Source organism: Lynx rufus, unplaced genomic scaffold (assembly GCF_022079265.1).
Source record: "Lynx rufus isolate CCGP_SWC_20201006 ecotype Redwood Valley unplaced genomic scaffold, mLynRuf1.p SCAF_4, whole genome shotgun sequence".
Classification (NCBI taxonomy): Eukaryota; Metazoa; Chordata; class Mammalia; order Carnivora; family Felidae; genus Lynx; species Lynx rufus.
The window spans coordinates 59,288,021-59,432,199 of NW_025814856.1; positions in this window are offsets into that span (position 1 = coordinate 59,288,021).

Consider the following 144,179-nt stretch of genomic DNA (forward strand, 5'->3'; position numbering starts at 1 on the left):
TCCACTACAACCCACTGACCAATGCAGGTCATGTGGTCAAGCGTCAGGGGGTGGGATAGGTTATCCCTACCCTAAGTGAGAGCATGTGAGGTCACATGGTAAAGGACATACATAAATGGAGCGATCATCACTGGCGCCAATGATGCAGTAAAAAACCAACTAAAGCTGTAACAATAAATAGCATTCATGACTTTCATAACAGCAAGAACAACATGGCAATAAACTGATTAAAAATGTGTGAGAATAGGAGCACCTGGGTGGCTCAGTCCGTTAAGTGTCTGGCTTCGGCTCAGGTCATGATCTCTCAGTTCGTGGGTTCAGGCACCACATCAGGCTCTGTGCTGACAGCTCAGAGCCTGGAGCCTGCTTCAGATTCTGGGTCTCCCTCTCTCTCTGCCCCTCTCCACTCATGCTCTGTCTCTCTCTGTCTCCGAAATAAATATTAAAAAAAAATTTAAAAAAAAGAATACACATCATGGATAGGGTTGAAAGACAAGTATTAGATATGGAGAGAAGTATGTGAGTAACGATCCAAATATATCTGGAATGCATAGAACTGTTCTATAAATTACCGAATAAAAGGTAAAAATTCCAACAGAAAAGTGTGCAATGGATATAAGCTAGTAACTTGTGGAAAAAGAAATGTCAAGTGGCAAATAAGTATGGGAGAAGATGTTTGACCTTGTAAATACATGGGAAAATAAAAATAACAATATATCCTATTTATGCTGGCTAGAATGAAAACAGGTGAAAGATTGACAATATGTCCAGGGTGGGGAAATGACTATTGTCATCACTGTTGACTGCAACACAATTGTTTTTTGGAGAATAATTTGGAAGAATGTATCAAAATTTAAAATATACCTGCTCTTTGACCCAGCAAACCCACCATTAAAAATCTGCATATGGAGGGCATTATGCTAAGTGAACTAAGTCAGACAGAAAAAGACAAATACTGTATGATCCTAGTTAGATGTGGAATCTAAAAAGGAAAAAAAAAACTAAATTAGAAGAGATCAGACTTGTGATCACCCGAGGCTGGGGCGGTGGGAGAGGGGAATTGGAGAAGGGGTGTCCTAAGGATGTAGCATACAGCCTGATGACTGTAGTGAACAGTGTTGTGTGGTATACTTGAAAGTTGTTAAGAGAGTAAGTCCTAAGAGTTCTTATCACAAGGAATAAAACATATTTTTCTTTCCTTTTTTTTTTTTTGTATCTATATGAGATGATGGACGTTAACTACTGTGGTTGGCATGTCATGATACGTGTATGTCAAATCATCATGCTGTATACCTTAAGCTTACACGGTATTGGGCATCACTTATATCTCAAAACTGGAGGGAAAAAGAACACTTAAGGAATATATTTTAAAAACCCACACACAGGTGCTCCTGGGGGGCTTAGTCGGTTGAGTGTTCGACTTCGGCTCAGGTCATGATCTTGGCGGTGTATGGGTTTGAGCCCTGCTCGGAGCTTGGAGCCTGCTTCAGGTTCTTGTTTCCCTCTCCTTCTGCCTCTCTCTCCTGCTTGTGCGCTCTCTCTCTCTGTCTCAAAAAAATCCATGTACAAAGATATGTGTACAAGTGTGTTCTCTTTTTTTTTATTTTTATTTTTTCTTTCTTATTTATTTACTTTTTATATTTTTTTTAACGTTTATTTATTTTTGAGACAGAGAGAGAGCATGACCGGGGGAGGGTAAGAGAGAGGGAGACACAGAATCTGAAACAGGCTCCAGGCTCTGAGCTGTCAGCACAGAGCCCGACGCGGGGCTTGAACTCACGGACTGCGAGATCATGACCTGAGCCGAAGTCGGCCGCTTAACCGACTGAGCCACCCAGGCACCCCAATGTGTTCTCTTTTTTAATGTTTATTTAGTTTTTAGAGAGAGAGAGAGAGCGCGCGCATGTGCACACACACAAGCTGGGGAGGGACAGAAAGAGGGGGACAGAGGATCCAAAGCGGGCTTTGCATAGATAGCAGCGAGCAAGATGTGGGGCTCAAACTCGTGAACTGTGAGATCATGACCTGAGCCGAAGTGGATGTTCAACCGACTGAGCCACCCAAGCGCTCCCAACTTTGTTCTTTAAAAAAATCTTTTTTAATGTTTATTTATTTTTGAGAGAGAGAGACAGAGTGCAAACAGGGGAAGGACAGAAAGACAGGGAGACACAGAATCTGAAGCAGGCTCCAGGCTCTGAGTTGTCAGCACAGAGCCCGACGCTGGGCTGGAACTCACAAACTGCTAGATCATGATCTGAGCCAAAGACTGTCACCTGACTGAGCCATCCAGGCGTCCCTGTTCTTTTTAACATTATTTATAACTGCCAACAATGGGGAACAGTGTAAAAATCTACTAATGGAGAATCGGGTAAAGTAAGGTGCCCAGAAACCAGTTCTTTACTTGGTTGGCAGTGAAATGCTCATAATTAGATACAATTTACATACATAAAAATTATGCATAGGGTTTTAATTTTTAGAATCACCCTGTGCACAGAGGATAGAAGGCTTGGTTAAGGGACCTAATTAAGGTGCAAATATCCATGACACGAGCATAGCTGACAGAGATGCGACAAGAATATGGAGAGGTATGCTCCGGGGAGAACACAAGCCCTAAGAATCATGGAGTGAGTCTAGTTCATGAAGGAACATCTCCTTTATCAGCAAAATATAACTGGAATCTCCTCCCACCCACTGGGGCCCAAGCCACCCCTGACCTCTCGCACGGACTATTGCAGTAGCTCCCACAGCTCTCCCTGCTGTGGCCTCACACCCCTAGCACAGCAGCCAGAAGGATCCAGATAAAATCTGTCTGATGGTGTCCCTCCTCCTCTCAGAACCTTCCAGGGGTTCCTGTGTTTCACTCAGAGGAAAAGGAAGACAGAAAGCCCTACAAGGGCTGTCTGCCCTGCACTGCATGGACCTCACCACTCTTCTCCATCCACTCCAGCCTACTCTGCTGATCTGGGAAAACAGCTCCCGCCTTGTGGGCTTCGCGTTGACGGTTCCCTCTGTCTGGAGCACTCTTCCCTAGCTACTCCATAGCTCCTTCCTCGCCTCCTTTAAGCCTGTGCTCAGATGGTACTGTACAGGAAAGGACTCCAGTTGATAGCGGGGGTCTACCTTCAGGCCTTGAGTCTTGATAAATATACCCTCCATATGTAATGTGTTCCTAGGGCAAACTGGGGGAGGGCATTCGGGGGCCCTCTGTACTATCTTTGCAACTCTTGTAAACCTAAAATGTGTCAGGACAAAAACAAGCAGAAGTTCCACCCACCAGCCCTCCTTCTCCCTCTGAGCTCTTGATCTTTCTCCGCAGCACTTACCGCCTTCTGCACAACTTGATTTACTCGTGTGTTCATTCCCTGCTAGACTGCTCTGTGAGGTCAGGGTTTGCCATAAACCCCCATCCTATAACAAGTATCGTGTTAATCTACAAATTCTAGATTCTGGGCACCACTTATTTAATGGTAAGTTGTTCACCATCACTACATGATTGATTAGTTCCCAAATGTCTGCTGTCATAAACGTTGCTATAAACATTTAGCATATAGAACATCATAGACAGATTTTTTAAGTTTATTTATTTTGAAAGAGAAAGCAGGCATGCGCACGCATGTGTGCATACACACACACACACACACACACACACACACACCATGCAGGGGAGGGGCAGAGAGAGAGAGGGAGAGAGAGAATCCCAAGCAGGCTCAGCGCTCTCAGGGCAGAACCTGATGCAGGGCTCGATCCCACAAACTGTGAGATCATGACCTAAGCCGAAATCAAGAGTCAGACCCTTAACCGACTGAGCCACCCAGGTGCCCCTCATACGCAGATTTTTAATGGTGGGTTTGCTGGGTCAAAGGGTAGGCACATTTGAAATTTTGATAACTTTTGCCAAATTATCATCCCCAAAACAATTGTGCTGGAAACATGACTTACTTATTTATTCCTTTAATTATCTGTTCTTTACTAGAACATAAGCTCCTTGGGAATGAGGAAACAGGGAAACCGTTTTGTTCGGTGCTGTAAACCCGGCTCCCGGAACAAGTATTTGTTGAGCAAACTGGGTAGTAGCAAGGGCTATGGCTAAAATGGATGGGATAAGGTATAGAGGTTTAAATAGATTATTTAAAGTTATAAAGGTAGTGTGGTAGACAGAACAATGGTCCCCCAAAGATGTCCGCATCCTAGTCTCCAGAACCTGGGAATGTATTTCTTTGCACAGCAAAAGGGACTCTGCAGCTGTGATTCTGCTAAGGCTCTCCACCTGGGGAGGTGATCCTGGATTATCTGGTGCACCTGGTGTCATCACAAGGGTCCATACAGGAGGGTCATAAGGAGGTGTGACAACGGAGGAGAGTTCAGGGGGACAGGTTGGAAGATGCTGCTGGTTGTGAATATGGAGGAAGGAACGCGAGAGCCTCTGGAAGCTGGAAAGGTGAGGAAGCAGAAGGGACGCCACCCTGCCCACATCTCATTCTAGGACTGACCTCTAGAACCGTAGGAGAATGCATTGGTGCTGTTTTCAGCCACCGAGTTCGCGGTGATTTGTTACAGCAGCAGTAACAAAGTAACCCAGGTACCAGGAGAAGAAGTAAAATAAAAATGTAAGTCCCAAACAGCTGCGGAGGAGGTGGGATTAGAAGACAGGGGGAGGGTAAGGCTGCCGACGTGACATCAACCGGCAGAGTCCAGAGTCAGCAACTCCAGACGCAGGACCCGCTACACTCAGATGCAGCCCCTAGAAGGAGAAGAACCAGACAGGTAAAGGAGGCCGTCCCTGGAAGAGGGCCAGGCTCACGGGGCTAGTTGTCACCCGCCCTGTTTGCACTTTGGTGCTCATGGATTCATTATCGTGGGCGCATCTGACTGCCATAAAAATGCACTCTCAAAACCTGCTCCTGGGGCACCTGGGTGGCTCAGTCGGTTGAGCATCTGACTCTTGATTTCGCCTCAGGTCATGATCGCAGGTTTGCGGGATGGAGCCCTTGTTGGGCTCTGTGCTGAGCGTGGAGCCTGCTTAAGATACTCTCTCTCCCTCTGCCCCACTCCCCTGCTCACGCACGCTCTCGCTCTCTCTCAAATTAAAAAAAACAAACACGGCGCGTGAGTGGCTCAGTTAAGCCTCTGACTGGCTCAGGTCAGTCAGATCTCATGGTATGTGGGTTTGAGCCCCACGTCAGGCTCTGTGCTGACAGAGACTGGATCCTGCTTCAGATTCTGTGTCTCCCTCTCTCCCTGCCCCTCCCCTGCTCACACTCTGTCTCTCTCTCTCAAAAATAAATAAACATTAAAAAAATTTAAACAAACAGCCTGGCTTTGCGTTGGTGCTCTGGAGAAGTGACAATGTGTCCTCAGCTGTGCATCTATGGGAGTCCAGTGGCCGCAGAAAGGCTCAGGCAGACTGGAGCTGCCTCTACCTACTGGGAGGACGTTGTGCCTGGGCCTCCGACAGCTCACCAAAGCATGCCCAGTGGGAAGGGAGTCCAAGCAGGAAGGCAGAAGGTCCAGAAGGTACCATGCAGGTACCACGTAGGGGGCGGAGTCTTGGCCCATGATACCCCATCCCTCAACCACAGAGACTGGACTGACCACCATCTTCACCCAGGCCCAAGGGGGCACCTCTGTTCTCCAGGCCTCCCTGCTGGAGAGTTCCAACACAAGGCCACCCGTGCGTGCGTGTGTGCAGTACTTGTGTACATGGGTGTGCGTGCGTGTGTGCGGGCACGTGCAGCTGGGTAAGTTGAGGCATGAGTGAGGCATGTGTGTGCAGGCATACATGCTCATCTGTGTGCACACTGCCAGGGCTGTGCGGAATGTGCACGTGTACAGACACATGTGAGTGTGCGCAGGCTCTTGTGTGGGTGCATGTGCGTGTGTGTTCACATATGCATCTTTGTGCATGGAGAGCTCATGGTGACCTTGTTGCCAATGTTAGCTCCTGGCAACATTCTGTTTGGTTCTCATGATTCAAAAGCTCAGAGCTAGTATTTAAAAAATTAAGTTTTACATGGGGCACCTGGGGGGCTCAGTCGGTTGAGCATCTAACCTCGGCTCAGGTCATGAGATCACACTTCATGGGTTCAAGCCCCACGTCGGGCTCTGTGCTGACAGCTCGGAGCCTGGAGCCTGCTTTGGATTCTGTGTCTTCCTTTCTCTCTGCCCCTCCCCCACTCGCGCTCTGTCTCTCTCTCTCAGAAATAAACATTAAAAAATAAATAAATAAAAAATAAGGTTTTACAAACAAACTTACACGTTCAGTTTCTTTTGAAAAGTAGTAAGGCAGTACTGGGCCCTGTTTCTGAACAGTGTAGGCTCTGCCCTGAGCCTCTAGAGGGGTCATGTGATCTCCAGTGAGTCAGAGTCCTCACCACTCCCAATTGTCTCACACATTGCCCGCCTGGCCCATCTATGTCACCTCTTTGGCTCTTACAGGAATGTGAGATCTTTTGACGAAGTCCGGACAATTTAGCAGCAAGTTTCAGCCTGGTCTAGTGTGCACCCCCGCCCCAACCTGGGCAGCTTCTGCACTCCTGCCTTCATTCACCTTCAGGGGCTTTGTCCACGTGGTCACTCTGTCCACACGGTCACGACAACTCCTGACACTGTCTCCCTAGTCTGCTATGCCCGCCCCACCCTGTGTCTCAACTAGAGTCTTGCTCTTTCTTCAGCAGCACTTCAGATGGGCCCCCTCCTCTGGGAGGTCTTCCCAGATCTCCCCCAGCCATCAGTCACGCCTTCTCTTCTCCCTGGCTCGCGATGCTTCACGGCCGATCGTACTTCTGGCCGGGGTACGCGGAAAGGTCATCTTATGAGCTGGGATTAGAAATCCTCCAAGGGAGAGAAATATCTTTTCTTGGGAAAGCCTTTGATAAGTCCACGGTATGAGAGAGGAGGCACAATTGTGATCAGGAGCCCAGTCACTAAAATCAAAGAAAGAACTCCTGAAACTCAGCGATAAGAGAAGGAACAGCCTGATTAAAACATGGGCCAAAGACCTACAGAGACACCTCATCAAGGTGCACAGATGACAGGTCAGGATATGAAAAGATGCTCCACATCATCTGCCATCAGGGAAATGCAGATTAAAATGACAGCGAAACACGACTACATGCCTATTAAAATGGCCAAATTCCAGGACACTAACAAGCCAAGTGCTAGAGAGGATGTGGAGTGACAGAAACTCTCCTTCATTGCTGGTGGGAATGCAAAATCGTGCAGCACCTTTGGAAGACAGCGTGGCAGTTTCTCACAAAACTAAACCTGTTCTTACCATAAGATCCAGCGATCACACTTCCTGGTATTTACCCAAATGAGTTGAAAACTTATGTCCACACAACAACTTGCACATGGATGTTTACAGCAGCTTTATTCATCATTGCCCAAACTTGGAAGCAACTGAGATGTTCTTCAGTAGGTGAATGGATGAACTGTAGGACCATCATTCAGTGGGATGTTATTCAGGACTGAAAAGAAATGAGCTATCAAGCCATGAGAACACATGGAGGAACCAGTCTGAAAAGGCTACACACTGTATGATTCCAACCATATGACGTTCTGGGAAAGGCAAAACTACAGAGACCGTGAAAAGATCAGTGGTTGCTGGGGGTTGGGGGGGTGGTGGAGGGGAGGGATGATTAGAGCACAGAGGGTTTTTAGGGCAGTGAAAATACTCTGTGGGATACCATAAAGATGGATACATGTCATTATTCATTTGTCCAAACCCATAGAATGTACAATGCCAAAAGTGAACCCTTTTGTAAACCATGGACCTTGGGTGATGACGCGTGGGTGTAGGTTCATCGATTACAACAAATGTACCACTCTGGTGAAGGACATTGATAACGGGAGGTTGTGCATGTGTGGCACAGAGAGACTCTGTGCATTTTACTAAACTTTGCTATAAAAATAAAGTTTACTGGGGTGCCTGGGTGGCTCAGTTAAGTGTCTGACTTCAGCTCAGGTCATGATCTCACAGTCCATGAGTTCGAGCCCCGTGCCGGGCTCTGTGCTGACAGCTCAGAGCCTGGAGCTGCTTTGGATTCTGTTTCCCTCTCTCTCTGACCTTCCCCTGCTTGTACTCTCAGTCTCTCTGTCTCTCAAAAATAAACATTAAAAACTATAAATAAATAAAGCTTATTAGTTAAAAGCAATAAAAAAAGCAAGATGAGTCATGTCTTAAAAGGGGAGTTAAACCCTAAAACCAGCTCAGTAATGAAATTACTCATTGGGCTAATGAGTAATTCATTTCTCAGTAATGAATTCCCAATTAGCCAAAATTACTTTTGAAAGTTTTCTTAAATCATCCATAGAGCACAGTGTGTCATGTATACTGGCCACCTTGGTCACTGACATCCCCTCTGTCCATATGGCCATCACAGATATATTTTTCCCTTCAAGCTGGGTAGAATCAGTAGTTGGCTTGCATTTAAGAGGCATTTATTTTGTATGATAAATACATGTCTCTCAATGCTAGTTATAAATAAGGCTGGAAACTCACTCTGAGAACTGGAGTCAGGATTGAGAAGCACACCTTCTAGTACACGGGTGTGGATGATCCCACACAATCTAAATTAATGTGAATTTTTCTCCTTCATTTTTGGGAACTGCCGTAGTGTGAGGTAAGTTCTCAGAATGAGGTTATAGTCAAGTTGCTTGGCATGATAAAATGGAGGAATTTGTTGGAGGAGAAGAACCAGATGGAAAGATGGAGAAGGGTGCGTGAAGGCAGAAAGAAAGAATTATGGTGGATTTGGAGAGAGGAGCTGCTTTTTCACAGGTCCAAGTTGGCTCTGTATAAAGCAGAGCCAGCTAGCCCTGAATTAGGGGCTTGGAGCACAAAGTGATCACAAAGATGTTTTTTCCTGGGACATTTGTAGATATATTTGGGAGGGATTTGAATGCCCACAAGACATAGAATTAAGGATGTAGAGTCAGTGCTAATTAGATCTCAGAGCACAGGGCAGCCCCAGGTGACATCTAATCTACCTGCCATTATATTCATGGCTTGTGGTATTACTTTCTGTGTTCGACTCAAAGGGATTGTTGCCCCATGGTGAAGGTGGGAAGGAGATGGATAGAATCTAGAGGACCTCCTGGTACTTCCAAATCTTATGGTGAAATTTAGCAAGGGTGAGATCAAGAAGTTTCCTAGAAGCTGGCGGAGAGCGCAAGGACTGGGCCAGGAGGGGAAGGTCGCGATCACAGGCAGCAGCCATGGTCTCGTGGTCAGTTGCTGAAATGAGGATGTGGCCATATTTGCATGTCTTTCCTTGTTAGGTTATGGAGATATTTGTATAGAGTAACTTTCCTTTTCTTCCCTCTCTTTCTCCCATTGATGCGTTTGGGATGCTCTGTAAACTTTTGGAATGCTAAATTGTAAACTTTGCAATTCTTCCATAGGTTCGGTATGTTAAAATGGGACCATGATGGTCAGAGGAGATGTGGTCTTCACTCAGGACTTCGAGTTTGGAGCTGAGGTCATCAACCAAGTGTGTCAGTCAGTCGAAGGGGTGGACTGTGCTGGGCAATCTGGCCTGGGTGCCAGACTCAGTTCAAGGAATCTGATTCTATGTGACACTTGCTTACCTTGACCCTGGGTAAGTTATGGGCCTAGGACCTGTGCTTGGCCAAGCAGATACTTCTGCCTTGATCCTTGGATCTGGAGCAAGTGAAAAAAGAGGAGACGACAGTTCATGATTCACTGTGGTGGCTTTCATGACCTGGCACATGGTACCTGGGGCAGAGTTCACAACAGCACTGGGGCCGTGTCCAGGGCTCAGCAGCAGTGCCAGCCAAGACCAACAAGTCTCTCTCTGTGGTGTGGTCTTGAAGGTGACTCTGCCCACAGCTCTTGCCATTGATCTGAACCTTGTTCTCTGATAGATGCGGTGAGCTACTCTGGGTCTTTCCATTAAATCTCTTTTCTGATTATTTAAAGTCAAAGTCCGTTTATTGTTTGCAAAAAGGAACCTTGAGCAAATCAGTCTGTCTGCCAATGTGCCCTTCAGGCAGCTCGTCTGTCCCTTGGCTCTCCCAGCATGTGAAACAGACCCTGGGAAGGCTTGATCCTGTATGGGGGCAGGCCAGCTAGGTGGAGCAAATATTCAGTTTGGACTGTTCATCTACCCGCCCCCCTCACCCCCACCACCCGGCATATTTCTACATCCTCCATGGATCTATTCTTAGACAGCTTTGGCTCTCTGTGGCTCTCCCAAGCTCCCCCAAACCTTTCGTCCCTTCCTCTGGTCTCCCCTCAGCTCTGAGCCCAGAGAAACCTCCCACACCTTTGGGTGACAATAGGTGATTTTATTGGCTGAAAAGAAATCCAAAGGGAGGATATAGAGATATAGGAGAAAGAAACTAATCGGTGGAACAACTTTTCTAAGGAGGATGACGGACGCCCAGAGGATTTACCTGCCAACAGGTGGGACCCACATTTTTCCCAGATGGCAGAGCAGGAGAGTGGGCACGGTGATAGTTCAAATGTGGTGACAGTAGGGAAGTGAGTTGACTCTGTCCTTCCTTTGCTGTGACCTGCCCCACCCCTTTCCCCCTGAGAATAAAGCCTCAGCTCTTGGGCATTGCATGACAGGGCCTCTCCCAATGACACCCTTGCCACTCAACAGCACATAATCTGTTCCAGCCTGGCTGGCCTGCTCCTCTCTCTTCACATCCACATATATATGGCCATTCCCACATTGGTGATTTTATTCTATTTTTACGTATTTGGAATGCCTGTCTCAGATTCTCTAGCCTGGGTTTCCCCAAATGCTGGCCCGGAGACAGAGATTTGGGTACAAGCTGTTTATTCAGGAACAGATCCAAAAAACATTGGTAGGGGAGTGGGAAGAGTAGGGCAGGCAGACGCATGGGTTGCCACTATGGGCAACTGGGGCTCCATCTGGCCTCATCCCAAAGAGGACTGAAGACCTTTGCAGGTGGGGGTCACTCTGGAGGCATTCATCCTGTGGCACTTCTGCCTGCCCTACCTGCCAGATCACGTGTGCTGCCTGGTCTCTGAACACCCATTGGCAGGCAGGGGGCTGTCTGCAGGTGGCCTCTGGGTCATGCACAACAGTCTTTGCCTCACCATCAAAGCCTAATTTGAGGACAGGAGTAAAATACCCATGATGTCTCCAAACTTTTGGAATGCCAAATTGTAAACTTTGCAATTTCTCCATAGGTTTGGTATGTTAAGATGAGACCATGATGGTCGGAGGAGATGTGGTCATCACTCAGGACTTTGGGTTTGGAGCTGAGGTCACCAACCGCGTGTGTCAGTCAGTCAAAGGGTACCCAGCATTGTCCTTCCTTACTCAGGTGGAGGAATCTGATTCTGTGTGACACTTGCTTACCTTGACCCTGGGCAGGTTATGGGCCTAGGACCTATGCTTGGCTAAGCTGCATGAACTTCCTCAGTCTTCACAGAAGCCCAGTGAGGTAGGTATGACTGTGGCTGTCCCTGCTGTGTAGATGAGGAAGCAGAAGCACAGATAGGTTAAGTGACTTGCCCAGGGTCCTCACTTCAGTTATCTTGCTACGTAACAAGCTACCCTAAAACTTGGTGTCTTCAGCATTGCCATGACTTCTCTCAATGCTGTACATTGACTGGGCTCAGCTGGGTGGTTGTCCTGCTGGTCTCACTTGAGGGTCTCATGCTCAGGTGGTGTCTGGGCCTGGAATCTCCAAGTGGGCTCCATGTTCATGCCCTGGTGGGGACAGCTGGCAGGCTGGGTCTGTTCTTTGTCTCCACTTTTGCTTTGGCTTCTCGAGGGGGTGCTGGATCCCAAGAGTAGGAAAGTGGTGACGGCCAGGCCCTCTGTCAGGCTTCAGCCAAAAATGTCACAATACTCTACTGGAGAAAGTGAGTTGGCTGCCCAAGTCGCAGGTGTGACCGCTGGAAAGTGAGGCTCATGGGAGTCATCTTTCGAGACCGCTGACCTTAGTTTCACAGCGAGTGAGAGACAGCAGCAGATCCCAGCCATGTTGCCAGGCTCTGGAGCCCATGCTCACGGCATTACTCCCAATGGCTTCCCTGCACCCAGAGTGTCACCATGCAGACCCTTGGTGGCCAGTGAAGGGCAGCACATATGATGTTGGTGGGGGAGGGAGGTGTTACAGTTTTCATACATGCCACCAGGGAACCCCCTGGAGTGGGTGGCGGTCCCCCAAAAGATATGGCCATGCTAAAACTTCCAGAACCTGTGATTGTGACCTTACTTGGAAGATGGAGTTGAGTCCAGGTTCTCAAGATGAGATCACCCTGGATTATCTGGGTGGGCCCTAAATCCAATGAAAGGTGCCCTTGCAGGAGACAGAAGAGGAGGAGACACAGAGAAGAGGAGATGGCCATGTGAAGAGGGAGGCGAGCTGGAGCTGGTAAAGGCTGAGAGAGGTGGGGAGGACCTGAGCCTGGAGCCTCTGGGGGGAGCGCAACCCAAACACTTTGATCTCTGGCTTATAAGCCACCATTATGGGGGTCCGCCCTAGGAAGTGGGTATACCCCCAGACCCCTCCAGGTCAAAGTGAATTGAACTACTTAGCTGGAGAGGGTCTTAGGCCTTCTGAGCTTTCTGCTGCTTTCCAGGGCCTTCTGTGGGGATTCTTCTAGTCCTGCTGAGAAGATGCTCAGCCCTTTCTTGACTCCAGGCATTCCCGAGTTTGGAGTCCCTAAGGAGGATGCAGGAGCAGGGGGCAGTATGGGACAGGAGGCTGCCCACAACCCCCCTATGCTCTCCATCTCCCACTTTTTATACTGTGACGGAATCTGATTTTTCCTATAAAGGGGAAGATAGCAAATATTTTAGGCATTATGAGCCACATCTACATATGGTCTTTGCTGAAATTCTTTTTCTTCTCCTTTTTTTTTAAACAATCCTTTAAAAGTACAAAAACCATTTTAAAAAAAACACACCATTTTTAGCCTGCACAAGAACAGGCGCTGGCCCAATTTGGCCCTCAAGCAGTTTGCCAATCCCTATTCTAGAATTTCAAAAATTCCTCTCTCTCTTATGCAGAGTGAGGGGTATGGTCGGTGTGGGAGCAGGGGATGTGGGGGGGCAAGGGGGACATGGAAGGATGCTCAAGTTGAGTTGTGTTGGACCCATCTGTGAAATAAATGGCTCTGGGCCCTGCTAGTATCACCCTGGGAAATGTCGACTTCAGCTCTCAGGAGGCTTACTAGCCTAGGGCTTAGGCTCAGAGGTGCAGGGAAGCAGGAGGATCTACTGAATGGGAGGAAGCGGGGGATGTGACTGGGAGCTCTGAGCACTAAGAACACCACACCAGCCATGGTGAAAGTCATTCTGTGTGATATTCCTTTCTCCCCACCCAGTCAGTAAAGCTCTGTCAAGGACCCTAAGCTGAACTTAGCTGAGCTGTTGTGTTCAGGGGAAGACATTTGTGTGATTTTTGTAATGATGGTGGCAGTTCCTTCCACTCTTGGTATGTAGACACAGCGTCTCCATATGGGAACTTTCCCTACTTCCTGAATATGGCTGTCATGTGACTGACGTGTGATTTCTGAGCCCAGGCTTCCAGAAACTTTGCAGCTTCTGCTCCCAGCCTCTTGGAATCCTGACACCACCTTGTGAGGAAGCCTAGGCAGGCTTCCCTGAGGATGACTATTGGTACCAGCCACCTAGCATGAGAATGATGCTGCCTGACACCAAGGGTCAGAAAGCTTTTTCCATGAAAAGCAAGATAGTAAATAGTTTAGGTTTTGCGAACCATATGCGGTCTCTGTCCAACCACTCACTCGTTTTATTGAAAGTGACCATCAATAATACCAACAAATGTTCCTGGTGAGCTCTCATCTGAGAAGGAGAAACCTGTGCAATCAATGGAGGAGCACGCTGAAAACTGGTTCTTAGAAGGCAGCTGTCCTTCCCGTGAACTCTGACAGGCACAGGTGTCTACAGCGTGCTTGACTCTGACACCAGATGCTGCAAGGAGGGGCTGGGACAGGCTGCAGAACTGGGGCTGCCTGGTGGGCCCAGACTAGTCAGGGGCTGGACAGCTACTACTCCCATTCTCGACAAAGGGATAGAGCACAGCGTGTGCGTGCAATATGGATCCAAGCAAGAGGGGCCAACCCAACTATCTGCAGTTGATAGGGAACTGGTTGGACCAGCTGCCGTCCCACCTCCAAGCCAGCTGATAAGCAAGGGGCTGGGGCTGTGCCACCTTCCTGGCTTATTCCTGACCACTTAGTAGTAAACACGGTGGGGGGGGGGTCCACAAACACTGGGCCCAGGCTGGCAGTAGGGTCTGTGCTTTCTAGTACATTCTTACATTTTCTGCTGCCCTTGGACCTGGCTGACTTTCCCAGAGGTTAGTGAAGGTTGAGGAAATAAAGGTTGGAGCCCTGGGGGAGAAAGGCACCAGGGTATAAAGGGTTCTCTCCCCCTATGGGGTAGCTGATGAATGAGTTGTGATTCCAGAGGAAGAATGAGAAGTACGCACTGTGTCCAGGCACATGACTTAGGGCAGGAGACAGCTCCCCTCTCTCAGCTCAAGGCCTAGTGTCTTTCACAACTTCTGAGTTGTGTTGAGAAGACAGGATAGAGGCCTCTGGAGCAATGGCTCCCATTAAGTAGGTCCTCCTGCCTCCCTGCACCATGATTCCACAAGGTGGAGGATACACTTGGGCACCTTGGACTGGCTGAGCCCAGGACCCAGGTGTTAACATAGTCAGCCCCTTCCCAGGGTCTAATGTGCACCTGCTTATACACAGTGGTGTTTGTGTGTCCACCTGGGAGAAGACCAGGAGCTTGACTTGGCAAGAGAGTGGAAGACGAAGGAATATGCCAGGAATTCTCTTCCTCCAAAGGCCCTTTGGACTGAGCTCAAGCTTCTGCTGTCTGGGCAAGGGCCCTTTTCTGGTGTTGGGGGGGTGAGATTCTGGAGTAGCTATCATAGCTGGAAGTGATGGACACGCATAGCAAGGGAACTTGCAGATATGGACAGTGAGCTGCAGAGGGGACTGTGACAAGAGTGGCTTGGGGCTTGGGGGAGACCATCCCCTGCCTCAGGCCAGGATCCAGTGCTGCCCTGGCATCCTGATGTGGATGCACTGGCAGAAACTGGGCCCCTGTGGTGGGCTAGGGTGGCAGAGAGTTAGGGGATCCTGAACGGGGGCGGCACTCACCCATAGGGGGGCTTGTAGTTGTGTGGAAGCTCCTGGGTTGTGCCTTCTCCTCAATCCACATGTGGAAGTCCTAACACCCTCTACCTTGCATGTGACTGCATTTAGAGACAGGTCCTTACAGAGGTAACTGAGTTAAAATGAAGTCATGGGGGGGGGTACCTTTCCAACAAGACTAGAGTTCTTATAAGAAAAGCAAATTGGTATACAGACATATACAGAGGGGCGACCATGGGAGAAGACAGCCATCTGCAAGCCAAGGCCAGAGGCCCCAGGAGAAACCGACCCCACAGACACCTTCATCTTTGAATTCCAGCCTCCAGAGCTGTGAGAGAATGAATGTCTGTTGTCGAAGCCGCCTGATCTGTGGGACTTTGTTGTGGAACCTGAGCTGACTAACACACGGCTGGTGAGGACTCCTGGAGCTCCGCAGGAAGGGCTGTGGTCTTGGCACCCCATGCATGGGGGCCTCCCAAGCTACCGGATGTTGGGTTACACCTGCTCCGTAGCCAGTGTGAAACAGCCCTGAGTTTGCAGCTAAGGGCAGAGCCTGCAGTCCAGGCATGGGGCAAGAAGATTGTCTGGAACAGAGTCCCAGGACTCGTGCAAGTGTATTTTATATTTTGGGTGATGGTATGCTACAGTATTTATTTTTCTGCTCCAGCAGTTCCAGCTTTGGCCAGGGGGGTCTCCTGCAGTTGTCTCCTGTGGTTTTCCTTATTGTGGTTTTGATTCTCGAGCACTTCCTTACTTTTGGCACTATGAGACGTGCCAGGGTCATCCTGTGCCCAGCCTGGAATCAGCCATTTCCCTGGGGATCCTTTTCCTTCTGCTGGAGACAGGCATCAGAAACCAAGGTGTGGGTGTTGGCTGTGCTAAGGGAGCGCCATTTCTTCTTCCAACTAGCAGAGCAGAGGAATATCTGTGTGTGCATACGCACACGTCAACGAATATTTCTACATGTGGCCATCTGTACCTAGTTAAGTTAAAAATGAGGTCGCATTCACACCTCCAACCCTGGTCCGTTATGCACAGATCATTCCAGCCTCTCCTCTGGTTTGCCTGTAGCCTCCTACCCCAACAGTGTGAAACCTGGCCCCTCACCTGCCATCCAGTTCCTTAGTCAACTGTACAATTCCAGGATCGATGTACGGAGGCATTTGGATCGCTGACCCACAGGAAACAGCCTCACCTACTGGTTGGGTGCTTATGTACTCTCTTGCTGCTGTTCTTAGAGTCTCCACTCATTTCCAAACTCACTTAGGACAGTACTATTTCCCCCAGTCCCCTCAGTGAGTCTCTTTCATATGTGAGTGTGTATATATATATATATATATATTAAAAATTATTTGCTTGGGGGCGCCTGGGTGGCTCAGTCAGTTGAGCGTCTGACTTCAGCTCAGGACATGATCTCACAGTTCGTGAGTTCGAGCCCCGAGTCGGGCTCTGTGTTGACAGCTTGGAGCCTGGAGCCTGCTTCAGATTCTGTGTCTCCCTCTCTCTCTGCCCCTCCCCTGCTCTCTCTCTCTCTCTCTCAAAAATAAATAAATAAATATTAAAAAATCTTTTAAAGATTATTTGTGTAACTCATGAATTTCTGATGTTACGATTTCCTCATGCAGAATTTCTTACGTGAATCCATGGCACCATCTCCCCTGGTACCTGCTTCTCTAGTTTGTGCTCCCACACGTCTAAGCGGGGTGCAGGTACTCCACCAGGTTCCCCATCTTCCCCCCCTTCCCACCACTGGCTCCCCAGTTCTGATCTTTCTGGATTTTAACACCACCTTCCTTGCTGGCCTTGCTTGAGTCCAGCCTTCCTCAGGGAGCCGTCCTGAGTGCAGCAAAGTTAGCACTCTGTTTTACTGTTTCCCATTTCTCAGTAGTCATGTTAAGATCTTTCTTCCACTTGGAGGACCCCATGGGGAGAGCAGAGTTAGCTTCTCTTTGGGAAATGGCGCGGGAGCTATTTCACTGTCAGGGGGAAGGTCTGCTCTCCCCTTGGGATTGCTGCACTCTCCAGGAGAGTTTCCTCGTGTTATCGTACAGAAAACTTTTCTCTTGGGTCCTTCAGGCTGAACTCGGAGGCCAGCGATGTTAAGTCAGGACTCAGAGGACAGATAAAACCCAGACAGGGCAGGGACCTCGGAGCTCTGGGGCAACAGTCTCGTGGGTCTGCCTTGGAGGAACTCTCCTGGGGACTTATTTCAGCGTCACATTGTGGCAGATACTGGGATGCACCTGTCAGATCCCCCCTTCAGGAACAAGGGGCTTATTCTCCTGACTGCTGACCGGTACTGGTCAGCTTTGGGGGGATTTCCTCACCTAAAGAGAACTGGCTCACTCATGGCTCCTTCCAGTAACAGACCAGGAATAAGGCCTGGCCTTTTCTTCCCAACTTGGGACAATTCTGCAAGCCACCAGCCCCAGAGGGTGGCTGAGGCCTGTGTCAGGCCTGCACAGCAGCTCAACTGTCCCTCTGTCAACATGTGTGCAACGGACTGCAAGTTTGGTGTCCCCCCCAAATGCATATGTTGAAGCCCTAACCCCCTCAGTGTGATTATGTTAGGAGATGGGGCCTTGGGTGGTGACAGGCCATGAGGGTCGAGTCTCATGGGTGGGATGAGCACCTTTCTCTGGAGACAAGAGATGATCTGCCACATGGGGACACAGCAAGAAGGAATCTGCTTGCAAACCGGGGTCCAAATGGGCTATTGCCTTGATATTGGACTCTTAGCTTCCAGAGCTGTGAGGACTGAGTGTCTGTTGTTTAAGCTGCCCAGTTGGTGATGTTTGTTATGGCAGCCTGAGCTGACCTAGACACATTGCTTCCTCCTTGCCTTCCACGGAGTTGCTCTCCAGGGCAGCATGCATCCTGCAAGTGGAGGTCCACCCCAGAGTCTGCTTGTCGCAAGATAAATAGTTTGCCTTAGAACAGAAGACCAGCCAGGAAAGGGCCCAGCCCAGCTGGGCCATGGTTCTTCCTCTGCTCATGCTAGGGACCTCAACTTGGTCACTGGTCGGCTGGCTTTGTGTCCACTGTTAGCCGACAAGCCTGTGGCTCCCTTTCTGCTCCCTGCACCCTCCACCCAGACTCAACATGTCTTCAGGCCAGGGCATCAGAGTAGGAACAAAACTGCTGAGGCCGGGAGACACGGATCATGTGGGGAAGAGGCCGGCTGGGAGGCTTGTCAAGTCTACTATCGGGGTTTTCACTGGCGCCTGACGCTCAGGCGGCTCACTCTGGGAAAGTAAGTGAGCAGAGACTGTGGAATGAGAGGAAGACCTCAGTGGGGCTGCTGGCCAGCTGGAGACGGAGTCTGGGCTAAGAGGACCACTGATTGCTGCCCCCAGGAAAGCGAAGGCCCAATGTCGCCTGAGCTGTGGATTTTTAAAGACAGGCTAAAGATCCTGACTTTTATGCAAAACATCCTGGTCTTTAACTGGTGCTGTTTTTCAAAAACAAACAAGACCCACATACATCTGAATCTTCTGGCTGTGCTGCCACATGTGTGGCCCTGCTCTGTGAGGAGGCAATGAGAGGACATGCTGGTGACTGGGCTGGGTCCCGGGGTGGCCCTGTAACCCACTCTAGATGCTCGCCTATGACCAGCATTGTGCTTGTTTCTCTCACTTTTTCAAAATGGCAGCCACATGTCCCATTCCAAGGTCTGCATCCCCTCCTGGCGTCCAGCTTCTTTGCTGACTCCTGCACCCTTCTAAAAGGAGTCCCTGTGGGTCTTGCCAGACAATGGTCCACATCCGTGTCCCACTGCTAGAGGTTGGGCAGAACTGGTGGTGCCATGGTGGAGAGTGGGGAGCAGAGAAGCATGTGTCTGGGATTGGGGGGCGTCAGGCCCGTGAGGGAGGGAAGTGCATGGACCGGACCCTCTGTCGGTGTCCAGCCTGGCCCTGAAGGCTGGATGGACACCAGTCAGAGCTCCCTCTGGATTTGGCACTGCCCCGAGGGGTTTGTGTGGGGCCAGGATGCAGGGAGGGGATGATGCGGGGCTGGGCTCCAGGGGCAAGGGTCTAGTGAGAAAGCACGGTAGAAGCAGATGGAGGGCGTCTCTTTAGGCAGCACTGCTGGCGACTGGCTGTTGGCATTCGGCAGTGCAAATGCCCTGTTCGTCCCCTCTCGCTCCCTGACTTGGCCAGCTTGGGCTTCTATCACAAAGTGCTAGACACTTGTGGGGTGATCGACAGCAGACAGTTATTTCTCCCAGTTCTGGAGGCTGGACGTCTGAGGGCAAGGTGCCAGCGTGGTCAGGTTCTGGGGAGGGCTCTCTTCCTGACTTGTAGCTGCGTCCTCAGTGTGGTGGAGGGGAGAGACCTAACTCTGACCGCTTCTGATAAGGGCACTAATCCCCTTCCCGAGGGCTCTCCTCCCCCCCCCCCAACCTAATCACCCCCTAAAGATGCCACCTCCAAATACTATCATACTGGGGATTAGATTTTAACATAGGAATTTGAGGAGAAACCAAACATTCAGTTCATAACACAGTCAGAGCTTCCACACACTGGACTTCACAGCTGGGGTGTGTGTGTCGGTGCGTGTGCACATGTGTGCATGTATCTTTGAATGAATGCATGTGTGTGCACACACGTGCAGGCATGCTTGTGTATGCATGTGTGTGGGTGCATGTGCAGGCACCGAGTACCCATGTTTATGTATATTTGCATGAGTATGTGTGTGCACAGATGCATGTGTGTGTGTGTGTGTGTGTGTGTGTGCATGTTAAGGAAAATGACCATTTGAGGCCAAAGTCAGAGTCCAAGGTTGCCAAGAGACCACAGACCCAGGGAGAGCTCACAGAGGCCTTTGGACTTCAGCAGGGCGTGGAGTGAGGTTTAACCAGACAACATCTAAGTTACACATTTATTTTCATAGAGTAAATATTTTGGGGGTGGAAGAGAGATGCCACAATGTGTTTTTTTCCCCTCAATGTGATTTCTAAGCAATGTTCACCAGGACTTCTACCCGTAAGTCCAAGAGGCTTCCAAGAGGGTAAGGATTCCAGAACTGTGGTTAGTCCCTGAGTAGGGAAGGTGGAGAGAACACCTCTGAGGCTGTGATGCCAAAAATAACCAGCAGTCCAGGCCTTTTGACTTCCAAAGCACAAACCTGAGAAGAAAGCTTCTAGAAGCTAAATCCCTCTGACCCTGCAGGCCCGAGTTTAATGGAGGAGACACAGAGCTGCATCTTGCACAGTGGTTAGCATCCGCATTGGCAAGCGTGGAAACAAAAGCATGCGGAATCAGAGTGTTCTGTGAAAATCTCTTTTGCCTCCCATGAAACACAATGCATAAAATGTACCTCGATTTCTCCACACACCTCCGATCAATAAATTCCTTGTGCACGGAAGTTTGAAAATCATAAAGATAGTCTACGAAAGGCGTTCTTCCTTTTTTTCCTTCTCCTCTCCCCTTCCCACACACAAAAAGTCTATATTCAGATGTCTGGGTTTTCAAAACCTTTTGCCTTTAGGATGGCTGTGATCTCTATTGTGTGGGGTAGACAATGCTGGTCTCCCGCTGCCAGCCTCCCACAGCAGAGGCTAGAAAAGCAGGCAGTAACTTTCCCAGACTCCCTTGTGGTAAGAGTGGCCATGTAGCCAAGTCCTGAGTTAGGAAGGGTGGAAGGGACTTTGGGGGAGGTTTTTTCTTTCTTGATCAAAGAGACAGATGCCAGATGAGAATGAATGCTGGGAGCTGCTCTTTTCCTCCTCTTTTTGCTGGAACACAAATGTGATGCCTGGGTCTGTGGCAGCCATCTGGCAACCCTGAGCCTCCAAGGATGAGAAGAAAAAGCTAATACGCTTAGGAGAGTGGAGTGTAATTATGGGAAGTGCTGGGTGCTTGATAGTATCTCCGTATCGTGTACAAACTTGGAGAATCTTCTGCCTCTATAATTCTTGTTTTTTTGGTATTTGTTAGAATTAGGTTCAGATATGAATGACAAAAAGCCCAAATTCATCATATTAAATAAAATTAAACTTTATTTTTATTAAAATAAAAAATACATTTATTAAAAAAATTTTTTTTAACATTTATTTATTTTTGAGAGAGAGAGAGACAGACAGAGAGCACGAGCAGGGGCGGGGCAGAAAAAGAGGGAGACACAGAATCTGAAGCAGGCTCCAGGTTCTGAGCTGTCAGCACAGAATGTGACTCGGGGCTGGAACTCCTGAACCGTGAGATCATGACCTGAGCCAAAATCAGAGTCAGACGCTTAACCAACTGAGCCACCCAGGCACCCCCCAAAAATATATATTTATTAAAGTAAGAACACGTAGCTGGCAACCTAGCTCCATAAATTGCAGGGACTAGGTTCAACACATGGCTTTCATTTGGTGGTCTAAGATGGCTGCCCCAGCTCCAGCCATCACGCCTGGTTCTAATCAGCAGGGCACAGAAAAGGGGAGGAGGTGAGCAGGTCTTCTCTCTGTGACAATACTGCCTGGAAGTTGTAAGCACCACTTTCATTTACAGTAAATTTGCAAGAACTTCATCACATGAGCACACCTAGTGCCTGGGGGACTGAGAAATGTAAATTCTGCCCAGATGGTCATGTGCCTAACTAACATTTAAGAGTTCTATACTGAGAAGAGAGAGGAGAATGAGATATTGGGAAGGGTCTCGTGGTATTTGCTACATGGGTAAACAAGGAATGGCTTAGGCTTACTCATATTTTAGGTTACTTGTAGCCAATGAATGGAAGGGTGGCAACTTCAGCAGCATCTCTCAGACTTCCATTTCCAACCAAGAGGGGATAGCAGGGAACTAATTTACCCTCCTGTGTGAAACAGTCACAAGCCTAGACAAAAGATAAGAAACAATGTTAGTTAAGGCGTTGGATATTAAGTTGTGAAGGACAGTGATCCCCACAAGATGGAAAAACAAGTGTTTTCAAGCCCAGCTTACTGCCTTGAAGTAATTCCCATGTGGAGGTGCTAGGAGGGGTAACTCAGACGGCCACACAGGAGGAGGATTTGCAGGCGGAGGGAGGGGGGCTCTCAGAGTACTCAGCAGTCAACTGGTTGGTGCGAGTGTGCCAAGAAAGGAACTGAGGCTGGGTGAAGGACCGTCAGAAAAACTTATGGAGAACAGTGACTGGGTGCATATAAAGGCCTGGAGTTCACAGCTGTTCCCGCCAGCCAGACCGGAAAGCCTGATAATTCATGGAGCATTAGATGCCATACTCAGAATGGTTTTGCTTCACTAGATTAAATGCTGTTCTGGCTCCACTTAACAAATCTGAAAGGCAATACCTGATATGATCAACCTGTTTCCAGTAACTTGACTGAGTACCAAAACAAAGTTCAAGAATATTAACCAGATACAAAGACATCCATGAACCCAGCAGAACCATATATATATATATATATATATATACATATATATAACACCTCATTTCTGAAACATCACTCACATCATCAGCTAGATTCGTGTTTGATTAGTCAACAGGTGTGTGTATCCTGCAAAATGACCACTATTATGTCATCTGTCCTATCTTTTATAGCCTACCCTAACTGAAAACATACCAGGAAGGGAATTCTAGGGAATATAGTATAGCCTAGCCAAGTTCACATATTCAAAACCATCACAAACAAGTGGGTTTTATCTCAGGAATGCAAGGTTAGTTTAATATTTGAAAAACATTCAGTGCAATGTACTATAATAATAAATTAAATTAAAAAAACATTGCATTATCCTAATAGAAACAGCAAAAACCATTTAGAAAAAAACCCCAACATCCATTATGATTGAAAAAAAAAACTCTTAGAAAACCAGGAAAGAAGGGCGCCTGGGTGGCTCAGTCGGTTAAGTGTCCGACTTCAGCTCAGGTCACAATCTCGCGGTCCGTGAGTTCGAGCCCCGTGTCGGGCTCTGGGCTGATGGCTCAGAGCCTGGAGCCTGCTTTCGATTCTGTGTCTCCCTCTCTCTCTGCCCCTCCCCCTTTCATGCTCTGTCTCTCTCTGTCTCAAAAATAAAATAAAATAACGTTAAAAAATTAAAAAAAAAAAAAAAGAAAACCAGGAAAGAGGGAAATTCCGCAACCCGACAAAGTGTGTCTGTGAAAAAGCCTAGCGTTAACATCATGTGTAATAGTGGAAGATTGAATGCGTTCTCCATAAGATCAGCAACAAGCCAGCATGCCCACACTCAACACATCTATTCCACATTGTACTGGAGGTTCTATCCAGTTCAATAAAGCAAGGATAAAAAGTAAAATGCATCGATTGGAAAAGAAGACGTGAGTCATGTTTACTCACAGACAACATGATTGTTTATTTGGAAAATCTAATGGAATCTACAGAAGAGCTACAAGAGTTACAAGTTGTTACTAGAAGTAACAAGTGAGCTTGGCAAGGTTGCAGGACACAAGATCTGATGCAAAAATTAGTTTCTCTATACTGGTAATGGTCAGAAATTGAAATAAAAAAATCAACACCATTTAGTAAGAGGCATTAAGGAATCTACTCCTGAAATCATTGTTGTATTAAATGCTAACTAACTTGGATGTAAATTTAAAAATAAATAATTAAAATATCAAAAAAAATCATAAGAGATAAATTCCCAGAGACAGAAAAAATCAACACCATTTATAATAGAATGAAAAATCCAAAACTTGGGGGTAAATCCACGAGGGGCTGAAAACCACAAAACATTTTTGGAGAAGTCAAAGGAGACCTAAGTAGGTAGAGATTGTTCACTGGTTGGAAGATAAAACTGTTTTGATGTCAGTTGTGCCCAAATTAATCTATAGATTCGGTGCGATTTCAATCAAATTCTCAGCAGAGTCTTTCATAGAAATTGACTGCTTGGTCCTAACATTCATAGGGAAACGCAGAACTAGCATAGTCAAAACAAATCTGAGGACCAGAGCTACCTGATTTCAAACATTTTCATGTACTCATTTGCCACCTTTGTAACTTCTTTGGTGAAAAGTCTTTTCAAATCTTTGCTTGTGTTTTTGGAAATGTTTGGTTTCTCATTACGGAGTTTTGCGCAGTGGAGCCATGTTGGGGACATCTGTCCAAACCTACTGCGTGACTGGTAGAAATATGGGAAGCTCTGGGTGTGCCTCGTAAGCACCCTGGTAGTCACCAGCCGAGGGGACCAGCCTGTCCTTGCTGTGGGATGGGGAGATGTGCAGGGCAGAGGACAGTCCTGGTGAGGGGCTGGCTAGAGGCTTGCCATGGTCAGGTCCAGCTGTTAGAGAACCGCAAACAAGCAACACTACCTGCAAGCAAAGGGCAGAGGCCAGAAAAGGGAGCGGTCCAGGTGCCATATGGACTCACTTTTTCTGTCCACCACAGCTTGTTGCTCCTGAAAGTGGAGCCACCCTGCTTTAATATGTTCCTGGCTGGAGTGGAGGGCATCCTGACTCACTGTGGTCAGGGTCCTTGGGTCTTTTGTCTGATACTGAGAAAGATGTCTAGGTGATCATGAAGCTCTTGTGTCCATGCAGGGCAGGTAGCTTCTGAGACCCCATGCTACACCGGCGGGTCACCAGAACCAGGAGCCCCCAGCTCAAGTCCTCTATTTGTCTGTAGGGGGCCTAACAAAGTACTACACACTGCACTGTTTAGACAACAGAAATTTATTTTCTCACAGTTCTGGAGGCTGGAAGTCCAAGATCAAGGTGTTGGCAGGGTGGGTTCCTCCTGGGGTCCCTGTCCATGGCTTGCAGATGGCCATCTTCTCCCTGTGTCCTCACGTGGCTGTCCCTCTGTGTGTGTCTGTGTCCTCTTCTTCTAAGGACTCCAGTCAGTTTGGATAGGGGCACCCCATGGCCTCATTTTATCTTAATCACCTCTGGAGAGACCCCATCTCCAAACACAGTCACATTCTGAGGTGCTGGGGGTTAGCGCTTCAACATGTGACTTCTGAGGGATACAGTTCAGTGCATAAACACCCCAAGTACAGCCGTCGTAACCCTTGTGGGCACTGACTGGTGTTGGGTCATCCTGCTTGGTCCTGTCAACGACAGTGGGCTTGGTTCTCGCTCACTCTGCATATCAGGAAACCGGCGTGGAGTGTTTGCTGGGTTCACGGAGATCGCTGGCATCAGACGTGCACAGAAGCCCTCCCAGCGCTGCCCCCCGAATGGACTCCGTGCACGCTTGTGCAACTGCTGCCTTACCACCCAGCGGATGGCCCCCCAGTAACGAGGTGGGGACTTGCCCAGCCAGAAGTCTCAATGTAAAGCCGCTTTGCCTCTTTAGTAGAAGAGCAAATGAATTGCAAACCCACGAAAGGATTCAAATGTCTGGGAAACTTACCATGTGATGGAAAGTAATCTTTTAAAATGGTGAGGTGAGAGTAAATTAATGAGAAAGTGCTGTTAGGTCCTCAAGGAAGAGAATCACTTGCAAGAGAAGTAAAGTTGGATGGTTTACATCAGATTGAATTCCAGGTTCATTATTTAAGTGTAAAAATAAATAAGGCCATTAAGATACTGTACTAGGGGGCGCCTGGGTGGCTCAGTCAGTTATACATCCGACTTCGGCTCAGGTCATGATCTCATGGTTTGTGAGTTCGAGCCTCGCATCCGGCTCTGTGTTAACTGCACGGAGCCTGGAGCCTGCTTCGGATTCTGTGTCTCCCTCGCTCTCTGCCCCTCCCCTGTTTGCTCTCTGTCTCTCTCTGTCCCTCTCTCTCTCTCTCTCAAGAATAAATAAACCTTAAACAAATTTTTTTTAAATAAAAAAATACTGTACTAGGAAAAAAGTTGTGATGCTTAATAAAGATAAAATGGGGCAGGTCTTTATAAGCATAACACCATAGTCAGAAACTATAAAATAAAATATCAGTACATTTGACTAATAAAATTTTAGAAATTAAGTTTAGGCTTAAACACCACAAAGAAAGCGAATAAACAAACAACCAGAACTAAATGTCTTTTTTATCAAAAGTTAATACCCTATGAATATGAAGAGTTTTTACAAACCAGTGAGAAAAAGGATGAACACCCCCTGAAAATAAAAGGCAATTATAGCAGCCAACTTTTGCTATTTGAAGATGCCAGCCTCCTTAATGGATTAATTTGTGCTCTCAGAATGAGGTTTTGAAGTAGGTACTGGTTTTCTACACTTGGAGATAAGGAATAGGGAGTGTTGTCAGCCCCCCAAGGTCACCCTAAGGACTGGCAGAACCAGGGTATCTGCCGTTGGTCAGCAAGGCCCCCATGCAGAGACAAGAGCAGCTGTCTCAATCACTGAGAAAAGCAAGATTTTGATATTCGATGCAAATTAAGTGCAAATTTATACAAGTTTAACACGCATTAAAACAGTGCTGCAATTTTTCTAGTCCCATCGGGCTGAGGAACATGAGCTGTGAATACCACTCAGTGATTCTGTGCAAACCGGCAGCCTCAGTCGTTGTTGGTGAAGGGGTGAAGCGGACATCCTTTCCGGAAGGGGAGGGTGGGGGTGGGGTGGGGTGGGGTAGGGAGCAGGACCTGATCTGGCCGCGGTACTTGAGACACAAATGTGCACAAGTCCAGGCGTCACCTTCGGAGCAGCACACAGGGATGAGGCTGAAGACACAGGTCATGAGTCCGTGCATCCGAAAGGCCTGGATTGCGGGCCTATTGTTGCCTCCGGCGGCGGGCGTGTGACCTTGGACTCCTGACGCTGCAGCTTCATCTTTAAAGGGGGATACTGACAGTGTCTGCTCTCAAGCTGTTCTGAGGACTAATCCGGCTATCCAGAAGCCTAAGCTATTGTTAGCACCTTCTTTTATTGCTTGATTTTTAAAGACAATGACCTGACATGTGTAATCAGAACATGCACGTATGTATGCGTGTTCATGGCATGTGTGTGCATGTTTATCTGTGTGGATATGCATGTATGTATGTGTACGTGTATGGGTGCACGTGCACGCATGCCCACACGTGTGCATGTGTCATAGATTGTGGGCACATGTGTTGGTGTGTGCAACATACACCTGTGTGCATATCACATACACCTTGTGTGTGCGTGTGTGTGTGTCTCCGTGTGTGTGTATATGCCTGTGTGCATTGTGTGTGTTTGCATGGAGGGGGAGGGGCGCTAACAAAATTCTTGGCTGTAAGAGAAATAGGCTCTGAGAGGGAGGTTTCCTCACGGATGAAAGAAGGAAGCAGGTCCTGCTCCGTGCAGAGGCCCCTGCTGAAGCACAGGCTGGGTCCGTGCAGGGACCGCTGACAGCTCAGCAGCAGAGATCAGTCATAGCCAAGAAGGGAGCAGGGGGGAGCCAAAAGGAACAAAGGGTCAGACATTGAGCAGGGAGAAGTGCTCAGTTAAAAAGTGACTCGGGCCACTCTTCGTCCTTGCAGGCTCTGCTCTTCCTCCCGTTCCAGGCTCTAAAGCCTGGAGTCTGGCTTAATTATTGATGTTTAAAGTGCATTAACTTCTTTCCGACAGAAAAAGCCCAATTAATCAATGTAGAAGGACTGAAAGGACAGGAAGATCACCACTAGAATAGCTCAGTAATACTTGCTGCAGGTAGGGCCCACTGGTGCATATTCAAATTAGTGGGGGAGGGGCACCTGCCTGGGCGGTTCAGTCGGTTAAGCATCCACTCCTGCTCTCTGCTCAGGTTATGATCTCATAGGTCGTCAGATCCAGCCCTGTATCGGGCTCTGTGCTGACGGTGTGGAGCCTGCTTGGGATTCTCTCCCTTTCTCTCTGCCCCTCCTCTGCTCTCTGTCTGTCTCTTTCTCAAAATAAATAAATAAACATCAAAAAAAATAGTGGGTGACAGCTGATGCACAAACAGGATGTCTGCACCGACGTGGGGTATCACCCCTAAAGTATTTAATAAGTACCAAGAGGACAAAGGTAAGTTTACAGTGGTGAATGTGGACTGGCACCAGTAGTCAGGGGATCAAGGTTAATATCACAGGTGGAAGACACAGCGACACGAAGCACCCTCTGATAGGCTACACCTGAAGGACACCTTGCTTCGGTTCTCTTGACATACAATTGCTGCAAATGCATAGCCTCGGTCCAGTCATGAGAGAACCAGACTCAAATGGAAGGACATTCCAGAGTAAAGGACCAGCCCTCTTCAAATGCATCATGAAAGGCAAGGGAAGTTGAGGAATTGACACTGAGTGCTGGAAACTAAGGAGTGTGACGTCCAAATGCAACCTGGGATCCTGGACAAGGCCCTGGGACAGAAAAGGGACACCAGTGGGGCACCGGTCAAATCCAGATAAAGCTCGAAGTCCACTCCCTCCTCCTCGGGCAGAGGCAGTGATCACTCCCTAGTTTTGGTAAATGTGCTATGATTGTGGGAGATGGCAACAGGAGGGGAGGCTGGGTGGAGGGTGTAGAGGAACTATCTGCGCTGGTTTTGCAACTTTTCTATAAATCTCAAAATGCACATCGCAAAATGCAACAGGCAGTGGGTGTGGGTGTGATTCACCAAATGTGCTCAGTGGTCTTCGCTTGGGGGGGGAGCGGTCTCCCCCTGGGGCCCGCACAGACTGTGCCAGGCCTCCATGTGGCAGGGATGAGTGTGGGGGTTAAGGTAGCATGTGGTCATGAGGCACGCACTGTGTGACCTTCTGGGGGGCGTGGAAGGGTCTGCATGAGGCCTGTGGGTGACCATGGCTCTGAACCAAGGATGACGTCTAAAGTCTGGTGGCTAACAGCCCATATAAAATCAAGCCTCTCCTGGGAAATCAAGGCCCTATGGTCACCAGAGGGGAGGCTCACACAAGGGGCAGTAATGCCTCACTCATACGGACACACCTGGGCTGCGGAGGCATCTGGGATGTAACTGGCTGCCTTAGTCTGCTTAGGCTACCACAGGCTGGGGGTCAGCAACAGACATTGATTCCTCGCAGTTCTGGAGGCTGGAAGTCCAAGATCAAGGTGCTAACAGATTTGGCTCCTGGGGAGGCCCCTCAACCTGCTTTGCAGACAGCTACCTTCTTGATGTGTCCTCAGGGGGAGGACAGAGAGCTCTCTAGTCCCTTCTGATAAGGACACCAGTCCCATCATGAGGGACATACTCGTGACCTTATCTAACCCTGATTACCTCCCAAAGGCCCGTCTCCAAATACCGCCCCCCCCGCAACTAGGACTTAGGGCTTCAGCATGTGGACTTTGGGGGGACACAGTTCAGTTCATCACTGGCCAGAAGAGATCTCTGAATCCCTCCCAACCCCCCCAGGCCTGTTCCTCTTCTGTTCTTCCCATTTCAGAAAAAGGCTCCAAACTGAAAAGCTGTCATTGGATCCCTGTTTGCTTTACTGTCCCCTGTTGGCTCTGTCTCCAAAATCTATCCTCATTGCATCACATTTTCAACCTCTCCTCACATCCCCCTGTGTCCCCTTGCAATGACCACTCTCCACCTAGCACACAATTGAACCTGTTGATCCATCCAGCAGATTAGCCCACTCCTCATTAGAACCCTCCAGCACCTGTCCATCCCACTCCTCCCCAGGGTCCACAGGGTCCTACCAACCTCAACCTCCTGTGCTCCTCCTCGCTGTCTGTGTCATCACCCCTGGGTGTCTTTATATCCCTCAGTTGAGCCCTGAGCCCTCTGCACTGGGCACACCTGCTTTGTCTCCCCAGTTTGTCCCTCTGTCACTCAGGACGGAATTGCAGTGGCCTCCCCCGTTGCCAGGTCAAAGGAGCCACTGTCCACTCTTGATCCCTGTGTTTACTGACCTTGCTCTTCCAGAATGTCCTCTCCATGTGAGACAGACTCCACGTGGTCATCTCCTGAGTCTAGAATGGAGTTGGCACTCAATAGCTGCTCAGTAAACACCTGCTGAATTTTTTTTTTAATTTTTTTTTTTCAACGTTTATTTATTTTTGGGACAGAGAGAGACAGAGCATGAACGGGGGAGGGGCAGAGAGAGAGGGAGACACAGAATCGGAAACAGGCTCCAGGCTCCGAGCCATCAGCCCAGAGCCTGACGCGGGGCTCGAACTCACGGACCGCGAGATCGTGACCTGGCTGAAGTCGGACGCTTAACCGACTGCGCCACCCAGGCGCCCCAACACCTGCTGAATTTACCAGCCAATTAGCTGCTTCCTTTCCTTAATTGTAGCCCTCTTGTGGGGCAGAGATGAAGTCTGGCAGGACAGGCAGTCCTGGAGGTTTACTCGAGTGGGAAGACTTAGTAGGAAAGTACTGACCCTGTGGCTGATTCATAGGGGGGAGCCTCACATACCTTACAAGGGGTCACCTGAGAGCCCCCAACCCTCAGCAGCAGCCAAACTCTTCCCAGGTGCTAGGGAATGGCTTAGTGTGGGGGCAGAGACCCCAGCCCTGCACTCCTGGGGAGTTGGGCCTGGTGAACCATTAACTGACTTTGGACCTGGCTTGGCCATGGTCCTGGGAAGTCTGAGAAAGAGGGAGCTGACTAAATGGCTGGTGCAAAAGAGACCAGTGGGCTTCCCAGGGACAGGACTGGATGCTTCTTTGAGTTTATACTTTTCTGGCCATTTCCATGGGTATTTACAGTGTGGAAGGAGTCAATCAGGGAAAGTTTAGTTTTCTCCCCAAAAAACTGAGGGAAGGGGGGTTTATTGAGTGGCTAGTGGGGGACTCATGGGCTGAAGAAGAAGAAGCCAAGCCTCAGAAGTAGCAGGCACGGGACAACTCCAGACACTTGGCTGGCTAGCCAGCTGCAGGGTTTGAAACCTCATTTCTTGATGCTGCCAAGAGTCAGAGCTCCAGACCCCTGTTCATCCTTAGCTCTCCTCTGGAGAGCAGCTGATGGCTCAGCCTGGCCAAGTGACTGCATCCCAGAAGTCCTGGGTGCAAATATCACCCCGGGAAACAACTGTGAACCGGGAGATGGATGGACAGAGGGCTCAGTGGAGCATCTGGAGTCTAAGAGAGACTCTTGGGCACAGGCTTCCTTCTGTCATGTGGGTTATTATTTCTGCTATAGTTGAGCAACATGCAGGATCCTGTGTTTGTGGTTTACTTACTTACCAGCCTGTGCCTTGACAAGACTTGATAATCTAAAATAATACTCCTTATTTAAAATTTTTTTTAATGTTTATTTTTGAGAGAGAGAGAGAGAGAAACAGAGTGCGAGTGGGGGAGGAGCAGAAAGAGAGACACACACAGAATCTGAAGCAGGCTCCAGGATCTGAGCTGTCAGCACAGAGCCCAATGAGGGGCTTGAAATCACAAACCGTGAGATCATGGCCTGAGATGAAGTTGGACGCTTAACAGACTGAGCCCCCCGCATGGGGGTCTCTTTAATCTTACTCTTTATCTTAAATTCTTATTTCAGTTCTGTTTGATACTGGCAAACTTCTTTCTGTTCTGGCCTTGGTTGTTCACTCTGTGTGGGCTCCTCTCCTTTCCCCCTGCCTTAATGTCTGTGTCTACTTCTTTCTGGATGTTTCTCAAACATCTCTTCTTTTTAGCTGACCCTCTCTTTGGTAGTATCGATTCAATTTTGCAGCTTCCAGGAATGATTTACATGGATCTTTTGCATGTTTCAAATTTTTACCTTCATTTTAAGAAACCACGGCCAGGTCTTGTTTCAAAACGCCTTTATCTTGTAAACAGTAAGCCACCTTCCAAAATCTCTTTTTGTGCCTAATAGGGAAGCCACTGAAATGTCTGAGGACACTGCTCCTTTCCTGTGGGATAGCTTGACCAGGGCCCAGAAACCACACTTCTCTCCATTTACCTAGAACATTTGAAATGAATTACGGATGAGAGTTTTGGAGTTGCGGGGAAAATGTTGCAGACATGGCACTCTGCCATCCTCTCTGAAGTCAGTGGCTCCTAACAAGATAAAATTGGACAAGGATAAAAGGAAAGTTTTCTTCTTGGTAAAAAAAAAAAAAAAAAAAAAAATTGTACTAGTATAGGATGGGAAAAATGCATGAACAGGGTGTTTAGATAAGGCCAATTTTATATAACAATGTTGAAGCAGTTTCCTCAAATAGCTACATTAAAAGGGAAAAACTATACATTTTTAAATTAGTAAGTAATACGTGAAAGAAGCATTGGTAGGACAGCCAGTATCCCCTTTTCCTTTCCAGGACCTACTGTGGTGGACGGGCAGGAAGGGCTGTTCTGAACGAACTTAGTGATTCCTTCCCCAAAGTGGAAAGTACTATGGTTGGTGAGACACAAAGGTAAAATTTAGGTGGATGTTTCCATAGTCTTGGAATGGAAAAGGGCTTCCTAAGCCTGGCAACAATGCCAGGACACATAAAGTAGAAGAAGTTTGTTAGATTTAACCACATAAAATGATAAGTGATAAACTATAAAAATAATTCTTTTTTTAGTGTCTTATTTATTTTTGAGAGAGAAAGACAGAGCACAAACAGAAGAGGGGCAGAGAGAGAGGGAGACACAGAATCTGAAGCAGGTTCCAGACTCTGAGCTGTCAGCCCAGAGCCCAACGTGGGGCTTGAACTCACGAACTGCGAGATCATGACCTGAGCCAAAGTCGATGCTTAACAGACTGAGCTGCCCAGCTGCCCCTAAGAATTCGTGAAAGTCAATAAAACATAAGCAAAGAAAATAATTTTTTTAATTAAGCATAATTGACATAGAACATATTGATTTCAGGTGTACCCCATAATGTTTCAATATTTGCATATTGTGATATTACAAAATGACTAGAAATAATTCTAAAAGAATGAGAATACTCTGATGGGCCAGGAAGTGGCAAATAAGGCTCCTTGAGCTTTAGGGTGAGGGTGGGGTGGAGGTGAGGGCTCCATCTGTGCAGGCCTTTGGGACCAGGTTTGTCCTTCTGCATCAAAATGTGCTTCCCCTTTGGCCCGACCATCTCCCTTCTGGGGGTCTAGTCTAGGGATGTGTTGTAGGGAAGCTCCTAGCAGCAGAGTTAAAAAGGGTGAAATAGAAAGAAATTAACATTTCCATTCTAGAGGGAAAGATAAACTAATATATGCATGCAGAGAAAGAAGGTATTAACATGCTATTGACTTGTGTTGGTTAATTTATGCTTATGTTAGGGTGAAAAAGCAGGGTGTAGAACCAGAGGTAGAAAGTGGCCACAAAGAAACAAACGAATGAGAACCGATGTCTTGTTTTAAATTCATTTTCTTGGTTATGGGTGGGGTTTAGTTCCCTTTTACCTTTGTCTTCTGTGAATTGCCTGTTTGACCCTTTTACCCATTTCCTAATCACCTTTTTTTATTGGTTCGTAGGAGATGTTTATGCAACATGTTCATTGCATCTTCAGTAAATTATTTTGTCTGCAATTAGTTTTTAGTTTGTTTCATGCACGATTCATTACTTTTTTGTGGCTGGGTTTCCTTTCTTGCTTAGTAAAGCCTTCTTCACAACCCAATTTTTAAAATGTTTCATATTTGGTTCCAAACATTTTATACACTTTTTATGTGTATCTCTTTAATACACCTGAAATTTATTCTTGCCACTGGTGTGAAAAAGAACCTAATATTACTGGTTTCCAAACGATAGTGAGTTTCCCCAAAGCATGTCTTGACCCTTCATTTCAGCTGTGGTTTGAAATGCTGCCTCTATCCAACAAGAAATTTCCACATGAATGTGAATCTGTTTCTGGATTGCCTGCATTAATTGCCAAAGTCTTTTGGGGGCTTTTCGAAAACACCTTAAGTATTCATAAGTATTGTCTCTTTCAGATGAAATTTCACATCAGCTTCTCAAGTTTCAATACCCCGTTGAGATTTTGGTTGAAACTGGACTGAATTCATAGATTTTTGCAGGCAGAAAAAAAAAAACAAACCTTATTGTAATTTGGGGGGAAATAATTTTAAGTGATTTGTTTCTAGATGGTATCAAGCTGTCCTCATGCCAAGCTGTCAGGCCTGATGGCCTTGGGGTCAAGCTGGGGGAGTGTTAGCAGCATGAAGGGGCTGCTGGCTGTCCAGCATCGACTGTGTGTCCAAAACTGTGAGCCAGGCGCTCTGCCCAGCAGTGAGCAGACCTATACCCAGAATGGTGACTCCAACTCTCCCCACCAGAGAGAAGGAGGTCAGTCAGTGATGAGCAGCACACGCAGAAAAGGCAGAGAGTGAGGTGGGGGAAAGCTGGGCGGTGCTGGGGCTGCAAGGCTGACCAGTGGACAAGTCACCACCATGGGGCCTCTGGATTCTGGGCATCACTTCCTCTCAAGTTCCCTGGTTGCCTTCCGCAGGTGGGGCGTGAGCACTTCTTGGTGGGACTGAGAGAAGGGTGATGCTCTGGGATGCTAAGCTTTCAGCCTTGGCTCTCCTCACTGCCAGTACTTGACCTGAGTTGGTCTTCCTTTTTGCCCAGGGATTTATTCACGTCCCTGATATGCACATGGATAAGTTCAAACCCACCAACTTGATGGAGCCTGAATTTTCTTGCAGATCATTTCCTTCCATGCTCCCTTTTTGCTAATTTCCATGTCTCTGTTAGACTGATTTCTTAATATTTAGTTTAACTAACTCGGTTTTAGTCATTCAAGTATCCCTTTCAGTCTCATTTTAAGCTGTAGTACCTGTGAAAGCATGGATTTGATATGCCAGCTGTCTTTCAATGGGCATGGAAATAAAACACAACTATTGAAATATGATGTGTTTATCCCTCTGCCACCTCAAACCACTTTTGGCCACTACTGGTGGTTTCTCTGGGCCAGACACTAGTAAAGAGACAGTGTGGTGCTGGAAACCACAGGCCTTTGTGCTTGCCCTGGTTTTGCCTCAGCCTCTCCAATGATCTAGAAGAAGGAATGTTGACATTGAAGCCTCATTCTCCTCCTGTGAAATTGAGAACTGACTCAGTGCTGCAATTGCTAGGGCAATAAAATTCATTGCCTTATGGTCAGAAAATTAGGGATTCCTCTTGAGCAGATTCCTGTGCACAGATCCTCCTGGTGATAGAGTCCTCAGTGGGGAATCCAGGTTCTGGAGCAAGTTGGAATTTGCTTTGGCTCTGGACCAGGGAATGTCCTTACTTCTCTAGCTCCAGTCAGCACACACAAAGGGGTTGTGGAGGATCCAGGCCAGATGGAGGGTGAGCGGGAGAAAGTGTACACAGCTCACTGGGAAGAATAGACCTGTCCCACCAGAATGGGAATCCCTGACAGGTGATGGGAGCTGAGTGGGAACCCCAGGAAGGATGGGCCTTTTTAAAGCATTCCCTTCTGGACCCCTAGGTAGCCTGGGACTCCAGCACCCCTGCCTGCAGCCTGAGCTCAAAGAAACTCTGTCTTCCCCAGGCTTGGCATGGACAGCCAGCCTCAAGATAAAGAAGTGAGTGATCTGGTTGCTCATTCAGTCCCTCTCCCTCAAAGAAAGAAAGGAAAAGAGGGCTCTGGCAGGGAGGGGGACCAGCCAGCATTGCACAGCCAGCAAGAGGCTCAGACACTCCCAGTCCTCAGGCTTCAGGCCCAGAACCCAGGACTCAGGCCATAGTCCTCTGCCACCAGCCCAAGACAACTCCAGGACTCCCAAAGTCACAGTGATCACTGCCATGGCCATACAAGGGGAGACTAAAGTTATTGGAAACATGCCATAGGTATCATGCAAAGCAAACCAAAGAAGTTTTTAAATCTGGGAAAATATGGTATAAAATGTTAAACTAATGTACTTAGAGCCCTTAAAGCAACGAATACTTTTCTAAGAAAATGTCAAGTAGCAAAAGTGACTCAAGATGTAACAAAGATAGGTAGGAGAAGAACTTGCATTTGGATGCATGTTGCAAATAAAATATTAGCAAAGCACATGTAGCAGAATATGAAAAGAATCCACCATGATAAAAAAAAAAAAAGATTTAGCCAAGGAGTGTAGGCATGGATCATCATTACAAAATTCATTAATGTAATTCATTAGACTATTAGGCAAAATGAGAAATCATAACCTCAAAAAATGCCCAAGAAATATGTCATATAATTTAATACCATATTTTGTATAAAAAGCTTTTGCTGATTAGGAACAAACATGTGAGAGGGTTACTGGAAGGGTAGTGTGATGAGGGATGGGCTAAATGGGTAAGGGGCATTAAGGAATCTACTCCTGAAATCATTGTTACACTATATGCTAACTAACTTGGATGTAAATTTAAAAAAATTAAATTAAATTAAAAAAAGGAATAAACATGTGAGCATATGTTCAACATTTTGTACATATTTTCAAGGGTCTTATGTGTTGCTTGAAGCAGATCAGTGGACCCTTTAGATGTCTATGGGCCCTGACTTAAGGTCTCTGAATTATATGGAGGTGAGTCAGAGTAACACACATAAGTTGTACATACAATTCTGAATTCAAATCCCAAATGTAAAGAAAAAAGTAAAACTATCTGTATTTTCAGATTACGTGATGTTGTTGCACATAAACATTCCTAAGGAATTCACTAAAAAACTATTTGAGCTAAAACACAAGTTCAGCAAAGTTGCAAAATGCAAGAGAAATAATATAAAAATTAATTGCATTCCCATATACTTGCAATGAACAATCTAAAAATGAAATTACAAAAATAATTCCATTTACAATAGCATCAAAAGGAATAGAATATCTAAGCATAAATTTGACAAAAGAAGTACAAAACTTATGCTCTGAAAGCTATAAAGTTCCACTGAAAGAAATAAAAAATCTAAATAGATAAGAAGACATCCCATGTTCATGGATTGGAAGACTTAATATGGTTAAGACCCACATTGGCCTACAGATTTAACTCATCCCTGGATTCTTTGTAGAACTTGACAAGCTGATCCTAAAATTAATGTGGAAACTCAAGTGATTTAGAATAGGTAAAACCATCTTCAAAAAGAAGAACAAAAGTTAGAGGACTCACATTGCCTGACTTCAAAACTTACCAAAACCCCACAGTAATCAAGGCAGTGTGGTATTGGCAAAAGGACAAACATATGATCAAAGGTCTAGAATCAAGCGGCCAGAAGTAAACCATGTATCTATGGTCAACTAATTTTTAACAAGAGTGCAAAGTCCATTCAACAAGAGAAGAGTAATCTCTTCAACAAATGGTGCTGAGACACCAAGATAGCCTCATCCAAAAGAATAAAGTTAGACCCTTACATTATGTCATATATAAAAATTAAGTAAGAATGGATAAATGACCTAAATGTAAGCACTGGAACTATAAAACCCTTAGAAAGAAAACATAAGAGTAAATCTTTATGGCCTAGGGTTTGGCAGTGGAATTTTAGATATGACACTAAAAGCATAAACAACAGATGAAAAAAAATAGATAAATTGGACTTCAAAATTAAAAACATTTGTGTTTCAAAGGATACGGTCAAGAAGGTAAAAAGACAACTTACAGAGTGTGACAAAATATTTGCAAATCATACGTGTTTGGAAAAGGACTTGTATCCAGAATATATAGAGAATACTTACAAGTCAGTAATAAAGGACAAATAACCCAATTTAAAACTGGGCAAAGGACCTGAAGAAACATTTCCCCCCAAAAGATATACAAATGGCTAATAAAACTCATGCAAATATGCTCAACATCACTAGTCATCAGGGAAATGCCAATCAGGACCTCAGTGAGATACCACTTCACAATCAGTAGAATAGCTATAATCAAAAGGTCATATGATAACAAGTGTTAACAAAGATGTGGAGACATTGGAACCCTCATACACTGCTGGTGAGAATGTAAAATGGTGCAGCCACTTTGGAAAACAGTCTAGCAGTTCCTAAAAAAGTTCAGTAGAGATGTTACCATTTGATTCAGCAATTCCATTTCAAAGAGAATTGAAATATGTCCACATAAGAACTTGTACACAGGGGCACCCAGGTGGCTCAGTCAGTTAAGAGTTAGACTTCAGCTCAGGTCATGATCTCCTGGTTCTTGAGTTCAAGTCCCACGTTGGGCTCCGTGCTGACAGCTCATAGCCTGGAGCCTGTTTTGGATTCTGTGTCTCCCTCTCTCTCTATTCCCTCCCCACTGGCTCTCTCTCTCTCTCTCTCTCTCAAATAAATAAAGATTTAAAAAAAATTAAACTTGTACACAAATGTTCACAGCAGCATTATTCATAATTGCCATAAGGTGAAAACAACCAAAATGCCTATCAAGTGATAGATAGATAAACAAAATGTGGTCTATGCATACAATGGAATATTCATTATTTGGCCATGAAAAGGAGTGGGATACTGACACATGTTAAAACACAACTGAACCTTTAAAACATTATGCAAAACAAAAGAAGCTAATCACCAAAGACCATGAATTAGATGATTCCATTCTGAAATGTCCAGAAAAGGGAAATGTGTAGAGACATAAAGTAGATAAGTCATTAACTGGGATTGGGGGGAGCAGTAGATTGGACAGGGCTACCTGAAGGGTATAGGGTTCTTATTGAGGAGATGAAAATGTTCTATAATTTAATGTGATGAATACACTAAAACACACTGAATTATACCCTAGAAATGGCTGAATGGTATGTATGTACATGAATTGTATCTCAATAAAGCTCTTGCCACACACAAAAAAGAATGCAAACACGAGAGGAAAACAATAGCAATAAAAGTCAACTAAGGACATAAAAAACACTAAATAAGCAGTGATTTTCCTGATTACTGGAAAAGGAGTCTCAACATTTTTTTAAAGTTTGTTTATTTTGTTTTGAGAGAGAGAGAGAGCTAGTGAGCACACATGAACAGGCAAGAGGTGGAGAGACAGAGAGAGAGAAAGAGAGAGAGAGAGAGAGAGAGAGGATCCCAAGCAGGCTCCACACTGTTAGCAAAGAGCCCGACGCGGGGCTCAATCTCACGGATGTGAGATCATGACCTGAGCCAAGATCAAGAGTCAGACACTTAACCAACTGAGCTACCCAGGTCTCCCAGGAGACTTGACATTTTAAAGACAGCAATTTCTTACCATGTGATCCAGTAATTCCAGTATGGGGTATTTACCCAAAGAAAAAGAAAGCACTAATTTGAGAAGATATATCCACCCCAATGTTTACTGCAGCATTATTTACTATAGCCAAGATACGGAAGCAACTGAAGAGTCCAATGATACATTAATGGATAAGGAAGATGTGGTATACATTTACAATGGAATATTGGCCATAAAAATGATGAGATCTTGCCATTTCCAGTGACATAGATGGACCTAGAGGGTATTATGCTAAGTGAAATAAGTCAAAGACAAATACCATATGATTTCACTCATATGTAAAATCTTAAAACTCCAAACCAACCAACCAACCAACCCAACAAACAAAAGGAGAAACAAAATCATATATACAAATTGATGGTTGCCAGGGAGGAGCCGGGTGTGGGAATGGAGAAAATGGGCAAAGGGGAATGGGAGATACAGGCTTCCAGCTGTGGACTGAATAACATGGGATGAAAGGTACAGCATAGAGAATATAGTCAGAGGTATTATGATAGTGTTGTAGGGTGACTCAAAATTTGAGTGGAATTTATTTGGAATTTGATAAAATAATTCTAAATTTAATTTAAAGAATTAATGTTTAAGAATAGCAGAGACATTTTTGGAGTAAAAAAGAGCAGTGAGAGTTTTTTTGTGTTTTCAGGCATAAAAATCTGTTCTAGAGGTCTAGGGATTAAAAGAATCTTGCAGGGTGTGGGAGAAAGCAATAGAAATATGAACCAGGCACGTGCATACACAGACTTTACTCAATGGTCAAAGTGGCGTTCCAGATGAATGAAATGGATTATTTAGTAAATAATGTTGGGCTCAATGACCAAAATCATAAAAACCAGATTTCTTCCAGATGAATTAAATATTAAAATGTGAAAAATAAAACCTTAAAGGAATTGGAAAAAAGGACAGGAAGTTAGTTCTATAAACTTGGCGTGGGGAGAGGCCTTCTCGGCCAGCCAAGAGGAAAAGTTGGATGGATCTGTCCACATAAAAACGAAAATTTCCACATGGCAAAGGGCCTTCAAATAAAGTGAAATGATGAAATTAAAAATAGCTTAATAATTTCAACATTTGAGGGTATTTTAGAATCTGCAGTATATAAAACGCTTTAAAATCCAATAAGAAAAAGATATGCCCTCTTCAAATACAATTCAGCATAAAATGAAAACATTTTATTTTAAAATTATTTTAATTTAAAATAAAATATTAAGGGGCGCCTGGGTGGCTCAGTTGGTTAAGCGTCTGACTTCGGCTCAGGTCATGATCTCGTGGTCTGTGAGTTCGAGACCCGTGTCAGGCTCTGTGCTGACCGCTCAGAGCCTGGAGCCTGTTTCAGATTCTGTGTCTCCCTCTCTCTCTGACCCTCCCCCATTCATGCTCTGTCTCAAAAATAAATAAATATTAAAAAAATTAAAAAAATAAATAAATAAAATATTAAGAATCTTTGTTTGCCATCACAGGATTTTTTTAATGAATTTGGAAGATTTTCAGCAAGGCATGTGCTCGTTACTTTGAGACATGTGTGAAGAGACTGTGAAGCTATGGGGCCCACATGCAAGTCCATAAGGAGGGATCTTAGCAGAAACCCTATAAGGAAAGGAGGGTTCTTTGGTATGACTCTATTTCCAGGTACTTTTAAAAACTACCTCATCTGGCTGTCACTGAGACCCAAAGAGATTAAGTGATGTACAAACCATCATTCAGCTAGTAGGTGGTCAAGGTGGGATTCAAACCTGGGAATCCTACACCAGGGACCAGCTCCTAGTCTTTCTACCACAGCTTCCATCCAAGAGGTAGTGCTTCCCTCCAGGCTATTTCTCATTCAAGAAGTCTGGTGCTATCCTGGAGTCTCACTACTCAGCTGCCCACACATATCTGTCTGTCTGTTTGCAGCAGACACGTGAAGTGGCTTTGTGCCTGCCCCGGGGGGTGGGGGGGGTGGATCTCAGTGCTCACCCCTCTCCTGGCTGACTGCAAGGCTCTCCAGCCAGTATCTACTGGCCGTCTGGCCCCCACATTCCACTTTCTACACTTTGCACACAGTCACCAGGGTGAGTTCTAAAATGCAAATCAGCTCAAGTTAGTCTTAGACCTAAAACCTGGCTCTCCACTTCCTTCTTTTCACGTGGCCCTTAGATCACAGGTTGACACCTTTCCTTCAGAGATGCTTGCCCTCTAGTTTCTCCCAAGGATAAGAACAGGATGTTCCAGGTGGAGTAGGGGCGGGGCGAGGACTGGAGAGATAGGTGGTTGTAGGGGAGAGTCTTGAAACCTTTCAAGCAACCCTTTAGCTTCCAACCTCACTTGCACCCCCATGGAGGCTCTGGTCTCTCTGGGCCACCTGGTTCTGTGATGCAAACCGGTGTCAGCACCCTTTGCTCTCTCCCCGGCGGCTTAATTTCAGCATTGCAGAGGAGGTTTCTAATGGGCCGTTGGGCAATAGTTCTAATTTCCAACACTGTTGAAACTTTCTGTGTTTCACAAGCATTGCCTCTGCAATGTCTGGATAGGCTTGTGTCATGGGTGGCCAAAGTGTTGCTATCAACACTTAGTACCGAACTGTATTTATTTAAAAACAGAAAATGTCCCCCGCCACCACCACCAGAAAAGAAGGAAAGAGAGAGGAAGGAAGGAAGAAGAGAAGGAAGAGGGAGCAAGGGAAGGAAGGAAGGAAGGAAGGAAGGATAGAAGAGAAGAAGGGAGAGTGGGAAGGAAGGAAAGGAAGAAGAGGAAGTAAGGGTGGGAAGGGAAGAAGGGAAGAAGGGAGGGAGGGATGGAAAGAAAGAAAAAAGGGGAAAATGGAGGGAGGGAAGAGGGGTGGCAGGGAGGGAGGCAGAGATGGGAAGGAGCAGGCTGAGGCGGCTGGGAATAGAAAGACTGGGTGACAAAGTTATGGATCTTTTTAAAAACACTGTATCTGTGACCAGGTTCTTCTCTTTAGGGTCATCCTGACCTGTGTTGCTCAAATACTTCTCACACTTCCCACCACATCCAGGTTAACATGGCATTCAAGGGTCTTCCTGGTCTGATTTGCCCCCACAGTGAGGCAGATTCTAGCTTCACACGAACAGGTTACTTACCAGGTCACTGGAGGTTGGCTGCCCCCCAGCACAGGGGTGGCTGGAAAGGGAAGTGGGGTGTTGGTCCCATCTTCCCACAGCTGGGGTGCCTTGAATCCTGGTGAAGGAGCCATGGAAATCCTAGAGGTGACCTCCCGGGACACTGAACAGGTCAGAGCAGGTGAAGAACACATGGGCAAATGCTAATAGCACAAAGTATCTGATGGGAGGGTGGTCAGGATGGGAGCCCGAGGAGAGAATGAAAGTTGATGTCTATGGAGAGCTGACTGTCAGGTGCTATGTGTATGTGTGTGTTTCACATTATAAATTCCTTCAGTGCTCACACACTCCTGTGAGTGAGGGCCATTTGTGGTTTTGCTTCATAGGGGAGGAAGAGGAGGTATGGTCAATGTCCCATGAGGTGTGCACTCTCATCCTCACTATTGTAACTCCTGGGCAAACCAAGGCACAGAGAGATTTAGTGCCTTGCCTGGGAGGAAAACCTGGACTTGAATCCACAAGTCCGGCATTCCGGGCCCCTAACTGCTGCCCTGTAACTTCCCTGGGTGTCCAGGGGTCTTGTCAAGGGATCCCCTCCAAGGGTTATGCCATAACTGAGATGCCCTCATTCCTATCCTCCACATCCACTGTCTTGATTGCCCTCAATCTCTCCAGAATGACCTCTTTCCTCTCCTGCCCAGCTCAAGCCTTACTGTTTTGTGCATCTCTTCACAGGTGTCCCCTAATCTATCAGTGCTTCTTGTTGGTAAGTGCTAGAACACAGCCTGAGCAAAGTACTCCCTAGCTGTCCCTTATCCACAACAGCATCTCCCAAACCGCAGTCATTTCTCTCGTCAAAGTTATGATTTTTTGGTGTGTACTTGAACCACCTATGTATTTAACCTTATTTTTCAAATCAACTCCTTACTTAAATAAATATATTTATGTAAAAAGGAAATGCCATTTGCTCTCCCATAAATGGAAAAGGAATGCTTTTCTTTTTTAAGAAGCTTGTTTATTTATTGAGAGAGAGAGAGAGAGAGAGAGCACGTGTGCGCATGTGCGTTTGAGAGAGAGAGAGCGCACGTGCACACATGCAGGAGAGCAAGCAGAAGGACAGAGAGAGGAGGAAAGACAGAATCCCATGCCCAGTGAGGAGCACGACGCTGGGCTCGATCTCATGACTGTGAGATCATGACCTGAGTTGAAATCAAGAGTTGGATGCTTAACTGAGCCACCCAGGTGCCCCCCAAAACCAGTGTTTTTCTAGTAGAATAAAATAAGTAGAAAACTATTAAAACTCAGAAGACTCATCTAAGGACCACCTGTAATCAGGAACTTTTCTTCCCAGCACCATTTGAAATCCTACATAATTATTTATGTGACACACTGAACACAGCCTTTCCAGGTTGAGTAGAGACAAGAGAAAATGGGCATGTGATAATGAGAAAAATAGTGAAGAGGGAAAAAGAAATGCACAAAGGAAGAAGATCCCTCTGAAAACGATCTGCTTCAGGACCAGATGAAGACATCAGAGGTCTTCTTATGAACTGCAGCTTGGATAGGGATCCTCCAGTCCATGGCCTCCTGCCCAATTACCAGCAGCTTCTCCAAGAACTTGTTAATTTGAATTTCGATCCTAGTTTTCAATGGGCAGTCTTTTTATTTGCTTCCTTCTTAGTTGGTTCTCATTTTAGATGTCAATGCCATTCCAGCAGGGGTCTTTTCCGTTTTTATTTTTCATAGCTACTAAATGCATATTCACTGTCTGGGTGAATGCAGTGAGTTTCATTTTTTCCAGTGTTGGTGAAAATTTGGAAGGGTTTCAGTTGAAGCTGCTAGACAGAGTCCATTTCTAAAGAAAAGATCTGTTTGCGTTTATTGACACAGAGAAGTTAAAATTTGTTTTCAAATCCATTTACCTTTCCCCTTATTGTTTTAATCTTTGGTTTCATGTGTATTAAGTTCTCCCTTACCCCTAAGATTACATAAATATTCACTGAAATATGCTTCTAGTGTTTTTATGGTTTCATTTTACATTTCAATCTGTAATCCATCTAGAACAAGAAACAGGAATCTAACTTTATTTAATTTCAAGGGGTTGGCCATTTGCCCACACTGTTTATTGAAAAAAATCCAGGCTTTTCCCACTGATTTGAAAGGTCATCTTCGCATGTATTTCATGTTTATATAACTTCAGGCTGATTCTACTCTTTTCCATTCCATTCTTGCATCAGGAATCCAATGTTAAAAGATTTTATCTTTCATATCTGATAATCCCATTCCTCCGCTAGCTTGTTTTCCTTTTCAAATGTTTCTTGCTGGAAAATGGACCTTTTCTATAAAACAGTGTTATGCTTTTCTATCCAGGGACACGTCATATCTCTCCATTGACTAAATAAGTTGTATTTCTCAGGAAAGAGTTGGAGTCTCCTGTCCTGTGTCTGTTTCCTTGTTTATCTTATTCCTAAGATCCCTAATTTCTCGTTGAATTGTGAATGGGATCTTTTTTTCAATATATTTTGTTACAGTTATTTTGGGGAGTTTGGTAAGCCACAGGTTTTGTATATTTATTTTGTAACTGGCCACTGAACTAAATTCTCTTTTCAGTTGGAATAGCATTTTTCCCCCTATGGCTTCTTTGCACATTTTTGCTTCTGGACCCTTCTGCAGCAGTAGCCCAGGCAATAAAGGTGACTCCTGCGCCACTCTGGGGGGATGGTTGGCCCTCCCACCTGGCCCTCAGCTCCAGCTCAGGGAAGAGGCACTTTAACCCTCCACGAGCACCCAGGGGTTCCGTCTCCAAGCAAAATATTTTTTTCCATAAAGGAGCTTCTTTTACGTCAGTTGGTATTTTGGTCAGGAATTACAGAATGTACTTCGCAACGAGTTCAAAACACACTGCTTTTTAAAACCAGGCCTTTTCCAACAAGATCAACAACAAATGTGTTACTTTTCTCACACCTTGGACATGTAGGAAAATGTGTGCTCAGGGAGCTGGCCAGGAGCCCGCCTGGGGAAAGTGCCAGGCTGGATGAATGCTATGGGGCAGGGGCTTGGCTTGTCCTTGTTTGCTGGACTCTGAATAGCTGCTAAGAGTCCCTCCAAATCCTGTTGGGCACCCTAGTCCTTAGTGTGCAAGCCAGGGAGCTGGCAGCTGTCCCCTGGAGGCCAGGCCTCGGCAGTACAGAGCTGTGTGGGTTTACTGACTGAATGCACCACTGTGTCTGGTTCCCAGCATCTCCCATCCACCTCAGCAACAAGAGAAAGGTGCCACTCTCCCCTTTTGAGGAAGAGGAACTGTGGCTTCATGTCACACATTGAAAGTAACTCGCTCCAGGACTCACGGACGTTCAGGGGCAGAACCCGGATTTGAACACAGTTTAAATCAGCAATTCTCAAATGTTTTGGTCTCAGGACTCCCTTAACGCAATTAATCCATGAAAAATTACTGGAGACCTTGAGGAGCATTTTTTAGAAAAGGTGAGTTATACCTGTGGTTATTTAATATCTCTGCAATTCGAACTGAGAGACTTGGAAAGCAGCAGAATATACAGCACGCATCTATCTCACTGGCTGTCAGAGCTATAGGACAGCATTTCACCTCATGCCCGAAGACACTGCTGTGCGCTCAGGGGAGGACAAGAGAGGGGAATGTCTTAGTCTTGTCATAAGTATGGCTGTTGTGTGGAAGACCCCTTGAAGCGTCTCAGGGCCCCAAGGCTCTCTGCACCACGCTCTGCACTGCTGAGAATTGGGTGCTACATCAGGGTGACTGGAAATTTTGCTCTGGAAGGATGGGTCTCAATGAACTCATTATGATAAAGAATGGGGCGAGAGAGGATGAAGAAGGCAGTAGGGAGCAGAGGAGCTAACATAGTTTCGTCGAGGGATTCCTGTCACTGCCTCCAGTGACCCCATGATGGAGACACCAGGGCCACCATTGTTCCCTGAGGCTGAGTGAAGTAAAGTCATACAGCAAATGGATGGGTGTAGGCACAATAAGACTGATCAGACAGAGGGACCTGCTAGAATGGCTTTCGGTGATCAGCCCAGGCCTTGCTAGCCCAGGAGAGGCCCTCACCTGGTACTTTGGCCTGATCCGTGGTTGACTGAGCACAACTGTTGGGCCCAGCCTTCCTCCACCAATCATCAAACTCAGTGCTATGCAAGCTAATCCCCAGGGGCAGTAAGAACTGATGACTGAACAGATACAGAACAGTGGACTGAATGAAGGACCGTAGTGGACAAGTGGTCACTCTGTTCTCTGGCTTCGGAAGGTACGCTTCTGCCATCTACCATCCATCTGGTGGCCGGGTGACTGTGGCCCACCCAGTGGCCCCAACCCATACAGATGCTGTTCCCTCTGCCAGACCTGCCTGACCAGAAAATCCCTCAACTACCCTGGTCCCCCAGCTCCTCACACTGTCCCCAGAGACACAGAGCAAAGCCTGTACCCTCTCTGGCCCCAACTGTGGCCAGGACCAGCAGGATCTCGAATTAACTCCTCTTTCCTCTGTGTCATCCCTGCTCAGCTCTGGGACACAGCCATAGCTGTCCCAGCAGCATCGTGGCACCACCTATCCAAGGTTGTGTTGGTTGGTGTATGTTGGTTGATCCCTCAAGATCCCCTCCCTTTCTCCACCCTACCTGCCTCCCTGCTCATCCGGGAGCCAAATCAGATTCTGTTCCTCCTGTTCTGTCCTCATTGCTACTGCCTCAAGTGGGCCAAGGACTAATCTTCCCACAGGTCAGAATGCCCCACCAGCTGGACCCTAGTCTGGCCTAGCACAGGTGGGACTTGGGCCCCTGTCCTTAGGGAAGGCACGGCTCAGTGGGGGAGGCGACATCCTCCTGGGAGCAGCAAACAGGACAGCACTGCAGGGCTAAGAGGAGGGCAGGGGCACAGGGCGCTTTGGAGGAGGGCAGGATTCAGCTGAGGGAGACATACATGCGTGTCAAGTGAGCGAGAGCACACTGTGAATGGGCAAGGTCTCTTGCAAAGGCAATTGCTACTGTTGTAAGAGGGCGGGAGAGGTCCTGGGCAGGGGAAAATGAACGGCACATGCCCTTTCATCTCTCTGAGCCTCAGTTTCCACATCTGTAAAATGGAAGTGACAATAAAGCCTACCCATTAGGGGACCCGAGGTGGGGGCGGGTAGGGGGTGCTTCCTGTACTTCTGCAGCCCAAGGGTAGTCTGACCATCTCTGACCCTCATTGGCCGTGGGGGCCTGCTGCATCGAGGAGTCTTTTCTGGCCACAACCATAAAGGCCGCCTGTGAGAGGGAGCGAGGGAGCGGCTTCAGGCTTCCTGAGTGCTCTGACCGCACCCCAGGCCTCTGCAGAGGGGAAACGCAGGCTGCCTGGCGGGCTGCTCAGTAAACAGCTCACGTGCGCCCTGCGTCTCAGGGCCCGGCCTAGGCCAGGGCAAGGAAACTCACAGCCCCCAGCGGCAAGAAGCTCTATTTCTTCTTCCTTTTTAATCACTAACCCTCCGCCTTTGTCCTCCCTCCTCTCGCTTGCTTGCGGGAATGTTATGAATGGAATGTACGAATTCCAGCCTGTGCGCTGCGCGCCCAGGAATGCGGTCACTGCGACCTACCCCCAACCCCCAACCGGGGGCGGGGCGCTTGGCCCAGAATCTGGCTCAGCCCGGATCGTCCCCAGCGGACCCAACACTGTCACCAACCCTCAGAGCCACACGGCAGGACTTGCGGACCTGCTCTCTGCAGTTGAGTCCGAACGGTGGTCCAGGGAAAGGCCAGAGGGGCCTGGAGCACACTCACCCCACCAGGACACCATGCAGGCACAGTGACGCCTCCACCCAGAGAACGTGTGCCCCGGCACTCACAGCAGAATGTGTGTGTGTGTGTGTGTGTGTGTGTGTTCGTGCATGTGCACTCACAGCAGAATGTGCATACACACCAGAGTGCACGCTTGCTGAGGGGTATGCGTGGCCTTTATGCGCATGCACGGAAATGCTTCAGATGGAGACTACACACGGTGGCACACACGCCCACCTGTGCTCCTCACGGGCAGCTATACACAGCAGAAGACGTACCTACGTGCACTCACATGCCAGATACTTGCACACACGTGCATTCCCCCTGCACATACACACTGAAGTGGTGCACATGCAGAACCTAACAGGTCGTACACAGACATCCAAGGGGCACATGCATCCATAGCACAGCGTGCACACGCCGCAGAACATGTACACACTGAGACCTCCACACTTGGAGGAAGGACCCCGGTTCAGCAGTCTCAGCAGACAGGCAGAGGGCCCTGAGGTCCTGGATGCAGCCCCCTGATCTGAAGAGACACCTTGATTTTTCTCTCTGGCTCAGTCCCCTCCCTGCTTGGCCTGGCCAAGCACCGAAGCCTCCTGGGAAAAGCTGCACAAGGTGGGTATGGAGGGCAAGGGGCAGGTGCTGCGTTCTCAGGGGATACGCTCACTCAGGCCCTTGTGTTTGTGCCTTTGTGTTTATGTTAAGCCAGATGTGAGGGCCTAAGGAGTGGAAGCTGTTGGCTGGAAGACTGGATTGCTAGTAGGGGACCGTAAGTCTGGCCCTTCCCACCACAGCTCCTTGCTATGGTGGCTGACAGTCAACCCCCATGTCAGAGTCAGCACATCAGCAGGCATGTCCCTGGTGGACACCGTGTTCTCCCACAAGATATCAGGTAAACAAATTTTCCAGCCCCTGGGAACTGGGCATCCTGCCACACTTTTCATCCATCCATCCATCCATCCATCCATTCAGGAATCATTTGCCTAAGTGCCTATGACATGCCAGTGGGCATGGGACACCAGTCAATCAGGACACCCTAGTCCCTGTCCCCCATCCTTTGCAGACTTCCAGCTCACGGATACTCTTTGTTTGGTCTTGTTATAATCTTAAAACTTTTGAATTCCTATACAAATCCAGATTTCTGTCTTTTTTGGGAAAATGGGAATCTCTGAGGCTAGCTGCCGAGCTGTCCCCTTCCGACAGGCCTGGGTGATGCAACTTGTCCCTCCTTCCGCCCCAGCCCACCTCTGCCTCTTGCCAGCCTGTGATTCATCTGGGGCTGCTGCTTGACCAACAGGCTTTAGTGCTGGGCCCACAGGGTATTTGTGGCAGGGGCCCAGCCCAGGCAGGGACAACCCCAGCTGGAGGGACAGGATGAACTCCTCTAATTCAGAACTCTGGGCATGTGTGTTTTAAGTGTGAAGGAGGCAGGGTATGTGAGTGTTTGGAGAAAGGCCAATTGGAATCGAGACTGCATAAACTGTGTGGATTCTTCATAAATGAACATAGCTTAAAATATCTCAAATGCTAACTTCAAGTGAAGCCAAGGGAAGAAAGTGCTCAATTCTATTCACAATGCATGCCCCCCGCCCCAAAGAAGACATTGCAAACTGCCTGATAGGCTCCAATATTATGTCTGTGTGTGGGGGCGTGGGGGGTGGGAGGAGTCCATTCCTAGAGAGCTCACCCAGGACGGAACCCAGAAGCCACTTCCCTGTTTTGATGGCACATTCCAGCATTTCTGAATTGCATTTTCACATCATCTTTTGCTTTCATATGTGGACAGGTAGTTGCAGGCTAAGCTCTGAGACCAAGGGAGTGTGATTGCAGACACTCGTTCCTCAGGCCCCAAGCCATTTGCAGCCACGAGAAAGCTAGACTTCTCACCACCAGTATCTGCACTGGCATCCCTGAATGCCATTCTTCATTTGTTTTAATAACGAGGACCAAGTACAACAAGACCTTTGGATAATTGCACAACTGTGGTGCCGACAGGGGACGCTGCTGGATGGGCCGCTGGGATCCTGCTTTCCAAAGACGGTTGAGCTTTTCTCTCAATGCTCAGGGTCGGGATCCTCACACTCTGGAATGACAGGGACCCCCTTGGAAGGAGGACTCCCTTGTGAAGTATGGCATGTCCTGCATCCCCAACTCTCTATGGGTTCATTTCCCCTCCCCGCCCATCCCATGAGATTGGCCACCTGCCCCCCCCTTCCTGAAGGTGCTGGGTAGCCAGGTTGAGGCCTGAGTCATCCCCATACACATTCCAGGCTCCTGGTGTTCTTGACCCTAGAGCCGGTGGGGGGGTGGGGGGGCGGGATGAACATAGGTGTAACCAGGATCCTGCCAACTTTTTCTAAACACACACGGAGATGGACAGACACCCAGGAAAGGATCAGGGGTTCCCTGAACTGACTGCGATTTTGGGGTTACCTTAAAAATGGGAAATGAGAGAGATTAATTAGAGCAATGACTTCTGTTTAAAATGGCCTGTGCACCTTTATGGCTTGAAATTCATTCTGACCACATGGAGTTTAAGTCTCTAGTTTTTAAAGAACTCATCTCACTGTTGAATAGGATCATCTTCTGGCTTTTGTTACCTTGCTGATTTTGCTTTCCTCCATTATTTCACTTCTCGTTTAGGCCTGAGAAGACCTCAGCGCCTCCCCCGAGGAACCCTCGTGTGGCTCTGAGGCTGAAGTAGCAGGTCCTGGATTTGGGGGAGTTCAGCTTCGGGGCCACAGAGCATGTGCTGCCCAGGTGGGACAGTGCACATGCTGGTCCTGCAGACCTTTGGTGACACGGGCAGTGGGGGGCAGGGAGGGGGGATGGCTAGATGGAAGCCAGGAGGGTGCGGCCGCCAAGTGATTGATGGAGGCCCAAGAGAGGGCTCGGGCATTTCAGGTCTTGCTCTTGGCAGAAGGGTCTCCACGGATCCCCCCACCACCCACCCCGCCATGCCTCCCATCAAAGGTGAGTTACTCAAGAGGCAGCAGAAGCCCCTGGACATGCTGAATTGTGTGTTGGCCGGGCCTCTGAGCTGATGTAACCCCACTCTCTGTTGTGCAATGGATGAAAGGGCCATCAGGGAGGGGAAGGCACACAGGGGCTTTGCATCATGACACGTGGAACTGGGTCAAAATCAATGATACACACTTGAAAGGAGAGTCTGGGATGGAGAGAGAAGGAGACAGAAAGGCCGGTTTGCTGTGCAAGCCATGCACATCTGGCAACCCAGGAGGAGAGAACAGGAATGAGGAGGGTGTGAAGCACCTGCTAAGTGCTGAAGCACCTACTAATTGCCCTGGTCTTGTCAACAGCCCTGCAGCAGCGCCAGCACAGAAACCTGGCACCCCTGTTCACGTAGTAGGTGTCCGGTCCCAGGGACCTCTGTGTCCCTCCTGGAGGCTGACTCTAGCGTGTAAAAATAGGTATGGCTCATACCAGGTCCTGAAATCCCTGACTGAGCTAGATAAACAGCGATCTGATCCGGTGGCAGAGGGACACCGGACTGTGTTGACTTGGCCAGGCCAGTTGCTCTCAAGTGTGGTGCCTTAGTTAGGTGTTTTCCATGGGACTTTAGATCAGTCTTGAGTTCGGCTCTGCCTGATCTTAGAAGTGACCCCTGGGGGCACCACTGCCATCCCCTGGAGAGGTTTCCGGCAGAACCTGGATTCCACACTCGTCTGCTGCACTCCACTGCCCTCCTCTGGTCAGGCTGTGAAGCCCATGTGCAGGTCCTGAGCACGGGTCTGTGGGACAGGACACCAGGGGAAAGAGGTGTCAAACACCCCTGTCCCCAGAGTGCCCTGGGAATGGGCCTTTGATCTGTCTTGGAAAAAAGCTCTTTATCCCTCAGGTGCCCGGAGGTGCCCCTTACAGAACCATCTGTCGTAATTGCTACAAGATCCTTTAGGGGCCTCACAGATGCTTACCTACATTAAGTCAGATGGGGAAGCATCCTTCCCTGGGGCGGGAAGGCCCACCTCCGTCCCAGCCTTGCACCTGCTGAGCACAAGCACGGCTCAATGCCCCTGCCTCCTTTCCTTTGTTCTTGTTCTGTCTTTCTCCTTCCTGAGAGGTGAAAGATCTGGATACTGGTCCCAGCTTTGCCACACCCTGTGAGACCCCAGCCAGATGGTGTGTCACTCCCAGGGCCTCGGTTTCGCCATCCATGAAATGGAGTGCTTGGCCTGGGACGTCTTTCTGCTCCCCCAGATCTGACATCATCTGGGATCCTGAGATTCAGAACAGACAGAATGCCTTCCCAGCCCTCAAGAAAGGGTGCACCAGTGGGGGCCCTTTCCCCTGAGTGGAGGCCGGGGTGGGATAACTGGGGATCTGGGTGCTCTGGCCCTCTGCTTCTTTTTGATACTTTGAGATTTCAAGATGTAGATATTTCTGTAGATTTTCCAGGTTCTGAAAGTGATGTGGACACCTGAAACTACCCCCCAGTTTCCCCAATAGTCAGAGAAATAAAAATGTAAATTGTGTCATTCATCATTCATCATAGTGACAAAAATGCAAAGGTCTGTGCATGAGCAGGGCCAGAGGCAATCAGACACCATGGGCCCTGGTCCGGAGAAACTGTGCTTGTGTGAATCTGTCCTGGGAAGGACTTGCATGAGGGATTTTGGCCGATGGTCCAAAATGATCACCTGGCATTCTCTGTAAGAGCAGAAATGGAAGGGGAGCTGTTCCCACGCAGAGAGAGGGATCTGGCTTAGGTGGCAGCTGTGGACGGATGAATCATACCTGCTGTATCTCCAGTCCCCTGTAGCTGGCTGCTGCTTTGCACCTCAAGAGCCGGGACTTTCTCACATGCCGCACATTTGTTTACAGAGGTGTCTTCTGGGGAGGGGACAGGAGTGAAAGGAAAGTGTCGGTTGTCACTCTAGGAAGGGCTGCATGGTTTGGATCTGTTAGACTTTGTGGATTTATATATGCTTTCATGATAATGTTCCTGTTGGGTTGGGAGAGGCCTGGAGGATGTCCACGAGTGTGGGCTACAGAGTGCACGTTTGTTTCAGACCTGGGTTCAAATGCTGTCTGCCACCAACTGCCATGCAACAAGGGAACTCAGCTCCAGTCCCTGCACCTGCCATGGAGCAGATGATGCCATCCCATGGGCCTGTTATAAGATATCTGTGGATATTTCATAGAAAGGGATCATATGATACGTGACCTTATGTCTGGCTTCCTTCAGTCAGCATAATGCATTGGAGGTTCACCCGTGTTCAAGCAGGTATCAGTGTTTCCTTCCTTTGTTATGACTAGGGTATAATAAACGCTTTGTCTGGTCTTGGTCCCAGAGGATGAGCTTCTAAGACAACTTGGAATTTTCTGATGGATAGGAGCGTCTTTGTCATTCTAACAAAGGGACTCATGTCCCTACATAACTGGGGGACAGGGGCTGGTCACCAGAAAGGACACATGCATGATCAGAGGGTTGGGACTTTCAGCCCAGGGACAAGAGGCACTGGAATTGAGTTGGGTCACATGGTCAATGATTTACTTAACTTCTGGTTGGTGAGCACATGCATGTGCCAGGAGGGTGACACACCTTCATTCTACTAGAAGCGGGCATGGAAACTCCAAGCTATCTCCCAGAATTGCCTATGCCTCTTCATTAGGCTGGTGTTCCTCATCTGTATCCTTTCTACTAAAGCATATTCAATAATCATCAATACAGATAATAATAAGTCATTTTAAAATATAGGGTTTTCCTGAGTGGGTCATTATGGGGAATTATGGAAACTGAAAGGGTCAGAGGGAACCCTTGAATCCATAGCCAGTGTATAAGAAATGTGGGTGCTCTGGGGAACCCCTGAGACTTGCAGCTGGCATCTGAGGTAGGGGCAGTCCTGTGGACCGTGTCCTGAACCTGTGGAGTCTGATGCTACCTCTAGGCGTTAGTGTCAGAACTAAACTGTGGTACAGCCAGTTGGGTCTTTACCAGATTAAAATTCCATTGTATATATACCACAATTTGTCTGTCTACCCGTCCATTGATGGACAGTTGTGCTGTTTGCATGTTTTGGCTATTGCAAATAGTGCTGCTTGAGTGGATATTTGTTTGAATGGATGATTTTGGGTGTATAACCAGAAGTAGCATTTTTGGGTCATGTGGTTATTCTATGTTTAACATTTTGGGGAGCCACTATACATATTTATGCACAGAAGTTGAATTACTTTACACTCCCACCAACAATGTATGAGGCTTCCAATTTATCCACATCCTTACCTTAGTCTGTTGGGACTGATACAACAAAATACCACAGAGTGGCTGGCTTATTAACAACAGAAATTTAGCGCACCTGGGTGGCTCAGTCGGTTGAGCGTCGGGTTTCGCATGCTCTCATGGTTCGTGGATTCAAGCCCTGTGTCGGGCTCTGTGCTGATGGCTCAGAGTCTGAAGTCTGTTTTGGATTCTTTGTCTCCCTCTCTTTCTGCCCCTACCCTGCTCATGCTCTGTCTCTCTCTCTCTCAAAAATAAACATTAAAATAAAAAACACAGAAATTTAATCCTCACTGTTCTGGAGTGTTAAGTCCAGGCCAGCATGATTGGGTGAGAGTCCTCTTCCTGGTCCACAGCTGGTGTCTTCTCTCTGTGTTGTCCCATGTTGGAAGAGCTAGGGATCTCTGTGGGCTCTTTTTTTATAGGAACACTAATCCCATTCATGAGGGCTGCACCCTCATGACCTACAAACCTCCCAAAGGTCACACCTCCTAACATCACCACATTAGTGGTCAGGATTTCAACATATGAATCTGGGGGCAGGACATACACATTCAGACCATAGCACTCACCAACACTTGCCCTTTTCTGTTTGTTTTTTAATTAGAGTCATCCTGTTGGGTGTGAAGTAATGTCTCATTGTGGCTTTGATTTATAGTTCCCTCATCGCTAATGATATTGAGCATTGTTTTATGTGCTTATTGGCCATTGTACATCCTCCTTGGGAAAATGTCTATTCAAGTTCTTTGCCCTTTTTAAATTGGTTTGTGCTTTTATTGTTGAATTATAAAAACTTCTCTGTATATTCTTGGTAGTAGTCTCTTAACAGATACCTGATTTGCAGATATTTTCTCCCATTCTCTAGGCTGTTTTTTCTTTCTTGAGAATGTCCTTTGATGCTGCAAATTTTTTAAACTTGACAAAGTCTAATTTATCCATGTTTTTCTTTCATTGCTTGTGTTTTTGGTGTCATATCTAAGAACCTATTGTCCCTGAGTTTTCTTCTAAGAGTTTTTTTGGTTTTAGCTGCTATATTTAGGTTGTTGACAAGATTGTTTTTGATTATTCAAGGGCCCCTTGCACTTCCATATGAATTTGAGAGTTGGTGTTTCCGTTTCTGCAAAAAAGGCTGTTGGAATTTGGACAGGGATTGCATTAAATCTACAGATCACTTGAGTAGTATCGACAGCTTAGCAATGTTAAGTGTTCCTATGCAGTGAAGATCCAGTGAGATCCATGGGCTGCCATAGTGTTTATTTAGGTCATCTTTAATTTTTTTCAGCAATGCTTTCTTGTTTCAGTATACAAGTATTTCACGCCCTTGGCTAAATTGATTCCTAGGTATTTTATTATTATATATGCTATTTTAAATGGATTTATTTTCTTAATTTCTTTTTCAGATTGTTCATTGCTGATGTACAGAAACACAACCTAATTTTATTTGTCTATCTTGTATATCTTCCAACTTTGCTAAATTTGCTTATTAGCTCTACTAGCTTTGTTTTTTGTTTTTTGGTTTTTTTTGTTTTTGTTTTTGTTTTCTGGTGAATTCCTTAGGATTGTTCATATATAGGGTCATGTCATCTGTGAATAGTGATAGTTTTACCTTTTCCTTTACAATCTGGGTGGCTTTTATCCCTTTTTCTTGCTTAATTGCTCTGGATAAAAATTCTGGTACAGTTTTGAATAGCAGTGGTGAAATCAGGCATCTTTGTGTTGTCAGAGGGAAAGTTTCAGCCTTTCACCATTGAGTATGACATTACCTGTGGCTTTTCATAAAATTCCCTTTATCATGTTGAAGAAGCTCCCTTTTATTTCTAGTTTTCTGAGTGTGTTTTATCATTAAAATGTTGGATTTTGTTAAATGCTTTTCCTTCATCTACTGAGATGATTGTGTAATTAATTTCCCTTCATTCTATTGGCATCGTGTACTACATTGACTGATTTTTAAATCTTGACCCACCTTTGCATTTCTGGGATGTTTTAACTCTTAAATATAGTGAAATCTGTCAATCTTTTAATTTCTGAATTATAAGGTTGATATGCTTAGAAAAATCTTCCACTATCCTATGTATCTCAGAACATGCCTTTGCCTTACTGACACCTTCTCAATAGCTGCAGAGTATATCATCACATGGATGGCACACTTTTATGACCCAACATCCATTTGTTGGGTGCTGAAGGTGGGCATTATTGCTGCTCTGCCCAGGTCTCCTTCACCAAGATATAAAATATTGTGCTTTCTAGGGGATAGCTCTGCCAGTCACCTTCTTAACTGAGTGGCCACACTAGGCATCATTCATAGTGGGACAACTTTATACTGGGTGTCTCCACTAGGATGCAATACGAAGAACATGTAATTATAAAGTGTTTTTACCCAAAGTCTTTAACCTGAACTCAATTTAATTTCCACTTTATAAGCGATTCAGCGGGATAAGTTAAATGATCTCATTAAAGAAATATCAGGCAAATCAAAATGTGGGACATTTTACAAGAAATTGACCTGGGATCTTCAAGAAGTCAATGCCATTAAAAAATAAATAAATAAAAGAAGGGCAGGATGGCTGTTCTAGACTAATAGAGACTGAAAAGTCATAACAACCAAATGCAATGAATGAATATAGATGGGCTCCTGCTTTAAGAAAAAGCTATAAAGGATATTCTTAGTATAATTGGAGAAATTTAAATAAAGACAGAATATTAAATGACATGGAATCATTGCTAATTTTATCAGATATCATAATGGCATTATGGTTTACATGACATTTTCTTTATTCTCAGGAGATGTGGACTGAAGTGTTTAGGAGTGAAGCAATGATGTCTGCAATCTACAATGAAATGGCAGAGCATAGACCAACAGAGAACAAATATGGTAACCTTTAATAGTTGTTATCTAACTGGGAGCTATACAGATAAAGAAGTATTTAATGTAGTATTCTTTCAATCTTTCTGTATATTTGAAGTTTTTTATAATAAAATGTTAGAAGCATAGATTTTAAATGGAAATATTCTATTCATACTGTGGTGCAACTTGATTAAAAATTGTATCAATATATCATGTAGATCTTTCCTCATCCTCTTTATTCCATTGTCTAAATGTCAACAGAGGGTTTGAATTTCAAAATTCCTAATGGAAGTTTCTAATTGCTTCTGTGCAACAAACTGTTTTGCCCCAAGGTGAGAGAAAAGGGGAGGTCCTCAGGTTGTTTCAAAGACTGTTCTTTCTCCTAGTGGCATTTCAAAGAACAAAAGGGAGGAAAGAAGTAAGGGAAGTGGAAAGACTTCAATAATGTGACAAGTCTGAAGTCCTTCTTGGGTTTGTCTACAGCTAATGAATAAGGGATGAATCTGAGTTGAGATGTTCTTTGAAGGATTTACCCACCTTGGGAGGGTTTGTGTGAGGCTTTGAGTGTAGTCCCAGCTGTCAGACATAATCTGTGCTGTCATGTCTCCTCCTGCATCACTCTGCCCTCTAGTCCTCTGTCTGGAAAATTGATTTCATTTCCATTTGAAAAAGCATATATTCATGTATTTATAATTTTCCATACATGTGTGATGGCAAGCTAGTATGCAAAATATATCCACTTTCTCTATTTTTAAAAAACATTTTTGCTGGATTTCCTCTGCCCCTTCCTCTCCCATCCCCACTTCACCCATATAGCAACCCTCCAAGAATCCATGATTACAATTTCCATGTGTACTTTCATATTTTTGCTCATGCTCAAATAAGAATCAACTGACCTAGATATAGACATATTTGTATTGTGTGCTCACATAATATGCATGTATGCAATCTCCTATGGGACCCATTTTTCAAAAATGGAATCATATTATATATATTTCTTGGCATCTTTCTTCTCACTCAACTTGTGGAAATCCTTCTAAGGCAACTGGTCTACCTCTAATTCAGTATCCCTCCCCCTTTTTTTTGAGAGAGAGAGAGCCCAGGGGAGGGGCAGACAGAGAGGGAGAGAGAGGATCCTAAGCAGACTCCATGCTGAGCCCCAATGAGGGGCTCGATCCCAGGACCCTGAGACCATGACCTGAACCAACATCAAGAGCTGGATGCTCACCAACTGAGCCACCCAGGCGTCCCTAATCCATATCCTTTAATGAACCCATAATAGACCCTAGTGTGGCAATACTGTATGTTTTCAACTATTCTTCCATGCATAGACATTCAGATTTTTTCCAGATTTGTTGGTTTGGGCCATTATGAATAATACTTTTTCTTCTATGGTGATCATAGATCATTTATCATATCACCATATTATCATTTATATTTTTCTAGGAAATCATTAATTTCATCTTGATTTTGAAATTTGTGCCACATATGTATATGTGTATATGTGGTTTTCACCTATAATTCTTATTTTTTAATGTTTATTTATTTTGAGAGAGAGAGAGAGGTCACAAGGAGGACATGGGAAGGGCAGAGAGAGGAGAGAGAATCCCAAGCAGTATCCACACTGTCAATGCAGAGCCTGATGCAGGGCTTGAATTCACAAACGATGAGATCATGACCTGACCTGAAATCAAGAGTTGGATGCTTAACCAACTGAGCCACCCAGGTGCTCTCACCTATAATTCTTTTAATCTTTCCTGTCTTTTCTTCTCATTTCAATTTTTATTTTGTTTTATATTTTAATAAATTCCATTTGTTTTTTACATATTTACTTTTGATGAAATACTCATTTCCTTTGATGACCAAAGTTGAGGATGGAGTATGTGCTAACATCATTTGTGTGCTCTGTTCCCTAAGTCCCAGAGTTGTGTTGTAAAGTGTTCCTCTCTGATGGCTTTTTAGTCTTCACTCTTCATCCAGACCACCCTGGGTCCAAGATCATCTAGAAGTGTGCTTCACACTTCTTATATATGTTATATGTTAAATATATTACTCTTGTTCCTCTTTTTATTAGTGGTTTTAATTTTATTTGATCTCCTTTTTTGTACACAAGGGATTCCATGATAAATCCCTATAAATATTTCATGGATATAAAAAAAAATACACTAGTCTAGAGATGTAAAATTATGTGTAAACACACACGCATAAAATCAAATTTGATTCCCCTATTTCCCTTATTTTTTTAAAATTGAAGTGCACCTCATATAACACTAAATTTGCCATTTCCAACTGCTCAATTCAGTAGCATTTATTGTGTTTAGTACGGTTCTAAAACATTTTCAACACCCCCAAACAAAACCCTGTACCCACTATCAGCCAGTTCCATTCCTCCCCCTCCCCCAACGTCCCCACCCCCAGCACTCACCCATTTATTATCTATCTCTATGGATTGACCTATATGGATATTTCATATAAATGGAATTGTATAATATGCAGCCTTTTCTGTGTGGCCTCTCGTGCTCAGCGTACTGTGTTCAAGTTTCCCCTTATGTAGCAGCAGGACACAGCACTCCATTCCTTTCAATGGCTGAGCGATTCTCTACCGTGTGGATGTAACGCGATTTGCTCACCCAGTGATGGGCGTTTGAGCTGTTTCTACCTTTTGATTCTAGTGAACGGTGCTGCCATGAATATTTGTGTACAAGTATTTGTTTTGAGCCCTCGTTTTCAATTTTTAAAGAATGTACCAAGGGGTGGGACGCCTGGGTGGCTCAGTCGGTTAAGTCAGTCCGACTTTGTTTGGCTCAGGTCATGATCTCACATTTGGTGGGTTCGAGCCCCACGTTGGGCTCTGTGCTGACAGCTCAGAGCCTGGAGCCTGCTTCAGACTATGTGTCTCCCTCTCTCTCTGCCCCTGCCCTGATCATGCTCTCTCTCTCTTTCAAAAATAAACATAAAAAGAAAAGATTGTACCAAGGGGTAAAATTGTGGGATCACATGATAGTTCTGTGTTTAACTTTTTGAGGAACCACTCAATTGTTTTCCACAAGTAGTTGTACCATTTTGCATTTCCATCTGCAGTTCCTGAGAGTTCCAATTTCCTTACATCCTTTCCAACACTTGTTTTCTGTTTTCTTTTTCTTTTTAGTTTTTAAAGTTTATTATAGCTCTCCTAGTGGGTATGAAGTGGCATTTCTTTGTGGTTTTGATTCACATGACTAATAATGAACATCGTTCTATGTGCTTGTTGGTAATTTGTACATTTTCTTTGGAGAAATATCTTCTTGTGTCCTTTGTCCCCCTTTTTAAAAATTGTGCTTTTGTTGTTGAGCTAGAAGCTTTCTTTATATTTTTTGGATATTAGATTCTTGTCAGATATATAATTTGCAAATACTTCCTCTCATTCTCTAGGCTGTCTTCACTTTCTTGATTATGTCCTTTAGTGCATAAAATTTTCACTTACTCTTTTTACTGTAACGTCTGTTCCGTTCTTAGAGAAATGTGTTGGGGGTCTTCGATTCCAATCGTGACTTTCCCAAATGAGGTTTTGTTGAGATAGTTTGGTGAGTTCAAGATTTTTATTTTAATTTTCTTTTCATTATGACTTTTTTGCTTTAAGAAGCTTATCTAGCATGTGCACACACGCATATACACATTTTGGACAGTTCATCCATATTCATTTGTATGTAGGCATGTATAAATGTGTGTAGTCAATTATTTACTATTATTTTCTCTTCTGTTCATTTCTGGTCTCTGTTTTGGTTAATTCATTGTATGGCAGGAGACTGTTCCTTAGTGTTGTTCCAGATAAGTGACGTACTTCGATATTCTTTCTGAATTCTTGTGTGTGATTCTTTTTGTCTTAGCCTGTCTTCTGTTGTCTCATGTTGCAGATGAGAAGTCAGAAGCAATTTTTATTCCTTTGCATTGGTAAGAAATGGGTTTTTCCTCCTGAAAACTTATTAATATTTTTATTCATTCTTGAAATTTTGTTATCTTTCTGAGATATGCTATCAGTCCATCCTGCAATTTGATAAACACTTTTTTTTTAAGTTTATTTATTTATTTCGAGAGCGAGCATGAGCGTGTGTGCCCACGGGCAGGGGAGAGACTGAGAGAGAGGAGGAAAATCCCATGAACCCCGCACTGTCAGTGCAGAGCCTGACAAAGGGCTCAATCTCACCAACTGTGAGATCATGACCTGAGCCAAAATCAAGAGTTGGAAGTTTAACCGACTGAGCCACCCAGGTGCCCTGTTAAACACTTTTAAATCTGTGAACTCAGCCTATTCATAGCAACAGAAATCTCCCTCTACCACTTGTCACCTGGTGCCTCCTTTTCTCCCGCCCTAATGCCTTCACCCACAGTCTTGCTTTCAGTCAGGCAGAATCCCAATCATTGCTGTGACAGTATACTCGACACTCTGAAGAGATCTTTTCCCTCATATTCTATGTGACAAAATTATTTTCAGTAATAATTATAGGTAATAATCATGATTTTCCTGATCTTTCTTTAGTTTGAAAAAACAAAAAGCAGATAAAATTTCAATTAAAACATATTTCAGATTTAGTAAAATATTCCAAGTAAAACTGGAAATTGCACTTGCCGAATAAAATATTGCCTCTTGACGTTGTACTGTGTTTCATTGTTTTAAATTTTAAACACAAGTAAAACTTCTAATTGGTCCCACAAAATGACATTTGAAGTCACTTGGGTTTATGAAAACTGAGTTATGATTGGTGTTTTGAATTATATGGTTTAAACCCAAGAATGCATAGTGCCACAGCAATTGGAGTCAAGAACTGCACACAGCTTGGGGCGCCTGGGTAGCTCAGCTGGTTAAGCGAGTGACTTAGGCTCAGGTCATGATCTCACAGTCCGTGAGTTCAAGCCCTGCGACCGGCTCTGTGCTGACAGCTCAGAGCCTGGAGCCTGCTTCAGATTCTGTGTCTCCCTCTCTCTCTGCCCCTCCCCTTCTTGCGCTCTGTCTCAGAAATAAATAAATATTAAAAAAAAAAAAAAGAACTGCACACAGCTTGATATGGAACACTCCCAACGTGTTACAAACTTATGAAAAGAACGTGTGCCAAAACCAAGTGTGTGGTTGATTCTGAGGGTTTGGGGGTGGGGTCCCCTACATAGCAGAGAGGTCTCCAAGTTAACTTTCATATAAAATTCAATGCTTATTAAAAGATATGTAATAAAAACATACTATTTTGAAGCATACATATATATTATTTTTATTTTTATTTATTTATTTACTTTTTAATGTTTATTTATTTGCAAGAGAGAGACAGAGTGTGAGTGAGGGAGGCACAGAGAGAGAGGGAGACACAGAATCTGAAGCGGGGCTCCAGGCTCTAAGCCGTCAGCACAGAGCCCGATGTGGGGCTCAAATTCACGAACCGCGAGATCATGACCTGAGCGTAAGTCGGGTGCTTAACCGACTGAGCTTCCAAGGCGCCCTGTATTATTTTTAAAAATCAATAACTGACTTCCAGCTTCAGCTCCAACATGTAAGGAGCTTGAAAGTCATCACTGACACCCCAAAACAAGAAAAAAATGGAACAAACTGAAAATCATTGAGTTTTTTTTGAGCCATTAGACAACTGAGACTGGAAACCACCCTTTTAAAATCTGGAGAGACACTTTAACAAATGGTGCTGGGAGAACTGGACAGCAACATGCAGAAGGTTGAAACTAGACCACTTTCTCACACCATTTACAAAAATAAACTCAAAATGGATAAAGGACCTAAATGTGAGACAGGAAACCATCAAAACCTTAGAGGAGAAAGCAGGAAAAGACCTCTCTGACCTCAGCCATAGCAATCTCTTACTCGACACATCCCCAAAGGCAAGGGAATTAAAAGCAAAAGTGAATTACTGGGACCTTATGAAGATAAAAAGCTTCTGCACAGCAAAGGAAACAACCAACAAAACTAAAAGGCAACCAACGGAATGGGAAAAGATATTTGCAAATGACATATCGGACAAAGGGCTAGTATCTAAAATCTATAAAGAGCTCACCAAACTCCACACCTGAAAAACAAATAACCCAGTGAAGAAATGGGCAGAAAACATGAATAGACATCCAGATGGCCAACAGGCACATGAAAAGATGTTCAGTGTCGCTCCTTATCAGGGAAATACAAATCAAAACCACACTCAGGTATCACCTCACGCCAGTCAGAGTGGCCAAAATGAACAAATCAGGAGACTATAGATGCTGGAGAGGATGTGGAGAAACGGGAACCCTCTTGCACTGTTGGTGGGAATGCAAATTGGTGCAGCCGCTCTGGAAAGCAGTGTGGAGGTTCCTCAGAAAATTAAAAATAGACCTACCCTATGACCCAGCAATAGCACTGCTAGGAATTTACCCAAGGGATACAGGAGTACTGATGCATAGGGGCACTTGTACCCCCATGTTCATAGCAGCACTCTCAACAATAGCCAAATTATGGAAAGAGCCTAAATGCCCATCAACTGATGAATGGATAAAGAAATTGTGGTTTATATACACAATGGAATACTACGTGGCAATGAGAAAAAATGAAATATGGCCTTTTGTAGCAACGTGGATGGAACTGGAGAGTGTGATGCTAAGTGAAATAAGCCATACAGAGAAAGACAGATACCATATGGTTTCACTCTTATGTGGATCCTGAGAAACTTAACAGGAACCCATGGGGGAGGGGAAGGAAAAAAAAAAAAAAAAGGACGTTAGAGTGGGAGAGAGCCAAAGTATAAGAGACTGTTAAAAACTGAGAACAAACTGAGGGTTGATGGGGGGTGGGAGGGAGGGGAGGGTGGGTGATGGGTATTGAGGAGGGCACCTTTTGGGATGAGCACTGGGTGTTGTATGGAAACCAATTTGTCAATAAATTTCACATATAAAAAAAATAAGAAACTTAAAAAAATAAATAAATAAAATAAAATAAAATAAAATAAAATAAAATCTGGAGAGACAAGGGGTGCCTGGGTGGCTCAGTCAGTTAAGCATCAGGCTTCAGCTCAGGTCATGATCTCATGGTTCTTGAGTTTGAGCCCCTAGTCGGGATCTGTGCTGACAGCTCAGAGCCTGGAGCCTGCTTGGGATTCTGTGTCTCCCTCTCTCTCTGCCCCTTCCCTGCTTGTGCTCTCTCAAAAATGGATAAACATTCAAAAATATTTTTTTTTACTCTGGAGAGACAGGTGCATACAGAGTGTGATGCTAAATTCTTAACCCCAGTATCTCCGAATATGACTTTATTTGGAAGTAGAGTTATTGCGGATATCATTAAGAAGAGGTCATATTGAAATAGGGTGAGCCTTCTATCTACGATAACTGGTGTCCTTACGAAAACAGAAGAAATACGGAGACACAGACACACAGAGAGAAAACACCATGTGACAATGGAGGCGGAGATTGAAGCGCTGTGGCTGCCAGCCAAGGAACGTCCCCCACGAGAAGCTGAAAGGAGGCAGAGTTCTCCCCTGCAAGCAGGACGTGGCCCTGCTAGCACCTCGATATAGGACTTCTGGCCTCCAGAACTGTAACAGAATACATTTCTGTTGTTTTAAGGCACCCAGTTTATAGTACTTTGCTGTGGCTGCCCTAGCACACTTACACACAGAGAAGCAGGGGCCGGGACAACTTCCCTAGTGCAGAGACCACTGGAACCATGGGCTGGTATGAATACTTAAGTTAAAAAAATTTTTTTTTAATGTTTATTTATTATTGAGAGACAGAAAGACAGAGCATGAGCATGGGAGGGGCAGAGAGAGAGGGAGACACAGAATCCAAAGCAGGCTCCAGGCTCTGAGCTGTCAGCACAGAGCCCGATCTGGGGCTCAAACTCACAAACCACGAGATCATGACCTGGCTGAAGTCGGGCGCTTAACTGACTGAGCCACCCAGGTGCCCCTGAACACTTAAGTCTTTTATTTTTAAGTAATCCCTACACTCAGTGTGGGGCTTGAACTTACAACCCCGAGATCAAGAGTCACATGCTCAGGGTGCCTGTGTGGCTCAGTCAGTTAACCATGGAACTCTTGATTTGGCTCAGGTCATGGTCTCACAGGTCATGAGATCGAGCCCCACATTGGGCTCTGCACTGACAGCACAGAGCCTGCTTAGGATTCTCACTGTCTCTCTCTCTCTCTCTGTCTCTCTCTCTCTCTCTCTCAAAATAAAGATATAAACATTAAAAAAAAAAAAGAGTCTTGGGGCACCTGGGTGGCTCAGTCAATTGAGCAACCAACTTCGGCTCGGATTATGATCTTGAGGTTCGTGAGTTCAAGCCCTGCGTGGGGCTCTGTGCTGACAGCTCAGAGCCTGGAACCTGCTTCGGATTCTGTGTCTCCCTCTCTCTCTGCCCCTCCCCCACTAGTGCTCTGTCTCTCTCTCTTTCAAAAATAAAAAAAAAGTTTAAAAAATTAAAAAAAAAAAAAAGAGTCCCACACTTTACCAACTGAGCCAGCCAGACACCCGATGGTATGAACACTTAAATGGTATTCTGTTGAAATGCTGAACGCTGAGTGTGAATTAGGATGAGAATAAGAAGCTATTGGGAATGGGACATCCTTTTTGGGAAGTCTCTACATTGTCATGAATTTTACCTGCAGGAAATCCACCACATTCTTATGGTGAAAAGCCATGAAAAGAGTCTTAAATCACCTTGAACCTTTGGCAGTGGTGGGAGTGGGGGTGGGCAAAAGTAGTCATTTAGAAACAGGCCCAGTGTATCCTCCATACCATTGGCCAAGTCTCCAGTGGAAAAGACTTTGTCAGATCCTTAACTCATATAGCCTGAAGACGGTGATCTGACTGTGGCCCCCTCTAGGCTCTGTGTCGTCTAAGCTGGAGAGAGAACAGCACTCTTAGAAGCGTTTGTGAAGGTCATAGCCAGAGACACAGACCCACTAAGACAGCCTTAATCAGAAGATTGCAGAATGCTTTCTCTCTATCACTCCTTACCATCACGCTATCAGGCCTCCAGTATAGTATCAGTGGATTACACCTGAAAAATCTGTAGGGATCAGAGTCTTTTTAAGAAAGAGTTCTTAGGGGTGCCTGTGTGGTTCAGTCGGTTAGGCGTCTGACTTCAGTTCAGGTCATGATCTTGCAGGCCATGAGTTCGAGCCCCACATCAGGCTCTGTGCTGACGGCTCGGAGCCTGGAGCCAGCTTCAGATTCTGTGTCTCCCTCTCTCTCTGCCTCTCCCCCACTTGTGCTCTGTCTCTCAAAAATAAATAAATGTAAAAAAAATTTTTTTTAAAGAAATATTAAGAGTTGAAAGAAGGGGGCCAGGGTGGCTCAGTCAGTTAAGCATCTAACTCTTGATTTCAGATCACGATTTCATGGTTTGTGAGATCGAGCCCCGCATTGGGCTCTGCACTAACCATGCAGAGCCTGCTTGGGATTCTCTGTCTCTCCCTCTCCCTGACCCCCTGCTCTTTCTCTCTCTCTTTTTCAATATAAATAAATAAACATTAAAAAAAAGTTGAAAAAAACCCCATCATCCTAGACTTTTGTTATCAAGTGAAATTATCTTTCAAACATAGAAAGAAATATAGACTTTGTCAGACAAATAAAAACTGAGGAAATTTATTGCCAGCAGACATGACCTGCAAGAAATGTTAAAAGAAGTTCAGGGAGAGGGTAAATGATTCAGACCAGGAGCTCTCATCTACGTAAGAGAAGAAAAGTATTGGAGAATACTGAATGAAGGTAAAGGAAAATTTGTTATTTTTCTTATTCTTCATTGATCTAAAAAATAAATGCTCGTTCAAAGTAAGACTAGTAACCATCTCTTGGGTGATTAAGGTATATGGGTAAGGAAAAGAAATGACAGTAATTTTATAAAGAGGTACTGGGAACACTCTGTTATAAGGTATCTGTACTATCCAGGAAGCAATATACTGTTATTTGAAAGTAGATTTAAATTAGTTGTTACTGTATATTGTAAATTTTAGAACAGCCACTAATATTTTTTAAAGAAGTATATTTGATATGCTGAAAGAGGAGAAAATGCAATCAGATAAAAAGCTGGATTAAAACCACAGAAAGGGGGCACCTGGGTAGTTCAGTTGGTTAAGCGTCCAACTTCAGCTCAGGTCATGATCTCACCGTTCGTGAGTTCGAGCCCTGAGTCGGAATCTGTGAGGCCAGCTCGGAGCCTGAAGCCTGCTTTGAGTTCTGTGTCTCCCTCTTGCTCCACCCCTCCCCCACTCACGCTCTGTGTGTCTGTCTCTCAAAAATGAATAAACATTAAAAAAAAAATTTAAACCACAGAAAGCAGAACAAGTGAAAAATAAGAAACAGAACAAATGCAATGAATAGAAAACAGTTACAAACATGGTAGTATCAATCCAACTGTATTAATAATAACTTTAAATTCAAGCTGTTTAAATACACAAAAGGCAGAGATCATGAGTGGGTTAAGAAAACAAGATCTAACTATATGCTGACTACAGGACATTCACTTAAGTGTAAAGACACATGTAGGTTAAAAATAAAGGGTTGGGAAACGTGAAAATAGCTTATTAGGGAAACATGAAAATGTTCCTCCTCAAAAGCAATGAATTAACTGGTAAAAACTGTCAGAAGCAATGATTTAGGAACGCTGGAAACTAATCAAAAGCTTATAACGGCCAGGGGAATGTTAAATTGAGAAAAACCAGCTAAATCTCAGTAGAAAAAAAACAACAAAACCTTCGTGGCATTTTGTCTTATGCTGGTCCCATTCTGGACAAGGTGGTGGCCATGAGACAGCAGACTGCATTCACAGGACAGGTACTTAGTGCTGGATGGGGAACAGACCTTATTCTGAAAGAATCATCATTTGTTTTGCCCTGTCTGAGGACTTTCTGAAGGGGTGGTTTGAAGGGCTGGCCTTTATTTTCCTAACTTAGCTCTACCACAGCTTTCATTATTCTGTCCAAAGCATTTTTTTTAGTTAAAAAAACTTCTTTTAATGTTTATTTATTTTTGACAGATAGAGAGAGAGACAGAGCTCAGGCAGGGGAGGGGCAGAGAGAGAGAGACACAGAATCCAAAGCAGGCTCCAGGCTCTGAGCTGTCAGCACAGAGCCTGACACGGGACTCATGTTGACACCGGGCTCAAACTCAAAGAGCAGTGAGATCATGACCTGAGCTGAGGTTGGATCCCCTACGACTAAGCCACCCAGGCGCCCCTGTCAAAAGCATTTAAAGGCAAATGTCAAATCCACTGCTGTCTGAGCAAGAACAATTGGGGGAAACAATTGCTAACCCATAAGCTAGGGAGGAAAAGCCAGGGAATGAGACATGGTAGGGAACAAAGGCTTTGAAAAACTCCCACATATTTTAACTGAGAAGGCCGTGTGCAGGCCCAGGGTCCAGTGCACACTTGAGACCCAAGAAGGCCCTAAGCTCTGACCTCTGGCCCACCTCCAGACTGTGCAAGCCAGACAGGAAGGCTAAGGCAGAGCTGTAAACTGAGTGCTGAGTGTTGAAGGCATGCCCCAGCACAGAGAATTCATCTGCAAAGACAGAGTTTTTTGACCCAGACATTTAAGGAAATTTTTTTGAATCACTAGCTATCTACCAAGCATGACCTCCATGGCCACACTAGACAAAGAATACAGACTTTGCAAAATTAGTTCAGATAAGTCAGTAAGCATACAAACAACAACTACAAGAAGTAGCAACCCTGGGTATAGGGAAGAATCTGGTTTCCAGAACTGCCACATTATAATATGCAAAATCTCCAATTTTCTACAAATTCTTTAGGGTCAGCAAAATCCTAATACCAAAACCAGAAAAGACATTACAAGAACGGAAAACTACATACCAATATCTATCGTGGGCATACATGCATAAATCCTCAATGAAATATTAGCAAATCATATCCAACAATGTATAAAAAGAGTTGTATACCATGAGCAAGTGGGATTTGTTTCAGGTATGCGAGACTGGTTCAACATTGGAAAATTAATTAATATAATCAATCACATCAACAGGCTAAAGAAAAAAATCATAAAATTGTATTAGTAGATGCAGAAAAAGCACTTGACAAAATTCAATACTTGTTTATGATTAAAAAAAAAAAACCTCTCAGCAAACTAGGAATACAAGGACTTTATCAACTTGATAAAGAGTATCTGTAAAACCCCTACCACTAACATCATACCTAAAGGTGAGAAACTAGATGATTTACCATATCAAGAACAAGGCAAAGATGTCCCCTCTTACCACTCATATTCAACATCATACTAGAATCTTAGCTAATGTAGAAAATTCCAATGAATCAAATGAAACTCCTAGAATTCATAAGTGATTATAGCAAAGTTTCGGGATACAGGGTTTATATAAATATTCAGTTGCTTTCCCATGTACTGGCAGTGAACATTGGATTTTGAAATTAGAAACACACCATTTATATCAGCACCAAAAGCAATGAGATATTTAGGTAGAAATCTAATAAAATCAAAACAGGCTCTAGAGTTTTGTAGAGGACAACTACAAAGCTCTGATGAAAAAGAATATCTAAGAAGATCTAAATAAGTAGCAAGACATTCCATATCTATCAATAGGAAGACTCAATACTGTTAAAAATGTCAGTCTTGATAGAAGAAGGGAAGATGGCGGCGTAGGAGGACGCTGGGCTCACCGCGCGTCCTGCTGATCACTTAGATTCCACCTACACCTGCCTAAATAACCCAGAAAAATGCCAGAGGATTAGCAGAACGGAGGCTCCGGAGCCAAGCGCAGACGAGAGGCCCACGGAACAGGGTAGGAAGGGCGGCGAGGCGGTGCGCGCTCCACGGACTGGCGGGAGGGAGCCGGGGCGGAGGGGCGGCTCGCCGGCCAAGCAGAGCCCCCGAGTCTGGCTGGCAAAAGCGGAGGGGCCTGACGGACTGTGTTCCGACAGCAGGCGGGACTTAGCACCTGGGAGGTCATAAGTTAACAGCTCTGCTCGGAAAGCGGGAAGGCTGGAGGACAAAGGTAGGGAGAGCTGCTGAGCCCCCGGATGACAGAGCTCAGTTTGGTGGGGAACAAAGGCGCTCGCCAGTGCCATCTCCCCCGCACATCCCCCAGCCAAAATCCCAAAGGGAACCAGTTCCTGCCAGGGAACTTGCTCGCTCCGCGCAAACACCCAACTCTGTGCTTCTGCAGAGCCAAACCTCCGGCAGCGGATCTGACTCGCTCCCGCTGCCACAGGGCCCCTCCTGAAGTGGATCACCTAAGGAGAAGCGAGCTAAGCCTGCCCCTCCTGCCCCCGTGCACCTTGCCTACCCACCCCAGCTAATATGCCAAATCCCCAGCATCACAAGCCTGGCAGTGTGCAAGTAGCCCAGACGGTCCACGACAACCCACAGTGAATCCCACCCGTAGGAGAGGGGAAGAGAAGGCACACACCAGTCTGACTGTGGCCCCAGCGGTGGGCTGGGGGCAGACATCAGGTCGGACTGCGGCCCCGCCCACCAACTCCAGTTATACACCACAGCACAGGGGAAGTGCCCTGCAGGTCCTCACCACGCCAGGGACTATCCAAAATGACCAAGCGGAAGAATTCCCCTCAGAAGAATCTCCAGGAAATAACAACAGCTAATGAACTGATCAAAAAGGATTTAAATAATATAACAGAAAGTGAATTTAGAATAATAGTCATAAAATTAATCGCTGGGCTTGAAAATAGTATAGAGGACAGCAGAGAATCTCTTCCTACAGAGATCAAGGGACTAAGGAACAGTCACGAGGAGCTGAAAAGTGCTTTAAACGAAATGCAAAACAAAATGGAAATGACGACAGCTCGGATTGAAGAGGCAGAGGAGAGAATAGGTGAACTAGAAGATAAAGTTATGGAAAAAGAGGAAGCTGAGAGAAAGAGAGATAAAAAAAAGTCCAGGAGTATGAGGGGAAAATTAGAGAACTAAGTGATACACTAAAAAGAAATAATATACGCATAATTGGTATCCCAGAGGAGGAAGAGAGAGGGAAAGGTGCTGAAGGGGTACTTGAAGAAATAATAGCTGAGAACTTCCCTGAACTGGGGAAGGAAAAAGGCATTGAAATCCAAGAGGCACAGAGAACTCCCTTCAGACGTAACTTGAATCGATCTTCTGCACGACATATCATAGTAAAACTGGCAAAATACAAGGATAAAGAGAAAATTCTGAAAGCAGCAAGGGATAAACGTGCCCTCACATATAAAGGGAGACCTATAAGACTCGTGACTGATCTCTCTTTTGAAACTTGGCAGGCCAGAAAGAATTGGCACGAGATCTTCAGTGTGCTAAACAGAAAAAAATGTGCAGCCGAGAATCCTTTATCCAGCAAGTCTGTCATTTAGAATAGAAGGAGAGATAAAGGTCTTCCCAAACAAACAAAAACTGAAGGAATTTGTCACCACTAAACCAGCCCTACAAGAGATCCTAAGGGGGACCCTGTGAGACAAAGTACCAGAGACATCACTACAAGCATAAAACATACAGACATCACAATGACTCTAAACCCATATCTTTCTATAATAACACTGAATGTAAATGGATTAAATGCGCTAACCAAAAGACATAGGGTATCAGAATGGATAAAAAAACAAGACCCATCTATTTGCTGTCTACAGGAGACTCATTTTAGACCTGAGGACACCTTTAGATTGAGAGTGAGGGGATGGAGAACTATTTATCATGCTACTGGAAGCCAAAAGAAAGCTGGAGTAGCCATACTTATATCAGACAAACTAGACTTTAAATTAAAGGTTGTAACAAGAGATGAAGAAGGGCATTATATAATAATCACAGGGTCTATCCATCAGGAAGAGCTAACAATTACAAATGTCTATGCACCGAATACCGGAGCCCCCAAATATATAAAACAATTACTCATAAACATAAGCAACCTTATTGATAAGAATGTGGTAATTGCAGGGGACTTTAACACTCCACTTACAGAAATGGATAGATCATCTAGACACACGGTCAATAAAGAAACAAGGGCCCTGAATGATACATTGGATCAGATGGACTTGACAGATATATTTAGAATTCTGCATCCCAAAGCAACAGAATATACTTTCTTCTCGAGTGCACATGGAACATTCTCCAAGATAGATCATATACTGGGTCACAAAACAGCCCTTCATAAGTTTACAAGAATTGAAATTATACCATGCATACTTTCAGACCACAATGCTATGAAGCTTGAAATCAACCACAGGAAAAAGTCTGGAAAACCTCTAAAAGCATGGAGGTTAAAGAACACCCTACTAGCGAATGAGTGGGTCAACCAGGCAATTAGAGAAGAAATTTAAAAATATATGGAAACAAACAAAAATGAAAATACAACACTCCAAACGCTTTGGGACGCAGCGAAGGCAGTCCTGAGAGGAAAATACATTGCAATCCAGGTCTATCTCAAGAAACAAGAAAAATCCCAAATACAAAATCTAACAGCACACCTAAAGGAAATAGAAGCAGAACAGCAAAGACACCCCAAAACCAGCAGAAGAAGAGAAATAATAAAGATCAGAGCAGAAATAAACAATATAGAATCTAAAAAACTGTAGAGCAGATCAACGAAACCAAGAGTTGGTTTTTTGAAAACATAAACAAAATTGACAAACCTCTAGCCAGGCGTCTCAAAAAGAAAAGGGAGATGACCCAAATAGATAAAATCATGAATGAAAATGGGATTATGACAACCAATCCCTCAGAGATACAAACAATTATCAGGGAATACTATGAAAAATTATATGCCAACAAATTGGACAACCTGGAAGAAATGGACAAACTCCTAAACACCCACACCCTTCCAAAACTCAATCAGGAGGAAATGGAAAGCTTGAACAGACCCATAACCAGCAAAGAAATTGAATCGGTTATCAAAAATCTCCCAACAAATAAGAGTCCAGGACCAGATGGCTTCCCAGGGGAGTTCTACCAGACGTTTAAAGCAGAGATAATACCTATCCTTCTCAAGCTATTCCAAGAAATAGAAAGGGAAGGAAAACTTCCAGACTCATTCTATGAAGCCAGTATTACTTTGATTCCTAAACCAGACAGAGACCCAGGGAAAAAAGAGAACTACAGGCCAATATCCCTGATGAATATGGATGCAAAAATTCTCAGTAAGATACTAGCAAATCGAATTCAACGGCATATAAAAAGAATTATTCACCATGATCAAGTGGGATTCATTCCTGGGCTGCAGGGCTGGTTCAACATTCGCAAATCAATCAACGTGATACATCACATTAACAACAAAAAAAGAGAAGAACCATATGATCCTGTCAATCGATGCAGAAAAGGCCTTTGACAAAATCCAGCACCTTTCTTAATAAAAACCCTTGAGAAAGTCGGGATAGAAGGAACATACTTAAAGATCATAAAAGCCATTTATGAAAAGCCCACAGCTAACATCATCCTCAACGGGGAAAAACTGAGAGCTTTTTCCTTGAGATCAGGAACACGACAGGGATGCCCACTCTCACCGCTGTTGTTTAACATAGTGCTGGAAGTTCTAGCATCAGCAATCAGACAACAAAAGGAAATCAAAGGCATCAAAATTGGCAAAGATGATGTCAAGCTTTCACTTTTTGCAGATGACATGATATTATACATGGAAAATCGATAGACTCCACCAAAAGTCTGCTAGGACTGATACATGAATTCAGCAAAGTTGCAGGATACAAAATCAATGTACAGAAATCAGTTGCATTCTTATACACTAACAATGAAGCAACAGAAAGACAAATAAAGAAACTGATCCCATTCACAATTGCACCAAGAAGCATAAAATACCTAGGAATAAATCTAACCAAAGATGTAAAAGATCTGTATGCTGAAAACTATAGAAAGCTTATGAAGTTAATTGAAGAAGATTTAAAGAAATGGAAAGACATTCCCTGCTCATGGATTGGAAGAATAAATATTGTCAAAATGTCAATACTACCCAAAGCTATCTACACATTCAATGCAATCCCAATCAAAATTGCACCAGCATTCTTCTTGAAACTAGAACAAGCAATCCTAAAATTCATATGGAACCACAAAAGGCCCCGAATAGCCAAAGGAATTTTGAAGAAGAAGACCAGGGGCGCCTGGGTGGCGCAGTCGGTTAAGCGTCCGACCAGCCAGGTCACGATCTCGCGGTCCGTGAGTTCGAGCCCCGCGTCAGGCTCTGGGCTGATGGCTCGGAGCCTGGAGCCTGTTTCTGATTCTGTGTCTCCCTCTCTCTCTGCCCCTCCCCCGTTCATGCTCTGTCTCTCTCTGTCCCAAAAATAAATAAACGTTGAAAAAAAAAATTTAAAAAAAAAAATAAAATAAAATAAAAAAAAAAAAGACCAAAGCAGGAGGCATCACAATCCCAGACTTTAGCCTCTACTACAAAGCTGTCATCATCAAGACAGCATGGTATTGGCACAAAAACAGACACATAGACCAATGGAATAGAATAGAAACCCCAGAACTAGACCCACAAACGTATGGCCAACTCATCTTTTACAAAGCAGGAAAGAACATCCAATGGAAAAAAGACAGCCTCTTTAACAAATGGTGCTGGGAGAACTGGACAGCAACATGAAGAAGGTTGAAACTAGACCACTTTCTCACACCATTCACAAAAATAAACTCAAAATGGATAAAGGACCTGAATGTGAGACAGGAAACCATCAAAACCTTAGAGGAGAAAGCAGGAAAAGACCTCTCTGACCTCAGCCATAGCAATCTCTTACTCGACACATCCCCAAAGGCAAGGGAATTAAAAGCAAAAGTGAATTACTGGGTCCTTATGAAGATAAAAAGCTTCTGCACAGCAAAGGAAACAACCAACAAAACTAAAAGGCAACCAACGGAATGGGAAAAGATATTTGCAAATGACATATCGGACAAAGGGCTAGTATCCAAAATCTATAAAGAGCTCACCAAACTCCACACCCGAAAAACAAATAACCTAGTGAAGAAATGGGCAGAAAACATGAATAGACACTTCTCTAAAGAAGACATCCGGATGGCCAACAGGCACATGAAAAGGTGTTCAACGTCGCTCCTTATCAGGGAAATACAAATCAAAACCACACTCAGATATCACCTCACGCCAGTCAGAGTGGCCAAAATGAACAAATCAGGAGACTATAGATGCTGGAGAGGATGTGGAGAAACGGGACCCCTCTTGCACTGTTGGTGGGAATGCAAATTGGTGCAGCCGCTCTGGAAAGCAGTGTGGAGGTTCCTCAGAAAATTAAAAATAGACCTACCCTATGACCCAGCAATAGCACTGCTAGGAATTTACCCAAGAGATACAGGAGTACTGATGCATAGGGGCACTTGTACCCCAATGTTCATAGCAGCACTCTCAACAATAGCCAAATTATGGAAAGAGCCTAAATGTCCATCAACTGATGAATGAATAAAGACATTGTGGTTTATATACACAATGGAATACTACGTGGCAATGAGAAAAAACGAAATATGGCCTTTTGTAGCAACGTGGATGGAACTGGAGAGTGTGATGCTAAGTGAAATAAGCCATACAGAGAAAGACAGATACCATATGGTTTCACTCTTATGTGCATCCTGAGAAACTTAACAGAAACCCATGGGGGAGGGGAAGGAAAAAAAAAAAAAGGTTAGAGTGGGAGAGAGCCAAAGCATAAGAGACTGTTAAAAACTGAGAACAAACTGAGGGTTGATGGGGGGTGGGAGGGAGGGGAGGGTGGGTGATGGGTATTGAGGAGGGCACCTTTTGGGATGAGCACTGGGTGTTGTATGGAAACCAATTTGACAATAAATTTCATATATTAAAAAAAAAATGTCAGTCTTTCCCAGAGTGGCTGCACCAGTTTGCATTCCCACCAACAGTGCAAAAGGGTTCCCCTTTCTCCACATCCTCATCAACATCTGTTACATCTGTTATTTTAGCTATTGTGACAGGTGTGAGGTGGTATCTCATTGTGGTTTTGATTTGGAGGTTCCTCATAAAAGTTAAAGTTAGAACTACCCTATGACCCAGCAATTGCAGTACTGGGTATTTATCCAAAGGATACAAAAATGTTGATTCAAAGGGGCATATGCACCCCAGTGTTTATAGCAGCACTATCAATAATAGCCAAATTATGGAAAGAGCCCAAATGTCCATTGACTGATGAATGGAGAAAGAAGATGTGGTGTATACACACACACACACACACACACACACACACACACACACACACACACACTGGAATACAACTCAGTGATCAAAAAGAATGGAATCTTGCCATAAGCAACAATGTGGATGGAACTAGAGTGTATTATGCTACATAAAATAAGTCAGTCAGAGAAAGATACATATCATATGATTTCACTCATGTGTGGAATTTAAGAAACACAACAGATGATCATAGGGAAAGGGAAGAAAAAATAGGATAAAAACAGAGATGGAGGAAAACTGTAAGAGACTCCTAAATACAGAGAACAAACTGAGGGTTTCTAGAGGGGAGGTGGGTGGGGGCATGGGCTAAAGGGGTGATGGACATTAAGGAAGGCACTTGTTGGGATGAGCACTGGGTTCTACTCCTGAAACCAATACTACATTCTATGCTAACTAACTTGAATTTAAATAAATACATTTTTTAAAATGTTAATTTTCCCAACTTGATCGTATAGAGTCAGTCTTATCAATCAAAATCTCAGTAACTTATTTTGCAGATATCAATAAGTGGACTTTAAGGTTTATATGGTGAGGCAAAGGCTCAGAATATCCAATTCAATATTGAAGAAGAACGAAGAGAACTGATATCAACCAAATTCAAGGCTTCATATAAAGTTACAGTAATCAAGACTGATGTTGACTAAAGCATAGACAAAAAGATCAATGGAACAGAATAAACAACTCACAAATAGACCCACATAAATAGAGTCAACTGATCTTTGACAGAATGGTCAATATCAATAGTGACAAATCATGTTGATAGCATGTAACCTTGATATGATGTGATTAAAATAGTACTCTACCTCTGTGGTCTTCCCGTAACCCCTGTCCAATCCTGAGAAAAACATCAGACAAATATCACATGAATTCCAATAAGGGAATATCTTACAAAATTCTCAATCCTCAAAATTGTTAAGATCATTAAAAGTAAGGAAAATACGAGAAACTATCACAACCAAGCCTAAGGAAACACGATGAGTAAATATAATGTAGTCTTCTGGGACAGAAAAAAGATGTTAGGTAAAAACTAAGGAAACCAGAATAAACTATGGACTTTAGTTATTAGTCGTGACTCAATAATGGTTCATAATTGTGACAAATGCACCATACTAATATAAGATGCTAATTTTAGGGAGAGTCGTATGAGGGAGTGTTGGGAACACTGTGTAAAGTCCTCTCAATCTTTCTGTAAATCTAAAGTGTTCTAAAAGAGAAACTTCATTTTTAAAAAATCAGTAACTGCAGCAAGTAAGTCTTGGATTGACAGTAGACTTTTTTTGAGGACTATTATATTGCTAATGTTAGGAATTGCCAGTGCATTGTGATAATAAAAAGACTCTCTTTCTTTTATTTGAGTACGGTTGACACACAATTTCAGGTGTATAACATAGTGATTGGACAAGTTTATACATTATGTTGTGTTCAATAAATGTAGCTACCATCTTTCTTTTAATAGTTTTTTTTACATTCTCTTCAGAAAAGGCATCTGCTATTGCCTGTGCTGAGGATGGAAATATCCCAGTGTCCCACTCTTGGTATGCACTGCCCCAAACCTCTTCTATTTGTTTAGGTGATTTTTGTCTTATTCAATACCTTACTTACTATCTTCTTGTGGTCATGTCTCTATTTAATCTTTTTTATTACTGGCATGTAAGAACTTTTTACACTAAATGCTATTAACTCTCTGTGTTAGTTTCCTTGGGTAACACAGTCCCACACACTGGGGGGCTTAGAACAATAGAAGTTTATTGTCTCAAAGTTCTAGATGCTGGAAGTCCAGGATCAAGGTGCCAGGAGGGCTGTGCTCCCTTTAAAAACTTGTAAGGGAATCCTTCCTTGCCTCTTCCTAGCTTCTAGTGGTTTGCCAGAAATCTTTAACATTCCTTGGCTTGAAGAAGCATCCTTCCATTCCTGTGTCTTCACATGTTCTTCCCTCTGTGTGCGTGTCCATGTCTGTCCAAGTTTCCTTTTTAAAAGGACACCAATTATACTGGATTGGGTGGGGCTAGCCCTAATGACCTCATTTTAAGTTGATTGCTTCCGTAAAGACCCTATTTCCAAATAAAGTCATATTCTGAGGTGCTGGGGTTAGGACTTCAAAAATCCCTTTTTGGGGGGCTGCACATCATCTCACCCATAACACTCTCTGATGGTCATTTCACCAGGGACTTTTTCCTCTTTTAATATGTGTGGCGCTTTTTAGCATAAAAGATTTCATATTTCCACATGGTTAAATCAGTCATATTTAACCTTTCTGACTTCTGAGAAACAGAAGACTTTCTACTCCAAGTTTTTATAACTATTATTCTATATCCTATTGAAATGATTTTATTGATGTTTTTTATTTAAAATTTAATCCATCTAGAAATTAATATGTGCATGGTACAGCAGTGTCTTTTGAATTAAACACAAACATGCACTTCTTAAGGACAGACATTAATTAGTTCTTGTCCCAATGAGTAAGAAAATGTCTCCTAACTGGCTCTTAATTAGCAAAGAACACTCCCCCTTTCATGGAATCAGTAAATCACACTATTATCCAGAGGGGTATTTAGTCTTTTGTTCTTTTCCACTTCCCTTTCAGGCTTAGCAGAGTAAGAAAGCAGCCACAGACCCCTTTCCTCTAAAGCCTGCTCCCTTAGCAACATGATGAGAGCCTTAGAAATGAACAGTCCAGAAAAGACTGGATTACATTAGTAGCCAAGGACTATGACTGTCCTTAGTGTCCATCTGGGAGAAAAGAAAGGATGTTATGCATTCTTACACACATACACAGACATACACCCATGTTTGCACACATATATGTTATATATATGGACAAATAATTAAAAAATGAGCTCCAAAATGCAGCTGTCTTATTGCACTCTTACTGTTTTGAAATGGACAACTAACACAATAACCATTTTATCTCCTTCCTTTCCAATGCTTTTGCCTCATTTCTTTGTCTTATTTTATTGTCTAAAAATTTTTGGACAATGACAGACAGCATGGGTCTTCAATAGCACATCTGCAGTTTCTAGCGCCAAAAGTTCTAAAACCTAAAAGTTCTTTCATTTTTGTGGCAAAGTCATTGGGAAACAAAGCCTGACCTGAACTAATGCAGGTTACTCATATTCTTTATGTGCACATTTGGGCTACTGAGATAGTACTGTGCTTGATGATGGAGTGTTGCCCTGGTCCCCACTGGGCTTATACCCATTATAGAGTTTATACTCAATATTGCTTTGAAAAGTATGACAAACTCTGACTGTGAGGTTGAGTCGATCCCAAGGATCTTGATGAAAGGCTTCTGCACCTTCAGCTCACTGAGCATTACTCATGTTTCCTGATTCAAATAAGGACACCTTTACTCATTAAACTTGACTTTGGGTGTTGGCTTGTGACAGATACTTCTAATTTAAAAGAGTTTTCCATGCCATCCATATTTACCGATCTGTGTTTTCTACCATTTCTTGGTCAATTACATTTTTAATGAAAAGACTGAATTGTATTCATACTTGAAAATGTCTTGGGACTTGTGGCTTCTGTTCTTGAGTGTAAGGAACTTGGAGGTCATCACTCTATCCTCACAAATAAAAAGCTGAACAAACTGAAGATCAACAACTCTTATTAGATCCATCGGAGATTGAGATCACAGAGCAAACTGCTGCCCCCCAAATCGGAGAGACAGGTGGATACAGAGAATCACAAGTTACCAGAATAGAAACCCAGGTGCCCAGAGAGGAAGACTTGAACTGTAATTGATGAATTGCTGGTGCTCAGTGTGGATATGCTTGAGAGTTAAAAGCTTCAGGGAGGGCCAAGTCTTAAGTGGAGGGGTCTGCATGTCTTTGTGAATTTTGCTTCCAGAAACATTATCAGCTTCTTACAGTGAAGATCAGAGAAAAATCTCCTTGTGCTTCTGGCAGGGGAGAAAAAAGCAACCATTTTGAAATACATCCAGAACATTAAATTCTTCTTAGTAAGGCCTGACCTTGAGGAAAACTTTACCAGGGCCTGTCTGTGTTGAAGAAGGGGAACTACTCAGCACCAGCCCTCTCTAGCTTTCCTGTCTCACTGAAGTTTTGGGGGTGGCGGGGGACACAAAACTGTTGAGAAGTGGTAGTGATGTTCACAGCCCAGGGATGCAGACTCACTAAAAAACTGAGCTGTAATTATAGGCCTCTAAAATTCTTCCCCCCTCCCACACCGCACCACCACATCATAGAGCTCTTGCATAACATCAGAGACAAAAATAAGAAGAGTGTGGAGAGTTTTAGCTTCACCTACAGCTACATCAACCAGTAAAACACAGCCTAACTCCCAGCTGGATGAACATAAAACCTTACCATTATTCAATTGCTTTTTTTTTTAACCCAGTGCATCATATTTTGCCTTTCAACAAAAAAAATTACAAGACATACTAAAAGACTAAAACCCAGTTTGAAGAGATGTACAAGAATCAAAACCAGACTGAGATATGGCAGAGATGTTGGAATTTTGAGACCAGGAATTTAACACAACTGTGATCAAGTAGTTCAATGGAAAAAGTGGACAATATGCAAGGACAGATAGGTAATGTAGCAGAGAGATGGAAACTCTAAGAGAATTCTTCTGCCTAAAGCTATACACATTATCCCCAATTAATTGTTCATTCTATATTATATCTGCGATTGTTTCCTTTTTCACATTACTAATATTGTATATTTGTATTCTTTTCCTCTTGTCAAACTTGCTAATAACTTTGTTCATTTTACTAATCTTTGCAAAAATAATAATCCTCAATTCTATTTCCCAGTTGTGCCTATTTACTGCTTTCTAATTAATCAGCTTCTGTTCTTATCTTTATTAATTCCCTCTCTGCTATACTTAGTTTATTTTATGGTTATCTTTCCAATTCTGTGTATGTAATTCACATTCATCTTTCTTCAGTATTTTTTACTGGCTAATACAGCACCCTGAGTCCTGTGTGACTACCACAGTGTTGAGGCTGTGGTGTTGTAGAAGTTGGGGCTGGCAGGAATTCTCAATGCCAAGGTACAATACAGGAATGGAAAAAACAAGACAGGCAAACCAAAATTTCTGTCTTTCTGGCTCTGGCTGTTGCTTTGCCACATCTATTTTAATGCCTGGAAATATTTCATCGTGGGGATGTACTACAGTATGTTTACACAATCCCTAAATATTGGATTTAGGGTAAATTCACAGATAAATTTATTAAATATTTTTTGGGTACCATACCTTGTGTGAGGAGCTGAAGCTATAGTGATGAACAGGATAGACATATTTTCTGCTCTTATTTTACTGATAAAAACAATGCAATAGATAAATCTTGGCAGCATCCATTATACCTTTAGGATATGTTCCTAGATTAGACCTGCTAGGTCAACAGATTTGCCTATTTTCACAGCTTTGTGATATTCAATCAGCCAAAAATAACATATTACATTCATTAGTATTGAACAGTGTATGTCTCCTGAATGACCATTGAATACTGGCATTTTAAGAATTCTTGGCCCGTTTAAGTGATAAATTATATCACAAGGTTATTTTAATTTTGTTTACTACTAGCATTTCTTGTCCATTCTGTCTTTCATGGATGGCCCACCCACATCCTGTGATCATTTTTGTATTAGTGTTTTCTCTTCTATTTATTGTTTTATATTATGTATATATATGTATATATACATGTATATACATATATATGAAGAATACTGTACATATATTCTTTTCTGATAATTATTTTAGTAATTTTCTTTTAATTTTGTTTATGGCACTTTAAGACATATAAATATTGCTAATTTTAAATGGCCAAGTCTATGAATTGTATATTGATTTTGGCTTTGTATTGATCCATAGAAAGGGTTCTGGATCCTTGTGATTAGATAAACATTTGATAATATTTTCCTCATGCTAGTTTATTCTTCCATGCAGGGCTACATTCTTTTCAAAGGTCTTCATCCAAAATGTGGAAGCAGAATACTTATTTGACAAATCTGCTGAGGGCCACCAGTGAGGCAGGCAACAATTCTGTACTACATGGTTTCTGACTTTCCCAAGAAGAAGCCTTGGAGAGCTCGTCTGAACTTTGGTGTTCCTTTGTGGGTGGTTGGTGGTGGGGAGAGAAAGAAAGCCTCTTCCAGGGTTCATTTATGATCTGGCTTTTTTCAAAACTATTTATAGCCAATTAGGGGAATCTTTGGTTTCAAGAACCTTGTGGATGCTGCTGAGAAATAACAAAGTCTTCAGCTTAGGTGCTCACTGGGAGTGGATTTGGGGATGGTCAACTCTGCTTAGTAACTTGGAGGAAAGACTTGTTAAGGCTGGTGTCAAGAGTGAGAATCCCCCCCGGAAAACACAGTGGTGAAAAGTTGCAAACTTTTCCTCTAAGATGAGGAACAAGACAAGGATGTTCACTCTCACCACTTTTATTCATCATAGAAATGGAAGTGTTAGCCACAGCAATTAGGCAACAAAAAAAAAGAAAGATATCCAAATTGGAAATGAAGAGTTCAAATTGTTACTATTTCCAGATGATATGATATTAATATAGAGAAAATGCTACAGACTCCATCAAAAAAACCTGTTAGAACTAATAAATGAATTCAGTAAGTTGTGGGATACAAAAATCAATATAAAAATATGTTGTTTTTCTATATGCTAATAGTGAACTATCAGAAGGATAAAATAAGAAAATAATCCAGGGGCACCTGGGTGGCTCAGTCAGTTGAGCATCCGACTTCAGTTCAGGTCGTGATCTTGCAGTTTGTGATTTCAATTCCTGCATCAGGCTCTGTGCTGAGAGCTCAGAGCCCGGATCCTGCTTCAGATTCTGTGTCTCCCTCTCTCTCTGCCCCTTCCCTGCTCCCTCTCTCTCTCAAAAATAAATAAACATTAAATTTTTTTTAAAAAAAGAAAATAATCCTATTTAAAATAACACCAAAAAGAATAAAATATCTAATAATAAAATTTAACCAAGAACATGAAAGACCTATATATTGAAAACAAGACATATATGAAAAACATTGAAGAAAAAACAAATAATTGGAAAGATATTCCATGCTCATGGATTGGAAGTATTAATATGGTTAAAATGTCCACAATACCCAAAGCCATCTGCAGATTCAATGTAATCCCTAGCAAAATTCTAGTAGCATTTTTCACAGAAATAAAATAAATAATCCTGAAATTTGTGTGGAACTATAGAAGACTCCAAAGAGCCAAAATAATTTTAAATGAACAAAACTAGAGACATCATGCTTCCTGATTTTAAGCTCTACTACATAGCTTTGGTAATCAAGACAGTATGGTACTAGAACAAAAAACAAACACATAGATCAATGGAATGAATAGAGAGCTCAGAAATAAATGGTCAATAAATTTATGACAAAGGAACCAAAAATACACAATGGGAAAGGACAGTTTCTTTGATAAGTGGCATTGAGAATATTGGAGAGTCACATACAAAAAAATAAAACCATATGCAAAAATAAACTCAAATGGATTAAAGACTTGAATGTAAGACCTGGAACCATAAAACTTTTAGAAGAAGACATGTTTTCCTTGATGTAGGTCTTGGCAACGATTTTTTGAATCTGACACCAAAAGCACAAGCAACAAAAGCAAAAATAAAGAAGCGGGACTACATCAAACTAGAAAGTTCTGCACAGCAAAGGGAGCCATCAACAAAATGAAAAGTCAACCTACTAAATGGGAAAAAATATTTGAAAATTATATATCTGACAAGGGGCTAATATCCAAAATATATTTTAAAAAAACCTCACACAATTCATTTGCAACAAAACGAAACAAGACAAAATAATCTGATTGAGTGCCTCTTCAGGCAGAATATCTGAATAAACATTTTTCCAAAGACATACAGATGGCCAACAGGCACATGAAAAGATACTCTAAATCATTAACCATCAGACAAATACAAATCAAAACAATGAGATATCACTTCATACCTGTTAGAATGGCTATTATCCAAAAGACTAGAAACAACAAGTGTCGACAAGGATGTGGAGAAAAGGGAATGCTCATGCACTGTTAGAAATGTAAATTGGTGCAGCCACTAGGGAAAACAGTATGGAGGTTCTCAAAAAAATTAAAAATAGAACTACCCTTTGATCCAGCAATTCAGCTTCTGGGTATTTATCCTAAGAAAATGAAAACACTAATTCAAAAATATACATGCACCCCAAGTTCATTGTGGCATTATTTACAATAGCCATGATATGGAAAGAACATGATATGGAAGAACATCAATAGATAAATGAATAAAGAAATTATGGTACATATACACAGTGGAATATTATTCAGTCATAAAAAAGAATGGCATCTTGTCTTTTGTGATAAAATGGATGGACCTTGAGGACAGTGTGTTAAGTGAAGTAAGTCAGACAGAGAAAGACAAATACCATATGATATCTCTTACATGTGGAATGTAAACATAAAAAATAAAAAATAAAACCAAGATTATAGATACAGAAGGGAGATTGGTGGTTACCAAAGGTGGAAAGTAGGGACGGGAGAAGTGTGTGAACTGGTTTTGTTTAAATAAATTTTCAAAAAGAGTGATAATCCTTGTTGATTTCTCTACAGGCCAGAATCCTGGCCCTCTGTATCTGTACCAAAGTACCCAGTGGTACTTTGTCATAGCAACTCTAACAAACTAAGGCACAAAGACTTACATGATACTTTATACCAAATAGTGTATAGTATTAACTCATTAAATCCTCTCTACAACTTTATCAGGTAGTTGCTATGAATACCCCCATCCTAGACTTGGGAAGACTGAATGCAGAGGTTTTAAATAACTTGCCCAAGGTCTCACAGCCAGTAAGTGGCAGAATCACAACCTTGATGTCTGATTCCAGAGTTACCAAACTGCCTCTCTTCCTTTGTGAGCTTGAGAACAATTGAAGAGAATGTTATAGAAATTCATTTGAGAGTCTTGGAGAATCCTGCAGTTCCTTAAACATAAGTCAACCTACATCTAGCTGTATTTTTTTGCTCTGACGTCCTTTCTCAATTAGGGTTTAGTGCATTTGTTTCTGTTGAAACAAAAAATCAAAATCAATTGGCTATCAAAGATGATAGGCATTTTATTATGCTACATACCACCAGCCTTCTCATGTTAGGTAGTATTTCTGATTCATTTTTTAAAGGAATTACCTCACATTTTTTCCAGAAGTGGTCATTAAGTTTTTGCATGAAAAAATGAGAAAGATATGTAAGCTTTGACTAGATTCTTAGGGTTTTTTAAAAGGGGCACATGATACAGAAATGTTGATATGCAATTCTATACTACTTAAATCTTTTCCATATTTGTATAAGGTTTATCTGTGCATTTACATTGAGTGATAGCATATTTTGTGTACTAAATTTGAATTGCTAATTATGATGGGTCTGGAGGTGAGGATGGGAAGGAAGCCTGAGGACTGTGTATAATAATAGAAGACTTTCCCTTTATATATTATATATTTATATATAACATATATAATATATATGTTATATGTATTTAATTGTAAAAATATATAACATAAAATCCACCATTTTAACCATTTTAAAGTACACAGTTCAGTGGTGTTAAGTATATCTGCATCATCATGAAATAGATTTCCAGAATTTTTTATATTACAAACCTGAAACTGTATCCATTAAACAAGGGCTGCCCTTTTCCCCAACCCAAGCCCCTGTACCCACCATTCTGCTTTCTGCTTCTATAAATATGACTACTTTAAATGCCTCATATAAGTGGAATCATACAGTATTTGTGACTGGCTTATTTGATTTAGCATAATGTCCTCAAGGTTCATCCATGTTATAGCACGTATGGTCATATTTCCTTCCTTTTTAGGGTTGAATTACATTCTATTATACATATATATCACATTTTGCTTATCCATTCCCATCAGCGGACATTCTACTTGTTGGCTATTATGAATAGTTTTGCTATGAACATAGGTACACAAATATCTCTTCAAGACTTTGCTTTCAGTTCTTTCGAATATACCCAGAAGTAGGATTACTGGATCATATGCTAGTCTATTAAAGTTTTTTTTAAGGAAATCCCATAATATTTTCCATAACAATCGCTACTACTTTACAATTTTACTAACAGTGCACAAGGGTTCCAATTTCTCCACATCACCAATTCTTGTAATTTTCTGGGTTTTTTTTTAATAGTAACCATATTAATGGGTGTGAGGTGATAACTCATTGTGGTTTATATTTGAATTTATCTGGATTAGTGCTGTTGAGCATCTTATTTATTTATTTATTTATTTATTTATTTATTTATTTATGTGGGTTTGGGGGGAGGGGAGAGAGACAGAGTACAAGCAGGGGAGGGGCAGAGAGAGAGAGGGAGACACAAAATCCAAAGTAGGCTCCGGGCTCAGAACTGTCAGCCCAGAGCCTGACACGGGGCTCGAACTCATGAACCACGAGATCATGACATGAGCTGAAGTCAGATACCCAACTAACTGAGCCACCTAGGCGCCCCTGGGCATCTTCTTAAATGCTTTTTGACCATTTTGGGGTGCTTGTGTGGCTCAGTTGGCTGAACATCTGACTTTGGCTCAGGTCATGATCTCACAGTTCATCAGTTCAATCCCCGCACCAGGCTCACTGCTGTCAGCCTGTCAGCACAGAGCCCACTTCAGATCCTCTGCCCCTCCTTCCTCTCCCCCACTCGTGCTCTCTCTCTCTCTCTCTCTCTCCCAAAAAATAAATAAAAAAACACTAAAAATACATGTATTGGCCATTTACATATCATCTTTGGAAAAATATTCAAGTCTTTTGCCCATTCTTACATCTGGTTATTTGATTTTCTTACAGTTATTGATTTGCAGGAGCTCTTCATATATTGTGGCTATTAGCCCTTTATAAAATATATTACTTGAGAATATTTTCTTCCATTATGTAGGTTGCCTTTTCACTCTGTTGATTGCACCTTTGATGCACAAAAGTTTTAAAGTTTGATGTAGTCCCATTTGTCTATTTTTGTTTTTGTTGCCTGTGCTCTTAGTGTCATATCTAAGAAATCATTGCCAAGTCCAATGTCATGAAGATTTTCTATTATGTTTCCTTCTAGGAGCTTTATAGTTTTAAGTCTTGCATTTAGATCTTTAATTCATTCTGGGTTCATTTTTGTATATGGTATAACATAAGGGTTCAACTTCATTTTTTTGCATGTGGATATCCAGTTTTCCCAATATTGTATCTTGGAGAGACTGTCTTTTCCCTGTTGAGTGGTCTTGGCTCCCTTGTTGAAGATCATTTGACCATATATGTGGGGGTTTATTTTTGGGCTCTCCGGTGATCTATTTGTTTGTCTTTATACCAGGACCACATTGTTTTTTTGTTACTGTAACTTTGTAGTATATTTGATATCTGTAAGTTTGAGTCCTTTAATTCGTTCTTTTTCAAAATTGTTTTGGATTTTTGGAGTCCCTTGATATTCCACATAAATTTTATACTGAATATTTGTATTTCTACAAAAATGCTGTTGGGATTTTGATGGGGATTGCACTTAATCTATAGATGGCTTTGTGTATATGGACATCTTGATAATATGAAATGTTCCAATCCATAAACAGAGGCTGTCTTCCCATTTATCTGTGTCTTTAATTTATTTCAGCAGTGTTTTATAACTTCCAGTGTACAAGCCTTTCACCTCCTTGTTTAAGTTTATTGCTAAGTACTTTTATTCTTCTTTTTTTATTTTTTAAATGTTTATTTATTTTTGAAGAGAGACAGAGTATGAGTGGGGCAGGGACAGAGAGAGAGGGAGACACAGAATCTGAAGCAGGCTTCAGGCTCTGAGCTGTCAGCACAGAGCTGGACACAGGGCTTGAACTCATGAACCATGAGATCATGACCTAAGCTAAAGTCAGATGCTTAACTGACTAAGCTACCTAGGCGTCCCATTACTTTATTCTTCTTGATGCTAATGGAAATGAAGTTATTTAAAAATTTTTCCTTTTTTGGATAGTTTATTGTTAGTGTATAGAAATCCTACTGATTTGGGGTGTTGACTTTAAATTCTGCAACTTTGCTGAATTCATTTATTAGTTCTAACAGGTCTGTGTGTGTGCATGTGTGTATGTAATCTCTATGGTTTTCTACTTATAAGTTCATGTCATCTGTGAACAGAGATAATTTTACTTCTTCCTTCCCAATTTGGATACCTTTTTTAGCTTTTTCTTGTCTAATTGCTCTAGCACTTGAGGTTCTTATTATGTTTATCCATTCTTATTTCAAGTTCAGTTTGCATCTTGGTGACCATTACATTGAATTCTGTATCAGGTAACTACTTATATCCATTTCATTAAAGTATTTTTCTGAGGTTTTATTTCTTTCATTTGGTGTATATTCCTCTGTTTCTTCATTTTGCTTGACTGTGTTGGTTTCTATGCATTAGATGAAATAACCATCTGTCCCAGTCTTGAAAGGTTGGCCTTGTTTAAGTAAGAGATGAAACTTATTGTTTAATCTTTCCCTAGCTCTTGAATGTTTCTCAAAGCTTTGTGATTGTCTAAGGAGCCTATTTTATTTTTAATCCTTTTGTTTTAGGATGTGCCAAGACCAGTTAGTTCCCAAAGAAGAGGATCTCAGCACCTAGATCAAGGCTGATTGGAAGCAGCAGCTTTTAAGGAGTTGCAAATATACACAGTCCTAAATATAAGGATAAGCCCCTCTGGCCCCTACAGCCAGGTGATTTGAAGATGTTCTCTGGAAAACAGTTATAAAAATCAGAGTGTCTGTGTTCCTTTCTGGGAGATACTGTGAGCTGTAACAATGTAGAGGAAGAGTGCAAAGATGGCTTCCCATGGATTATGTTCCCTGAGAGTACTTCCATAATTTTAGATGTGTGCCAAACCTGAAGATTGCCCCTGAAGCCAAAGCTCCAGGACTCACAAGTGGGCCACTTTCATAGAAAGACTGAGGGTGTGTTTCAGTCTGCTATCTGTGTGCCCTGATAGTGGTGGTCTGCCAAGAAATGAATCTCTAATTGTTACAGTCCCATGGGACCCAAGAATGCAAACTCTGCTGGCCTCTAGAGCCAAGTCATCAAGGGGTGGCAAGTGATCCCTGGTGGCAACCACAAAAACTGGAGCACCAGACACATGTAGAAGCTCCTGTTTGAGGATTACTGGTGCTCTGGAGCATGGCAGAAGGATCAGGCAAAGATGGCACCCACTGGTTGGAACAAAACAAAGAGGGAGTGTAAAAATGGTACTCGCTGAAAAGGGAGGGGAAAAAACAGAAAATAAAAGAAAAAAAATTTTAAATGGAATTAAACAGAAAAGGAAAGTGGGGGAAGATGGTGCCACTGCTTTTAGCAAGCCAGAAAGAGAGTAGAAAGATGGTTCCCACCAGTCTCCATCCCTGGAGATGATCCCAGAAGTCCTTTTCCTCTTAAAGCAGTGATTTAAAATTAGAAAATAAGTCTGTTCACATAATGCCTATGTACTTTTCAAAGGGCTGCTTCTTCAGGGTGCCTGGGTGGCTCAGTCAGTTAAGTGTCTGACTTTGGCTCAGATCACAATCTCTTGGTTCATGAGTTTGAGCCCCGCATCCAGCTCTGTGCTGACAGCTCAGTGCCTAGAGCCTGCTTCAGATTCTGTGTCTCCTTCTCTCTCTGCCCCTCCTTCACTCATACTCTGTCTCACTCTGTCTTTCAAAAATAAATAAATGTAAAAAAAAAAAAACAAACAAAAACAAAGGGCTGCTCCTGTGATATGCCATGGAGTAGGTGCATATGCATGTGAGCCCTTTAAAAGCCATTCCTATACTTGAGCCACTTTGGTCCTCAAAGTCAAATGTTTTGGAGGCTTGTATCTCAGGTACTAGTCCTAAAAGTTGGGTTCCCAAAGTGGGTACGAACTCTTTATTCCTCAGGGAGAAGCTCCAGGTTTTAAGTTCTCTCTTGATTGTGGGTCACCATGGTAGTGGTGAGATTTATGACAAGATTGAGTCTCAGCCTTTCCCACCCACTTTGATGTGGTTCCCATCCTGTTTGCCTGATGTAAAGAGATTGCCAGCCTGTAGGGATTTTTTTCAGAGGAAACTGTTACATATATAGGTACAGGTTTGATGTATTAGTGGGAAGAGGAGAGTTCAGGATCTTCCTACTTGGCCATCTTGAACCAGAGCCCTGAAGTCACTGTTACTATTTTTTATAGAATATTTTAAAATAATTTGAGGTGAGATTCACAAACAAAAGGTTAAATTAGTCTTTTTAAAGTGATCATTTCAGTGGCATTTAGTACCTTCACAATGCTATGCAACCACCATCTCTATTTAGCTGTAAAACATTCCTGTCCCTCCAAAGTAAAATCCTGTTAAGTTTGTCCCCACTGTCCTCTTTTCTCCCAGCCCCTGGAAACCACTTATCTGCATTCTCTCTCTATGAATTTACATATTCTGGATATTTCATAAAACTGGAATAATATATTATGTGACCTTTTGTATTGGATTCTTCCACTTAACCATAATATTTTTGAGATTCATCTTTTCTGAGCATGTATCAGTACCTTTTTTCTTTTTAATGGCTGGATAATGTTCTATTGTATGTATATATCATACTTCATTTATCCATTTATCTGCTGAATGTCATTTGGATTGCATTCCCCTTTTGGCTATTGTAAATAGTGCTGCTATAAACATTTGTGTGCAGGTATTCGTTTGAGTCCCCGCCTTCAGTTATTTTGGTTATATGCCTAGGAGTGGAATTATAGGGTCATATGGTAATTCTCTGTGAAACCTTTTGAGGAACCATCAAACTGTTCAGCATAGTAGCTGAATCTTTTTATATTCTCATTAGTCTTGTATGAAGGTTCTGATTTCTTCACATTCTTGCCAACACTTATTTTCCATTGTTTTGACTATAACTATCTTAATGAGTGTAAAATAGTACCTCATTGTGGCTTTGATTTGCATTTTCTTAATGATTAATGATGTCGGACATCTTTTCATGTGCTTGTTTGCCATTTGTATATCTTCTTTGGGGGAATTTCTGTTCACATTTTTGTCCATTCTTTTAGTTGGGTTGTCCTTTTGTTGTTGAGTTGTAGGAGTTCCTTATTTATTCTGTATACCAGACCCTTATTAGATATCTGATTTTCACGTATCTCTCATTGTGTAGGTTGCCTTTCTCACTTTGTTGATTATTCTTTCAAGGCCCAAAAAGTTTTAATTTTGACCAAGTCCAATTTATCTTTTGTTTCTTTAATGGCTCATGTTTTGTTTTGTTTTGTTTTCGTGTGTGTGTGTGTGTGTGTGTGTGTATGTGTGTGATGTCTAAGAATCCATTGCCAAATCCAAGGTCTGAAAATTTACCCTTGTGGTTTTCTCCAAGAGCTTGATAGTTTTAGGTCTTATGTTTTGGTCTTTAATCTTGAGCTAACTTTTGAATATGATGTAAGCCAGATGTCCAACTTTGTTCTTTCACAGGTGGAAATTCAGTTGTTCCAATATTATTTGTCAGAGGGACTACATTCCCCCCAGTGAATGGACTTGGCACCCTTGTTGAAAGTCAATGACCTTAGATGTATGGAATTATTTCTTAATTCTCAATTCCATTGCATTGTATATATCTATCCTTATACTTATATACCTATCCTTATACTGGTTCCCCACTGATCTGATTACTGTTGCTTTGTAGTAAGTTTTGAAATCAGACAGTGCAAGTTCTCCAGTTTTGTTCTTCTTTTAAAAGATTGCTTCTTGTAATTCCATATGAATTTGAAGATCCTTTTTTTCATTTTTTCAAAAAGTACATTTGGAATTTTTATAGGGATTGCATTGAATCTGCAGAAAGTATTGGGTAGTATCGACATTATAACAATATCAAGTCTTTTATTCCATGTGTTGGAGAAGTGGATAAAGTACACCAAAGATGGCTGATTGGACTAAGACAAACTCTGGTCTCTAGCTTAGAGACCCCTCTTCCAGTTTCTTCTTCCTTTGTTTGCTGTGTGCGCGAAAACCCCCACAAATATGGAGGTTGTCGGCTATAAATTACCCTCCCCACTTGCATTCTGGGCTCAGACCTTTGGAGAAACAGTCTCCTCTGAGCCCACCAGTGTAAAATAAATCTCCAATCCACCAAGATCTCCAAGTGCCTCTTGATTTTTCCGCCAGCGTTCCAGCCTGGTTCTGTAACACATGAACACTAGATATTTTCCCACTTATTTAGGTCTTATTTAATTTTTTTCAGCAATGTCTTATAGTTTTTAGTGTACCAGTCTTTCAAGTCCTTTGGTAAATTTACTACTAGGTATTTTGTTCTTTTGGATACTCTGATAAATTAAATTATTCTTTTAATTTCCTTTGTATATTGTTCATTGCTGGTTTACTGAAACTGTATATTGTTCATTGCTGGTATATCTGGTTTTTTAAATCCTGTAACTTTGATGAATTTATTAGCTCTCACAGTTTTGTGTGTGTGTGTGTGTGTGTGTGGATTCTTTGGAATTTTCTATATGTAGAATAATGGCATCTGTAAATAGAAACTTCTTCCTTTTCAATATGGATAGCTTTTCTTTTTCTTGCATACTGCTCTGGCTAGAAGTTCCAGTACAGTGTTGAATAGCAGTGTTGAAAGCAGACGTATTGGTTGGGTTTATCTGAAGAAATAGATCCATCCATATATATGGAATTGGCAATCTGCTGTCTGTAAATTTGAGACATAAGAAAGCTAGTCGTGTAATTCCAGTCAGGTCCAAGGGTCTGAGAACCTGATGGTGTAAATCCAAGTCCAAGGGCGGGAAGAGACCAAAGTTCTAGCTCAGCAGGCAGGCGGGAGGAAATGAATCCCTTGGTACTCCACTTTTTGTTTTATTTAGCTCCTCAGTGATGCCCACCAATACTGGAGAGGGCAATCTACTTTACTGAGCCCACTGATTCAAATGCTAATTTCATCTGAAAACACTCACAGAAGTACCCAGAAGTGATGTTTAATCTGAGCACCCTGTGGCCTAGTCAAATTGACACATACAATTAACTATCACAGCAGGCATCTTTGTCTTGTTCCTGATTTTAGGGAGGAAGCTAATGGTCTTTCACTTTGAGTATGTTTTTAGCTTTGTTTTTTTCATAGATTTCCTCTATTATGCTGAGGAAGTTCCTTTCTGTTTCCAGTTGTCTTACTATTTTTATAATGAAAGGCTGTTGGATTTTGTCAAATGCATTTTCTGCACCAATTGAGATGTTCATGTGGGATTTTTCTCCTTTATTCTATTAATGTGGTGAATTACATTGACTGATTTTCTTATGTTGAACCATAGTTCAACATAAATCCCTCTTGGTTATGATGTGTAATCTTTTGATTATGTGCTTGGATTTGGTTTACTAGTACTTTTTAAGAAATTTTGCATTTATATTCAGAAAAGACATTGTTCTGTAACTTTCTTTTCTTGTGATGTCTTTATGCACCTTTGATGTCAAAGGAATGTTGGCTACATAGAATGAGCTTAGAGGTGTTACTTCCTCTTCAGTTTTTTGGAAGAGGTTGAGAAGGATTTAAATATTGATAGAATTCACCAGTGAAAGCATTTGGTCCTGGATTTTTCTTTGTTGGGAGGTTTTTGACTCCTGATTCCATCTTTTTACCTGGTATTTATATTGGTTGATGTAAAATTACATGCCCAAATAAGCTATTCAATAGATCTGTGGAACCAGGAAAGGAAAATTAACACTGTGATTATGTCGTGTTTTTTCACCATCTTGTTGAACGTGAAATGGGGATTCTCTGGAGCAAGGTGTGTGTGTCTTTATCTACCAAGCTTTTGGGTTAAAAAAAAATAACAACATAATGTCAACAATCCTTAACAAGGATGAAGCCACAAGGATCCTATAAAAGGAAGCTCACCTGTATATATCAGCACCTCCAATGATGTCCAATAAGCAAGGGAGGCAGCTGGCATGAAGGAGGCCTGGCAGAAGCAGTATAGGAGAACAGGCACTCAAGAACAGGAGCCAAGAAGGCAAGCGATAAAAATTGGGGTGGATTACCACTCATTGATAAGTGGTAAAAATTGGGGAGGGTTTTTTGTGAGAAGTAAGTGAGATGATTCATTTTCAGAAATACCAAATAAAAACTGTGTTGTCTAGTTAACAATAGGTTAACAACCTATTGGAAATATGTACGAACCCCCCTCCCCACAGTGGAGTCCCAAACCCTTAGGCACCTCACTTCCTGGTTCTTCTTCCCCTCTTCATTTCGCAGGCTTATTTTTTTTTGTGGGCTTAGCAATGAGCATGCACCAAGAACTGAAGTCTCTGCATCACCTCAAAGAATCTACATTTGTTCCAGTCAGACTAGCTTTTGCATTACATGGGCATAGGCAACTTCCAGGTAAGGTTGTCACCTCTGTAGTACTCAGCCAATGAAAAATCAGGGGAGGGACTTGCATGCTAGGAGACAAATTGCCTGCTGTAACTGCCCCAAGTGTGTCTGTCCATCACACACCCACTCTTGCAAGATCATTAAAGCCTCGCTTCACTGTGCTCTGAGTCTCCACATCCCTTCTTTTATTGGGTCAGTGGGCTTATTTCTCACATTTTGGAATAAACCTACCTTGTTACCAGGCTTTGACTCTAACAACTGACTTCCAGTTCTTCTCCAGATAATTCCACCCCCCCCCCCCAGGGCTTGCATCTTGCCTTTGGAGCTATTTCTGTTGCATTTGTAGATTCCTTACCATTTTCCCTTTTAATTTCTTGTTATAGAAGCATGCATACATCACTGACTAACATTACAAGTCTTTGTTTCAGATTCTTCTATCGTCAGTCACCTAAAATGTAGGGCTTTTCCCAGCTTGCTGAATTCAAGTCTTTGCTCATCTCCAACCACCTCTTGAACACTTTGACCTACTGTGTTTGACACTTGAAATGAATGTAGTGTGGTTGGTGAATGGATCTGTTACTTCACAGGTGCTGGAGATCTGTCACCAAGATAACTTTTCTAGAAAATAAGAAGAAATAATCTACTCCATTTGGAAACTTGAAGACCATTTTTGAGGATTGAGGACATATTTTCAAGTCTTTCTATAGCCTATTTTAAAAATTTTATTGCACTTCATAAATATCATTTAGTATGATCACTGTGCCCATTGTATAAATGAGGAAACTGAAGCAATAACTTGACAATATCTCATCATTTGCCAACAAGGGGACTGAGGCTTGAACTTGAGCAGTCTGACTCTTAACCTCTTCATCTCTTGAGCACACTGTGTCCAATTATACATTTCATCATAGAGCTGGGTTCAAAAGTATTGGATCATTTTTCCAAATCGTGTCTTCTGGTAGCCCTAAAATTCTGGTCAGATTCTGCTGCCAAGAAACAAGAGTTCAAAGTAGTAAAGGAAGCAGTCCCAGAAACTTGGTAGTCCTAACTAACGACCAATGGAGGTTTTCTGGCATGGGCAGTGGGCAAACATTTACACAAAATGTTGGTAACTCAAGGAAGCCTGAGAGGAAACAGCATACCAAGAAGGCTTGCTCCAAAAATGTTGGAGACCAGTGCTTCACTCTGCTGTAATATCACTCCAGGGACTGCCACGATGGATTCTGTCAAATCTAGATGAGGCTTTTGGTGGTCAGATGCCAGATGTGCTACCAGGCCAAGATGAAGAACAAGTTCAGGAGACATGAACAACTATTGTTCCTCTGTCAAGCTTCTAAATATCCTTGTATTAGTTACGATAGGCTAGGTTATGCTGTGGTAACAAACAACCCTGAAATAGCAATGGCTTCGCACAATAAAGCTGTGTTCTCCCCCACCCAGAGCCTACTGCAGGTCCAGACAGCTCTCCATGTAAGGACTGACTATTTAAACCAATTCATTGGTGGGGTTTTTTTTTTCAAAATTTTATTTAAATTCTAGTTTGTTAACATATAGTTAATGGTGTTTTCAGGAGTAGAATTTAGTGACTCATCACTTACATATAACACCCAGTGCTCAACATGACAAGTGCCCTCTTTAATATCCATCACTCATTTGGCCCACCCCCCACCCACCTTCCTCCATCAACCTCCAGTTTGTTTTCTATTATAAAGAGTCTTTTATTTATTTCCCTTTATCTTTTTTCCCCTTTCCCATATATTTAACTGTTTTGTTTCTTAAATTTCATACATGAATGAAATCATGTGGTATTTGTCTTTCTCTGCCTGATTTTTAATAATTATTTATGTGCACCTTCTTTTTTTTTTTAAGTTTTATTATAAGTAGGATCCACACCCAATGTGGGGCTTGAACTCACGACACTGAGATCAAGAGTTGCATGCCTTACTGACTGAGCCAGTCAGGCACCCCTTTGTCTAAGCCTCTTTCATCTTGGGACTTCATTGGGATTGCTGCAGTAGAGGGGAAGATGGACTGGAGGATCCAGCACTGGCAATGAAAAGTTTCAGCTTAGAACTGATATTCATTTCCCTCACAACCCAAGAACCAGAACTGCTCATATGGCTTCAGCTAACAACAAAGGGGGCAGGAATGGTTATGGCCAGCACCAGAAGTTTCTACCACAACTCTGATACCTGATTGTTTTGAGGAGAAAGGTGAAAGGTAAAGTTTGGCATGTTTTTCTTTTCTTTTTCCTGAAGGACAACTTACTACATTAAAGTGCACAAATCTTGGGTGTACAGTGTGATGAATTTTTATATACTTGTGTAATCAACTCCCAGATCAAGAAATACAACTCTCACAGCTCCCCGGAAGGTGTCCTGGTGTCTGTTCCCAGGCAGTTGGCTCCAATCCCTTGTTCTGACCTCTAACTCTATATTGGTTTGGCCTGGTTTTGTATTTTATATAATAGCATCCATAGTTATTTGCACTTTGGTTTTTTAAATTCAATATTATACCCATGAGATTCATCCATGTTATTGCAAGTATCGGTAATGTGTTTTTGTTGATGTGTAGTATTCCACTGTGTTCTTAAAATACCACCATTTAAGAAATCTTTCTAGAGTTTATTTCTTTTAATTTTTAAAATATTTTAAATTTACATCCAAGTTAGTTAGCATATAGTGCAATAATGATTTCAGAAATAGATTCCAGTGATTCATCCCTTATGTGTAACACCCCGTGCTCATCCCAACAAGTGTCTTCCTTAATGCCACTTACCCATTTAGCCCATCCCCCTGACACCCCCTCCGGCAAAACCTCAGTTTGTTTTCTATATTTAAGAGTCTCTTATGTTTTGTTCCCCTCCTTGTTTTTATATCATTTTTGCTTCCCTTCCCTTTTGTCCATCTGTTTTGTACCTTAAATTCTTCGTATGAGTGAAGTCATATGACATTTGTCTTTCTCTAATTTCGCTTAGCATAATACCCTCCAGTTCCATCCACGTTTTTGCAAATGGCAAGATTTCATTCTTTTTAATTGCTGAGTAATACTCCATTGTGTGTGTATATATATATATATATATATATATATATATATACCACATCTTCTTTATCCATTCATCTGTCAATGAACATTTGGATTCTTTCTTGGAACTTTGGCTAATGTTGATAGTGCTGTTATAAACATTGGGGTGCATGTGCCCCTTTGAAATAGCACACCTGTATCCCTTGGATAAATACCTAGTAGTGCAATTGCTGGGTCGTAGGATAGTTCTATTTTTGACTTTTTGAGGAACCTCCATATTGTTTTCCAGAGTGGCTGCACCAGTTCGCATTCCCATCAGCAGCACAAAAGAGATCCTCTTTCTCCTCATTCTTGCCAACATCTGTTGTTGCTGAGTTGTTAATGTTAGCCTTTCTGACAGGTGTGAGGTATTATCTCATTGTGGTTTTGATTTGTATTTCCCTGATGATGAGTGATGTTGAGTAGTTTTTCATGTGTCAGTTGGCCATCTGGATGTCTTCTTTGGAGAAGTATCTATTCATGTCTCTTGCCCATTTTTTCACTGGATCATTTGGTTTTTGGGTGTTGAGTTTGATAAGTTCTTTATAGATTTCGGATACTAACCCTTTATCTGATACGTTGTTTGAAAATATCTTCTCCCATTCCTTCGGTTGCCTTTTAGTTTTTCAAATTGTTTCCTGTTTTGTTAAAGATTAGTTGGCCATATGTTTGTGGGTCCATTTCTGGGTTCTGTATTCTGTTCCAGTGATCTGTCTGTTTTTGTGCAATTTCCATATTGTCTTGATGATTACAACTTTGTAATACATCTTAAAGTCTGGGATTGTGATGCCTCCAGCTTTGGTTTTCTTTTTCAGGATTGCTTTGGCTATTCAGGGTCTTTTCTGGTTCCATATACATTTTAGGATTGTTCTAGTTCTGTGAAGAATGCCAGGTTGTTTTTATAGGGATTGCATTGAATATGTAGATTCGTTCGGGTAGTATCAACATTTTAACAATATTTGTTCTTCCAATCCGTGAGCATGGAATATTTTTCCATTTTTTTGTTTCTTCAGTTTCTTTCATAAGATTTCTATAGTTTTCAGTGTATGGAGTTTTCACCTCATTGGTTAGGTTTATTCCTGGGTATTTTATGGTTTTGGGGGCAATTGTAAATGGGATCAGTTCCTTGATTTCACTTTCTGTCGCTTTATTATTGGTGTATAGGAATGCAACCGATTTCTTTGCATTAATTTTATATCTTGCAACTTTGCTGTATTCATGGATCAGTTCTAGCAGTTTTTTGATGGGATCTTTTGGTTTTTCCATATAGAATATCATGTCGTCTGTGAAGAGTGAAAGTTTGACTTCCTCCTTGCTGATTTGGATGCCTTTTATTCCTTTGTGTTGTCTGATTGCTGAGGCTAGGATTTCCAATACTATTTTGAATAACAGTGGTGAGAGTGGACACCTGACCTTAGGTCGTGTTCCTAACCTTAGGGAGAAAGGTCTCAGTTTTCCTCCATTGAGGATGATATTAGCGGTGGGTCTTTCATATATGGCTTTTATGATCTTGAGGTATGATCTTTCCATCCCTACTTTCTTGAGGGTTTTTTATCGAGAAAGGTGGCTGTATTTTATCAAATGCTTTCTCTGCATCTATTGAGAAGGATCATGTGGTTCTTGTCCTTTCTTTTATTGATGTGATGTATCACATTGATTGTTTTGCAGATGCTGAACCAGCCCTGCATCCCAGGTATAAATCCCACTTGGTCGTGGTGAATAATTTTTTTAATGTATTGTTGGATCCAGTTGGCTAGTATCTTTTTGAGTATGTTGCATTCATGTTTATCAGGGAAATTGGTGTATAGTTCTCCTTTTTAGTGGGGTCTTTGTCTGGTTTTGGAATCATGGTAATGCTGGCTTCATAGAAGGAGTTTGGAAGTTTTCCTTCCATTTCTATTTTTTGGAACAGCTTCAAAAGAATTGGTGTTAACTCTTCGTTATTTTTAAAAAAACTTTTCAAAAACTTATTTACTTTTGAGAGAGAGAGCCAGCAAGCATGGATTGGGGAGGATAAGAGAAAGAAAGGGAGACACAGAATCTGAGACAGGCTCCAGGCTCTGAGCTGTCATCACAGAGCCTGATGCGGGGCTTGAACTCGGGAACAGTGAGATCATGACCTAGGCTGAAGTCAGACTCTTAACCAACTGAGCCACCCAGGTGTCCCTGTTAACTCTTCTTTAAATGTTTGGTAGAATTCCCCTGGAAAGCCATTTGTTCTGCATTCTTGTTTTTGAGGAGAATTTTGATTACTAATTCAATTTCTTTACTGGTTAGGGGTCTGTTAAATTTTTCTATTTCTTCTTGTTTCAGTTTTGGTAGTTTATATGTTTCTCGGAAATTTGTCCAATTCTTCCAGATTGCCCAATTTATTGGCATATAATTTCTCATAATATTATCTTATTATTGTTTGTACTTCTGCAGTGTTGGTTGTGATCTCTCCTCTTTCATTCTTGATTTTATTTATTTGGGTCCTTTTTGATCAAACTGGCTAGGGGTTTATCAATTTTATTAATTCTTTTTAAAAATTTTTTAATGTTTATTTATTATTGAGGGACAGAGAGAGACAGACCGTGAGCAGGGGAGGGGCAGAGAGAAAGGGAGGCAGAATCTGAAGCAGGCTCCAGGCTCTGAGCTGTCAGCACAGAGCCCGATGTGGGGTTTGAACTCATGAACTGCGAGATCATGACCTGAGCTGAAGTTGGATGCTTAACCTACTGAGCCACCCAGGCACCCCTAATTTTATTAATTCTTTCAAAGAACCAGCTTCTGGTTCCATTGATCTGTTGTGTTGTTGTTGTTGTTTTGATAGCATTGATTTCTACTCTAATCTTTATTATTTCCCTTCTTTTGCTGGTTTTGGGTGTTATTTGCTGTTGTTTTTCCAGCTCTTTAAGGTGTAAGGTTATGTTGTGTATCTGAGACCCTTCTTCCTTCTTTAGGAAGGCCTGGATTGCTGTATACTTTCCTCTTATGACCGCCTTTGCTGTGTCCCAGAGGTTTTGGGCTGTGGTATTATTTTCATTGGCTTCCATGTACTTTCTAATTTCCTCTTTAACATCTTGGTTAGCCCATTTATTCTTTAGTAAGATGTTCTTTAGTCTCCAAGTATTTGTTGTTTTTCCAAATTTTTTCTTGTGGTTGATTTTGAGTTTCATAGTGTTGTGGTCTGATAATATGCATGGTATCATCTTGATCTTTTTGTACTTGGTGAGGGCTGATTTTTGTCCCAGTATGTGATCTATTCTGGGACACATACTGTCCCAGTATGTTTCATGTGCACTCAAGAAGAATGTGTATTCTGCTGTTTTAGGATGAAATGTTCTGAATATATCTAAGTTGATCCAGTCCAGTGTGTCATTCAAAGCCATTGTTTATTGATTTTCTGCTTAGATGATCTGTCCATTGTTGTAAGTGGGGTGTTGAAGTCCCCTACTATTATGGTCTTATTGTCAATGAGTTTCTTTGTGTTTGTGATTAATTGATTTATATATTTGGGCTATTTCACATTAGGGGCATAAGTGGTTACAATTGTTAGGTCTTCTTGGTGGATAGACCCTTTAATTATGATATAATGCCCTTCTTCATCTCTTGTTACAGTCTTTATTTTAAAATCTAGATTGTCTGATATAAATATGGCCACTCCAGCTTTCTTTTGACGACCATTAGTGTTGCCTGCAGAGTTGGAGTTTCTGGTGGTGTTCTCTGGTTCTTTCTAGTCTTTGTTGCCTTTGGTCTTTTTTGTTTTGTTTAATCTTTTCTCCCCTCAGAGAGTCCCCCTTAAAATTTTTTGCAGGGCTGTTTTAGTGGTCATGAATTCCTTTCATTTTTGTTTGTCTGGGAAACTCTTTATTTCTCCTTCTATTTTAAATGACAGACTGCTGGATAAAGAATTCTTGGCTGCTTATTTTTCTGATTTAGCACATTGACTATATCCTGCCACTCCTTTCTGGCCTGCCAAGTTTCTGTGGATAGGTTCGCTGCAAACCTCATCTGTCTTCCCTTGTAGGTTAAGGACTTTTGTCCCTTGCTGCTGTCATGTTCTTTCTTTGTCTGTGTATTTTGTGAATTTGATTGTGATATTCCTTGTTGATGGTCAGTTTTTGTTGAATCTAATGGGAGTCCTCTGTTCTTCCTGGATTTTGTTGTCTGTGTCTTTCCCCAGGTTAGGAAAGTTTTCCGCTATAATTTGTCCACATAAACCTACCTTTTTTTCTCTCTCTCTTCATCTTCTGGACCCCCCTATGAATCAGATGTTGTTCCTTTTTAATGAGTCACTGATTTCTCTAATTCTTAAATAGTGCTCTTTTGCCTCACTCTCCCTCTTTTTTTCTGCTTCATTATTCTCCATACGTTTGTCTTCTGTATCACTGAATCATGGCTCAAACTCATCCATCCTTGCCACCATTGCATTCTTTTGAGATGGCAGCTCAGTTATAACTTTTTTTATTTCATCCTGACTAGCTTTTACTTCTTTTATCTCTGCAGAAAGGGATTCTATGCTTTTTTCAACCTCAGCTAATATTCTTATTATTGTGATTCTAAATTTTGGTTCAGACAACTTGCTTGTATCCGTGTTGATTAAGTCCCTGGCTGTCATTTCTTTCTGTCCTTTCTTTTGGGGTGAATTCTTTCATTTTGTCATTTTGGAGGAAGAAAAAGAATTAATAAAATTAAAAATTAAATTAAAAAATTAAAAACAACACAAACAATCAAATAAAGGATGCTAGATCCTAGGTGTGTTTTGGTCTGGTTGTTGAAAGAAGCTTGGTAGAATAGAGAAAAACGGGGAAGAAAAGAAAAGAAAAAGAAGGGGGGAAAAGTAGGAAAACATTTGAAAATTTAAAAAATGAATACGACAAAATAGAATAAAATGGAATGATGAAAGTAAAATAGAATTTAAAAATTTACAAAAATAAAAAATAGAGTAGAATAAAATTAAAGAAAAATCTTTTTTATAAAAATAATTTTTTTCTCTTTCTGTATTCAAGAACAAGAAAAAAAATTGAATAGATGGACCAGCGAACATAATGAAATACGACTGAAATTACATTGGTTCCCCTAGAAGTCCAACTATGAAGCGCTTTATAGTCCATAAACTAAATAGGCCGAGAGACTTATGTTCCTCAAGAGTGCAGTTGGCGCGGTTGGGCAGGGCTTTGAGTAACTGCTCCGTTCTCCACTAGATGGCGCTGCTTAGCTTACTGCGGTGGATTGTGTGTGCGCATGCCTGGGAGGGGTGAAAATGGGGTCACCCAGCTACCTGATCCCTAGGGTCAGAACTCTGTGCTATCACTGACTGGCAATCAAGCACCCCTCCTTTGTCTCCAGGTTACATCCACTCCCTGCTTCTACACTGTCCGTGAGCAAGCCTTCAACCTGCCAGGCGGCAACTCCCTTCCGAATTTTGTCTCAGATGGGGCTGTGTTTCCCAACCCCTCACATCTGAGTGCTCTGTGGCTTTGACCCGCTCAGACCCTCTGGGAGAGGAATGGTCAGTGCCGGCCGCACCCAGGAACGTTCGAGGGACTGTGCCGCTGCAGATGCCCAGAGACTGCTGCCGAGTACCAGCCCGCCCCAGGTCACACGATCATGTAGCAGCAGCGTTTCAGGGATTGTGGTAAATCACAACACACATCTGGCACCAAGCTTCAGCACCCTCCGACGTCCTTGTTCCAACATCAGCAAATGTGGCTGTTCTCCAGGGTATTTATGGTATTTAAACCTTCTCCTTTCTCCCTTTCTTATTAAGTCCCTTGTGGGTGATTCCACCTTTTCTTTTTCTCTCCATCTGCCTTTGGGGGGAGTGCTTTTCCTGTACCCTCCCCTTGTCTCTGTCCTCTCTCCATAAGCAAAACTAGCTTCCTACCCTCCACGTCTTCTTTCTCCCCCAGTTCACCTCGCCGTGCTGATACCTGCCAAGTTCTGTGGCTCAAGTTATGCAGATTATTGTGTTAATCCTCAGATCAATTTTCTAGGTGTGCAAGATGGTTTGGCATTGATCTAGCTGCATTTCAGGGATGAGAGAAACAGGAAATTTCCATGCTGCTCTGCCATCTTAGCCCCTGGTGAGAAGTCTTTCTAGAGTTTAAAGACATTTATGTGATTTTATGTTTGGGACTAAGAAAACAGATAAAGTTGCTGTGGATATTCTTGACTGTAACTTTTCAGGGACATGAGCACTCATTTTTGTTGGATATATACTAGGAATGGAGTTGTTGGCTCATATGGCAGGTGTTGGTTTACCTTATTAGATGCTTCCACATGACTTACAAAGTAGCTGCACCAACTTATGCTACCATCAGTGGTATATGAGAGCCCCAGTTGTTCTATGTTCTTGGCAACACTTAATATTATTTTAGCCATGTTGGTAGGTGTGCTGCACAGTATCTCATTGGGGCATTAGTTTGTATTTCCTTGATGGGTAATAATACTAAGTAACCTGTTCATATGTATCTTCTTTGCCAAATATCTATTTCATGTGTATCCTTTTTTTGTGAAATATCTATTCAAGTCTCTTGCTAGTTTTTAATTGAGTTGTCTGTCTTTTTCTTATTTTTACAGGGATTCTTAATATTTTCTGGTCATGAGCCCTTTTTGGATAAAAGGCAGCTTTTTGAAGTTTTTTTGTTTTTGTTTTTTTTACTCTTAATGGTGTCTTTTGATGTATAGAAGTTCATTTTAATGAAGTTCAGTTTTTTGACATTTTCTTTAATGTTTAGTGGTTTGAGTTATTTTGATAATATTATAGCCCAGCAAACATACTTAACCAAGGCCTCCTTGTCCATTATCCTCAGCTCTAGGGGACACCCAATGGGACTAGCAGCAAATAGACTTTCATTTCCTTTATTCATAGCTGAGTGTGTGTCAAACTGTCACCACAACAGGGCTCTCTGTTCTCTTGGTGGAGAGGAAATGGAAATGGAAAGGAGGGAGACTGAGACCACCTTGCCTAGAGGACCCAGGTCCTGCTGGGCCTGCTGAGCCCTGTAAAGCAGGAGGCAGGAAATCAATGCAGAGGCAGCATTGGGTCTTGTCTGCAATAATTAAGGGCTGATCAATGGCTCAGGTTTAAATCCATCAAATCAGTAACTCCTTCTCCCACAGGGAGGAGTCAGGAAGGTCCATGTGGACCTTGGGGGCAAGGGGCTAAAAACCCTTTGTTGCCTTCCTTCCTAACCCACTGGGTTTTGTGGCCATCCCTGTGGTCAACAAGGGGATGCTTCCCTTTAGGACACAGTGTCTGGCCTCCATCTCTGTGCGGCTGCTCTTCTGTGCCTTTTCCCATATATACCTGCCTGGGATCATGAATGTGGATAGTCCATCTGCTTCCTTCAGCTTCAGAGTCACAACAAGACTTTTCCCCTAAGTTCCAGAAAGCAGCAATTCCACTCCTAGAAATGCACTCAAGAGAAGTGTGGGAATATACTCACTGAAAAGCAGACACTGGAATGCTTATACCAGTGCTATCCCCAATAGCCCCTGGCAGGTGCCCCTCAATGGTTTAAGTGGGTAAATAAACTGGCTTATTTACCCAGTGGAATACTATACAGTGGTGAGAATGGGCGGCATAGATTGCTCACCTGATGTTGCATGGAAGAAGCCGGACACACAGGATTATCTGCCATGTGATTGTACATGGGACATAGAGTCCCAAAGCAGGCAAAATGAACCTGTGATGCCAGAAATCAGGAAAGGGTTTTTCCTTGGAGGTGGGTGGGAGACCAGGAGGGCTCTGGGAGCTTGCAATGTTTGATTTGTTGATCTGAGTGATGGTTATGTGGGAATGTTCATGTAAGACCCATCCACTTAAGGGATGTTCGTTTTCTGTGTGCATATTGCATGCCAAAAAGTGAAAAAAAGAAAAAGGTCTGTGCCCGGGGAAGGCCTCAGAGTGGGAGATGGTACCTCACAAAGATAAGCCTGCTAGTCCCTTCATGTTCTCTAATTATGCAAGTACTGGTGGGGGGCCCAGAGCAGATGGAGTCTTTCCAAGAACCACAAAGGCAGTTCTCCCCTCCAGTTGTCTTTAGACCCTGGAGTTACTGGGCAGGAAGGACCACATCCTGGGAGACAGCCCTTTTGAGTTCTGGACAAAATGCTTTTGGCTGCAGTTCTGGAGGCCTCTCTGGAACCATGAGCTGTATTGTCTACAGGCAGACAGGAAAGAGAGGAGAGAACGAAGCTCAGAGTTAGGACGATGTGGTGAAGAAGTGTGTCCAGCACAAGAAAGACAGGGCTGGGAGAGGACAGGGATGTGGTTGGGAGGAGGGGGCAGCACTCTGGTCCCTCAGGCCACCCTTGACTGATGGGAGAGTGGAGACCTACCCTGGTACAGGGTAATAATCTGGGCTCTGGCAGGCGGGCGGGAGTGGCAACTGGGGGCACTGGCTGAACTCCTCCCTGGAGCCAATCCTAGGTTTCCGGGCTTCTGTGTCCCCATTTGCAGCAGGACAAAGCTTGCTGTCCTTTCTTTCTCTGGGAGGGTGGCCATGAGCAGGCCTTTTGCCAAGACAGCAGGATCCTCTTACCATACAAATTAGACAAGGCAACACGGCCAAGTCCTGCTGTAAGGCCTCACAATCTCAGACCCAAGTGTGACTCCATCCTGGAAAGCTGGGGGGCTCTGTGAAGCCCCAGAGGTGTGGGAGGAAAGCTGGGGTCAGGGGTGATGGCAGGTGCCTGTGGATTCAAAGATTCCTGGTCTGTGCTGGGGGTGGCTCTGTGCACCCTCGCTTTTTCTGGTTAATTCATTTTGGATCAGATAATATGTTTACATGGTTCAAAAATCTAAATGATAAAAAAAGTTTACTGCTAAAAATTTGCTCTTCTATCTGGGTCTACCCTGCTCTTCTGTGCCCCCTGTAGGCACTTGATGAGCTCTCTGTATATCTAGTGCAAGTTTATGACTATGTGAAATGCAAGCATATAGAATATATAGTTTATTCCGTACCTTTCTCATTGTTCTTTGCCTCACTTAAAAAAAATTTAGTAGCATGTTCTAGAAGTCTCCCCCTATGCATGCATGGGGAACTTCTTTTTTTCTTTCTGAGAGCTTTGCTGTGCTCCAGCGTCTTTTTAACCAGAACCCAGTTGATAGGATGTTGGCGTGCATGTGTGACATTTTGCACCAATGCAGACATGTCTGTAGGAGTCTTTCCAGCTTTTATCATCCAGACCTAATCCCGCACTGACTCCCAAGGCCCATGTGGCTATGTACCAGCCCCAGCTATCTGGGATGTTGCCAGGACTGTAAGTCATGTGATCCTTATTTCTAAGTTTTCCTATTCTCTCTGTCTCCACCTGCATAAAACTCCAGTTTAGGGAAGATTTGACATAGCCTGACCCACTTCCATGGATGGCCCCTTTGATAAGACCCAGTATGAGCCTCTGGTTCCCAAGGACCAAGCCATAGAAGGCTCAGAGTGATTCCTCCAGTCTTGTTGACCCCCAGGAGCTGTGAGGATCTTCTGAAAGTCTTAGGCAGTGAGCCCAAAGATGTGATGGGCCCTTGGCCTGGTGTGTTGCCCCCAAAGCCTCATGGATTGGAGTCTGGTGTGGGAGCTGGGCTGTGAGCCAGAGGCCCAGGCCAGTGTTGAGAGAGGTGGGCTAAATGAGTTCAGGAGGTGGACCTGCCCACAGGACTACAGACCTGGGGCTCTCTGGACATGAAGGAGGATTAGCGCAGGGTACCATCGAGCCTGAGCAAGGACATGGAAGGGAGACAAAGTGACTTCTGGCTGCCAGGCCTCCATCTGAGAATGGAACCAGAGCAGGCTCCCAGGGTCAGTCAGGATGGGCATTTGGCCTTTTCCAATGGCTTCTGGAAGGTTCGTGGCTTGAGGCAGAGCATCAGAGAAGTCCAGAGCTTACTCAAGGGTCTTCTCCATGGGACAAATGATGACATTAGAGGGACTGTGCCAACAAGAAGGGGGTAATGGACATCAGGAAGATGCATGATCTCAGGTTAGTGATGATCACAGAAGGAAGGACGGTCTACTTCCTGCACTGTGCCTTGCCTTAAAGCTGAGACTGAGAATTTTGTCCCAGGCTTGTGTTGAAGCCAGGACTCCAGGCCCACATGACAGGTTAATATCCTGAGCTGGTAGGTAAGCTCTGTGTCCCAAATATGTACCTGCAACCTGACTGTGAAGCCCATTTTCTAGTTGCACGTGAAATCCAGGTCCTAGACCCATGGTTAAGGCTATTCATTATGTCCACATTCAATAAATATTGATCAAGCCCTGTGGTAGACTGCGTTATTTTCACAAGGGAGGGCTATGCTTCCCAGCCCCGTTGACTAATCTTAATCAGTGAGATGCAAGTAGTAGCAGAAGCTTTAATGCCATCATGTAATTTCATTATGGCTTTCTTCTCTGCCATCAGACTGGCATGGCCTGGTAGGGGCTGCCACTTTAGCCTTGATGCTGGAGCCAAGGTGACATAGAACAGAGACCCAGCTAAGCTGAGAATGACATAAATACAATTGAGGAATAAACCTTTGTTGTCCTAAGTTACTAGGATTTGGAGTCATTTGTTACTGCAGCATAACAGCTTCAGCTGGCCAATACAAGAACCTACTCTATGCCAGGCCACGCACTGTGCAGGGGGATATAGCCATGAACAGGACTGTGGGAACATGAGAGTCTGAGGAATAACTCCGGCATGATAGGAAAGATTGGGGAAAAGCAGGTTTATGGAAGAGATCAAGAGTTCTGTTTTCAGTATACTAACTGAAGTGTCTATAAGATATCCAAGTGGAATTGCCAAGTATGTGGTTGGATGTAGGAATCTGCAGCTCAGAAGAGAGCTTTGGGATATAAACTTGGGCCTTGTTGGAACCTAGATTGTCAGGAGCCAGGCACCGTCAAGAAAGCAGGTAGCTCACACAGTCTTGGGAAAACAGAAGTGTTCTGGAGAGCAACAAAAGTATTAGTAAGGGTAAGGCAGAGAGCGTAGGAAGAGTCTTGCCCTAATGCATGGAATGGGGATTCAGGCTGCATGTTTTTTAAATTAATGAAAGAGAGATCCTTGATAATTAGAAGACTCGGGGACATCCAGGCTGGCGGCATTTAAGGTCATATCACACACACCTTAGAGCAGTATTTCCAAAACCAGGTCTGCATATCACTGGTGCTACCCAAGCTGGTGTTAGGGAAGATTAAATTATATATTATATTACATTTGTTATTTTACAGTTGTGTTATTATTTTCAGGTATCTTCTATTTATGGTATTTGATAGTGGTTTTACGTTTTCAGTGATGACATACACATACTTTGTGAAAATATATTTAAACAAAGATATAAAAGAACATTTTTAAGGGGTGCCTGGGTGGCTCAATTGGTTAAGCATCCAACTTCGGCTCAGGTCATGATCTCGAAGTTCTTGACTTTGAGCCCCATGTTGGGTTCTGTGCTGACAGCTCACAGCCTGGAGCCTGCTTCAGATTCTGTGTCTCCCTCTCTCTCTGCCTCTCCCCTGCTTGTGTTCAGTCTTTCTCTCTCAAAAATAAAATAAAAACATAAAAAATTAAAAAAAAAATAAAGAACATTTTAAATTATTGTACATATAGTATACCAATATGCCACAAAAACCAAGTGAGTTGGGTTAGAGAAACCTATAAAGGTAAATCACCTGACAGATGAGAAAGGATGCTCAGCAAAGTGAAATACAAAGTGAAATAACACGGCAGATCTCCCCACTAGGCAATAGTGCAGCTGGGGCTCAGACCAAGTCTGGCATGATGGGCCGCCCCTCTGAGGCCAGGAGGGGAGGGACTGGGCCCAGATCCCAGGGCTCCCCTCAGTGGCTGGTACTGCTCAGCCTTTCAGTCTCCATTGGCCCCGCATCCACTGAGGGGGACATCCTCCTGGCTTGTGCCCTCCTCCTGGGCAGGATAGCCCTTAGAATTCTTCAGCAGCTCATTTTCCAATGTGGCCAACAAGCACTTTGGCCTCTCTTGGAAACGTCTCTGGCCTAACTGACTAATTATTAGCAAAGAGCCAAATTGTGTACTTGAGTCCTCTAGTGGGGAGGTGAGCGGGGTGGTGGCTTAAAAGTCTGACTTCCAAGTAGGAAACCATGCCTTGGGAATCTCGACAGTTTAGGAAAGATTACAATCAGAATGGAGAAATGTATGAAAATGAAACCATGGCCAAATTGGGTTTTTTGTCAAAACGCTGAATGATAAAATTATTTCAAAAATAAGACCTGGCCAACATTTTATGAGAACCAGATGCCCGAGGGCCTTCCAAGGCCTCTCTACAGCTCAGACCCTGGACCAGGGTTGGGCAGAGGGGCTCAACAGGGAATGGGGAAGGCCTGAACCAGCAGAGAAAATCTAGTTGGTGAACAAACACCTGCCTTCTCTTGGTGGCCTGGAGATCTGGTGAGCTGGTGGCTCTTGAGTACATGAGGCAGTATCTACAGAACCCTGGCTCAGACCTAGATTGCAGTTTTCTATCTGTCATTCACTCACTGTGATATTGATTAATCATTTTCTTCTCTGCACCTCATTTTTTTCATCTGCAAAACGGGGGCAACAATCCCTGCTTCATAGGGTTGTTGTGTAAAGACAGTGGAATATTTTAGTGTCTCTGGGCCACGAGGGCTGGCATGTGTCACTCCCCAGTTTTCCAGGAGTCTTACCTCGTTGCTACCATTAACAGCTGAAACAGTATTTGGCTGATTGGAGAAAGAGTCAGATAGAAATTTGAGTAGCTCACAGAATCAAAAAGTGAAAAATCAGTTTCTCAGGACACGAACAAAGGCAGTTCCCACAAAAAAAACCACTTGATAACACTTTTCTCAGGGAGCAGCAATAGAGACACAGTGGGTCAGTTGTTTTCCATCTTTGCATTACCCTGCTCAAGATTCAGATTCCTTGGTGAGCCTGTTTCGTTGGCTTGTGCCATGGGCCCTTGACCAAGAAATGTTTTCACTGTTTTCTCACAATAATGGAATGCAATATGCACCTGTGTTTTCCTGAAGCAAAATTGCTGTTATTGGAAGTGAGACTGGATATGGGGAATGCAGGAGAAAGGGGTGGGGTGGAGAGGGAGTGCAACCATAAGGTCCTTCCACCGAATGTTAGACCTCTCAGCCCCATCTTCTCTTCTGACTGAGGCACTCCCTTCATCCTGTGTCTCCTGGTCCCAGGCACTCTCTGAGGAGTGTTAAAGCTAATGCAACTACTTGATAATGTTCAGTGTCAAAGACACATCTTTACATTCCCCAAATCCACTCTCTCTCTGGCTCTTCACAGCACACTTTTGAGCTGACAAGGCAGGGAATCAACCCTCCCCCTCCCCATTTTCAGAAGGCTCTGCAGAGAATCAGAAGGGAGAAGTGAGAGGGAGTGGCTGATCCCAGGTCATAAACCTGTATCACTTAATAGTAATAGTTTGTCGGTTTATTCTCTTAGGTGTTCTGTGGATATATCTGAAAATAGTAATAGTTCATTTCTTCTAATAACTAAATATTTTATTTTGTTTTTATTTCTTTACATTATGCCAAAATTTACAATAAAAATGACCACTGAAACTCCTATTTCCTAAATTTAATGAGTATGCTGATCATCTCCATTAAGCATGATGTTGGTTGATGTGTAAAGTACTTAAAATAGTATTTGGCATACAGTAAGTGCTACATAAGTGTTATAGAGTAATTATCATCATTCTTTAATATGATCACTACAAATTCTGTGCCTGTCTGCCTCACAAGCATAGGCAATATCTCCTTTACCCCTTCCTTGCCTTGGACTTGGGTGTAGCTAGAGAGTTCATTGGGTTGTAAGGCCAGATGCTTACATATATAGTATAAACTCAATGAATATGCATGCCTGAATGAATCAGTTGAAGGAGTTCTAGTAACTCTTATCTGGGATATGCTGGGCATGAACACAGTAGAACAACAGGATGGTCCTTAAAGTCTGAGGTACAGATGGCCATCATCAATTCTTTCCCCTCTGCATGTGTCCAATGTGCCTTACACCAAGAGGTGGACTCTTACCTTATCCCTAGAATCTGGCCTGGCCTTAATGACTGGAAGTAACTTTCTTGAACTTCTGAAGCTAGGCCAATGATAGGCCTTGCAGCTTCTCTTAATGCACTAACTCTTGGAATACTCATTCTTAGAATGCTCCCTCATGAAATTGAACTGTTATTCTGTGAGAAGCCTAAGCCATATGAAGATGCCATATGTGAGTGTTCCAGTCAAGAGCCCCAGCTCAGATTCCAGGTGACAGTTAACATTAACTTCTAGCTATGTGACAGAGCCATCTTAGGTGTCCTTCCCAGCTGAACTTTCAGATGACTTGTAGCCTGAGCCAACAACTGACTATGACCACATAAGAAACCCCAAGAAAGAACTACTGAACCCAGACAATCCACAGGGCACACACTGCTTCCCCTCTCAGGATCCAGCAGCAAACCCCCAATTCATTGACCAAAACCTGATGTCCACAGGGTGGAGAAGTATAGTCTTCCCTCAAAAAGGGTAGCAAGTGTTCAGGAGCAATAGTAAGAAAATAAAGGAAAGTGGCTGGATACAAGATAAACACAACTATAAGTTGCATTTGTATATACTAGCAAGTAACCCTTTATAAAGTGAGTAAGGAACCCATTCACAGTCATAGCAACAAAAACAAAATATCTAGAAACAACAGTAATGCCTTGGATACATCTGTTTTTTGGTACAATTCCCCAGGACACTGCAAGAGGTTTTGTAATGAGCTTATTACCAGAGATTTCATATTGGAAAATTTCCAGTGAATTTGCAAATAGGCATACTGCTTCTGCCAAATGACTAAAAGTGTTCTTCTGAACTGTTAAAATTTTACTGTGTATGTGCTGAGGTTGAGATAAAATGGTAAAGTAGGGAAGCTGGTCCTATTGGACTATAATTGAGAAATTCTTTCAAGTATGTGCCAACTATAGAAAAACATGAAGTCAGCTGCAAGTCTGGGACTCATTAGGCCTGTGTGTCAGCTCCCATGAGCACAGCTGACCCTGCTGAGCCCTCTCCCTCTCTGGGTGCTTAGCCCAGATCTGGGTGGATGACCCCCCAAGAAGAGGCAAGCAGCCTTCAGGGCAGAGTTCCTGACACAAGGCTTGGCAAGTGCCTCTGATCATCCCTTCTTCCAGAAAGGGATGTTCTTTAATAAACTGTTAAATATTCTTAGATATTCTTTGATAAACCATTACATTCATAAGCAACATGGAGTAAACACCCCAAGATTCTTAACCTTTGGGGGTGAGACTGTTACTAAAGCTGCAAATCTCTCTAGAAGAAGATCCCACTGTGCATAGTACACACAAAATCCTGCATAGTACTCTAGTGGTTGCTGACTCTATGAATCTTGTCCCATAGCTACATAATGAGAAGAGCCTGTAAATTCTAGTGGTTTGTATGACAAGGGGAAGGAAGTGACAGTAGTGAGACAAAGGTGAAAGAGGAATTTTTGACATGGAAGAAGCTTAAGCATGCCTTCATGGTGTTGGGCAATAATCAATGGAGGGTGGTGAAGTGGGAAAAAAAGTCAACTATGAAGGAAGGAGGCTCCTGAGGCTTCTGAGAGGATGGGATCTAGAGCCCCGGGAGCTGGGAAGCCCCTGGGAGATGGAGGACATCTCTCCTGTGGAACAAAAAGGAAGGAGAGAAGGAGGGAGTGGTGGGGCTTCCTTGGTCTAGCCATAGCTAACCTTGTGTATACACTGGCCCTCACAGGCACAGGTTCTTAGGGATGAGTGTCAGAGTGTAGGATGCCATTGCTTCACATGCCATTTACTGAGCATTTACTGTGTGCTAAGTACTATTCTAAGACATGGTCCCTACTCTCAAGGAGTTTTTGGATAGGACATATAAGTGAGTAAAGTTATGTCAACAAACAGGACAATTTCAGGCACTGCTCAGTGCTGGAAGGAATGGAAAAAAAGAGGGTGGGGAAATCACTTCTAGTTAGTGCCTGGATGAAGCAAGGAGGTTGCCCAAGAGAAGAGCACCACATGGGGCAGACAGTGAGCACAAAAGCCCTGAAAGTGGTTGGGCTCTATGTCTCCAGAGACTATGAGTTCTCCTTACTGGGTAACTCCTCCCTGACTACCATGGGCCTCATACAGAGTTGGTGCTAAGAGCCATTAATGAATAAATGAATGAAGAAAGGATGATGTGTGCTCCACGGCCCTCTGTGATCTGGGCCCTGGATACACCCTGATTCTCATTTACCCCATGTGCACTCTTGTTCACTCAGAAGCTAACGAGACATACTTCTTCCCCAGAGTCTATGTTCAGTTGGCCCTTCCCATAGATGTGCCCTTCCCCCATGTGTATCTTTCCCCTGGGGCGTCCCCTTTCCCAGAAGCACATTGCTCCCTCACCTGCCTTAGGTCTCTGCTCAGCCATCACTCTATCATGAAGCTTCCCTCCACTCCCACCCTGTTTAAAAGGCAACCTCTCAGTGCTCCTCTTCCTCTACATAATTTCCCCCACCTCATATACCCTGTAATCTCCATGTGTTTTTTGTTTGTTTGTTTGTTTGTTTGTTTGTTTATTGTCCATTCCCAATCATCAGGTGTAAGCGCCATGAAAGTATGGTATATTTTTAAGAACTGTTCTTTGCTGTATCCCCAGTCTGACTGTCTGACACATAGCTGGTACTCAGTGCATACTTATCAAGAGAAAGAGTGGATTTTGACATATCTGTCTCCCTTCCCTGACTTTGAACTTCAGGAATGATGGAAACTTGCCTTTTTATCAGAGTCAACACACAGTGGGCACTTGTTTAAGTGTTGTTTGAAGTCAGTGGCCCATCTGCTGCAGCGTGGAGATACCAATAATTTCATGAAGCTTCAGAAAAACCCTTACAGGAAACTCCCTGCACCAATCGCAAAGCCTCATTCATGCCCCATTAGCAGCATTTCATTAGATGACCTCACTGGGGCTTACTCACTTTGAGCAACAAAAAATTTCACAAGCACACAGTGTCTTCTATCATGGAACTATCATGGGGAACTTAAAAATACAGGAAATTGGGAGCAGCCCTTACTTGTCCAAACCCCCAGCAACAGGGAACCAAATGCTTTAATCAAGCTCATCGGTAAACCTAGAAGTGGAGAGATGTCTGTCTGTGATCTTAACCAGACCTGGTCTGACAAGGCAGCTTGCCAGAGGACTTGCGAGACCAGGAACATGGTGCCTATGTTCCTGTTTGTTTGCTGTGGGACTTTGTATGTGCAATACTAGTTGCTCCAACAAAGGCCATTGGGGCCCCCATCTGGAACTGAAACCAGAGCCTGCAATCCCTGTGTCTTCTTCCTTCCCTTCCTGACCCATGTTCCTGTTTCCTGGGCCAGCAGGGCCTGCCACGGGTGGCTCTCCTGGTCCTGCCTGGCCTGGCCCTTCTGTAGCCTATGAATGCCCCTTTCCCCTTCTGGTGTGTGGTTGCTTTCAGGGTCTGGAAGTGGGGGCCCAGCCTGGGTGCAGGCGGGGACTGCAATTAAACCACCCGGAAGGTAGGTCCTGAGGGCACAGATTCCTGTGCCCCTAGGGTCCCAGGGAGATATTCAAGGGTCTATTAATTAGTTCATTCTAAAACTTATTGAGCACTTCCTACTGCAGGCACTGTGTTGGATGCTGGAGATATAACAGTGAGCTGGTGAACATCTATTTCTAGACTTTACATGTGTATGGAGACTCTTTAACTGATATGCCCACAAGTGCATGCTATTGGACAACTGAACACCTGCTCTTGCCTGCATCTCTCCTCAGTCTATTGCCATGCCTCTCCAGGGTAGCTCTCTTGGAAGCAATGGCTCCAGGACCCTACTGCTGTGTTCTGTGACTCCATCACTCCTCTCCTGGGGGACAGGGAGCTAGAGAGTTGCATGCATGCTCTCAAATTCTTCAGTCTCCAAGTGATGTTTCTGTTCCCAGCCATTGGCTAGAAGAGTGGGGTTGACTTGGGGACGTGGGAGTTGCAAATGGGGATCTGGGGGTGGTGGTGCATAGATATTTGGAGAGTAGCAAATGTCTCAGGCACTACCTCTTCCTACAGAATAAATATTCCATAGCATGGGGGTTGGTGAGGAAGAAGGGTAGAGTTATACTCACCAGAGAAATTCTCAAAGGTGACGATGTGCTGCTCCCAAACAGTACCTGAGTCACCATGCCTGGGGTGCCCTGAGGAAGAGCCCAAGGAGATAGACTGTCATTAGCCTCTGAGCCATCCACTGGTATGGCCAGCATGCTGTCCACAGACCTTCTAGCCAAGTAACTCCTTTGTGTGGGGTCAGGCCCCCCACCTGACCGCATACAACTGGCTGATTCCTTTCAGCATTCCAAGACCCCATAAATAGCAGTATATGTGGGGCGTGGTGGGGAGCCCTCAGTACCCTAGTAAGGTGAGCTTGTGCTAGACCTACCTGGGGTGAATTACTCTGCCCAGCACAGACTGTGGTGGCAATCAGCTATTGAGTGGGAATTGGGTGCATTGAGACCAGCTCTGCAAAGGGAGGGGACATGGTGCTGTGAGAGGGAGAGGTCAGAGAGGACCACTGTGACCTAAGAATTTAACAGAAAAAGAGGGCAAGGGTAGTAGGAGAGCACACTCAAGGGACTGAGAGGAACATAAATTAAGGTTGTGTAGGCAACCAGAGCAAGTGAGTTGTTGTCGTGTCCTGGACACAGGCTCATGCAAGAGTCCTTGAATTGGGAATGTGACTGGCATGTGACTGAGGGACAAGCAGGGGACAGAAAGGAGAGAAAGCAGCAGAGCAAGCTTGCTTCTGGTTGCTTGATCCCATGGAACGTTCAGCAATGCATCTCAGATTTGTCTTTCAGGGGAGGGGAATCAAGGGCTGCTTCATGGGACATGGAGAGCTCTCATGTCTGGATTGCCCACCAACCCTTAGCCAACTGTCTGGGAGCCCCCAGGTGGGAGGTGGGAGGTGTTGACAGCCTTTCCTGACTGCAATGCTGCCAGCACTCACAAAGAAACAAGAGGAGGCCACGTCCAAATGGGCAAACATTGTGATGCTTGCTTAACAGAGCACCTTCTATTTCCTACTCTGACAAATATATTTCCAGAATGATCTGGAAGGCCAGGTTTGAGTGCAAGCTCTTAGGCCCTCACAGCACCCCATGCCTTCAGGGGCCCTTAGGAGAAGCTTGGAGTTGATCTGCATGGAACTGGGCCAGTTCTGTGTGGACCTTTATTTTTACTTTCCTTTATTTTAACTTTTAAAAGAAGTTACAGAGGGTCACCTGGGTGGCTCAGTTCATTAAGTGTCTGACTCGTGACTTCAGGGCAGGTCATGATCTCATGGTTTGTGAGATCAAGCCCAGCATTGGGCTCTGTGCTGAGTGCTGAGGGGGGAGCCTGCTTGAGATTCTCTCTCTCTCCTCTCTGTCCCTCTCCTACTCATATGTGCATGTACATGCACGCTCTCTCTCTCTCTCTCAAAATAAATAAATAAATAAATAAATAAATAAATAAAAGAAGTTACAGAGAACTTTGGTTGAAAGACATCCTTCAAATCCTTCTTCTCATTGGAGAACCCCTTTCACTGTTTTGGACATTGAACAGCCAGGCACCCACCTGGTGAAGGCATTCTCTGTTACTAGTATTGAACATAATTTGGCTGCTTATATTTGATAATTATGTAAGTTTACTTTGATGCATTCATTACTTTTAATTGCTGTCTCTTTATCCCAACTGTAATTAGTGAACAATACCTTAATTCTCCAATATTTTTAGAATCTTCCTTGATTACACATTGAATTGGAAGGTTCTCACCATCTCGTTCCACCCCATTGTTCTGTGTGGGGTTGAATAAACCTGCCAGAATCTTAGCCCACCTTCACAGTGCCTCCAGCGCTCCAGTGGGCACTGGGGGGCTCACAGGGTCTGTCAGGGGCATGCCCCTTCTAGGCCAGATGGGGTTGCTGTGGTCTCGGCCCACTGGGCCTGGGAGAGGCCAGAACCTCTCAGAACTTTTGCATGATGGGGGTAATGTCTTCTGTGACTGGGAGAAACACCATCTTTTCATCATACCTGTCCACTTTGTTCTGCAAAAAGAAAAACTCATCTTCATGCATGTGTGTTACTATAAAGGAAATTTAGTGTAGGGAACCATGCACCCCATATCTTGTGCTGGACTGGGGCAAAACGGGGGACTACTTTGGACTCGAGGAAAGGGGAAAAAGAGGGTCTTGAGGACACCTTCTGCTTAAGGGGCTACCTCTAGGGGGGGTCTCCATTCCTATATGTGGGGTAAGGAAGCACCAAAGTTAGCCTGAATCTGCCTTTGGAGATTTTCTAGTTCCTTGGTAAAAAACAGATTCAGAGTGCCCGCCTGCCTCTCAGCATTCCTGCTGAGGAACTGGCAACCGGCAAGGCTATGAATAATGCCCTTGGTTGCTGTAGCAACAGAGATTTCCCAGAAGCATAATCGGCAAGAGTGAGGTCGGGTTTGCTTTGTTGTCCAAAGCAGGTAACAGAACAGAACAACCTGCTTCTGCTGCATGCTGGATCACATCTACCTGGTGGCCTCACCTCAGCTCCTGCCTGGACTCTGTCCTTGCCTTCCCTTCATCTTCACCTGCGTGTGGCATTAGATCATTTGAAAACACTGCAACCAGTGCTTTTAAGCCAAGGAGTTTCTCTACTCCAGTCAAGAAAAGGCTGGGCAAATAGCCCAGAGCTCAATGCCGTGGTCAGGGATCCTGCTCTGGCACCCCAGGCAGGCGCCCTGTCCCTCCTGGTGGACAGAGAACAATGGAATTGCAGGCACAAGCTGGGATCGGGGACAGGATGTGGGCGGTCCTCTCCAAGGACATTTGTCACATCCCACCTGGCCGTGTCCCACAGACACTTGAATGGCACGGGAGGAGGGAAATCCTGTATTTTACTTTTCTTGTCCCTGTAGAAGAGAGAAGTAAGGAAGAAAGCAAGTAAGAATGAGTGTTAAGTGAGCCAGCCTAGAGTTTCTGACACAATTATTAACGCTTGTTTTTATAGAAACGATACGTGGACAGAATAAAACATTCAAATTGCACTAAAAGCATGTGACTGACAAAAATGACCAGCCCATCACACCACACCTGTCCACTTGCTGGCTCAGCTTTACAGAGGCACTCACATCCCCTTCTTCAGGGGCTAGCTTTGCCCACCCTCATGGCCCAGTGCCTAGAACAGTGTCTGCCACATGGTAGGCATTTTACAAACTATGAGTTGAATACTGAGTTGATCAAGATTTCTAAATAATATGCTTATACTATTACTACTCCATGAGACATTTTTGACATGAGCTGTTGAGAGTCTGTATGACAGATAAGGATTTAGTCTTATCCGTGACCCCCGTTTCACTCTCTGTATTTTCCCTCTCTCTCAACCTCCACCCCCTCCCCATCTCTCCACTTGGGTATAGAAAAATTTGGGTAAAACTAATAGTCTGTTATAAAATTAATAATTTGCTATGGCTATGGCTATGTAATGTTATGCACTGCAGAGGCAATAGCAGTATACTGTGGGGTTTTTTTTTCTGGTCCTACTTTTGTTATTCTTAAAGTTGGCTTTAAAAATTTGCTTCATTGTCCAGGTACAGTAGTCCCCAATTATCTGTGGTGCCGCTTTCCACAGTTTCAGTCACCTCCTGCCCCGTCAATTGTGGTTCAAGAAGGTCAGTAGTGGCCTAATGCTACATCACATGTCTATGTCATTCACCTCAGTCCATCTCACCACATGGGTATTTTATCATCTCACTTCATCACAAGAACAAGAAGAGTGAGTATGGTATAGTATAGTAAGGTATTTTGAGAGAGAGAACATATTCACATATCTTTTATTATAGTACATTGTTATAACTGTTTTATTTTATTATTTGTTATTGTCAGTTTCTTGCTGTGTCTAATTTATGAATTAAAGTTAATCATAGGCATGTATGCATAAGAAAAACAAAGTATAAAGAAGATTCGGTAATATCTGTGGTTTCAGGCATCCACTGGGGGTCTTGGAGCATATCTCCCCCTAAGGGGGGAGGACTATACCAATCCTTATTTTTTGTTTTTAAAAAATGCCCTATTAGACCTGTCAAATGCATAAAGACATTCTTTCTAAGGTGCTTCATCCCAGCAGAGAACCTGTCAGTTTCTGTCCTGGCACCTCCAGCTCATGCTTGTCGTCCAGGCTGGCCTGCCACATTGAGACCACCTTTAACCTATTTCTTGTACTGACCCCCCCCTTCTTCCTTGATGCAAATATTGCTGTTTCTTGGTTTATTCTGTTGTTTTCCTAGCTTACATACATCAATGGCTTCTAAAAAAGAATGTGGTGTGTGTGTGTGTGTGTGTGTGTGTGCACACGTGTAAATTCGGTACAGGTCTTCAAAAGTGCTCCTTCCACTCTATCCATGTGTTTCACTTCGAAGTGGGAATAAAATATGACTGAAAGAAATTTCTCCTCCTTGTTTTGAGCACAATCTTGTTAATCTCGCATTGGGAAGATTACTATATTTGCTCCCCCATTTCTTCATGTCTGACCTGTTTGGAGCTGGTTTTCAGTATGTCCTCTTTTTCCTGGGTTCTGAGGTTGTACAGTGCTTTCCATCTTGATGTCCTGGTCCTTCCTTTCCTACATAGCAGTTGACCTTACCTTCTGAGGGTGAGAGGAGGTGCCATGATCTGAGACTTTCTCAAGTGATTTATTCTTCATAGGAATCTTGTTTCAGAACGTAAGAGACTTTCTTATTTCTTGGCTGATATTGATTTATTATTTGGAGCTTTTTTGGGTCCTCTTCAATGTCTCTAACTTCTTCAAGGTGTGTGTGTGCACGTGTGTATGTGTAAAAGACACAACGCAGGCAAAAGTTTAACTTTTATACTCAAAGGGCTTCTATAAATTGACAAAAAGAAGACAAAGAGGAAAAAGTAAAATGCAGGCAAATTACAGAAGAGGCATTCAGATCACCCATAAACTGTAAAAGATGATCATTTCCTGTGGTGGCCAGAGAACTGTGATCTCAAAACCACAGTAAGATTCAAGTTTCACAAGTCTGATCAGCAAAAATGAAAAAATCAGATAACATCCAGGGCTGGCAAGTCACTGCTTCCTTACACTGGGCTGTAAGGGTGGATGAAATGTTATATTTTACAAAAGCAAATTTGGTAGTATCTATGAAGGAGTGCCTGGGTGGCTCAGTCAGTTGGAGAAGAAGTTCCAGCACAGAAGGGTATTTACTACAATGCTGTTGGCTGTTGGGAGGTGGGATTACTGAACTGGGGTGATGTGTGTCAGAATGACTGAATACTCCAGGACACACCCATGTGCATTCCGTAGCAAATGAGCCCATGTCCTTCAGCTGTGAGCTTGTGTATAAATGATGGTGCACAAACTCAGTGAAGTTGTCTGCAGATACACAGAGGAATACTAAAAGAAAACATTAAAAGTATTTCAGTCATCAAATTGTCAGAGGTAGTGTAGGTGCAGTTATTCCTTACATGGTTGTATGGTATTGTGGGATAAAGAAGTGCTCATGACAATGGGTGTCCTTGGGAACAGGATTTTCAGCAGAGGAAGAAAGTGATACAGATGTGAGATCAAAGGGGTTCAATAAAGTGTTGCAAACCTAAATTTGAATGGAAAGTTTCCGTATAAACTTTTGATAAATTCTATCTTGTTGAAAGTATTTCCTATGACTGTGCATATTGGGCACATATTAATTTTGTAATTTGAGGGGTACAGGTCTCTTGAGAAATAGTTAATTCCTGGTCTGAGGTAAGGGATGTACAGAATGAACCTGTCACATCCTCTCATGTCAGAAAGCAAGGAACTTTCAAACACTCTGGGATGGCACAGTTTCCACTGGCTGAGACAGGACATCTGAACAATAGGAAGTAATGAAAAATAGCCAACCACAAGGAGTACAGAAAATACTCCAATTCTGTGAGGTCATAACAGTGTGTAAGAAAAATTATTGGTCACCATTAGAGATGCTAGGGAACCTCATAAAATGAAATAACAGATCCTGTCTATCAACTTTGGTGACAACTAACATAAATAAAGAGACACAATCAGATATCACACATCTCTTATGAAAGTAGCAACACTACTTAAGAAGTTTTCTCAAAAAAAAAAAAAGTGTTCTCACCAACAAACACATGAACAAATCAAACCTGAGTCTAATAGGGGTGCCTGGTGGCTCAGTCAGTTAGGCGTCTGACAGGCTCAGGACATGATCTCGGGTTTGTGAGTTCAAGCCCCGTGTTGGGCTCTGTGCTGACAGCTCAGAACCTGGAACATGCTTCAGGTTCTGTGTCTTCCTCTCACTCTGTCCCTTTCCCACTCTCTCTCTGTCTGTTTCTCTCAAAAATAAACATTAAAAAATTTAAAAACAAAACAAAACACCTGAGTCTGATAATGCTTCTAGCTCCAGCTACAGATTTACAGCAAAGGAATGCAACCCCCAAGTCCAGCAGAAAACTCTACAGGACAATCCACTCTGTTTCTTCAACAAGTAAATTGCAAAGAATTGACAGAATGGTGTTGGAGGGAGACAGGAAGAGGAAGGGAGGAAGAAGGAGAAAGAGGGAGGGAGAGGTTGAAAGGATGAAGGGGGAAGGGAAGAGGGAGAGAGAGGCTGAAAAGGACTTAGAGACATATCAACAAATTGCAGCATGTGAACCTGACTCAGACCTACTAAATGTACTATATGTGACAACTGGGGGAATTTTAATACATACAGGATGTTTGATTATATCAAACAATTATTGTTAAATTTTAGGTGTGATATGATGTGGCTATTTCTTAAAAAGAATTTTATCTTTCAGAGAGACATACTGAAATATTATAAACGGCATGACATGATATCTGGGTTTTGCTTCAAAGTAAGCTAATGTTGGAGAGGAGAAAATGGGCACAAATGCACAAGATTGGCCATGAACTAATAATTTTGAAGTGGGATGATGGGAACATGAGATTTTATTACACTCTTTTCTCTATGTATATGTTTAGAATGTTTCATAATAAAAATTCAACCAAAAGGAGGTAAGCACATGTAACATACATTTAATAAAAATTTCTAAAGCCAATACTTTAACTATTGAATCTCCTCAAAACTAAGCCTTTTAAGAGTACTTGAAAAAGCAATACAGTAAGTAGCATTCTACAATATTTTTCTACAAATTCTGAATATATACATGCAAAAGGGTTTTTAAAAACCCATCAATGTGATGCAATGTGTTCTTGTAGCTTAAAAATTTTCTAGCGACATTGCAGATTTTAAAGCTGCTGTATTTCACTCCGATTTGAAGATGATGAGCTCTGGAAGAGCCTGTTAAGGACTAGACAATGGCCCTGTAACGATAATAAAGACACTTATACGGTATCCATAAAATTGTTTCATGGGGCAAAATTCAGTTAGATTCCCTACCTGCTCACTTCTAGGGACATCTGTAATGCATTTTTTTTTAATGAGAAGAAGCATTGCAGGGGAAAGGAGAACTCTCTTAGGCTGTTGGTAGGAATGCAAACTGGTATAGCCATTCTGGAAAACAGTATGGAGGTCCCTCCAAAAGTTGAAAATAGAAAACTACACTATGTATGATCCCACAATTGCACTACTAGGTATTTGCCCAAAGGATATAAAAATATAGATTTGAAGGGGTACATGCACCTCAATGTTCATAGCAGCATTATCATCAATAGCAAACCTAGGGAAAGAGCCCAAGTGTCCACCAACTGATGAATGGATAGAGAAGATGTGGTATGTATGTGGAATATTACTCAGTTATAAATAACAATGAAATCTTGCCATTTGCCATGACATGGAGGGAGCTAGAGTATATTAAGTGAAATAAGTCAGTAAGAGAAAGAAAAATACTATATGATTTCACTCATATGTGGCATTTAAGGTACAAAACAGATGAGGGAAGAAAAAATAAAGGTAAAAACAGAGAGGGAGGCAAACCATAAGAGACTCTTAAATACAGAGAACAAACTAGAGGGTTGATGGAGGGAATTAGGTGGGGGATGGGCTAAATAAGTGATGGGCATTAAGGAGGGCACTTATTGGGATGAGCACTAGGTGTTATATGTAAGTGGTGAATCACTAAATTCTACTCCTGAAACCAATACTACACATTAACTAACTAGAATTTAAATAAATATTTGGGGGAAAAAGAAAAGGAAGAGGCATTGCAGAGTAACAAACATAGTCACATGACTTCAATGTTGTTAAATAAATGATAGTAACATTAGGTATGTCAGGGAAGTCCAAACGGCGTGGGTGTGTGCATAGGGGGAGGGGGGAATTGTTCTTTAATCACCTCCCCCCCCTTTCAAAAAATGTTTATTTATTTTTGAAAGAGAGAGGGAGACAGAGTGTGAACAGGGGATAGGCAGAGAGGGAGACACAGAATCTGAAGCAGGCTCCAGGCTCTGAGTTGTCAGCACAGAGCAAAATGTGGGGCTCAAACTCATGGACCATGAGATCATGACCTGGGCCAAAGTCAGATGCTTAAACAACTAAGCCACCCAGGCGCCCCTCCTTCCCTTTCATCCATAAGTCACAAACTGCTGTATAAGCCTTTTATAAGTTCCTTAGTATTTTTCCTGATGAACATTTGGGTTGTGTCTTTTTCTAGGCTATCGTGAATAAGACTGCTGTGAACACTGTACAAGTCTTTGTGTGGATGTGTGTTTTTCTCCTCTTGGGTAAAATATCTAGGAGTGAAATGGCTGGGTGACAGGGCATGTGATTAATTTTTAATAAAATAATTTAAATAATAAAGCTAGAAAGCTATAGCAATTAAAAAGCTTGGCTGCTGTCCCAGGAACAGGCAAACATCAATTACAGGGAATACAAAAATGGGGCTCTTTCAATTGCCAACCTTAAATGGGCCCTCACTGCCATAACCTAATGATGACACTTCCTTAGAACTATGGTTGCCTAGAACCCCTCCACTTCCAGAACCACTGATTCAAGCATCCCTCTCCTCCCATTCTCTGTCCACATGTTCTCTCACTCAGTCTTTGGCTCAGCTGCTCCAGGATGACCGTTCACTGACATAAATGAGAACTCTAGTTCACTGACGTTTTTAATTTCCCCTATCCACCAGCATTTTCCTTGCCCAGCTTAGCTTCTGAAGTTCATTACTGCCCTTTGTTTTTCACTGAAATCATCTGGGCAAATTTCCAGGCTTGCATGAACCCAAAGACCTGTTTCCTTTTCCTTAAGGCCTACTTTTTTGAGTAGCCTGGGGCTGCTGGCTGAGTGTCTCAAAACAATACAGATTGGTCCTATTTATGAACACTAACATCAGATAAGCTGTCAGTATTCCCCCATTGCCTGAACCAACCCACTTTCCTGTATCCCATGTCAGCAGATAGTTTCACCTTGTTCTTTACAAAGGGAAGGAAAGCTGTGAGGTGAGATCTACCATCTTATACTAACATGAAAGTCAATTCCACCATCCATCCACCCACCCACCCATCCATTCATCCATCTATCATCTATCCATTACATTTCCCTCCCTGCCTGTCTCCTTCCCTAGATTTCATCTACCATCCATCCATTCATTCATCCATCTATCCTGCCTGCCTGCCTGCCTTGTTTCCCTCTGGTTATAGTGTCATTGAAGGCCACTCCATGAATATGTTTTTGGGTGCCTTCTCTTCCCATCTTTTCAGGAAATTCAGGCACTACAAATTATCTTCTTTCTTTCTTTCTTTGTTTCTTTCTTTCTCTTTCTAAAATGTCTATTTATTTTGAGAGAGAGAGAGAATGAAAGAGAGAGGAGAGAGAGAGAGAGAGAGAGAGAGAGAGAGAGAGAATGCTATCAGGGCAGGGGCAGAGAGAGAGGAAGAGAAAGAATCCAAAGCAGGATCCACACTCAGTGCAGAGACCAGTGCCGGGCTGGATCCCACGACCGTGAGATCATGACCTGAGCTGACGCCTAACGGGCTGAACTACCCAGGCGCCCCAACTCTTTCTTTCTTTTTATTCAATTTTTCCTTCTCAGCTGAATCCTTCCCCCTGGATTTTTACACTAAGTCTGTCTCATGAAAAACCTTTCCCTTGACTCCAGGTCTTTGTCCATCATGCCTTGTCTCATTATCTTTCCCTTCACAGTCAAACACTTAACAAGTGCTTGTCTCCATGTCTTCACTGTACTTTCACTTCTCCTTCCCTCCATGCTGGCTCTGTTCCTGTCACCCACACAGTCCTCACTGAGGTCACCAATGATTTTCATGTTGCCAACCTAATGCATATGCTTTCTTCCTCATCCTAACCTCTCCATAGCAGTCAGTACCCTTGGCCCCCTGTGTCAGCCATGTGCCTGGTTGCTCTCAGGTCTGTTCCTTGTCTCTTTCCCCTCTGCTCCACATTACAGGTGCCCAGGTTCAGCAACCACATTTCTCAGGCTCCCTTGCCAAGTGAATGGCTTCTGGTTCATTTGGGCATTGGGAAGCCCTTGGTGGGAGATGGGAAGAGAGTGAGCCAAAGCTAGGATATTTTCCCCTTCTCTGCTTCAGGCAACATCTCCAGGAGTAGCTGTGTCTCCTCCTTGATCCAAATCTCCTTGGGCAGCCGTGCCAGTCCCAGTTTCTGAGTGGTCCTCTTTTGTTTTTTTCCTCTGCTGAGAGACTCCAACTTCAGAGGTCTGTTATATAGAGCAGAACAGGGCAAGGATTTTGAGCAACCAAGCACATGGACTGACATGGGGCCAGCAGCTTTGACTATAATGGATAGGTCAAATGGGGAGAAAGTGTGTGCGTTAAGTTTGGCAACATGAAAGGCATTGGTGACCTCATCTTTCCTTTGTCCATCCATCTGGCTTTAGAGTGGTGTCAGCTTCCTGTCTGTTGCTAACCTCTGAGTTGTCTCATCATTTCTCATTTGCACTCTTAGCCCTTTTAACAATTTTGTAACCATATATTAAGTTCCCTCATTGAACTTGGATGAGCTGTCTCCTAACTGGGTGGTATTGATGAAGTTCTGGGGTGATGGTGGGGGATCAGGAGCTGACGGCCAAGGAAGAATTCTTGAAGACATCTTTGGTGCAAAAAGGTGATTTTATTAAAGCACAGGGACAGGAACTGTGGGCAGGGAGAGCTGCACTGGGGTTGTGGAGTGTAAGTGGTTATATACCATGTGATGAAGGAGCTTGGGGCAAGCTGAGGACAAAGTACAGGCTAGCACCACTCCCCCAGGGGGAATTTTTGTGACATTCCTCAGGCACTCCTGGCTGCCCAATGACAAAGGAAAGGACAGAAAACAAATGGCTAACTGGTAGAGATCACAGTCATACAGGACATGGGTCTCCATCAGTTTACAAATGTCTTGGCAAATTACAAGAAAAAGACAATTGTATCAATAGCCTAATCTCCAGAAACCTGTAGACTCAGTTTCCTGGAGCCCCAACATCATTATCCCCTCCATAGTGATGTGGGGAACAAAGGCAAGAAGGAAATGGCAGGTAAAATTAAATTTCCTTATAACCTGCAGCCCATTGACAACTATTTGAGGCTGGCAGAGTAGTTTCTCCAGGAACTCTTTACTGTCCTAATGTTAATGCTTTGCTAGAGGGAAAAACAACATTAGCTTGACAATAGCTAGGCTTCCATTATCCCGTGAGTCTTCTTTAGCATATGAAAATCCCATTGGAAACTTCCCCTGGACTTTACCTCCCCCAACTCCCAAGCAGCCAGTGTCTCCTCAGGGTACCTGGGCAGCTCTTCCTGCCCCTGGGTCCTGTTCTGGTGCTTTAATAAAATCACCTTTTTGCACCAAAGATGTCTTCAAGAATTCTTTCCTGATCTTCGGCTCTAGACCCCACAAACTGCACCACCATCCCAATACCTCATCACCATGGACTTGGGGGAGGTGGAATCAAAAAAGAAGGGAAGAGTGTTAATTCTCTAGGCTATGTTGGTGGCTAGCTTTGTCCTTGCCACTTTGTCCTTGCCACTTTGTCCTTGTCACTGTTCTCAAACAGTCCTCTCTCTACAGCACCCTCCTTTGAGTACAGTAAATATTCCCTGGCCCTCTCTCTCAACTCCATAGAGCCTAGAGGTGGTAATGATGAGGTAGCAAGAGGTAAGCTGAGGGGCAAAGCACAAGCTAGCACCCCCTCCTCCCCCAAGGTGGGACATGTATGATATTCCTTGGACATTCCTGGTTACCCCAAAATGGGAAAGGGCGAAAAACAAATGGTCAAATTGATGAGTCTCTACCAGTTTACCACAAAAAGACAATCCCATCATAGCCTAAAGTCCAGGAACTCCCTTCTGTCTTTTTTTTTTTTTTTCAACGTTTATTTATTTTTGGGACAGAGAGAGACAGAGCATGAACGGGGGAGGGGCAGAGAGAGAGGGAGACACAGAATCAGAAACAGGCTCCAGGCTCTGAGCCATCAGCCCAGAGCCCGATGCGGGGCTTGAACTCAGGGACCGCGAGATCGTGACCTGGCTGAAGTCGGACGCTTAACCGACTGCGCCACCCAGGCGCCCCACTCCCTTCTGTCTTAATGTTAATACTTTGCTAAAGGGAAAACAACCTTAGCTTGACAACAGCTAGGCCTCCAGTAAGTCTTTAGAATGTGAAAGTCTCTTTGGAAACTCCCTCCTGACTTTATCTCCCTTGTCTCCATAAAATGCTCACCTCCCACTGCCCATGGGTCCTGCCCCCATGCGTCAATAAAATCACTTTTTTGCACCAAAGACATCTTCAAGAATTCTTTCTTGGCCATTGCCTCTGGGCCCCACTAACCCCTCGTCACCCCAAAACTTCATCAGTAACACCTCCGCTATCACTGGCCCTGGGCACCACTCATGCTCCCTGGGGCCAGTGCCACATTCTTCTCACCTGGTCTACCTTATAGTCTCTCCACCTCTTTCTTGAACATGGACACTGCCGCTCCTTCAGCCAGAGGCTACTTCCCAAATGGCAGGCCTGGAACCAGCATAAGCTGAGCAGTTTCAAACAAGCCCTATTTTTCCAAGGCTTTTTGAGGCTGACTGGCCTTTTTTTCTGAAATTAAGATGAATGTCAATGGAAACTGACTTAAAAAAATTAATTGTGGTAAAATAACATAAAATTTACCTTTGTAAGCATTTTTAGGTGCCCCCTTCAGTGGCGTTAAGTACACTGATGCTGTGCAATCCCCACCATCCATCTCCAGAACTCTTTATCTTCCCAAACTGAAATTCCATCTCCATTAAACTCTAACTCCTTATTCCCCTCCCCCAGCCCCTGCAATCACCGCCCTACTTGCTGTCTCTAGGAATCTGTTGACTCTAGAGACTTCAGATAAGTGGAATCACACAGTATTTGTCTATTTATGTCTGGCTTAACTGGCTGCATGGTGAGTTATCTTCCTCCTTGTTCCTTAGAAACTATTCACACTCACACTTCCACCTCCACGACCCCTGCATTCATTCTTACTTTTCTCTCTAGCTGGAATCTTTCTCATCTTTTCCCTTAGTTATTCATCCCAGTCTGCCCTGGCTGTACTATCACATCATTTTCCCCACTTTCATTTCTGCTGGGTCTGCACATTCATGTCCTGTACTAGGCTACAAGCACCTGAAGGAGACTGCACCTGCCTCTCCCCCATTCTCATTCATTCTTGTGCCATGAGCTCCTGGGGCTATCTTCAGGCTGGAGGCTGTCCCAGGCACTGGGATACAACTCCAAAACAACCCCAAGGTTTGATTTAACACAGGAGTCAACAAGTTCTGCTGGAGGCTGGCAAGGTCCTCATAGGAGATGGCTGTGAACCTCCTGACCAATGGCTTAGCTCCACAGAAACATGTTTGTTTGTAATTCTGGGTCCTCAGATGGGCCCTAGTTCAAGACCTGGAGTGGTATTAAAGCTAACTCATATTTTTACCTCTATATGTGATATGGTCTGAATGCTTGTGCCCCCCCTATAAATTCATATGTTGATATTCCAACCCCCAAAGGAGGTAGGATTAGAAGGTGGGGCTTTGGAGGTGATCAGGTACTAAAGGTGGAGCCCCCATGGAGGGGATTAGTGCCTTTATGAAAGAGACTCCACAGAACTCTCTGGCCCTTCCACCAGATTGCTGAGGACACAGCAAGAAGTCCCCCAAAAGAGAGCCCTCACCTGATCATGCTGGCATGATCTCAGACTTCCAACCTCCAGAGCTGTGAGAAATAAATTTCTTTTGTTTATAAGCCATTTGGTTTGTGGCATTGTGTTATAGCAGCTGGATCAGACCAAGACAATATGTAGTCACAGGCTGCCCATTTTAAGAGGGAATATTGAGGAAAACCCTCCTGAGTTCTCAGCTCCCACTGGGAAGAGATTCTAAGGGATCAGACACCAAGTGACACTATGAGCAATTCACAAGTTCTAAGAGGAGTGTGGAGTGGTCTTACTTTGCCTCTGAATGGGAGGCCTCAGGAGTTCAGCAAGGGCAGAACTGGCCCAGATTTGAAAAGAAAGTTCAGGACATACACCCTGCCTGCTTTGATTTCCAAGAGGCCATAGACCTTGGCAAGTTAATGTTTCCTTTGTAACATACACACAACACTCAGTTACTGAGTTCCCAGAAGATAAGCTGAATCATCGTTACACAACAGAAAGAGAATCCATGTCTGTATCTATCTGGTCACCTATCCATGTGGCCCTGAGCCAGACTCAGCCATCTTCTAAACTGCCCCTAGATTGGAGCAGTAGCTGTATCCCCTTACACAGCACAGGACTTGCAAGCACCCAGTATCTTTGAGCCACTGGGGGACCTGCAGAAAGCTCAGGCAGAGGATCTCTCTGTTGGGACACACTCACACCCTGGTTCCTTTTCCGAGTGAGGTCCTGTGGAAGGCTTTGGGGTACACAGATGAAGTAGACCCTGTTCCTGTCCTCAGGAGTCTTAACATTTGAAAGACAGAGAGAGAAAGAGAGACAGAGAGATAAACATAAAAGAAATTATATTAGAGTGTGATCTGGGCTATGGGAATTCCCAAGGGAGGAGGGCTGGGGAGGGCTTCCCAAAAAAGATAATGCACAGACCAATCCCCAAGGCATAAGTCAGGGCTCAGAGATGAAGTGAAGGGGCATTCTTGGTACAGTGAACAGAACTGGCAGAGGTGGGCTCAGTATGACTCATTCAGAGAGTATCAACCTTCAAGGTTACAGAAGAGCTGGCTTTGCCACTCTGGACTCAGGCCCCACTTCTCTCTCTAGTCTATGAAGGGATAGATATAGAAGTCACATACTGTCACTTCCATACCCCTTGGGTATTTCATTTGTTAGAAGCAAGTCATTGAGTCCAGCCCAGAGTCCAGGGCTCAAGGAATGGCACTCCTCCTCTTGAATGCAAGGAGTGTCAAAGAGCTTTTAAACTATCACAGTCCACCCAGTGGCCACAGGTTATTTACTGACCTCTTGTATGCAAAACATATTCACCCTTCCAAACATCCCCTACCCAAAGTCCTATCCTACTGCAGAATCAGCTCAGAGCCCAGACTCTTTGTGTCTAAATCAGGTCCTGATGTGGAGGAGGCTCCTGGGGCATATTTCCTTTTAAGGAGCTCCTTGAGTACAGTCACTCTCTATCTGAAGAACTGTGGATTCAAGGGACAAGCTATCTGTGCCCCTTCCCCCCTACCCAACCCAACATACAATGGTGGGACAGGTGCAGTATGACCACCATAGACATCCTGGTTCAAAGGGGGTAGGGATGGGAGGCACACAGGCATCTCCAAGACACACACTTCTGAACCCCAGTTCAGCAAATGTTGGGAGTTCTTTGATTAGTACTCAAGCCAACTTTGGTCTGAACGTGATTCTTCGTGCTCTTGGTTCCACCCTTTGGACTCTTCAGTTTGCTCTCCAAGTTGTCCTTTTCTTCATTTTTTTAATGTTTATTAATTTTTGAGAGAGAGAGAGAGAGAGAGAGAGAGAGCATGAGTGGGGGACGGTTAGAGGGAGAGGGACAGAAAATCCGAAGAAGGCTCTGTGCTGACTGTGAGCCCAATGCTCAGACTCAGGAATCACGAGATCACCACCTGAGATCACGGGTATGATGCTCAACTGAGCCACCCAGGCACCCCTCCAAGTTGTCCTTTGGTTTCCCTGAAATATAGCCTATGTTTGCATCTGTGTGCTTTCTCTGGCTGCTTCTCGCCAGTAGAATTTGAGAGGAGGGGGTTCCAGAAGTCTTTTTTCATGTAGTACTATCTCTGATCATTTCAATCCAAGCTGACACTGCTTTGTCAATGTAATTCTTTTGAAAACTTTGTGTATCCTCTGTGAATCTTACTGAGCTTTATTTTTTAGCCAACTGGCAGCCCCATGGTCATGTCTTCAAGATAAGCCCTTCTCCACCTTGGGCTTCTGCTGAATGGCAATGTCAAGTTTCTTGGAAGGTCCTATTGTTTAATGGAATACTCTGTAGCACCACATTTGACCTTTTTGAAGACTTAACAAAGAATTTTATAGCTACCCTGTGGCTTTGAGACCATCTTTTCCTAGCATGGCCCTGCATTACATCTTTACCTAAACTGTTTGTTAATTTTGGCATCATTTGGCATCTGTAGAAGCTGGAAATTTTCAAATTCAGCAAGCTCTCGTTACTTTTTATTTAACAGTCCTTCTTTTGGCTTATTTCTCTTCCCTCACATTTTCACCTGAGCATCAAGAAGAAACCAGGAGGCACCTTCAACATTTCGCCTGGAAGGCTTAGCCAGACCATCAGTTTCCTCTGGCACATTTTCCATTTCCCATGTTACTGCAGGTGGCAGTGCTGGAAACTTTCTGTGTAAACTTCCCTCCTCTCCAGCTCTGAGAGGCTAAGAGAAAAATTGCCAGGTGTACTCACAACTGCAAAGAAAAGATCTTTCCCCTCCCCCTGCCGTTCCAGAAACCAGCCAGGGCGCGCCAGGTTGTAGTCTGACCTAAAGGCGGGAACCAATCAAGTTCTGCTGAGTGGTTTGAAATAAAGACGGGAACCAAACAAGTTCTGCTGAGCGTTCAAATTTAAATGTCAACCAATAACAGCTCTGTAACCTCAAAAAAATCCCTAACTTGTTTGTGCCTGTCTATAAAAGAAGCTGTAAGATCCTTGCTCAGGGCCTCTTAGCGTCACCGGCAACGAGTGCACGGAGGACCGGGTTCGAACCTGCAATAAACGACCCTTGCCGCTTGGCTTTGACTCTGGACTCTGGTGGTTTGTTTTCGGGGGGTCTCTCGAATCGGGGCATATCAGCTCCATACACTGCTAAAGCTATGGGCTCTTCTCTGATTTCCTGACACTTTTTAGGGTGTCCAATCTCAAAGCCATTTATTCAGGAGTTCCTGTCACCTATCGTCTGTCTTCTCTATTCTAGCCTCAAAGTTCTGCTCATGCTACTTTCCCATTCCAGGCTCCTGACATCCAGTCATTAATTCCACAAATTTTATTAATCCTCTTCTATACACAAGGCACTAGGTGTTGGGGAATTCCTAGTCTTTACCCTCGTGTTCTGTTGGAGAGACATGTCACTCAAATAATCCCAGAAGCCGTGATAAACCTGCAACGGAGTGGGGTGCATGAAGGAAAATCAGTGGCCCTCTGTGGTCACACAGTGAGGGGATCTGTCCTAGTGAGTGCGTGGCTAGGGAAAGCTTCCCTGAGGATGTGACATGTACATAGGGAGTGGGGTTCCCTTGAGAAAGAAGATGAACAGCACATGGTGAGCTCATTAGTCAAGATGGTCAGTATATATGAGGGACAGGAAGGAGAACTGGAGGCGGGAGCAGAAAGAACAGGAGGACCCTTCCTGAGAATCGCCTAAGGGGCTCAATAGGGACAGGTCACCTCAATCCTGGGTCTTCATCCAGGCAGGTGAGCATTAAGCCATTTGACAAACATTTAACATCTACTTTGTGCTAGCACTGTGTCCTGGGGATACAACAGCGAATGCATCACACAAGTTTCCTGCCCTCAAAGAGTTGTAGTAGCAGGAGAAACAGATTAATAAGCAAACAATGAACTAGAAAATGTCACATGTACAGTAAGTGTTGTGAAGGAAATAAAACAGGGTGAAGTGATGGGGACTGGCTGAGAGACTTCCTTAGGTTGTGTGACTTGGAAAAGCTTCTCTAAGGCTCTGCATCAGATCTTGGATATATCAGGTACTATGTGAAGACAGGAGGAGGTGTGCCTCTGTAGTGTTTGAGAGAGGAATATTCTGGCAGAGGCCCTGAGGCTGGAGCATGCTTGAGGTGTCCAGGCACTGAGTAGAGGTCCAGGTAGAGCTCAGGTAGAGACAGCCTCAGAAGTGAGGCTGGGAAGCAGAGTCCAGCGGCAGGAGTGGCAGGAAGGACATTCTTGGCAGCTTGTTCAGGATACACTGGACATAGGCTCACAGTCAGGAAACAATGTGCAGATTTATCTTCCTTTATTCATTTGTGCAGACTTACTTTGGCCCAGAGTGGAACAGATAACCCTGCCTGAGACAGGCTTGGTCAGGTGGGGAGCTAGGGGAGGGGTCAGCGGCACCCAGACTGGGTGGAAGGGAGCAAGAAGAGGAGTAGCCTAGGGGGAAGCCTGGGGCTGTAGAAGGCAGGAAGGGCACAGGCAGAAACCCCAATATTCATCTGGACACACTGTCACTGTCTCCTGCAGGCGACTGCAAGTTTGCAGAGGGCGAGGATCTTGTTTGGCTCTGCTCGGTGGATGGCACACGGTAGGAACTTGGCACATGATTCTTGGATGAATGAATGAGTGAGCGGGTGAGAGAGTGAAATGATCTGGTTGGCGAGTTTCCTCCTACCAACTCAGCCTTGCAGCAATGCCTAACCAGGGAGAGCCTGCGCCTTTTCAGAGCCCTGTGAATTCTGAAGGGTCTATCACAAGTCTTTTCGCCTATAAATGCAAGCAAGCCCAGAGAGGGTGAGTGACACACCCTGGCCACTGTCACACAGCCATTGAGAGCTCTCCCCACCCCTGCCCAGGGTGACTTTATGCCCGCCCCGCGCCCCCGCCCCTCTCGCCTCCGCCCGGCGCCCCTCCCTTCCCTGGCTCTGGCCTTGCTCAGGCCCTGGGACTGGCAGAGGCGGGTCCCACCTCTCCGCCGCCCTGGGCCGGCCTGGGCCAGCCCCTTGTCCCCCGACCGACGCTTTCAGAGGTCCCTTCTGGCCCGCGACTCCTGCGCCTCCTCCCGCGCTTGGTGAGTGCCCCTGAGCCCCGACGCTCCGAGGGAGGGAGCCTGTCCCAACTCGCGACTCCAGGGACTCTGAGCTCAGGTCCCTCAACTGGGCTCCCGGTGGACGCAGGAGCCTCGCCGCAGGGACGCGATTCCCCCTGGGGCAGGTGAGCCTCCAGTCTAGCTAGGGGTCCTCAGGCTAAAGGACCATGGTATGGGGGCGGGGCTCGCCGAAGGTGGGGCCGGACCCGGCGAACAGGGTGCTTTACCGAGCCAGCACAGCCCAGTGAGTGGACGTTATTTGACCAGCTCACAGAAGAGAAAACTGAGGCTCCGAGAGAGAAAGGGACAAGCCGAAGGTGACTGGGCCGGTCCGTGGTGGAGGGGCAGTCTGCCTCCGAGGCTAAGTCCCTCACCCCATTATATCGGGTGTGGAAAAGATCCCCCCTGATTGGCCAAATCTGGGGGCCGTGCACAAGGACCTCTTGTGATTGGAGAGCTCCCCTGGTGTAGCGGGGCACTGACCCCTGGGCCCCAGCTTGACCCCAACCCCGGGTTCCCAGGGTCGCGCTACTTGGAACCCAGCGCCCCCCCCCCCCCCCGCACCTGTGCAGGCCCCTCGTTTGTCACCTCCCTAGAAAAGGCAAGAATCTCCCTCAGGTGCAGATGGAGACAGAATTTAGTATTTTCACACACTGGGTTAAGAGTATGGGCTTGGCGTCAGGTGACTGTTTTCTCCCCACTCCCTCACTTTTCAGTGACCTTGGGCAAGTTTCTGGAACTCTGACTCCGTTTCTTTGGCTACAATTGGGGTGGGGGGATAAATACTAACAGTACCTTACCTGCTAAGATTGTTTCAGGATGGCATGAGTTTATGCACTAAGGCCCTAGGCCCTCTGTGAATGTTGGCACTCTCCCCCCTATGAGGATCAACCTTCACGACAATGTTGGGAGACAATCCTGTGACATTTTGGAGACAAGAATTTAAGCCTTAGAGATGCAAATGATTCGCTAAAGTTGAATACAGGTCTACAGGCTCAGGTGGTCTAGGGGGCCTGCCCGTGTGCCCAGGATAGTGAGAAAGACAGCGGATGAAACATTAACCCCCGCGGACCCTGGCTGTGGAACCGACAAGCATCTGCCCTGCCAGTGGCCAAATGGAACAGATTGACTGCAGGAGAGGAATCAGCTCCCCCCCACCCCCTCCGTCATCCCCAAAGGGCAGCTGGTGGAAGAGGACGCCTTGTGGTTGTGCCCTGCAACTTGGCTGAGCCTCTGCCCTCTCCTAGAGCTGCATTCTTTTGTGGGTCCCCAGACCAAAGCAGGAAAACAGATGGCCCAGAGCTGCTGTCCCTGCCCTGGGCTGCCCCTCTTGAGCAGGATCTGATAGCTGGGTCCTGGGGAGCCAGGTCTGGGCTGGGTGCTTGGGGTGGGAGGCCTGGGAGGCCCTGACAGCTCTACAGCTGTACCCACGCACTGCCGGGAACAGGGGCGCACGCCCCTGCCAACTCAGGAAGGAGGTGGAGGCTTGCAGGCTGCCCACTCAGCCAGCCCAGCTGCAGCAGCCCACGTGGGGCTCTGTACTCCCTTCCCCGGCTCCACACCCCCCCCCCCCCCCCCCCCCCGCGCTTCCTGATCTTTCTGCTGGCCAAAGGTCAAGATTGGCTGAGGCCCCTCCCAGCGCACCTGTCCCTGCCACACTCAGCTTCCCTGGACTGTGACCACAGCCTTCCTGGTGGCTACCCTGACCCTGCCTCCCTGCTTCCAAAGGGATCTTGTTTGTATTGCTTTCTTTTCCCACAAGTAATACGTGCTCAGTATAGAAAAAGCCAGAACATTCAGGTAAGAAAAAGATAATTACTGATAATTATTGAAAATACCCCAAATCCAAAAAACTCTTCTCAGTAACTTTTAACATTTCTGTGGGAATCCTCCCAGGTTTTTACACTGCAGGTGCACAAACATACACACACCCACAGCACTTTTAAAAATTACAGTGGTTTGTCACCTGTGGGGGTGTTTTGACCTACATATTCCAGGTAGTGAAACAGCGTGGTGCCACTTCTAACTGACTGCGCTGGGTTTACCCAGTGTGAATGTATCATAATTTTACAACACTCATGCCTCTATCTGCTCATCCAAATAGAATTTAGAAGTGAAAATGCTGAGTCAGAATTTTCTAGGATTTTGGTATTTATTGCCAAATTTTCCTCCAGAGAATTGGTACCAATTTGTTGTCCCATTAGTGCTACAGGAGCGCAGCTGTTTTCTCATAATCTAGACAACAGCTGATATTTATATTGCTTAAGCCCCTTCCAATTTTAAAGGAGAAAAATAGTCCCTTGTTTTATTATGCATGAATTATTTGATTAATTGCAATTTGAACATTTTTATTTACCTATTGGCTCTAATTTTTTTCTTTTGGCAAATTGCTTTCAGACACATGTAAAATCTTCCTGTATGAAAAGCCATCACATGCTTTCTTGTATATTTCTTCTTTAGTGTCAAGTTTCTAAGCCCCATACTTTCCGGTATTTTCTTATCCTTTGATGTTTTCTTCTTGTATTTGATTTTTTTAATACTTATTTTAATCCAATTGACCTGTATTTTGAAGTAAGATGTGAACGATACACCTAGATTTATTTATTTGTTTGTTTAAATTAGTTTTTAGAACAGTTTTAAGTTTATAGAAAAATTGAGCAGAGTACAAAGAGCTCCCATATAGTCCCTCAGCCCCTGCCCCCTCCACTGTCACTTATTAGTAACACCTTGCATTATTAACATTAGCCTGGTACATTTGTTACTCTTGATGAGTGGATACAGATACAACATTCTTTTTGTTTTTGTTTACTTTTACTTTTTTATTTTTTTAATGTTTATGTATTTTTGAGAGAGAATCAGAGAGAGACAGAGGTGAGTGGGGGAGGGGCAGAGAGAGAGGGAGACACAGAATCCAAAGCAGGCCCCAGGCTCTGAGCTGTCAGCACAGAGCCCAACACCGGGGCTCAAACAAATGGACTGTGAGATCATGTTGGACACTTAACTGACCGAACCACCCAGAGACCCCCTGATACAATATTCTTAATTAAAGTCCATAGCTTACATCACTCTTTGTGTTGTATATTCAATGGGTTTTGACAAATGTATAAGGACCTGCATCTGACATGACAGTAGATAACTGTAAAAAAAAATCTCCTGTGTTCCACCTGTTCATCCCTTTCTCCCCTCCCCCAAACCGTGTCAAACACTGGTTCCCCCCACCCCCACCCCATTTTCTTAGTTTTAAGACTCTCATAGTTAGAATAATACAGTATGTAGCCTTTTAAGACTGGCTTCTTTCACTTAGCAATATGCACTTATATTTCCACTGTATCTTTTCATGGCTTAATGGCTCTTTTCTTCTTAGCATGGAATAAAATCCCATTGTCCAGATGTACTGCAGTTTATTTATCCATTCACCTACTGAAGAACATCTTGGTTGCTTCCAAGTTTAGGTAGTTATGAATAATGATGCTATAAACATCGGTGTGCAGGTTTTTGTGTGGACCTAAATTGCCAGCTAATTTTGGTAAATACCGTGGAGTATGATTGCTGAATTGTATGGAGAGAATGTGTTTAGTTTTGTAAGAAACTGCAAAACAATTTTTCAAAGTGACTACCATTTTGCATTCCCACCTGCAATGAATGAGAGTTCCTATCGCTCCCCATCTTCGCCAGCATTTTCGTTGGTGGTGTTTTGGATTTTAGTCATTCTAATAGATTTGCAGTGGTATCTCATTATTGTTTTAATTTGCAATCCTTAGTGATGTATGATGTTGAGCATCTTTTCAAATACTCATTTCCCGTCAGTATATCTTCTTTGCTGAGGCATCTGCTTAGGTCTTTCCCCCATTTTTTTAGTTGAGTTGCTTTCTTATTGTTGAGTTTTAAGAATTTTTTGTATATTTTGGATACTAGTCCTTTATCAGATGTGTGTTTTGTAAATTTTTCTCCCTATCTGTGGCTTGTCTTTTGAAGAGCAGAAGTTTTCAATTCTAATAAAGTTCAGTTTATTACTTTTTTTCTTCCATGGTTTTGTTGTATTTAAAAAGACCCAAGGCCATCTGGACTTTCTTCTATGTTATATTCTGTGTGTTTTATAGTTTTATCTAAATGTAGATTTTAGGGGCGCCTGGGTGGCGCAGTCGGTTAAGCGTCCGACTTCAGCCAGGTCACGATCTCGCGGTCCGTGAGTTCGAGCCCCGCGTCGGGCTCTGGGCTGATGGCTCAGAGCCTGGAGCCTGTTTCCGATTCTGTGTCTCCCTCTCTCTCTGCCCCTCCCCCGTTCATGCTCTGTCTCTCTCTGTCCCAAAAAATAAATAAACGTTGAAAAAAAAATATTTAAATGTAGATTTTACATTGGAGCACCTGGGTGGCTTAGTCGGTTGAGTGTCCCACTTTGGCTCAGGTCATGATCTCACAGCTGGTGAGTTCGAGCCCCTCATGGAGCTCACTGCTGTCAGCACAGAGCCCACTTCAGATCTGTCCCTCTCTCTCTCTGCCCCTTCCCCACTTGTGCTTTCTCTCTCAAAAATAAATAAATAAATAAATAAATAAATAAATAAATAAATAAATCTTTAAAAGAAAATGTAGATATTACATTTAGGTCTGTGATTGGTTTTTGAGGTTTTTTGTTGTTGTTGTTTTTTGCATGTGGAAATAGTTCGAGAATAATGTGTTAATAATAGTTCTATCTTTTCTCTACTGAATTGCCTTTACTGCTTTGTCAAAGATCAGTTGACTGTTTTTGTGTGAGTCTGTTTCTGGGTTCTCTATTCTGTCTATTGATATATTTGTCTACTCTTTTGCCAGTATCACCCAGTCTTGATTTCTGTAGCTTCATAGTAAATCTTGAGGTTGGATAGTGTCAGTATTTTGACTTTGCTCCTCTCCTTCAATATTGTGTTGGATAATTCAGTTCTTTTGCCTTTAGTATAAATTTTAGAATCAGTTTGTTGATATCTGCAAAATAACTTGCTAGGATTTTCATTGAGATTGTGTTGAATCCAAAGATCAAATTGGAAAGAACTGATATCTTGACAATATTGAGTTTCCTATCCATGTATGTGCAATATCTCCATTTATTTAGGTTTTATTGGATTTCCTTCGTTAGTCTTGTGGTTTTCCTTATATTGCTCTTTTACATATTTTGTTATATTTACACATAAATAATTTCAGTTTTGGGTGATAATATAAATGGTATTGTGTTTTTAAAATTTTTTTAATGTTTGTTTATTTTTGAGAGAGAGAGAGAGAGAGAGAGAGAGAGCAAGCCTGGGAGGGGCGGAGAGAGAGGGAGACACAGAATCTGAAGCAGGCTCCAGACTCTGAGCCATCAGCACAGAGCCCAACATGGGACTCAAACTCAACAACCATGAGATTCTTTGACCTGAGCTGAAGTCGGATGCTTAACTGACTGAGCCACCCAGGCATCCCTGTTTTTAATTTCAAACCCCAATTGTTTATTGACGGCATATTGACTTTTGCATATTAACCTTCTCTCTTGTAATCTTCTGATAATCATTAATTAGTTCCAAGAGTTTTTTGCTGATTTTTGGAGATTTTCTACTTGGACAATTATGTCATCTGTGAACAGTTTATTTCCCCATTTCCAATCTGTATACCTTTTATCTCCTTTTCTTGTGTTACTGCCTTGCTAGAATTTCCAGTAGGGTGTTGAATAGAAGTAATGAAAGGGAACACCCTTGACTTGTTCCTGATCTTAGTGGGAAAGTTTCTAGTTTCTCACCATTAAGTATGATGTTAGAGGGGCATCTGAGTGGCTCAGTTGGTTAAGCATCTGACTCTTGATCTCAACTCAGGTCTTGTTCCCAGGGTGGTTAATTCAAGCCCCACATTGGGCTCCATGCTGAATGTGGAGCCTACTTAAAAAAATGTGATGTTATAATTTTTGAGGTTTTTTTTTTTTGTAAATGTTCTTTATCAAGTTAACTTCCTCTCTATACCTACTTTGCTGAGAATCTTTATCATGAATCGTTGTTGGATTTTGTTAAATTGTTCTTTTAAAAACCTTTTTTGATTGATTTATTGTGTAATTTACATCCAAGTTAGTTACCTTCAGGAGTAGATTCCTTAATGCCCCCTACCCATTTACCCATCTCCCCTCCCACAACCCCTCCAGCAACCCTGTTTGTTCTCTATATTTAAGAGTCTTTTATGTTTTATTCCCCTCCCTGTTTTTATATTTTTTTTGCTTCCTTTGCCTTAACTTCATCTGTTTTGTATCTTAAATTCTTCATATGAATGAAGTCATATATTTGTCTTTCTCTGACTAATTTTGCTTAGCATAATACCCTCCAGTTCCATCCACGTAGTTGCAAATGGCAAGATTTCATTCTTTTTGATTGCCGAGTAATACTCCATTGTATATATATACCACATCTTCTTTATCCATTCATCCATTGATGGACATTTGGACTCTTTCCATACTTTGCCTATTGTCAAAAGCACTGCTATAAACATTGGGGTGCATATGCCCCTTTGAAACAGCATACCTGTATCCCGTGGATAAATACCTAGTATTGCAATTGCTGGGTCATAGGATAGTTCTGTTTTTAATTTTTGGAGGAACCTCCATATTGTTTTCCAGAGTGGCTGCACCAGTTTGCATTCCCATCAGCAGTGCAAAAGAGATCCTCTTTCTCTGCATTCTTGCCAACATCTGTTGTTGCCTGACTTGTTAATGTTAGCCTTTCTGACAGGTGTGAGGTATTATCTCATTGTGGTTTTGATTTGTATTTCCCTGATGATGAGTGATGTTGAGTAGTTTTTCATGTGCCAGTTGACCATCTGGATGTCTTCTTTGGAGAAGTGTCTATTCATGTCTCTTGCCCAGTTTTTCACTGGATCATTTGGTTTTTGGGTGTTGAGTTTGATAAGTTCTTTATAGATTTTGGATACTAACCCTTTATCTGATATGTTGTTTGCAAATATCTTCTCCCATTCTGTCAGTTGCCTTTTAGTTTTGCTGATTGTTTCCTTCACTGTGCAGAAGAGTCCCAATAGTTCATTTTTGCTTTTGTTTCCCTTGCCTCTGGAGACATATTGAGTAAGAAGTTGCTGTGGCCAAGGTCAAAGAGGTTTTTGCCTGCTTTCTCCCCTATGATTTTGATGGCTTTCTGTCTTATGCTTAGGTCGTTCATCCATTTTGAGTTTATTTTTGTGTATGGTGTAAGAAAGTGGTCCAGGTTCATTTTTCTGCATGTTGCTGTCCAGTTTTTCCAGCACCACTTGTTGGAGAGACTGTCTTTATTCCATTGGATATTCTTTCCTGTTTTGTCAAAGATTAGTTGGCCGTGTGTTTGTGGGTCCATTTCTGGGTTCTTTATTCTGTTCTGGTGATCCGAGTATGTTTTGTGCAATATCCAAACTGTTTTGATGATTACAGCTTTGTAATATGTCTTGAAGTCTGGGAGTGTGATGCCTCCAGCTTCGGTTTTCTTTTTCAAGATTTTTTTGGCTATTCAGGGTCTTTTCTGGTTCTGTACAAATTTTAGGATTATTTGTTCTAGCTCTGTGAAGAATGCTGGTGTTATTTTGGTAGGCATTGCGTTGAATATGTAGATTGCTTTGGGTAGTATCCACATTTTAACAATATTTGTTCTTCCAATCCAAGAGCATGCAACATTTTCCACTTTTTGTGTCTTCTTCAATTTCTTTCATAAGCTTTCTATAGTTTTCAGTGCATGGATTTTTCATTTCTTTGCTTATGTTTATTCCTAGGTATTTTATAGTTTTTGATGCAATTGTAAATGGGATCAATTCTTTGATTTCTCTTTCTCTGGCTTCATTATTGGTGTATAGTAATGCAACTGATTTCTGTGTGTTGATTTTATATCCTGCAGCTTTGCTGAATTCATGGATCAGTTCTAGCAGTTTTTTGATTGGATCTTTTGGGTTTTCCATACAGAGTATCATGTCATCTGCGAAGAGCGAAAGTTTGACTTCCTTCTGGCTTATTTGGCTGCCTTTTATTCCTTTGTGTTGTCTGATTGCTGAGGCTAACACTTCCAATACTATGTTGGACAACAGTGGCAAGAGTGGACATCCCTGTCATGTTCCTGACCTTAAGGGGGAAAGCTCTCAGTCTTTTCCCATTGAAAATGATATTAGCAGTGGGTCTTTCGTATATGGCTTTTATGATCTTGAGGTATGATCCTTCCATCCCTACTTTCTTGAGGGTTTTTTATCAAGAAAGGATGCTGTATTTTGTCAAATGCTTTCTCTGCATCTATTGAAAGGATCATGTGGTTCTTGTCCTTTCTTTTACTGATGTGATGTATCACATTGATTGTTTTGCAGATGTTGAGCCAGCCCTGCATCCCAGGTATAAATCCCACTTGGTCTTGGTGAATAATTCTTTTATATTGTTAGATCCAGTTGACTAGTATCTTGTTGAGGATTTTTGCATCCATGCTCATCAGGGAAATTGATCTGTAGTTCTTTTTAGTGGGGTCTTTGTCGGTTTTGGAGTCAAGGTGATGCTGGCTTCATAGAAAGAGTTTGGAAGTTTTCCTTCCATTTCTACTTTTTGGAACAGCTTGAAGAGAATAGGTGTTAACTCTTTAAATGGTTGGTAGAATTCCCCCGTAAAGCCATCCAGCCCTGGACTCTTGTTTTTTGGAAGTCAAATTGTTTTTCTGCATCAATTTATGTGTTCCTATGATTTTCCTTTTTTTTTTTTTCCTGTTGGTGTGATCTATTACACTAATTGATTTTTAAATGTTAAACCTGGAATACCACTAGTATAAATCCCACTTGACTGTGATGTATAATTCTTTCTTTACATTGTTAAAGATTTTAATATCTATGTTCATGAAAGATACTGACCTATAGTTTTCCTTTCTTGTAATGTGTTTGTTTTTGCATTAGGGTAATGTTGGCCTGATACATTGAGTTAGGAAGTATTCCGTTTTTGTTTTCTGAAATTGTAACAGAATTGATAAAATTTCTCTCTTAGATGTTTGGTGGAATTCACCAGTGAATCTGGTGCTTTCTGTTTTGGAAAGGTATTAATTATTGATCCAATGCCTTTAATAAATAGGACTATTTATATTATATCTGTTTTTCCTTGTATAAGTTTGGCAAATTGTGCTTTTCAAGAAGTGTTCCATTTCATCTAGGTTATCACATTTAAGGGTATAGAGATATTCATAATCCTCTATTATTCTTTTAATGACTATGGGATTAGTAGTGATGGCCCTTCTTTCATTTTTGAAACTAGACATTTGGGGTTTTTTTTAGTTAATCTAACTAGAGGCTTATCAATTTTATTCATCTTTTAGAAAAAACTTTTGATTTTGTTATTGTCTCTATTTGTTTTCAATTTTATTGATCTCTGCTCTAAACTTAAATTTTTTTTTTTGATGTTTGCTTATTTTTGAGGGATAGAGGGAGAGACAGAGCATGAGTTGGGGAGGGGTAGAGAGAGAGGGAGACACAGAATCTGAAGCAGACTCCAGTCTCTGCGCTGTCAGCACAGAGCCTGACACGGGGCTCAAACT